This window comes from Salmo salar, chromosome ssa13 (genome assembly GCF_905237065.1).
Source record: "Salmo salar chromosome ssa13, Ssal_v3.1, whole genome shotgun sequence".
Classification (NCBI taxonomy): Eukaryota; Metazoa; Chordata; class Actinopteri; order Salmoniformes; family Salmonidae; genus Salmo; species Salmo salar.
Window position 1 is genome coordinate 58,947,828 of NC_059454.1, and position 132,070 is coordinate 59,079,897.

General features: G+C 42.5%; 5 protein-coding genes across 7 annotated transcripts; 1 reads left to right on the forward strand and 4 right to left on the reverse strand.

Annotated features, from left to right (window-relative positions):
- The first annotated feature begins 23,661 nt into the window (after positions 1–23,661).
- On the forward strand, positions 23,662–42,189 carry LOC106567608 (sodium- and chloride-dependent GABA transporter 2-like). The gene is made up of 14 exons (XM_014137116.2): positions 23,662–24,034; positions 24,378–24,512; positions 25,049–25,189; positions 26,063–26,150; positions 26,254–26,386; positions 29,462–29,596; positions 32,007–32,110; positions 32,577–32,701; positions 35,083–35,195; positions 35,490–35,627; positions 37,446–37,548; positions 37,688–37,788; positions 40,319–40,489; positions 41,759–42,189. The coding sequence occupies exons 1-14, from the start codon at positions 23,839–23,841 to the stop codon at positions 41,909–41,911; spliced, it is 1,836 nt and encodes a 611-aa protein (XP_013992591.2). The 5' UTR covers positions 23,662–23,838; the 3' UTR covers positions 41,912–42,189.
- A 1,460-nt stretch (positions 42,190–43,649) lies between these two features.
- LOC106567609 (prolyl 4-hydroxylase subunit alpha-1) lies at positions 43,650–47,245 on the reverse strand. Its single transcript, XM_014137117.2, has 8 exons — positions 47,074–47,245; positions 46,913–46,983; positions 46,540–46,639; positions 46,366–46,416; positions 46,227–46,286; positions 46,057–46,125; positions 45,595–45,691; positions 43,650–44,659 (listed from the first exon to the last, which is right to left on the reverse strand). The coding sequence occupies exons 2-8, from the start codon at positions 46,966–46,968 to the stop codon at positions 44,589–44,591; spliced, it is 504 nt and encodes a 167-aa protein (XP_013992592.2). The 5' UTR covers positions 46,969–46,983; positions 47,074–47,245; the 3' UTR covers positions 43,650–44,588.
- Positions 47,246–47,421: 176 nt separating this feature from the next.
- Positions 47,422–57,219, reverse strand: LOC123726162 (prolyl 4-hydroxylase subunit alpha-2). The gene is made up of 6 exons (XM_045692767.1): positions 56,826–57,219; positions 56,588–56,684; positions 55,922–56,079; positions 53,637–53,768; positions 47,861–48,100; positions 47,422–47,651 (listed from the first exon to the last, which is right to left on the reverse strand). The coding sequence occupies exons 1-6, from the start codon at positions 56,914–56,916 to the stop codon at positions 47,422–47,424; spliced, it is 948 nt and encodes a 315-aa protein (XP_045548723.1). The 5' UTR covers positions 56,917–57,219.
- A 3,287-nt stretch (positions 57,220–60,506) lies between these two features.
- On the reverse strand, positions 60,507–104,203 carry p4ha2 (procollagen-proline, 2-oxoglutarate 4-dioxygenase (proline 4-hydroxylase), alpha polypeptide 2). 3 transcript variants are annotated; one of them, XM_045692223.1, is made up of 16 exons: positions 103,914–104,203; positions 83,894–83,996; positions 78,559–78,655; positions 78,208–78,359; positions 75,105–75,242; positions 74,117–74,356; positions 72,886–73,085; positions 72,406–72,582; positions 72,146–72,216; positions 71,926–72,025; positions 70,436–70,489; positions 69,346–69,399; positions 69,219–69,284; positions 67,975–68,043; positions 67,599–67,695; positions 60,507–61,005 (listed from the first exon to the last, which is right to left on the reverse strand). In XM_045692223.1, the coding sequence occupies exons 2-16, from the start codon at positions 83,976–83,978 to the stop codon at positions 60,935–60,937; spliced, it is 1,671 nt and encodes a 556-aa protein (XP_045548179.1). In that variant the 5' UTR covers positions 83,979–83,996; positions 103,914–104,203; the 3' UTR covers positions 60,507–60,934. The 3 variants fall into 3 exon arrangements, with proteins under 3 accessions (XP_045548179.1, XP_045548178.1, NP_001167431.1); XM_045692222.1 differs by lacking the exon at positions 69,219–69,284; NM_001173960.1 differs by lacking the exon at positions 69,346–69,399 and having other exon boundaries at positions 103,914–103,970.
- Positions 92,035–92,824, reverse strand: LOC123726163 (piggyBac transposable element-derived protein 4-like). The gene has a single exon (XM_045692768.1). The coding sequence runs from the start codon at positions 92,788–92,790 to the stop codon at positions 92,035–92,037; it is 756 nt and encodes a 251-aa protein (XP_045548724.1). The 5' UTR covers positions 92,791–92,824.
- Positions 104,204–132,070: the final 27,867 nt, after the last annotated feature.

The window sequence follows — 132,070 nt, forward strand, 5'->3', positions numbered from 1 at the left end:
TTCCTCTGACATGCACTGTCAACTGTGGGACCTTATATGCAGTAGACAGGTGTGTGCCTTTCCAATCAATTTGACACATCTGCTCTTACAACTCCCCCTACAGGTGATCCTGTGTCTCCTTGACCTGCCGCCTCCCCCTGTGCTCTTTCCCTCTCTCTGTGTGTGTGTGATTGTGTGGGTGGAGAAATGTGTGCCGGAGTCAGAGCAGATCCCCACCAGCTGCAACCTGTTCCATGATCAAGACCTCTACTACTACTCAGCCCTGCCACTTCCACGCTGACAGATCATAATCTCTGCTCATTCTGCCTGCTCTGACTCTGGACCCTGTCTCCAGTTCCACGTCTCGTCATCCTGCTACTCTGTCCTGGATTCCCCACTCTACTACTCCCTTGGATTCTCCACCAGACCTGCTTACCCTGTCTCAACCCCTCTCGCTCCAGCCTCATCCTCCTCACCTGGTTTCCAGCAACCCGCCCGAGCTCCCCCTGACCTGCACTCCATCTCCCCCTTGTGTTTCAATAAATACCTTGGTTACTTCATCCCAGTCTCCTCGTCTGAGTCTGCTCTTGGCTTCCCCTGTTCCACTCCACATAACACAATTGAATTGACCACAGTTGAACTCCAATCAATCTCAAGGATGATTAATGGAAACAGGATGCACCTGAGCTCAATTTCGAGTCTCATAGCAAAGGATCTGAATACTTATGTAGATAAATAAGGTATTTCATATTTTTTTTTTTTTTTTTGCTTTGTCATTATGGGGTATTGTGTGTAGATTGCATTTTTTTTGATTTCATACATTTTAGAATAAGGCTGCAACGTAACAAAATGTGGAAAAAGTCAAGTGATTGGAATACTTTCAGAATGCACTGTATAGCCCTATATATAGCTGTCCTAGCCAACCTCTTTCAGGTAATACATTCAATGCAGTATTAGCCTTATATTTAGCTAATCAATGACGGGTTATGCATAATAAGCTTCTAATGTATAGCCTCTGTCGCTTGCACAATACGCAAGCACCTGTGCACCTGTGCTCCCCTTAAAAAAATTCCCTTAGCTCTTGGAGTCCCATGCAGGAAAAGCTAGACAAGGTGTTTGCCTTTCCAAATCATGTCCAAGCAATTGAATTTACCACAGGTGGACTCCAATCAAGTTGTAGAAACATCTCAATGACGCTCAATGTTAACAGGATGCACCTGAACTCAATTTCAAGTCTCATAGCAAAGGGTCTGAATACTTATGTTAGTAACGTATTTCTGTTTTGCTGTTTTATACATTTTCTAATATTTCTAATAACTGCTTTTGCTTTATCGGTATGTGGTATTGTGAGTAGATTGAGGAGGAAAACATTGCATTTAATACTTATTAGAATAAGGCTGTTACATAAAAAAAAATTGGACAAAGCCAAGGAGTCTGACTACTTTCCAAAGGCGCTGTACAGTCGTGGCCAAAAGTTTTGAGAATGACACAAATATTAATTTCCACAACGTTTTCTGCTTCAGTGTCTTTAGATATTTTTGTCAGATGTTACTATGGAATACTGAAGTATAATTACAAGCATTTCATAAGTGTCAAAGGCTTTTATTGACAATTACATGAAGTTGATGCAAAGAGTCAATATTTGCAGTGTTGACCCTTCTTTTTCAAGACCTCTGCAATCCGCCCTGGCATGCTGTCAATTAACTTCTGGGCCACATCCTGACTGATGGCAGCCCATTCTTGCATAATCAATGCTTGGAGTTTGTCAGAATTTGTGGGTTTTTGTTTGTCCACCCGCCTCTTGAGGATTGACCACAAGTTCTCAATTGGATTAAGGTCTGGGGAGTTTCCTGGCCATGGACCCAAAATATCGATGTTTTGTTCCCCGAGCCACTTAGTTATCACTTTTGCCTTATGGCAAGGTGCTCCATCATGCTGGAAAAGGCATTGTTCGTCACCAAACTGTTCCTGGATGTTTGGGAGAAGTTGCTCTCGGATGATGTGTTGGTACCATTCTTTATTCATTCTTTATTCATGGCTGTGTTCATGGCTGAAAAGCAACCCCACACATGAATGGTCTCAGGATGCTTTACTGTTGGCATGACACAGGACTGATGGTAGTGCTCACCTTGTCTTCGCGGGACAAGCTTTTTTTTCGGATGCCCCAAACAATTGGAAAGGGGATTCAGAGAAAATGACTTCACCTCAGTCCTCAGCAGTCCAATCCCTGTACCTTTTGCAGGATATCAGTCTGTCCCTTCTTGACACCAGGCCATCCTCCAAAAGTCTTCGACTCACTGTGTGTGCAGATGCACTCACACCTGCCTGCTGACATTCCTGAGCAAGCTCTGTACTGGTGGTGCCCCGATCTCGCAGCTAAATCAACTTTAGGAGACGGTCCTGGCGCTTGCTGAACTTTCTTGGTCGCCCTGAAACCTTCTTCACAACAACTGAACCGCTCTCCTTGAAGTTCTTGATGATCCGAGAAATGGTTGATTTAGGTGCAATCTTACTGTCAGCAATATCCTTGCCTGTGAAGCCCTTTTTGTGCAAAGCAATGATGACGGCACGTGTTTCCTTGCAGGTAACCATGATTGACAGAGGAAGAGCAATGATTCTAAGCACCACCCCCCTTTTGAAGCTTCCAGTCTGTTATTCGAACTCAATCAGCATGACAGAGTGATCTCCAGCCTTGTCCTCGTCAACACTCACACCTGTGTTAACGAGAGAATCACTGACATGATGTCAGCTGGTCCTTTTGTGGCAGGGCTGAAATACAGTGGAAATGTTTTTGGGGGATTCAGTTCATTTGCATGGCAAAGAGGGACTTTGCAATTAATTGCAATTCATCTGATCAATCTTTATAACATTCTGGAGTATATGCAAATTGCCATCATACAAACTGAGGCAGCAGACTTTTTGAAAATTCATATTAGTGTCATTCTCAAAACTTTTGGCCATGACTGTACATCAAGTAGTTGACACATAAGTCAATTGCATTCATGACTGTCGGTTCTAACTCTCTCTCTCTCTTTATATATATATACTGCTCAAAAAAATAAAGGGAACACTTAAACAACACAATGTAACTCCAAGTCAATCACACTTCTGTGAAATCAAACTGTCCACTTAGGAAGCAACACTGATTGACAATAAATTTCACATGCTGTTGTGCAAATGGAATAGACAACAGGTGGAAATTATAGGCAATTAGCAAGACACCCCCAATAAAGGAGTGGTTCAGTAGGTGGTGACCACAGACCACTTCTCAATTCCTATGCTTCCTGGCTGATGTTTTGGTCACATTTTGAATGCTGGCTGTGCTTTCACTCTAGTGGTAGCATGAGACGGAGTCTATAACCCACACAAGTGGCTCAGGTAGTGCAGCTCATCCAGGATGGCACATCAATGCGAGCTGTGGCAAGAAGATTTGCTGTGTCTGTCAGTGTAGTGTCCAGAGCATGGAGGCGCTACCAGGAGACAGGCCAGTACATCAGGAGACGTGGAGGAGGCCGTAGGAGGGCAACAACCCAGCAGCAGGACCGCTACCTCCGCCTTTGTGCAAGGAGGAGCAGGAGGAGCACTGCCAGAGCCCTGCAAAATGACCTCCGGCATGCCACAAATGTGCATGTGTCTGCTCAAACGGTCAGAAACAGACTCCATGAGGGTGGTATGAGGGCCCGACGTCCACAGGTGGGGGTTGTGCTTACAGCCCAACACCGTGCAGGACTTTTGGCATTTGCCAGAGAACACCAAGATTGGCAAATTCGCCACTGACGCCCTGTGCTCTTCACAGATGAAAGCAGGTTCACACTGAGCACGTGACAGATGTGACAGAGTCTGGAGACGCCGTGGAGAACGTTCTGCTGACCGGTTTGGCGGTGGGTCAGTCATGGTGTGGGGTGGCATTTCTTTGGGGGGCCGCACAGCCCTCCATGTGCTCGCCAGAGGTAGCCTGACTGCCATTAGGTACCGAGATGAGATCCTCAGACCCCTTGTGAGACCATATGCTGGTGCGGTTGGCCCTGGGTTCCTCCTAATGCAAGACAATGCTAGACCTCATGTGGCTGGAGTGTGTCAGCAGTTCCTGCAAGAGGAAGGCATTGATGCTATGGACTGGCCCGCCCGTTCCCCAGACCTGAATCCAATTGAACACATCTGGGACATCATGTCTCGCTCCATCCACCAACGCCACGTTGCACCACAGACTGTCCAGGAGTTGGCGGATGCTTTAGTCCAGGTCTGGGAGGAGATCTCTCAGGAGACCATACGCCACCTCATCAGGAGCATGCCCAGGCGTTGTAGGGAGGTCATACAGGCACGTGGAGGCCACACACACTACTGAGCCTCATTTTGACTTGTTTTAAGGACATTACATCAAAGTTGGATCAGCCTGTAGTGTGGTTTTCCACTTTAATTTTGAGTGTGACTCCAAATCCAGACCTCCATGGGTTGATAAATTGTTTTTTCATTGATTATTTTTGTGTGATTTTGTTGTCAGCACATTCAACTATGTAAAGAAAAAAGTATTTAATAAGATGATTTCTTTCATTCAGATCTAGGATGTGTTGTTTAAGTGTTCCCTTTATTTTTTTGAGCAGTATATTTTTGCAAACAACAACTGGTGCATGATATCTAAGGAAGTCTCGAGCTATTGCTCGCCTGAGGCAGAGTATCTCATGATAAGCTGTAGACCACACTACCATCCAAGAGAGTTTTCAGCTATATTCTTTGTAGCTGCTTACATACCACCACTGTCAGAGGCTGGCACTAAAACAGCATTGAATGAGTTGTATTCCGCCATAAGCAAACAAGAAAACGCTCACCAAGAGGTGGTGCTCCTAGTAGCCAGGGACTTTAATTCAGGGGAATTTAAATCCGTTTTAACAAATTTCTATCAGCATTTTAAATGTTCAACCAGAGGAAAAAGAACTCTGGACCACCCATACTCCACACACAGAGACGCATACAAAGCTCTCACTCGCCCTCCATTTGGCAAATCTGACCAAAATGCTATCCTCCTGATTCCTGCTTACAAGCAAAAATTAAAGCAGGAAGCCCCAGTGACTAGATGCAAAAGTGGTCAGAGGAAGCAGATGCTAAGCTACAGGACTGTTTTGCTAGCACAGACTGGAATATGTTGCAGGATTCCTCTGATGGCATTGGGGAGTACACCATATCAGTCATTGGCTTCATCAATAAGTGCATTGATGACGTCGTCCCCACAGTGACCGTACGTACATATCCCAACCACAAGCCATGGATTACACGCAGCATCCACACTTAGCTAAAGGCTAGAGCTGCTGCTTTCAAGGATCGGGACTCTAACCCGGAAGTTTATAAGAAATCCCGCTATGCCCTCCGACAAACCATCAAACAGGCAAAGCGTCAATACAGGACTATGATCGAATCGTACTACACCGACTCTGATGCTCATCAGAAGTGGCAGGGTTTGCAAACCATTACAGACTACAAAGGGAAGCACAGCCGAGAGCTGCCCAGTGACAGGAGCCTACCAGATGAACTAAACTACTTCTACATTTTACATTTACATTTTAGTCATTTAGCAGACGCTCTTATCCAGAGCGACTTACAAATTGGTGCATTCACCTATAATATCCAGTGGAACAACCACTTTACAATAGTGCATCTAAATCTTTTAAGGGGGGGGTTAGAAGGATTACTTTATCCTATCCCAGGTATTCCTTGAAGAGGTGGGGTTTCAGGTGTCTCCGGAAGGTGGTGATTGACTCCGCTGTCCTGGCGTCGTGAGGGAGCTTGTTCCACCATTGGGGTGCCAGAGCAGCGAACAGTTTTGACTGGGCTGAGCGGGAACTGTGCTTCCTCAGAGGTAGGGAGGCGAGCAGGCCAGAGGTGGATGAACGGAGTGCCCTTGTTTGGGTGTAGGGCCTGATCAGAGCCTGAAGGTACGGAGGTGCCGTTCCCCTCACAGCTCCGTAGGCAAGCACCATGGTCTTGTAGCGGATGCGAGCTTCGACTGGAAGCCAGTGGAGAGAGCGGAGGAGCGGGGTGACGTGAGAGAACTTGGGAAGGTTGAACACCAGACGGGCTGCGGCGTTCTGGATGAGTTGTAGGGGTTTAATGGCACAGGCAGGGAGCCCAGCCAACAGCGAGTTGCAGTAATCCAGACGGGAGATGACAAGTGCCTGGATTAGGACCTGCGCCGCTTCCTATGCTCGCTTCGAGGCGAATAACACTGACACATGCATGAGAGCACCAGCTGTTCCCGAAGACTGTGTGATCACACTCTCCGCAGCCAATGTGAGTAAGACCTTTAAACAGGTCAACATTCACAAGGCCGCAGGGCCAGACGGATTACCAGGATGTGTACTGCGAGCATGCACTGACCAACAGGCAAGTGTCTTCACTGACATTTTCAACCTCTCCCTGTCTGAGTTAATAATACCTACATGTTTTAAGCAGACCACCATAGTCCCTGTGCCCAAGAACACTAAGGTAACCTGCCTAAACGACTACCGACCCGTAGCACTCACATCTGTACCCATGAAGTGCTTTGAAATGCTGGTCATTGCTCACATCAACACCATCATCCCAGAAACCCTCCAATTTGAATACCACCCCAACAGATCCACAGATGATGCAATTTCCATTGCACTCCACACTGCCCTTTCCCCCCAAAAAAGGAACATCTATGTGAGAATGTTGACTACAGCTCTGCATTGAACACCATAGTGCCCTAAACGCTCATCAATAAGCTAAGGTCACTGGGACTAAACACCTCCCTCTGCAACTGGATCCTGGACTTCATGACGGGCCACCCCCAGGTGGTAAGGGTAGATAACAACAAATCCGCCACTCTGATCCTCAACATAGGGGCCCCTCAGGGGTGCGTGCTCAGTCCCCTCCTGTACTCCCTTTTCACTCATGACTGCATGGCCAGGCACGACTCCAACACCATCATTAAATTTGCCAATGATACAACAATGGAAGTTCTGATCACCGACAACGACGAGACAGCCTATAGGGAGGAGGTCAGAGACCTGGCCGTGTGGTGCCAGGACAACAACCTCTCCCTCAACATGATCAAGACAAAGGAGATGATTGTGGACTACAGGAAAAAGAGGACCGAGCACGCCCCCATTCTCATTGGTGTCCATATCACCAACAAACAAACATGGTCCAAGCACACCAAGACAGTCGTGAAGAGGGCATGACAAAACCTATTCCCCCTCAGGAGACTGAAAATATTTGGCATGGGTCCTCAGATCCTCAAAAGGTTCTACAGCTGCACCATCGAGAGCATCCTGACTGGTGGCATCACTGCCTGGTATGGCAACTACTTGGCCTACGACTGCAAGGCACTAAAGAGGGTAGTGCAAACGGCCCAAGCTTCCTGCCATCCAAGACCTCTATATCAGCCGGTGTCAGAGTAAGGCCCTAAAAATTGTCAAAGACTCCAGCCACCCTAGTCATAGACTGTTCTCTCTGCTACCGCATGGCAAGCGGTACTGGAGCGCCAAGTCTAGGTCCAAGAGGCTTCTAAACAGCTTCTACCCCCAAGCCATAAGACTCCTGAACATCTAGGCAAATGGCTACCCAGACTATTTGCAGTGCCCCCCCCTCTCAATCCCTCTCACCCCCTCTCACCCCCTCTTTACACCACTGCTACTCTCTGTTGTCATCTATGCATAGTAATTTGAATAACTCTACCTACATGTACATACTACCTCAACTAACCAGTGCCCCCGCACATTTACTTTGTATCGGTACCCCCCTGTATATAGTCTCGCTATTGTTATTTCACTGCTGCTCTTTAATTACTTGTCACTTTTATCTCTTATTCTTGTCTGTATTTTTTTTTTAACTGCGTTGTTGGTTAGGGGCTCGTAAGTAAGCATTTCACTGTAAGGTCTACACCTGTTGTATTCGGCTCATGTGACTAATACAATTTGATTTGATTTGATCTCACTCTCCCTCCCTCTCTCCAGGGGGTAAAGTTAACACCCGCCACCTTCCAAATGCAGGTAGATTTTGGCATTGGCAGGTAAAATGTCTATTTCACCAGCAATATTGGCGGGTGGTCAGGGCTCCACAGCTCGAACATTTCACTCGCATTTGTGAAAAGCAATCCTCAAGTATGATCCCATTTATTGTCAAATACAGTGCCTTGCGAAAGTATTCGGCCCACTTGAACTTTTCGACCTTTTGCCACATTTCAGGCTTCAAACATAAAGATATAAAACTGTATTTTTTTGTGAAGAATCAACAACAAGTGGGACACAATCATGAAGTGGAACGAAATTTATTGGATATTTCAAACTTTTTTAACAAATAAAAAATGGAAAAATTGGCCGTGCAAAATTATTCAGCCCCTTTACTTTCAGTGCAGCAAACTCTCTCCAGAAGTTCAGTGAGGATCTCTGAATGATCCAATGTTGACCTAAATGACTAATGATGATAAGTAGAATCCACCTGTGTGTAATCAAGTCTCCGTATAAATGCACCTGCTCTGTGATAGTCTCAGAGGTCCGTTTAAAGCGCAGAGAGCATCATGAACACCAGGCAGGTCCGAGATACTGTTGTGGAGAAGTTTAAAGCCGGATTTGGATACAAAAAGATTTCCCAAGCTTTAAACATCCCAAGGAGCACTGTGCAAGCGATAATATTGAAATGGAAGGAGTATCAGACCACTGCAAATCTACGAAGACCCGGCCGTCCCTCTAAACTTTCAGCTCATACAAGGAGAAGACTGATCAGAGATGCAGCCAAGAGGCCCATGATCACTCTGGATGAACTGCAGAGATCTACAGCTGAGGTGGGAGACTCTGTCCATAGGACAACAATCAGTCGTATACAGCACAAATCTGGCCTTTATGGAAGAGTGGCAAGAAGAAAGCCATTTCTTAAAGATATCCATAAAAAGTGTCGTTTAAAGTTTGCCACTAGCCACCTGGGAGACACACCAAACATGTGGAAGAAGGTGCTCTGGTCAGATGAAACCAAAATCGAACTATTTGGCAACAATACAAAACGTTATGTTTGGCGTAAAAACAACACAGCTCATCACCCTGAACACACCATCCCCACTGTCAAACATGGTGGTGGCAGCATCATGGTTTGGGCTTGCTTTTCTTCAGCAGGGGCAGGGAAGATGGTTAAAATTGATGGGAAGATGGATGGAGCCAAATACAGGACCATTCTGGAAGAAAACCTGATGGAGTCTGCAAAAGACCTGAGACTGGGACGGAGATTTGTCTTCCAACAAGACAATGATCCAAAACATAAAGCAAAATCTACAATGGAATGGTTCACAAATAAACATATCCAGGTGTTAGAATGGCCAAGTCAAAGTCCAGACCTGAATCCAATCGAGAATCTGTGGAAAGAACTGAAAACTGCTGTTCACAAACGCTCTCCATCCAACCTCACTGAGCTTGAGCTGTTTTGCAAGGAGGAATGGGCAAAAATTTCAGTCTCTCGATGTGCAAAACTGATAGAGACATACCCCAAGCGACTTACAGCTGTAATCGCAGCAAAAGGTGGCGCTACAAAGTATTAACTTAAGGGGGCTGAATAATTTTGCATGCCCAATTTTTCCGTTTTTTATTTGTTAAAAAAGTTTGAAATATCCAACAAATTTCGTTCCACTTCATGATTGTGTCCCACTTGTTGTTGATTCGCAAATTTAATTATGGGGAGTTTCATGCCCCGAAGTGAACATAATTGTACACTCACAAACTCGACTAAAAACAAGGGTTGAGGGGCTTTCATTGCAAACTTCCCTTGCTTGGCTAATCATTTGAACCACCCTCTAAGATGGTGACGGGGATTCCCCTAAGGGCATTTATTTATTTATTTCACCTTTATTTAACCAGGTAGGCAAGTTGAGAACAAGTTCTCATTTCCAATTGCGACCTGGCCAAGATAAACCAAGCAGTTTGACACATACAACAACACAGATTTACACATGGAGTAAAACAAACATACAGTCAATAATATAGTAGAAAAATAAGTCTATATACAAAGTGAGCAAATGAGGTGAGATAGGGGAGGTAAAGGCAAAAAAGGCCATGGTAGCGAAGTAAATACAATATAGCAAGTAAAACACTGGAATGGTAGATTTGCAGTGGAAGAAAGTGCAAAGTAGAAATCGAAATAATGGGGTGCAAAGGAGCAAAATAAATAGATAAATAAATACAGTAGGGGAAGAGGTAGTTGTTTGGGCTAAATTATAGATGGGCTATGTACAGGTGCAGTAATCTGTGAGCTGCTCTGACAGCTGGTGCTTAAAGCTAATGAGAGAGATAAGTGTTTCCAGTTGTAGAGATTTTTGTAGTTCGTTCCAGTCATTGGCAGCAGAGAACTGGAAGGAGAGGCGGCCGAAGGAGGAATTGGCTTTGGGGGTGACCAGAGAGATATACCTGCTGGAGCGCGAGCTACAGGTGGGTGCTGCTATGGTGACCAGCGATCTGAGATAAGGGGGAACTTTACCTAGCAGGGTCTTATAGATGACCTGGAGCCAGTGGGATTGGCGACGAATATGAAGCGAGTGCCAGCCAACGAGAGCATACAGGTCGCAGTGGTGGGTAGTATAGACTCAAGGCTGTAATCGCTGCCAAAGGTGCTTCAACAAAGTATTGAGTAAACAGTCTGAGTACTTATATAAATGTAATGTTATACATTTGCACACATTTCTAAAAACCTGTTTTTGCTATGCCATTATGGGGTATTATGTGTAGATTGATGAGGAAAAAAATAAAGCAATTTAATCAATTTTAGAATACGGCTGTAACGTAACAGAATGTGGAAAAGGTCAAGGGGTCTGATTATTTTCCGAATGCACTGTGTATCAATCTAGAACAGCATGCAATTTGAATGGAGTTGATGAAGAGAGAGAAAGACTGCATGAGAGTGCTCGCCCATGCACTAATATTCAAGTGATAGGCTGTTTTAAAACTCCGCTGCTGCAATTAAAAAATAAATAATCTTTACAATTAAAAAACAAGGTGACCCCGAAAGCCAGATGGAGATGGATAAATTTGATGTGCATTCGGTCTTTATATTACTGTAGTGTGCTTCTACACCTGCATTGCTTGCTGTTTAGGGTTTTAGGCTGGGTTTCTGTACAGCACTTTGAGATATCAGCTGATGTAAGAAGGGCTATTGTCACGGCCCCTCTGCAGTGCAGGGGCGGTTCCTCCTGCAGGCAGAGGAGGGTCGTTAGTGATTGGAGCTGGCGTGATTGGAGCCACCTGGGCTCAGGGTATTTAAAACTGCTTCACTAACCACTCTCCCTCGCTCTCTGCTCCTCCAGGTATGATCCTGTTTTGTTTGTTTCTTTGTAGGTTTACTTAGTTTCCACTCAGTCATGTTCACACACACAGATTCATGCATCCATGCACTTTACATACACCCTACATTATGACATTTCCACACCTCATTCCTTTTTTCTTTCTTTAAAGTTAATCGTTTTTGGTTTACAATAAAGAACCTTTTGATTGGCCTATACCTGTTCATGTCCCCTCATTTTTGCCACACGCTGAGCCGGCCTGTAACACTATATAAATTTGATTTGATTTGCATAGGCTATGCTGCAGCAAATGTAGGCCTACCTGTCATAAGAAAAAAAGTGACCATGGTGAGATGATACCGTAGTAGGTCTACACGCATTCTGGACTGTGCTCCATACTGAGATGAGCTGTCTGTCCCCACCCTGAGCATTGATTCATCATGCAGAGGCTGTAGAGAAGACATATTTATACATCGCATTTAATTTAACAGTTCCATTTCACACCATGCTGTTCATATAAATAATTAATTATAATTTACCAGTTTCTCGCAGTTATTTATCCCGGGGAAAGGGAGTGGTTTTCGGCGGTAGTTGCGATCCTGATACCCTTCATGTAGTCTGTTTTTGGTCAGCTGTGGAGCATAAGAATATTACTTAATATGATTGTGAACAAACAACACATACCATTATAAAATGTTAAATGCTTTCATTGGAGTCAAAGAGATTCACATTGGCCCACAATGCACAACACAAAATTGACTCAAGTCAAGAAAATACTATGATTTCTAAAATAAACACTTGTGAATTTAGTATTAGTAGGTTAAAATCAAGCTATAGTACCTTTGATCTGGATAGGTGTTTTATGGTCCCAAACTGCCTTTCAGATACAAGGTCATGATATCGTATTAGTGGATGGTCCCATTCCTGCTCTTTTATAGGGGCATAGATGAGTCGAGGGTTGCCTCTACCAGTGCTGTACCTGCACTGCAATGTCCTGTCTCCTCGGGGTCTGACCATCACAGAGACAGCATATTTTATTTATACACTCACAAGACAGGTAGACGATGAGTACAGAATTCATGGAAAAGTTCATGTTGGCAGCTCAGAACCAAATCTTGTGTGAACGCTGAACTATGGCCAGCTTTGTTACGGATGTTAAGGACAGACTGTTCATTTACATTCATAGTATGTTGCTATTTGTTATTGAGTACGAGGGACTTGCCATTTTGATGCCATCCCCTCTGCAAAGAGATTCGTATGAGGTTCCGCTTGCTGGTTTGATTAGTGTTAAGATGTCCACTGGTGCATCTGAGGGCAATGAGGGTGTTTGTCTGGCTCCCACACCGGATGCCCTCTCTCAGGGTTCTGTAGTAGGCCAGGTGCACCATGGTCTGCATGCAACTGGGGTCTAAGGGGAGGAAGTATTTTGACACACACTTATGTAGCACATCTTAGCTAACGCTCAAATTTGAGTCCAGATATCAAATTAACATGGTAAAATACTTCACAGGAAAATTGGGCTTACTGTCTGGAGATGAATGATCACTGTATTGTTTTTGAAACCATTGCATAAGAGAAACAAATGCTCCTTTATGTAACAAAGGCCACATACCCAGTTCCTGCAACTGTTGCAGTAGCTCCAATGCTAGAGGCAGATTACCCATCTGAAAGGCTAGGGGACCCAGGTAGGTTGAACCTCTCTCCTGGTCACCAGTGCTGGAATAACCTCCTCCAGCTGCCTGAAGGTCTCCTGGAGCCAGAGCAGGGCATACTGGAACTTGTTGTTCTGCAGGGCCACCATGGCAACATGGAAGGACTCATCTGGATCCAAGGGCGCCACATTTACCTGTCCTGTAATGCAAAGGAAATCATGCAAAATTGTATTTGTAGATAAGAAGAACATAGCTCTGAACATAGCAACATCCCTAAAATGTATTAAAAAAAAGTAATTTTATTTGAAAGGATAGAGGACGGATACTGTACAAGAAACAAACTATTGGAGGCAACAAAAGACTAAATAGTATAACTTTAAAACAGTAACGTTGGACCACAAGGACATTTGGACGAAGACCAGTAGGTAAAAAGGAGTCTTTAGCCCAGACTGAAGGCTGTGATGGTCTGGGTCATGTGGCGGTGGGGCTGGAGGGGAAGCTTGTTCCCCAGCGGCAGAAAGGGTAGAATAATAGGTCACCAATCGTTTTTAGGGATAGACAGTCTTTGAACTACGAATAGGAGTAATGTTTGGGGATGAGGGGCTCGCTGAGTTATTGGGATCCAGAGCCATTGAGGGCAAAGAGATGCCTCACAAGTCCTCAACTGGCAGCTTCATTAAATAGTACCCGCAAAACACCAGTCTCAACGTCAACAGTGATGAGTCAACTCCGGGATGCCAGCCTTCTAGGCAGAGTTCCTCTGTCCAGTGTCTGTGTTCTTTTGCCCATCTTAATCTTTTATTTTTATTGGCCAGTCTGAGATATGACTTTCTCTTTGCAACTCTGCCTAGAAGGCCCGCAGTTGCCTCTTCACTGTTGACGTTGAGACTGGTGTTTTGCAGGTACTATTTAATGAAGCTGCCAGTTGAGGACATGTGAGGCATCCGTTTCTCAAACTAGACACTCTAATGTACTTGTTCTCTTGCTCAGTTGGGGGCCTCCCACTCTTTCTATTCTGGTTAGAACCAGTTTGCGCTTATCTGTGAAGGGAGTAGTACACAGTATTGTACGAGATCTTCAGTTTCTTGGCAATTTCTCACATGGAATAGCATTTCTTTTTTCAGAACAAGAATAGACTGATGAGTTTCAGAAGACATTATTTTGTTTCTGGCCATTTTGTAATCGAACCCACAAATGCTGATGCTCCAGATGCTCAACTAGTCTAAAGGACAGTTTTATTGCTTCTTTTAACAGCACAACCATTTTCAGCTGTGCTAACATAATTGCAAAAGGGTTTTCTAATGACCAATTATCCTTTTAAAATGATAAACTTGGATTAGCTAAAACAATGTGCCATTGGAACACAGGAGTGATGGTTGCTGATAATGGGCCTCTGTATGCGTATGTAGATATTCCATAAAAAATCATTTCCAGCTACAATAGTCATTTACAACATTAACAATGTCTACACTATTTCAATTTGATGATATTTTAATGGACGAAAAATGTGTTTTTCTTACAAAAGCAAGGACATTTCTAAGTGACCCCAAACTTTTGAACTGTAGTATATATTTTTTTCTTGCTTTGCCCAATAATGCACCTTAACGATTCATCTTACAGAAATCATCAAGCAATTGTGACCATTAAATGAACCATTTAGGTATATTGCTATCAAGAGAAAATGCCTAGGAAAAGGACTATTCATAGGAGGCTTAAATTGCAATGGTCTGATTTACCAGAGTGATTATTTACCAAATGTTCAGTTCCCAGTTTACTCACCTGACACATCCACTGTAATGATTTGCAGTTGTCTGTATATTTCCTGTAGACATACAAGACCCAGTGCAACCCCATGTCCTTCTCACTGGGGAGCCGCTGGGAGACCAATGATACATTAGTCAGGAAATCCAGATTTAGGGAAAGGTTTAAACACAGCAGGGAAAAATGGAACAAGAGTTAATGGACACTGGGTCTAGTCACTTTTAACACGTTCATGTCCAAGCATACATAACAGATTTAGTAATGGAGTTGTGTATGGTTCAATAAGCCTGCGTCCAAAATGCCACACTGTTCCCTAGTACACTACCTTTGACCAGAGCCCTGAAGTAGTGCACTATATTAGGAATATGGGGCCATTTGGGACACAACTTGGGTCTTGTAGTCACACTTAATATGTCCAAGCATAACTGGTTTAGTAAGGGTCTTGTGTAAGCTTGAGTAAGTTTGAACAAGGTTATTTAAGACTCACTTATACAACCAATAATTGGTGAACATACAGTTGAAGTCGGAAGTTTACTTATACCTTAGCCAAATACATTTAAATGCAGTTTTTCACAACTCCTGACATTTAATCCTATTAAAAATGTCCTGTCTTAGGTCAGTTAGGATCACCACTTCATTTTAAGAATGTGAAATGTCAGAATAATAGTAGAGAGAATGATTTATTTCAGCTTGTATTTCTTTCATCACATTCCCAGTGGTTCAGAAGTTTACATACACTCAATTAGTATTTGGTAGCATTGCCTTTAAATTGTTTGACTTGGGTAAAACGTTTCGGGTAGCCTTCCACAAGCTTGCCACAATAAGTTGGGGGAATTTTGGCCCATTCCTCCTGACAAGAGCTAGTGTAACTGAGTCAGGTTTGTAGGCCTCCTTGCTCGCACACACTTTTTCAGTTCTGCCCACACATTTTCTATAGGATTGAGGTCAGGGCTTTGTGATGGCTACTCCAATACCTTGACTTTGTTGTCCTTAAGCCATTTTGCCACAACTTTGGAAATATGCTTGGGGTCATTGTACATTTGGAAGACCCATTTGCGACCAAGCTTTAACTTCCTGACTGATGTCTTGAGATGTTGCTTCAATATATTGACATCATTTTCCTTACACATGATGCCATCTATTTTGTGAAGTGCACCAGTTCCTCCTGCAGCAAAGTACCCCCACAACATGATGCTCCCACCCCCGTGCTTCACGGTTGGGATGGTGTTCTTCAGCTTGCAAGCCTCCCCCTTTTTCCTCCAAACATAACGATGGTCATTATGGCCAAACAGTTCTATTTTTGTTTCATCAGACCAGAGGACATTTCTCCAAAAAGTACGATCTTTGTCCCCATGTGCAGTTGAAAACCGTAGTCTGGCTTTTTTATGTCAGTTTTGGAGCAGTGGCTTCTTCCTTGCAGAGCTTCCTTAATGTTGATATAGGACTCGTTTTACTGTGGATATAGATACTTTTGTACCTGTTTTCTCCAGCATCTTCACAAGGTCCTTTGCTGTTGTTCTGGGATTGCTTTGCACTTTTCGCACCAAAGTACGTTCATCTCTAGGAGACAGAACGCGTCTCCTTCCTGAGCAGTATGATGGCTGTGTGGTCCCATGGTGTTTATACTTGTGTACTATTGTTTGTACAGATGAATGTGGTACCTTCAGGCGTTTGGAAATTGATCCCAAGGATGAACCAGACTTGTGGAGGCTTACAATTTTATTTCTGAGGTCTTGGCTGATTTCTTTTGATTTTCCCATGATGTCAAGCAAAGAGGCACTGAGTTTGAAGGTAGGCCTTGAAATACATCCAATTGACTCAAATGATGTCAATTAGCCTATCAGTTTCTGGAATTTTCAAAGCTGTTTAAAGGCACAGTCATCTTAGTGTATGTAAACTTCTGACCCACTGGAATTGTGATACAGTGAATTAATTATAAGTGAAAAAATCTGTCTATAAACAATTGTTGGAAAAATGACTTGTGTCATGCACACGTGATGTCATAACCGACTTGCCAAAACTATAGTTTGTTAACAAGAAATTTGTGAAGTGGTTGAAAAACGAGTTTTAATGACTCCAACCTAAGTGTATGTAAACTTCCGACTTCAACTGTATCTGCATCATCAATCCATAAAAACATGAGGTTGTATTAACACGCGCACACTGAAAACAAAGATCATCCCTCCTAAATTCAAGGCTTAAATCAACAACAGAAGTGTGTATATCAAGCAGATAGATACTATGTGGATACTGTATACATCTAATGATGTTGATTCAAATTCAAGATATTAGATCACTACCTTCAATATATGAAGAACATGTCTTGGTAACTTGTTCCACCATGTTCCACTCCAGCCTCAGTCTTCGCACCAGCTTGTATGCAGTGAAAGGGTTGCTGATGTGTTTTTCCAGATCCTCTGGGAAGTCTCCAGAGGCATTATCACAGGCTTCAACAACACTGTGTTGGATTATTAGAAAATATGATTAACTGAAAGCCCATTTCTAAGACAAGCATCAGAGTAGGTCTGTGGCACCGGAGGCCACAATAAAGAAAAGAAAAAAGAGACACAAATATTTACACTCAAAACAACCAAGTAACTCCTAGATTACGGTTGGAAAATATTAATTTTCTTTCAACAGCCACATACTGTATCTACATGTCCACCTACCCTGGTGAAGGCCAGAATGGGGCTAAAACACAGAGGAAGTCATTTTTAAAAGTAATCCTAGGACTAATCATCTAGTTTTTCAAAAGGAACAGGATCCGGCACTGTCCTTATTGGACTGTTTAGATATGGGACCTATTTGGCGGATCCGGTACCTCTCATGGCATTAAAAATAATTTTCACTTTTTGCAATGTAAAAATTTGAGTAAAAGTGATCAAAGTTCATTTGAGTTGCCTATTCGTGAGTTATCCTAACCCCCCCAACCCAATAAATGTAAATCTCTTTCAAAAAATGTAAATCACCAATCCACAAAGGTAAATCACTTTCCACAAATGTAAATCACTATCCACAAATGCAATTAACCATTTACAAACAACCACCTTTTGATTTGTATTTGTAAATCAAGGGAGGCCTGTGGGATTTCCAGTGTAAAGTACAGTGCCAGGTCTCAGGCAGTGTGAAGAGGTGCCATTCATATTTTGGGGGAACAAGGACCCATATTGTGGGCGTGAGAATCAGCCGGATTCACCCCTCTCTGTCTGTCTGTCTGAACTAAAGGTCAGAAGCACATGCTCAAACTGAATGCAGACCAAGTCAATAAGTAATGGCAGCACTCTTGTTCTTCATGTCCAAAGGGGAAGCCGTGTCATTAATCCATAAAAACATGAAGTTGTACACGCTGAAAATAAAGACTATCCCTCCTAAATTCAAGGCTTAAATAAACAGTGGAAGTGTGTATATCTAGCAGATAGATACCTTCAATATATAAAGAACATGTCTTGGCAACTTGTTCCACCATGTTCCACTCCAGCCTCAGTCTTCACACCAGCTTGTATGCAGTGAAAGGGTTGCTGATGTGTTTTTCCAGATCCTCTGGGAAGTCTCCAGAGGCATTTTCACAGGCTTCAACAACACCGTGTTGGATTATTAGAAAATATGATTAACTGAAAGCCCATTTCTAAGACCAGCATCAGAGTAGGTCTGTGGCACCGGAGGCCACAATAAAGAAAAGAAAAAAGAGAGACAAAAATATTTACACTCAAAACAACCAAGTAACTCCTAGATTACGGTTGGAAAATATTCATTTTCTTTCAACAGCCACATACTGTATCTACATGTCCAACTACCCTGGTGAAGGCCAGAATGGGGCTAAAACACACAGGAAGTAATTTTTAAAAGTAATCCTAGGACTAATCATCTAGTTTTTCAAAAGGAACAGGATCCGGCACTGTCCTTGTTGGACTGTTTAGATATGGGACCTATTTGGCCGGATCCGGTACCTCTCATGGCATAACAGAAAACCAACATATTATTCCAATGTAAAAATTTGAGTAAAAGTGATCAAAGTTAATTTGAGTTGCCTCTTCGTGAGTTATCCTAACCCCCCCGCCCTATGGGATCAATATCATGCCAAATGTATTTGCAAATGTAAATCACCAATCCACAAATATAAATCACTTTCCACAAATATAAATCACTTTCCACAAATATAAATCACCAATCCACAAATGTAAATCACCAATCCACAAATGTAAATCACCAATCCACAAATGTAAATCACTTTCCACAAATATAAATCACCAATCCACAAATGTAAATCACCAATCCACAAATAAATCATTTTCCACAAATATAAATCACCAATCCACAAATGTAAATCACCAATCCACAAATGTAAATCTGGTTGGGGTATGTACATACGGTCACTGTGGGGACTACATCATCGATGCACTTATCGATGAAGCCAATGACAGATGTGGTGTACTCCTCAATGCCATTGGAGGAATCCCGGAACATATTCCAGTCTATGCTAGCAAAACAGTCATGTAGCTTAGCATCTGCTTCATCTGACCACTTTTTTATTGATCTCGTCACTGGTGCTTCCTGCTTTAATTTTTGCTTGTAAGCAGGAATCAGGAGGATGGAATTATGGTCAGATTTGCCCAAATGGAGGGCGAGGGAGAGAGGATGAATGGGCAAGACAAAATAATGAAGTGCCTTTGAACATGGGTATGGTAGTAGGTGCCAGGCACACTGGTTTGAGTGTCAAGAATTGCAACGCTGCTCGATTTCTTTTTTTTAATACTCAACAGTTTCCAGTGTGTATCAAGAATGGTCCACCTATCATGACTCAGGATATGACCCAGATGCAGACACAGGAGGCAGATGGTTCAGTTCTCAGATCATTTATTATATCACAGGGAGCAGGCATAGGGCAGGTTGAGGACATGCAGAGGTTCGTAACCAGAACAGAGTCCAACAGGTACTGGACGGCAGACACGAAGAAGTTCATCAACCAGGTCAGAATCAGGCAGGTACAGAACGGCAGGCAGGCTCAGGGCGGTCAGAACCGGAAGAGCTAGAAACAAAAAAACTAGACAGCAGGGCGGACCGGGGGTGGAGACAAGCACATGACAGGTGAAACAGATCAGGGTGTGACACCACGACCCAAAGCACATTCAGCCAACTTGACACCACTGTGGGAAGCATTGGAGTCAACTTCGCCAGCATTCCTGTGGAACGCTTTCGACACCTTGTAGTCCATGTAGGATGGTGTTCCTGATGTTTTGTTCACTCTGTGTATTTTTGGGACAGTATACAGATACATGACACTTTGACACTTGTTTAGTGTTTCTGCTTTCACCTGCCCATTGGAGGGTGCAGGCAATACTTAGGGTACAGGCAGGGTGTGACAGAGAACAGCGAAGATAAAGAGTAAGGAGCAATGATTTCTGGCTACAAGGATGAACCCTGGAACATCACTTCCAACTGAGGATGAAGGACATCCTGGCAAAGTCCAAGTATTAGACTGTTAGAATTTGGTACCCCCTACAGTCCCGCTGTAGCTCAGTTGGTAGAGCATGGCGCTTGCAACGCCAGAGTTGTGGGTTCGATTCCCACGGGGGGCCAGTATGTAAAAAAAATGAATATAATAAAAATGTATGCGCTCTACTGTAAGTTGCTCTGGATAAGAGTGTCTGCTAAAATGTAAATGTAAAATGTCTTTAAAATGACATCCTTTAGATGTAGTGTAATTGACTGTTGGTTGATTTGGATTATTTTTCATGTAATTGCCTCTAGTTTGACATTTATACTTTATGCTTTTGGTCATTTGAAAGCTGGCTGTTTGTTAGATTGCTCAGTTGGTTGAAGGCATAGTGCTGCATGACAGCATCAATTAAATTCCTGCATGGGCTTCATAAACTAAATATGTTTGTAAACCATCAATCACTTTGGAAACATCAATTAAACTAGTCAGTGACCATTATTTTGCTAATTGTAATGTAGTCTATGTCATTCTACACAGGACATTCTCAGTTTTATTCTTAGCTTTTTTTAGCTCAAGAACATTAGAAATTGAATAGCCTCTTGCACAGTTGAGAGTGTCTGAACATGCCCCAACAATTATTTTGTATTTGTATCTGAGGCAACAAAATGTTCAAAGGTAGTTATGAGTCTGGCTGAAGTTTGGAAGGGGAACACTTTGTTCTGTTCATTTAAAGCTTTTCAAGACCTAAGTTGACCACCTGCAGTCCATGCATTTCATTTTTTTTTTTTTTTTTACCTTTATTTAAAACAGGGAGTCACAATTAAGACCAGGGTCTCTTCATAAGGGAGCCCTGCATATCGAGATGCGCAGCGGTCTAAGGCACTGCATCTCAGTGCAAGAGGCAGTCCCTGGTTTGAATCCTGGCTGTATCACATCCGGCCATGATTGGGAGTCCCATAGGGCAGGGCACAATTGGCCCAGCGTCGTCCGGGTTTGGCTGGTGTTTGGCCGTCATTGTAAATAAAAATGTGTTCTTAACTGAATTGACTAGTTAAATAAAGGTTAAATATATATATATATATATATATATATATATATATATATATATATATATATATATATTAATGTATTAATAAGGCAATTAATAAGATCAAATCAAATCTAAATCAGTTGGTAGAGCATGGCGCTTGCAACTCCAGAGTTGTGTGTTCGACTCCCAAGAGGGAACAGTACGAAAAAGTACTAAAATGTATCCAATCACTACTGTAAGTCGCTCTGGATAAGAGCATCTGCTAAATGACTAAAATGTAAATGAAAATACAATGTAAAGCAAACTAGCAAACATTACAACCTGAGAATCTGTGGTATGACTTAAAGATTGGGGACCCATCCAACTTGAAGGAGCTGGAGCAGTTAGATGTGCCAAGCTTATAGAGACATACCCCAAGAGGGGGGGGGTGAATAGTTATGCACGCTCAAGTTTTCAGGTTCTTTTTTGTCTTATTTCTTGTTTGTTTCACAATTTAAAAAAAATTGCATCTTCAAAGTGGTAGGCATGTTGTGTAAATCAAATGATACAACCCCACCAAAAATAATTTTAATTCCAACTGGTAAGGCAACAAAATAGGAAAAATGCCAAGGGGGTGAATACTTTCACAAGACACTGTAAAAGCGGATTTAGCTAATTCGGTGGAGATCTGACGAACCTCAAGAGTTAACCAATCCTGTGAACGTATTTGGTATCTCATGTTTGTATAGTTGGACGCCTATGTAGTACTCTGTTGCAAACAAAAAGGAGTAATGAAGCATCTACGGGAGTTTAATGAGGACCAGCCAACCTTTTCATCATATAGGCAGTGGCGGTTCTAGACCATTTCAACTGGGGGTGCCAAGCTGGGGCCAGTTGTACTGTCAGAGGGGCCAGTTACATTAGACGTTATTGTTGTCATATCGTTTTCTTCACTGCATTGCAGGCATTAGCAGGCAAAATACCATGTTCATAATCATTAGCTTTCCGCGTTGCCACTGTCTAATAACGGATGTAAAAAAAGAACGATAGCAAAAATGAGTTATAAGTAAAAATGATTTCATACTCCACATTTAGGGGGGACACAAGCGGGTCCAACGTTGTCACATAAATATGTAGTCCATCTGATTTTTTTGTTGTTGCGAGAATGAGAGAACAACATGTATTTGGTCGTCTTGTCAGAATTAAGTAGAAGTTTTAAACCAACCAGTGCTTTTTGTAAGGCAACAAGGTCATATTGCAGCTCTAACATAGCCTGGTCAGCCGTTGGAGTACATCGTCTGGATACAGATTAATATTACACGTTTTAACAGATAGAAGTCTTAATGTAGTCTTTCAGAGTGTACCAGACGAGACTGTAAAGGACAATGTCATTTATATGAAATTTAAATATGGCAAGATATGTTTGACAAATAAAGGGGTTTCATCACTTTTCGTTAGGTTTAATTAGCATTTATTGAAAGCTCATCTGCACGTTTTCCTTGTCTTCCCGTGACAGCTGATCAAATCCGAACGATTACTTGGATAGGCTTTTACAAAATGTTTTAATGATAATAATAATAATAACAATAATAATAATAATAAATATATGTATTTATATAAAACAATAAATAGTTATTTATTTACAAAAAAAACTTGCTTATCAAAATGAATCACATATTATCTCATTTTTATGGCAAATTGCATAATAAGACAATGGACAGATTCGCCAATGTTGTCTACTAATGCGTTTGTAGCCGTGCACAAGCCAACAACACAGATATGCATACCCCTGAAGACATACACCTTATGGGACGGCGGGGACTGTGAAGAGACACACACAAAGTCCCAGACATACGCACTCTACACACACGTACATTGTAATATTGTTGTATGGTGGTATTATACATTTTGTATTGTAGATATGTAGTGGTGTAACAATGTTAAATGATGTACTGTTTAATATTTTGTTATATGTAAGTGCTTTAATGTGGTTGGACCCCAGGAAGAGTAGCTGCTGCCTTGGCATCAGCTAATGCGGATCCCTAATACATATAAATACAAATACGGTGATTCTCTCAGAACACACATAAAATGCACATACAAATGTGTATTTGGAGTGTATAGCCAATATTGGGGACTGTGACATCGTTTCCCAGAAACAGAAACTGACATTCAATCTCGGTTCCCACTCTTTACCACAGCCACAAAGTCAAAATTGTCCATATCGTATAAATGCATGAAAACAAAAAGTGTGGTTAAAATCACATTTTACGAAGATAAATTGTAGAAATAGGTGGGCTTTATGACTCGCCCTATCTCTTCTACCTCTCTTTTCACCCGCACACACGCACGTGCACACGTTTACGAAACCACACAGCTCTCTCTTTCTCTCTCTTTAAAAAAAATACCCCCCCCCCTCTCTCTCTCTCTCTCTCTCACACACACACACACACACACACACACTTACTAAACCACACTCCCTCAGCCCCCTCTCTCGCCACTGCTCTTTCAATCTGCCAGTTTCATTCATACCTGAGATGATGAGGATTGGTCCTGCACAGTTTTCCTCTAATCCCACCCTTGACCCCATTTAGGACAGGATTGGTGGGTTTTGTTTACACACATATATCCTGTCTATATAGACCTCCGACCGTGCCAACGTCAGCTACAACTTCTCAAATCCAAGGAAAACTTTACTTACGCAACCTAAAAAGTATCGGGCACCACCATGAACTACAACGAGAAGAAAGACCCCAAACTGCAAATGATGCCCAGCACAGCCAATGGCCAAGCAAAACTAAAGGAGCTGGAAGCGAGGGGAAACTGGGAGAGTAAAGCCGAGTATATTTTAACGGTGATGGGAGCTATAATTGGACCTGGAAACGTGTGGAGATTCCCTTACTTGTGTTACAAAAACGGAGGGGGTGAGTGAAAACGGTCGTCACCAGTTACCACAGCCACAAATTCATAACCCCGCTTATTTCTACAATTTATCTTCTTCAAATCTGATTTTAAACCTAACCCTAAACTTAAATTAAGACCAAAAAGCACATTTTAGTTTCATGAGTTTTTATGGGAGCCCTAGCCAATTAAGACTTTGTGGCTGTGGTAACTAGTGGAAACCAGTAACTAGTGGAAACTCTGATGTTGTCCAATAGTCGGTCATTAGATCGTTCTAGAGCAATGCATTTGATACACTGTGCGTAATTTCGTTAACAGTGACATTTGCGCATGTCTTGATTTACCAGATTTTTTCGTGTCTGGCAGGTGTGTTCTTCATTCCATATGTTTTGTTCTTGGTGACGTGCGGGATCCCGCTATTCTTCCTGGAGACTTCTCTGGGACAATACACCAGCCAGGGAGGAATAACATGTTGGAGAAAGATTTGTCCGCTATTTGAGGGTAAACCTTTTTATGTTGGCGCATGGGGAAACATCGAATACTTCTTTTCATACATCGTTATGGCAGAACGCACAGACCTGATCAGATTAGCTGCACCCCAGTACTAGCAGTGTTTATTAGAATTACATCATCTTCTTACTGTTCTACATTTCTTAAAATTAAAATGTCAGGAGATTTTCATGTCATTGTTTGGTCCATCTCTCCAGTAATTTTGGCCTTGTATCTTTTTATCCTAACTATTCTGTAATTTATCAACAAAGGCCCATCGGTGCTCAAGAAAATGCCCAACGTATGCACGGGTTTTCCAAGTCGGGACCCCAATGAATGACATACAACTTATTATATGCGTCGTACGAACAGTAGAAAGTATAGCACACGAATTACAGTGTTGGTTTTGGTCAAGTTAAACCCTACATTTAATCTACTTGTATGTTTTTATTTAATATATGTACAGCTACAACCATTTTGGGACAATTAAGATTTTCACAATCTGTATTAAAATGGTGCTGAATGCTAAAACATGGTATTTTCCACAGGTATGGGCTACGCCTGTAACCTTGTCATCTCATTCGGTGCCATCTCCTACATTGTGATCTTGGCATGGGCCTTTTTCTATCTCTTCTCCTCCTTCAGTGCAGAGCTACCCTGGGCAAGCTGCGGAAACTGGTGGAACACTGGTAAGAGACTCAAAGACTCAATCATGGACACTCTTACTGACAGTTGTGGCTGTTTCGCGTGATGTATTGTTGTCTCTACCTTCTTGCCCTTTGTGCTGTTGTCTGTGCCCAATAACGTTTGTGCTTCTACAATGTTGTGCTGCTACCATGTGGTGTTGCTAACATGTTGTTGTCATGTTGTGCTGCTACTATGCTGTGTTTTCATGTGTTGCTGCCATGCTATGTTGTTGTCTTAGGTCTCTCTTTATGTAATGTTGTGTTGTCTCTCTTGTCGTGGTGTGTGTTTTGTCCTATATTTTTCTTTTTATTTCATTTATTTTTCTTCCCAGCCCCCAACCCCGCAGGAGGCATTTTGCCTTTTGGTAGGCCGACATTGTAAATACGAATTTGTTCTTAACTGCCCTGGCTAGTTAAATAAAGGTGAAATAAAAATAAATAAAATAGAATGAGGCATGGGGAGAGGTCATAAGAGGCATGGGGAGGGGTCAAAGAGTTTGAGTTACCAGTGTACAACATTAATTAACAACAGAGAGGGACCATAACTGGAAGTTAACCAAAGTGAATTTGGTGGAACATTCCTTTGTAATTATTACATTTGTTTATTAAAGTTTAAGCTGTTGTACCCTGTTATTTTATTCCACAAACATTTTTTTTAAACTTGTTATCTCATTACCATTAACTATTGCCAAAACAAGGACGATTTAATACCAGGCCTTAAAGTTTGTGATCTAAAATTGTACTTTTTACCAACCTATATCTTACAATATTATACCATGATATGGAGAGGTACAATGTAAGGAGGATCAATCAAAAAAGTTGAATTGTCAGTTTACAATGTGTGTTACATGTACCAAATCAACTTGTCTGCCCTAGACTCATGCATGGACAACAGCAAGCAGAATCACAGCACTAACCTGACATCAAGACAGAATGCCACACTGCCAGTCATGGAGTTTTGGGAGTAAGCAGCCCCCTTACTTTACGCATGTGACGTGTTCAGCAGGATTCCCAAACCTTCTCACCATCTCTCTCTCTCTCTCTCTCTCTCTCTCTCTCTCTCTCAGGCGCAGGGTGCTGAACATTTCTGGGGGGATCGAGGAGATGGGCAGCATTAGATGGGAGCTGGCGCTGTGTCTCCTTCTCACCTGGGTCATCTGTTACTTCTGTGTCTGGAAGGGAATTAAGTCCACAGGCAAGGTGAGACTCAATGAATACTAACTGACCTCTATGAACGTCCCCACTCTATTTCCACAGTGGCATTGTGTGTGACATGCGGTATCACACTATTGTAACTACCACATCTACTGGTTAGAATGTGGTATGGGTATTTTCTTATCTACGTATTTTGTATGTGCAGTACAAAAACAGACAGACATAACAACTGCAACTGATGTCCTTGAGTCTCATGCTTATACCTTCCCAGCAAACATGACCCAATTAGCCCCATGTGGGTATTATGTGGGCACGGGCTAGCCCACACCAACCCAACATGGGCTAGCCCACACCAAGCCCACACCAACCCAACATGGGCTAGCCCACACCAACCCAACATGGGCTAGCCCATGTTGGGTTGGTGTAAGCTTGGTGTGGGCTAGCCCATGTTGGGTTGGTGTGGGCTTGGTGTGGGCTAGCCCATGTTGGGTTGGTGTGGGCTAGCCCGTGCCCACATAATACCCACATGGGGCTAACCAACCGATAGTGATTAGCCCACACCAAGCCCACACCAACCCAACATGGGCTAGCCCACACCAACCGATAGTGATTAGCCCACACCAATCCCATATCAGCCCAACACGGACCCTGTTCTTTTTATGAATGGCTCTGCCCTGGTGTGAGTGGTCAGCTCCACTAAGACTCTGTTCAGCTCCACTAAGTTACATATCACCATAAGAGAACACACTGTGTCTGACGGTGGCTGTAAAACATAATGAAAAGGGAAGGCTGTCACGATTGCCGAGGCGACGTATGTATGGTACTCCATTCACTGTGTGGAAAGCTCCAATCCGGTGTGAATGTCTGTTCCTTTTTTAATAAACAACTCCCAACAGCATGAGAGACCCACTATGAGAGACCCACTATGACCCACTGGGTGGTATCCAAAACATATTACGATTATCAAAAAAGTATGTATGTGTAATGTAACGTTATTAAGCATGGAATGTTAGACTTAAGTGCATGAAAGTGTGAATTCCGATTTGAAATTCAGGTAGCTTTGTGCTGAGCTGTTATTATCTCCAGAGGTTTTGTGTAAGTGTATGAAAGTAAGTATTCTTATTTGAAATCTATGTAGTTTTGTCCTTAAGTTGTTATTGTCTTTTAATGTTCTGTATTATGTCATGTTTTATGTTTTGTGTGGAACCCAGGTAGAGTAGCGGCTGCGTTCATATGTCCAGAGAGGACATATAAAAAATGCTAATAAAAGTTCCCTCATTATGTCGAGCTCACAACTCAATTATCTCATGATCACTACATAACAAAAGTTATTCTGTCGAAATCACAATATGTTTTTCTTGTGATCACGACATAAAAAGTACCACGATTCATCCTTTCATTTGATCAGGTGCACGATAGCTACATCATCAAGCAAGGAGCCCTGCGGCTGCATTAATCGCAATAAGGGGCATTTAAGCCCTGAACGATGCATGACAGGCATCTCCTTCTCCCAGGCTGCGTACCGCCCCCAAGACCATAGTCAATCACATGCAAGGAACAATGCAGCTAACTTGTCTAGTCTTGTGAGCTAGCTTGTTATCTATGCTGGTTGTTAGATTGCATAACTGATATGTATATAATTATAAGGGACACTTATTGTTTTGTGGATTATATTTACATTGTCCACAAAACATAAATGCCCCATGACGGCTTAGATGCCACAAGAGCTCTTAGCTCGAGGTAAGGGCCATTTTAGCGTGCTAACATTCCAATTTATAAATGGATAATGACTGCCAAACACAAATGAAGGCATGGTGTTAGCATTAAATGCACCAACCCTTAGTGTAGCAATTAATAAAAACATACGCCCTGATACACCGTTGTCTCTGCCGCCTTAGCCATATTGTCAATCTATCATCAATGCGTTTACTCCTATTGATAGAGGTAATCTCACGATCTCGACCAAACAACTTTTGTTAAGCCACGATCATGAGAAAATTATCTTGTGATCTCAATAAAACAGCTTTTTATGTCGTGATCATGAAATAAATAATCTCGACATGACAAGGGATTTTGCGTTTTGTAAATAAGGTATTTCTGTTTTTTCTTTTTAAACCATTTGAAAATATGTCTAATATCCTGTTTTTGCTTTGTTATTATGGGGTATTGTGTGTAGATGAATACATTTGATCCATTTTTAGAACAAGGCTGTAATGTAACAAAATATGGAAAAAGTCAAGGGGTCTGAATACTTTCTGAATGCACTGTATGTCCTCTCTGGACTTCCGTATGGGAATCCTAATAAAATACTTAATACTAAGCCATGCTAGAAGAGGGGCTCATTAGAAGATTTGGGGGAATGGTTTGCAAGTAATTATTTTTGTGAAACCATAACTGAGTGTGTTATTCCAGTTTGTGTTCTGTTATGTGATGCCCAATTTTCTGTGCATGTGACATATGAGAAACTAAACAGTTTCTTTTGTAAAAATATATGTAGGATATTAACAACTTGGTTGTCTTTCTGAGTTCAATGTATCTCGCTCCCTAAAAAATACCTTTTAAGGGTCGAAAATGATGCCATATGTGCATTGAACTAAATTGTAATAAATAAATACATTCCTTTTAAATAGCAAAGGCGCATTGGCCCAATGTGGGCAGCCTAAAAGGCCAATATGTTAGCCCGCATTGGGCCCACATGGGCCGATGTGGGCATGTTTGCTGGGTTTTAACTCACCCTTTAAGTCACTGAGAAAACCATATCACCTCAACGTTAAAGATCCTGAGATTTGTTGTTGAGCCTTTTTTCTTCGAGAAAATGTATTCTGTGAGTTATACAGAATACATTTTATTATCTGCTTTTCTATCAACAGGTAAGTCTTTCATAGAAGTCTGTGTTGTCTGCGGTTGTGTTAATTTTGTACTGATTTCTTGGCACAGCATTGTACATATCCGTAAGTTTATCTATAATAGTGCACATTATGACTTATTGTCTAACTCAATGACTTCACTCTGACTCCATATAGTCTCCACCAATTCAATATGACCATAACTCCCTCTACAAACTGACAGGGTTGTTTAGATTACAATGTACTAAGTTATTTCTGTTCTCTCTCCTGTCAGGCTGCTTACTTTACGGCCACATTCCCATATGCCATGCTCCTGATCCTGCTGATTCGCGGTGTCACTCTGCCTGGGGCCATAGACGGCATCCTGTTTTACATTTACCCTGACATCTCTCGCCTCACAGACCCACAGGTAAGCCTACAGTACATGGCTTGACACACACGCACACAGAAACACAGACAACATCATTATAATCATCATCATCACCGGCGATCACTCGGGGTCGAGTTTGATTGTTGTCCTGGTGGATCCTGCTTGTGGGTCTTCAGATGGCTGAAAATGCCAATCCGGGAGCCGCACATTTTGGTGCTGTGTGGGCAAGGTTGAGTAGTAGTGGTGGTGGATGGTGGTTGGGCCTCCTTGATGGAAAGTTTCTTCTTTCGAAGTTGCCGCTTGTCATATGCTGCACGGCGAAGATCTTCATAAGTGCTTCTCCCTCATGGAGAGTTTTCCTCCATGTCGACCTGTCTTTTTACAGTGTCCTCCCAGCTTGAATATGTCTATGTGGCACTTTTTGAGGTTTGTTTTGATGTTATCCTCGTACCGCTTATTTTGTCCGCCAGGGGCACTCTTTCCTTAGTTTAGTTGTGAGTACAGCACCTGTTTTCTGGAGGCAGGAGTTGGGCATCCTGACAAAATGGTCAGTCCATCTGAGTTGGTTTTGAGGGGTGGTGATGCTCTTCATGTTCGGGCCACATCCAGGAAACTGGTGTTTGTGCGCTTGTCTTGAGAATGCTCCACTGGCACAGCTTAGATGGTGGTGTATTAAGTGTTGTATCAGTGTTATTTCCTGGTAGTTGCTGGTTGAAAATACAATACATACTACACAGGACCTTCTGATGCCTGTTTGAATGGGCGTCAGTTTCGGTTTGCATGGTGATGGTTAATAGACCAATAACAAAGAGGGTTCCATATGTCTATGCAAATAACAGATCATATTAAGTTCCCCCCTTCCTCACTCAGACCACTCCCAGACAGTCCTAGCAAAATTCTTGCTTGAGAAATATCTTTTTGCTAAGAAATCTATTTTTGTCAATTTTAATTGAAAACTATTACAGTAAGGTACTTAATTGTTACCCAGAAATGATTTGATATTGATATACAGTAAAAAAAAAAGGCCTGTAAGGTTGAAGAGTATGCCGTCTATTCTGTACAGGATTTGGACTCACTGAGGCAGGTTTTGGCCTGTGAGGTGGAGGATGACAGCGATGAAGTTAGAGAAAAGGGTGGGTGCAATGATGCTGCCCTGTTTTTCTCAAGTTGAACCTTGAAGGGTTCCGTTTCAGTGCCACTGTTACTGAGCACTGTTGCTGACATGTCATACAGCAGTTGCAGTATTCTGGTAAATTTGTCAGGGCAGCCCATTTTTTTTTTTTTAACATAATCAGCATGATGGTTCACAGTGTCAACGGCTTTTGTAAGGTCTATACAGTGGTTGCTTCTTGCAGTTGCCACGCAGTGAAAAATCATGTCCATGGTTTCTCTGTTGGGCGAAAGCCACACTGACATTCTGGGAAAATGTCTTCTGACAGGGAAAGGAGTCAGTTGCCCAGTATGCGGGAATGTGTTTTTCTGGTGATGCCTCCCTCATGTCCACCAAACAATTGTGATGATTAGGGTGTCCCTGAGTTCTGCAGGGATTTCCTCCTTGTCCCAGATCTTGAAGAGCAAGGCATGTACTGTATGTGATCTAGGAGATCTGGCCCACCTTCCTTTAGGATTTTCGCCAGAATCCTATCAGGACCAGCGGCCTTGTTGTTCCTCATCTTCCTGATGGCATCTTGCACCTCCTGCAGGCTGGGTGGTTATCCTATGTCCTCCTTTGTGCTTCACTCTCAACTGCCCTCTCAACCATTGTTTTTCTGTTGAGGAGTTCTTTGAAGTAATCTTTCCAACGGGATTGGATGGATTCATCATCCTTTAACAGCTTTAGACCACCTTTGGAGCGGATTGGGTTTAGGCCGTGGTAACTGGGTCCACATACCACCTTCATGGAGTCGAAAAAGCCTCCGGAATCTCCAGAGTCTGCCAGTTGCTGGATCTCCAGGGCCTTTTCTGTCCATTTGTTCTTTAGTTCCCTTACCCGGCGTTCTTTAGTTCCTTCTTCCCCTGGCGTGAGCTTCTCTTCTAGCTCTGCAGTTGATGTCGCTCTGCCAGGCGCAGGAGGTTCTCCGCTTGGTGTTAATGAGCTGTTCAATTTCTGAGTCCTTCTCATCATTAGGGTGTTCTTGCAGGTGTTGAGGATGGTGGACTTGATCATGCTCCACTGTGTTTCAGTATCCTCATATTCTTTGGGCAGTTTTGCACTGAGAACAGACTGGAGGTGTTGCCGTTTGGTGGCGTCACCCAGACTTTCGACGTCACACACACAAACACACACACACACACACACACACACACACACACACACACACACACACACACACACACACACACACACACACACACACACACACACACACACACACACACACACAAACAAGAATCATAATATCTCCATGAATTTAATGCTATGTGTAATGTGCTATTCATCTCATCTAAGGTGTGGATGGATGCAGGCACACAGATTTTCTTCTCCTATGCTATCAGCTTGGGCTTTCTCACATCCCTGGGCAGCTACAACGGTTACAACAACGACTGCTACAAGTGAGTCATTGGCATAGGGGTGTATAGAGGACACACATGCCACAAACCTGACTTTTTTAGCATGGGCAGCACCATTGAAGTATTTCAGCATTTTAAAGTAGTCAACCGGTTGGGACTTCCTATGAGGGATCACAGGTCAGTAGGAGGGATCAGCCAATGACTTATACTCCTGAGCAAACATTCCTGCACTACAGGTGGTAGTAAACCACCAACCTTAGAGCTGCCCATGCTCTCACAGAAGCAATACATACAAAGATAAGGGGTGTGCCCTCTTTCCAACTCTATGGTCTCCGGAGTGTCAGTGAAACCCACCCCCAGTCTGACTGCTTGACACTGATTAAAAAGAAAGACTGCAGATGTATAGGATTAAGAGACTTTGGGAATCACTCGCAAGTTATAAAGTATCTCCAGGCCAAAGATAGATCACTATTTCCCCTAACATGTAATTTTGTATTTTTTTCCCCAGGGACTGTTTTTACCTGTGTCTTCTAAACAGTGGCACCAGCATTGTGTCAGGCTTTGCAATCTTCTCTGTTTTGGGCTTCATGACCTATGAACAGGGGGTGTCCATTGAAGAGGTGGCTGAGTCAGGTAAACGTTGATACTGTAACAGACAAGAGAGATGGATTTTACCATTAGAATGTTTGACATTATTCCATAGAAGATCATAATGCCGTAAAAGTTAATCCACAATGACTGAAAACTTCTTATAGTAAGTAATCTTCTTAAATAATTTTTTTAATTTGGTTTCTATATGTGACCGACCACCTCGATTCGGTCTTATGTAGCAACATTTGAAATGGTTAGAAACTCAGAGCTACAAAATGGCATATCATACACTACAGTTGAGGAACAATGGGAAAGTAATTCTGCTTTGAAAGTAGATTAATTTGTAACCCCACTTTTGAGAAAATGCTCCTTGAATATTTTCTTCACCTACTGGAGAGCTCTTCTTTGTCTACACCTATTCAGCATCGTTCACACCCTCTTAAGCCTTAGCCCCACCCATCTCTTTAAAGATTCAAATGTGAGGCCATGTGCTAAACAGAGTGAGTAAGGTAGTGTAGTAAACAACCAAAGATTTCAAGACTAAAAGTGGTGAAAGTAAGAGCCTACAATAAGGAAAAATTCCAAGTAAAAATGCACTTTCTCTCTTCTTTGGCCTAAATCCTAATCTGACTTTGGTGCAGGTCATGTTGTTCTTCACATTATCGTTTCTAGTAAACACACACTATATCAAATAAAATCAAAGTTTATTTGTCACATGCACAGGATACAGAAGGTATAAACGGTACAGTGAAATTGTTACTTGCATATATGCATTGTAGCAATATCAAAAATAGAAAGTGTACAGATAAAAATAATGTTTAAATATTTTATCATTATTAGAAGATGCTTGATGTGTCATAAATAATTGCTATAGACACCCCCCAGCCACATCTAGCTAACTGGATGGGACACTATTAGCTAACCAACTCGGTCCAATGTTAGCTAGCTAGCTTTTTCCATGGCTAAACCAACTAGGCACGTAATTTAAACATTTTATTTGTATTTCCAGTTGGCATTCAGGTTTGTTATTAAGGCACATGAAAGTTCACATGTTCCAAAAGGTAGTTCTGCCAAAAAATGCATTTTGATAAATAACAAAAAATAATTACGTTCAAATGCCTCTCCTGTGAAGTAGTGACGTGCGACATATGCCTAGCTTCCTGAAACGGGTCACATATGTGTTTGTTTACTGAGCCATTTGTGTAACAAATTGAACATACAGTATATAATATCTGAGGATATTACATCCGCAATACAGTTAACAAAAAATGTGTCCATTTGTGTGTGTACATTAGAGTTAAATATTTCCCGTTATTTTCCAAATGTTACATCCCGAGAATAACCTCTCTGGGCTAGGTGGGACGCTTGCGTCCCACCTACTCAACAGCCAGTGTAATCCCGTGGCGCGATATTCAAATACCTCAAATGCAAAAACTTCAATTTTTCAAACATATGACGATTTTACACAATTTTAAAGACAAGACTCTCGTTAATCTAACCACACTGTCCGATTTCAAAAAGGCTTTACAACGAAAGCAAAACATTAGATTATGTCAGCAGAGTACCCAGCCAGAAATAATCAGACACCCATTTTTCAAGCTAGCATATAATGTCACATAAACCCAAACCACAGCTAAATGCAGCACTAACCTTTGATGATCTTCATCAGATGACAACCCTAGGACATTATGTTATACAATACATGCATGTTTTGTTCAATCAAGTTCATATTTATATCAAAAAACAGCTTTTTACATTAGCATGTGACTAGCATTCCCACCGAACACTGCCGGTGAATTTACTAAATTACTCACGATAAACGTTCACAAAAAACATAACAATTATTTTAAGAATTATAGATACAGAACTCCTCTATGCACTCGATATGTCCGATTTTAAAATAGCTTTTCGGTGAAAGCACATTTTGCAATATTCTCAGTAGATAGCTCGGCATCACAGGGCTAGCTATTTAGACACCCAGCAAGTTTAGCACTCACCAAAGTCAGATTTACTATAAGAAAAATGTTATTACCTTTGCTGTTCTTCGTCAGAATGCACTCCCAGGACTTCTACTTCAATAACAAATGTTGGTTTAGTCCCAAATAATCCATTGTTATATCCAAATAGCGGCGTTTTGTTTGTGCATTCAAGACACTATCCGAAAGGGTAAATAAGGGTGACGAGCACGGCGCATTTCGTGACAAAAGAATTCTAAATATTCCATTACCGTACTTCGAAGCACGTCAACCGCTGTTTAAAATCAATTTTTATGCCATTTTTATGTTTAGGTTTAGTCCATGTGTTCAGTCAGTGTGTGCACTTATGTGTAGTCAGCGTGCACTGTAGTGACACAAATTGCACAGTGTGCAGTGATTGAGTGTACTCAGTCAGTGTACTCAGTCAGTATGCCTATCTTTGTACAGGTCCTGGGCTGGCATTTATTGTGTATCCTCGAGCAGTAGCCATGATGCCCATGCCTCAGATCTGGTCTGCCTGTTTCTTCATCATGATCATCCTTCTGGGTCTGGATAGCCAGGTAAGTGTCCCTCTTTGTCTCATGCACACTGAAGACTTTTCTAACAACATAAACTTAGTCATTGTCAACTGTTTGTCAAACATGGCTTAACAGGTCTGGGCATAAATTCCGTTTCAATTCAGGAATGAAGTCAACTCCAATTGTATTTTATTTCAATGTGTTTACATTTTTCAATGAGAACATTGAAGTTTATGTCCTGAATTGAAATGGAATTGACCATAACCCTAATGGACATAAACTCAAACTATACATCTAATCTCGCTCTCCCTCTCTTTCTCCCCTCTCCCTCTCTAGTTTGTTGGGCTGGAGTGTTTGATGACATCTGTTGTGGATCTGTTCCCTACCTTTCTGCGCCGTGAGTTCAGGAGAGAGCTGCTGTTGCTGGCTATCTGCACAATATGCTTCATACTGGGACTTGCCCTGGTCACAGAGGTAAGAGACCAATGCATTACCCATACTGTTAGTCTATGACTAGTGCCCAGTGTTTTACCAGGGGTCGTATTCATAAAGCGTCTCAGAGAAGGAGTGCTGATCTAGGGATCATAAACTGATCCAAGATACAGGCCCTTGTCAGGTCATGTTCCTGAACTTGCCCAAGCTGTATGCATACACCCACACATGTTGTTTGTTGGTATGTAAGGTTTGGGAGTAGTGACTATAAGTGTGTATAGGTACAATGCATTCGCAAAGTATTCAAGTCCCTTGACTTGTTCCACATTTTGTTATGTTACAGCCTTATTCTAAAATTGATTAAATAGTTGTTTTCCCCTCATCAATCGACACACAATACCCCATAGTGACAAATCAAAAACAGGTTTTTAGAAATTTTACAAATTAATTCTAAATAAAAAAAACTGAAATATCACATTTACGTACAGTAAGTATTCAGACACTTTACTCAGTACTTTGTTGAAGCACCTTTGGCAGCGATTACAGCCTTGAGTCTTCTTGGGTATGACACTACAGGCTTGGACACCTGTATTTGGGGAGTTTCTCACATTCTTCTCTGCAGATCCTCACAAGCTCTGTCAGGTTGGATGTGGACCATTGCTGCACAGCTATTTTCAGGTCTCCAGAGATATTCGATCATGTTCAAGTCCGGGCTCTGGCTGGGTCACTCAAGGACATTCGGACACCTTTCCGGAAGCCACTCCTGCATTGTCTTGGCTGTGTGCTTAGGGTCGTTGACCAGTTGGAAGGTGAACCTTTGCCCTAGTCTGAGGTCCTGAGCGCTCTGGAGCAGGTTTACATCAAAGGATCTCTCTGTACTTTGCTCTGTTCATCTTTCCCTCGATCCTGACTAGGCTCCCACTCCTTGCCGCTGAAAAACATCTCCACAGCATGATGCTGCCACCACCATGCTTGGCCGTAGGGATGGTGCCAGGATTCCTCCAGACGTGACGCTTGGCATTCAGGCCAAAGAGTTCAATCTTGGTTTCATCAGACCAGAGAATCTTGTTTCTCATGGTCTGAGAGTCCTTTATGTGCCTTTTGGCAAACTCCAAGCAGGCTGTCATGTGCCTTTTTACTGAGGAGTGGCTTCCGTCTGGCCACTCTACCATAAAGGCCTGATTGGTGGAGTGCTGCAGAGAAGGTTGTCCTTCTGGAAGGTTCTCCCACCTCCACAGAGGAACTCTTGAGCTCTGGAGCTCTCCCCCAATTGCTCAGTTTGGCCAGGCGGCCAGCTCTAGAAAGTGTCTTGGTGGTTCCAAATTTGTTCCATTTAAGAACAATGGATGCCACTGTGTTCTTCGGAACTTTCAAAACTCCAGAAGTGTGATGGTACCCTTCCCAGATTTGTGCTTTTGAAACAATCCTGTCTCGGAGCTCTACGGACAACCTTTGACCTCATGGCTTGGTTTTTGCACTGTCAACTGTGAGACCTTATATAGACAGGTGTGTGCCTTTCCAAATCATGTCCAATCAATTGAATTTACAACTGGTGGACTCCAATCAAGTTGTAGAAACATCTCAAGGATGATCAATGGAAACATTGAGGGTCTGAATCCTTATGTAAATAAGATATTTCTGTTTTTATTTTAATAAATTAGCAAAAATGTCTAAAAACCTGTTTTCACTTTGTCATTATGTGGTATTATGTGTAGTTTAATGAGGATTTGTTTTATTTTAATACATTTTAGATTAAAGCTGCAACGTAACAAAATGTGTAGAGAAAAATAAACTTTGGGTATGTTGAAGTGTTGTGTTAGGTGTGGGTGAAGTCATGATAAGGTTTTGTTTTTACTCCAGGGAGGGATGTACCTGCTCCAGCTGCTAGACCACCATGTGTGCAGTGGGACCACCCTGCTACTGCTGGCCATTTGCCAGTCTGTCTGCATTGCCTGGGTCTATGGTGAGTCGTACACTGCCTATAGGTCATAGCAATGTACTCACTTTAGAATAACGCCATCTGTCTGAAGGCAATAGGGAATTCAACCAATGGTGACATGGTGATTTGTGACTTTTTGTGACGTGCCCCCCTTGAACTATAGGTGCTGAACGTTTCTATGGTAACATCAGTGATATGATTGGCTACAGACCTCTGCCTTTGATGAAGTACTGCTGGCTCTACATCACTCCGACAGTGTGCACAGTAAGGATTCAGTAATCAGAGGGCTATTATTAATACTATGCATGCCAGTATCACTTCTTGTTTTTATAAACATTAATGTGTTGGTAATTCCAAATTGTATGCCTAGTCAACTGTCGTGGAAATTCAACACCAGGGACACCTGAAGTCAATATTAAATGAATCATTCTTTATTATCAGCAAGCTGGAGAGGTTCCAACAAACGTAGTGCACCATAGTACAGGTCGGTCGGGAGCCCTGCTGGGGCAGTCCCATTGGTTCTCTTATATACTGCTTACACAGACAAGTTACATTAGCATGATTTACATTGTTCATTATTCATCATTAATTCATCAAACATTTACTTGGATCTACTTCAATTTTGGACACTGTTCCATGTAATGGAAACAGATTATTGTTTTAGATGACATTACCTTCTTACTTAAAACCTGTTGGGGCTAGGGGGCAGTATTTGCACGGCCGGATAAAAAACGTACCCGATTTAAACTGGTTACTACTCTTGCCCATAAACGGGAATATGCATATAATTAGTAGATTTGGATAGACAACACTCTAAAGTTTCTAAAACTGTTTGAATGGTGTCTGTGAGTATAACAGAACTCATATGGCAGGCCAAAACCTGAGAAGATTCCATACAGGAAGTGCCATGTCTGACAATTTGTTCTCCTTCTGCGGCATCTCTATTGAAAATACAGCATCTCTGCTGTAACGTGACATTTTCTAAGGCTTCCATTGGCTCTCAGAAGGCGCCAGAAAGTGGAATGACGTCTCTCCAGTCTCTGGACGAAAAACAGCAGGAGATTTTGTGAGTGGTCAGGCTGAGAACAGTGACACTGGAGATGCGCATTCATGTGAATTCTCCATGTTTTTCTTTCTCTCTGTGCATGAATACAACGTCGCCCGGTTGGAATATTATCACTATTTTACGAGAAAAATTGCATAAAAATTGATTTTAAACAGCGTTTGACATGCTTCGAAGTACGGTAATGGAATATTTTGAATTATTTTGTCACGAAATGCGCTCGAACGTCACCCTTCGGATACTGACCTGAACGCACGAACAAAACGGAGGTATGTGGATATAACTATGGATTATTTCGAACCAAAACAACATTTGTTGTTGAAGTAGAAGTCCTGGGAGTGCATTCTGACGAAGAACAGCAAAGGTAATCCAATTTTTCTTATAGTAAATCTGAGTTTGGTGAGGGCCAAACTTGGTGGGTGTCAAATTAGCTAGCCGTGATGGCCGGGCTATCTACTCAGAATATTGCAAAATGTGCTTTCGCCGAAAAGCTATTTTAAAATCTGACACCGCGATTGCATAAAGGAGTTCTGTATCTATAATTCTTAAAATAATTTATGTATTTTGTGAACGTTAATCGTGAGTAATTAAGTAAATTCACCGGAAGTTTGCGGTGGGTATGCTAGTTCTGAACATCACATGCTAATGTAAAAAGCTGTTTTTGATATAAATATGAACTTGATTGAACAAAACATGCATGTATTGTATAACATAATGTCCTAGGAGTGTCATCTGATGAAGATCATCAAAGGTTAGTGCTGCATTTAGCTGTGGTTTTGGTTTTTGTGACATATGCTTGCTTTGAAAATTGCTGTGCGATTATTTTTGGCAGGGTACTCTCCTGACATAATCTAATGTTTTGCTTTCGCTGTAAAGCCTTTTTGAAATTGGACAGTGTGGTTAGATTAACGAGAGTCTTGTCTTTAAAATGGTGTAAAATAGTCATATGTTTGAGAAATTGAAGTTATAGCATTTGAGGTATTTGTATTTCGCGCCACACGATTCCACTGGCTGTTGACTAGGGTGGGACGCAACCACCTAGCCCATATTAAAGTGGATTTAAAAAGTGATAAGCGTCCCACCTTGCCAAGGGAGGATAAATCACTGGTGTTACCCAAACTATATAATTGATTTAATAATAATTTGAAATGGTTAAAAACATCTCTTATTCAATTATTCATACAGCACCCAGCGCTGACACACACACTTACCCCACCAGACATGCCGCCAGGGGTCTTTTCACAGTCTCCAGGTCCAGAACAAATTCAAGGAAACGTACAGTATTATACAGAGCCATGAGTGCATGGAACTCCCTTCAATCTTATATAGCGCAAGGGAACAGAAAACCTGGTTTCAAAAAACAAAGTAGCACCTCACGGCACAATGCCTCTCCCCCACGTGACCTACTTGTTGTGTGTATGTACTGACATGTATGTGTAGCTGATAGATTCACACACACACACACACCACACACACTACATGTTAATGTTTTTAAATGTATGTAAATTGTAAAGTCTTTTGTCTGTAATGTCTTTTTCGTTACGTGTCAGACCCCAGTAAGACTAGCTGTCTCCATTGGCGTCTGCTTTCCGTACACCTCACTCTCTGTATCTCTCTTACTGCTTCTCTCTCTAGCACGCACACGGTCTTGCCTCATGTCAGATCTCTATGTTGAGAGCGTGAATGTTAATTTCATTTTGTAATGAGTTTCTTTTCTCTCCCAAACCATAGGCTACCTTCATCTTCTCCATAGTCAAGTACTCACCATTGAAGTTCAGCAACACATATGTTTATCCTGTCTGGGCTAACATCATTGGCTGGTTCGTTGCCACTATCTCCCTCTCCTTCATCCCGCTATGGATGGTCTACAAAATGGCCAACGGCAATGGAACCCTGCACCAGGTGAGCTCAAGTCAATACATTTCAACATCTTTAGACAGTCTTGTCTTGTCTAGTTTAGGTTAGACTAGTTTATAGTCACTATGTTTCACATGCGCTCCTAATATGATCCTGCAAGATTATTTTCCTGCTGTGAGAAGCAGGGTCAAATTAAGATCCAAAACTGTAACAGATGTGATCGGACCAAGTAAATTGGCGTCACTCTAAAGCGGAAAGGTGGAAGAAACGAGTCAGGAGTAGGTTTTCTTGATTGAACACAGTTCTCTATTGAGGGATTTTGGTCAATACAAACACTCCAACATAATCAATGAAAATCTCCCAAGGAAAACCATACATCTTCTTCTCCAGATCAAAGAGGAACACAATACAATTATCTTTAAACTATACCAGATGTCACAGGTTTGTCACCATCTTAATGGTTCTTCGTGGTTAGCTTCTCTCTCTTGGTAGTCATCTTCCAGAGATAGGTTTTTTCCCCTTCTTGCTGGTTCCCTCCTCTCTCGTAGGGAAAAGATAATAGGTCATTAGTACCATCAGCTGTGCTTAATTGCCTCTGGTTACCTTGTCGCACATGCCTTGTTGGGCTACTATCCGTGAGCCCAGCCTGCCCTCTGGTGGTCCTTCCACACAGAACAGAACTTAAACCAGTTGGATATGTCAGTAATTGTCATGCCCTGACCATAGAGAGCCCTTGGGGTTCTCTATGGTGCAGTAGGTCAGAGCGTGACTAGGGGGTGTTCTAGTATTATATTTCTATGTTGGTGTTTTTGTATGGTTCCCAATTGGAGGCAGCTGATTATCGTTGCCTCTAATTGGGGATCATATTTAATGTGGTCCTTTTCTCACCTGCGTTTGTGAGATATTGTTTTGTGTGAGTGCAGTCAGCACCACATAGTTCACGTTCATTGTATGTTTATTGTTTTTTGTTTAAGTTTTCACTGCAAATAAAGATGTGGAACTCAACACATGCGGCGCCTTGGTCTGTCCATTATCACGACCATGACAGTAATAGTGATTCGTCAAGCTACACAAATATGACACAAACATGTTGGGGCTGTCAATTCAATTCTTAACACATACAATATTTCTTTTCATGTAGTGTAAATAATTGTAATCAACAACTTAACTTATGTAAACACAGAATACGTTTTCAGTTGTGTCTGCTATTTCAGATCCTTAATTTAAGTTGTTTTCTTTCTCCCATATATACGAGCTGTTATTTGTCACCCATCTCATGTTCGATAATAACAGTTTACTCTTTATACTTCTCAGCGGTTTTCTGTGCTCTGTCGGCCTGTAGACGACCTCCCCGTGAACCACACATGCAGAACAGTCCCTCTTTATCTGGCGACCTCTGACGTCATGAGCTCCAACATGGAGCTGAAGCCTCTCTCCTTCACAGTGGGGGATGAGAACGCACTGTGAACTCTCACAGACTATCAGAGAGAAATGTAAATCTTTAGTCCATCTGCGGTGCCAATGTATAATGTATTGCACATGCAAAAAAATACATGTTTGTTTGTGCTTAGTTTTTACATTGGCAGTGGCGCCATCAAGAAACAGCCACCCTCTTCACCCACACATGCCTTGTTGGATTTTAGTTTGACGTTTGTCTATACAGAGTGATGTGGAGAACACAGACTCAGAGTCATGTACAGTGGGGGAAAAAAGTATTTGATCCCCTGCTGATTTTGTACGTTTGCCCACTTACAAAGAAATTATCAGTCTATAATTTTAATGGTAGGTTTATTTGAACAGTGAGAGACAGAATAACAACAAAAAAATCCAGAAAAATGCATGTCAAAAATGTTATAAAATGATTTGTATTTTAATGAGGGAAATAAGTATTTGACCCCTCTGCAAAACATGACTTAGTACTTGGTGGCAAAACCCTTGTTGGCAATCACAGAGGTCAGACGTTTCTTGTAGTTGGCCACCAGGTTTGCACACATCTCAGGAGGGATTTTGTCCCACTCCTCTTTGCAGATCTTCTCCAAGTCATTAAGGTTTCGAGGCTGACGTTTGGCAACTCGAACCTTCAGCTCCCTCCACAGATTTTCTATGGGATTAAGGTCTGGAGACTGGCTAGGCCACTCCAGGACCTTAATGTGCTTCTTCTTGAGCCACTCCTTTGTTGCCTTGCCCGTCTGTTTTGGGTCATTGTCATGCTGGAATACCCATCCACGACCCATTTTCAATGCCCTGGCTGAGGGAAGGATGTTCTCACCTAAGATTTGACGGTACATGGCCCCGTCCATCGTCCCTTTGATGCGGTGAAGTTGTCCTGTCCCCTTAGCAGAAAAACACCCCCAAAGCATAATGTTTCCACCTCCATGTTTGACGGTGGAGATGGTGTTCTTGGGGTCATAGGCAGCATTCCTCCTCCTCCAAACACGGCGAGTTGATTTGATGCCAAAGAGCTCCATTTTGGTCTCATCTTACCACAACACTTTCCCCCAGTTGTCCTCTGAATCATTCAGATGTTTATTGGCAAACTTCAGACGGGCATGTATATGTATTCTTGAGCGCCTTGCGGGCGCTGCAGGATTTCAGTCCTTCACGGCGTAGTGTGTTACCAATTGTTTTCTTGGTGACTATGGTCCCAGCTGCCTTGAGATCATTGACAAGATCCTCCCGTGTAGTTCTGGGCTGATTCCTCAACGTTCTCATGATCATTGCAACCCCACGAGGTGAGATCTTGCATGGAGCCCCAGGCCGAGGGATATTGACAGTTCTTTTGTGTTTCTTCGAATAATCGCACCAAATGTTGTCACCTTCTCACCAAGCTGCTTGGCGATGGTATTGTAGCCCATTCCAGCCTTGTGTAGGTCTACAATCTTGTCCCTGACATCCTTGGAGAGCTCTTTGGTCTTGGCCATGGTGGAGAGTTTGGAATCTGATTGATTGCTTCTGTGGACAGGTGTCTTTTTTACAGGTAACAAGCTGCGGTTAGGAGCACTCCCTTTAAGAGTGTGCTCCTAATCTCAGCTTGTTACCTGTATAAAAGACACCTGGGAGCCAGAAATCTTTCTGATTGAGAAGGTGTCAAATACTTATTTCCCTCATTAAAATGCAAATCTATTTCTAACATTTTTGACATGCGTTTTTCGGTATATTTTTGTTGTTATTCTAAATAAACCTACCATTAAAATTATAGACTGATCCTTACTTTATCAGTGGGCAAAAGTACAAAATCAGCAGGGGATCAAATACTTTCCCCCCCACTGTATAGCATCTCTGAATGCAGCCTTTACCTGCACAGAAATGCATCACTGGGACATTGTGCTCCTTTTGTAACCTGGTCCAAAATCTGTTAGTGCTCTTGTTAACTCCATTGCTGTCATTGTCATGCCAAAAATTCAATTCGGCATGAGAGCAGAAACAGACTGCCACAAAGGCAACCCATTTTGTGGAACAAATTAAGCAAGGCAACTATAGATATGTGTGGGAAATGATGGATTGAAAAATTGAAAATCAGAATTGACCTCATATCTTAGTGGATTAGATATGAAAAAAACATTATCTGGGTTTACACAGCACATATGACATCAGAAAACTGAACTTTTCAGGCTTTATAGTAGCACTTCCTCTTCATTTAGTTTTGATCTCTTCTATCCTCCCTTTGTTTATCTGTGTGCACACAAGTGTACGTCAATGTGTGGGTGATTGCCTGTGCGTGTGTATATGTTTGTGTGTATGTGCTGCAGATTATATGGATGCTAAAATTAAAATATTCTGTAGTATGTATAGAGGAACAGTGATTTGTGGTCCAAATATTTTATATTTTACATTTATAATGCAGATCTTGCAGAGATGTTGAGACACGTTTCAATGTTTGTCAAATCAATCACGTAAACTACTCTCCGCTAACAATATAATGCTCGACAATTACTGTAAAAAAAAAATGCCACACAGGTCAAATGCCAGCTTGGTATTGTTGGCATCTTGTCCTGCTTCACTGCACAAACACTTGAAAGGTGGTTTTGTGTGATTCAGTGGGTCCCTCCTTTAGGTGGCCAGCTGAGGCCAAGGAGAGTAACAATGGTCAAATGTGCAGGAATGTGTAGGTAAACTGAGGGGAGAATCCATCCTGGCTCCAGTCTCAGTCCATCTGGGACAAAGAGCATCTTCTCCTGAACTCCTGTCCATGAGCCCGCACCCATTTATTGGCAACTAAAACCAGGGAAGAAATAAGAGTCAAGTTCTGTGCATTTCATTTTTTTAATCTCTAATTTACCCATTACATTATTTAATTATCTTATCACTACATACCATTTCCCTTTATTATGTACTGATCAGCTGATAGGTTGTTTTCCCATCTGACTGTAATGCTGATGTTATGGCTCAAGTTGTCTCGGTACCCTACTGCTTTAAAGTGCCAACAATGCACTCTACTTGTGTCTTGGCAAATTATTATACCGGTTTCTTACATTACAAATTTTATTTGAATACATTTGTTTTGATTAAAACATCTCAATATGTTTTTTAATGATTATTTTTATATTATATGGATTATTATGTCTTAATTTCAATAAAATTGTAATAATAAATGATGAGATTTTGTCTTTTGTCATTACAAAAAACAGTTTTCGTACTTTTTTTGATGCAATTGTCCATACTATGAGGCATAGTGTCACGACTTCCGCCGATGTCGACTCCTCTCCTTGTTCGGGCGGCATTCGACGGTCGACGTCACCAGCTTTCTAGCCATCGCTGCTCCATTTTTCATTTATCCATTTGTTTTGTCTTGTTCCCTGCACAACTGGTTTTCATTCCCCAATCACACTACATGTATTTATTCCTCTGTTCCCCCTCATGTCTTTGTGTGAGATTGTTTCGTGTTATGTTTGACTCGCTATTTCTGGTGTGCATTTATTCCCGTGTTTTATTTCACGAGGTATGTTTATTTGCTTGTACATATTATTGTGACTGTTTGTGCGTTTTGCACTTTGGCATATTGACTGGAGGTTTTCGACGCAGTGGTGTTCGTCTGTTGGTTTCTCCTGCCTAAATAAAGTGTGCGCCTGTTCACAATGCTCTGCTCTCCTGCCCCTGACTCCACTCCCAGTATGCACACCATTGACACATAGGTTTTGATGGGAACTTACCCCATTTATTGCCCACAAATACAGGGCATGCAGCGTGTAAGGTCCTAGCGTCCTCCTCTCCATTCTGCAAAAGGTTGTACCACAGCACCGCTGAACCCTGTAGCAGATTACACAGGTAACAATGAGTTCACGGATATACCTCAATCCAGATCTACAAGCACTACTCACGTGTTTTACTGGCTTGGGGCAGAGATGCACAGCTCCAGTGCTCATTAAGGACCACCTATAGTATATGAGACTGATTTCTACCTGAGAAACAAGGTCCATGCACTGTCCTGCCAATCAGTAGCATTAATCAACCAGTTCAGGGCCAGGGAAAACCATAAAGCAGCAGAACTGCGGGCCCGAGTTGTGCATCGCTGGCTTTTGGACAATGCACATGGACACCTATAGTGTTTAACGTTGTTGTCACTACCCATATAACCATGAATGATGATGATGATTAGTCAGCTTTGACTGTACCTTGTACGGTCGTAGAGCAGCTCCTATATCAGGGAACACAGTCGATCCACCCACTTCCACATCACTCATCTGACATGGATCAGAAGAGGGAGACATTATGTACAACACAGTCACATGTTTCATTACTGTGTCACATTTTAACCAGAGATATCGATATACAGCAGTCTTACATAGATTAAGATCGTTGCGATCCTGCCACCCCTCGTCGTGTAGTCTGTGTCATTGTTCAGCTGTGGAGCATAAGAATATTACTTAATATGATTGTTGAACAAATAACACATACCATTATAAAATTATTTTAATGCCTACCTTGTAGTCAAAGTGTGGTTCATATTGGCCCCCAATCCCATAATTTGCAACCTGAAAAAAATCTGGCATTTGAGACATTTAAAAAAATTCAACACCCTAATCCCTTAAACCTAGCCGTATCCTCCAGCCAACACCCAGGCTTAACCCTGAGCTCTGCCTCTAGTTGCCGCCTACCTGGAGCATCTCTGCTGCCTCCATGTCCAGCCCAGTCAGGTCAGCCATTCTCTGGGTAAGACGGGAGATGACAGGGTTGTCCTCGTCAGCCAGCCATGCACTGGCCACACCACACAAAAGGTTTAGATAAAGTCACATAAGGTCAGAGGATATCACAGAATCTTTGGTCTATGATCGATCCTGATTGTCAAGCTTTACAAGTGGAACTTGCAAAAATAGAGAATGTATAGAAAAAAAACAGAGGAAGGCTTTATTGTGTATAAGTAGCTATTCAAATAGAAGTTACACATTACATCCTGTCTGCTTAATGCATAGTGGAAGTCAATACACTAATAAAAATGCACTATTTTATAACAACATAAAAACAACCAACCTTTTAGCCACACGGGTTTCAGCTGAAAATCTTTCTCCTGTCACATGGTCTGACATCTTTGCTCTGTCAAGCTTGGTCACAACGCACAACACAAAATGGAGTCCAAAAAATAAAGACACTTGTGAATATATTCTTAGTAGTTTAAAATCAAGCTACAGTACCTTTGATCTGGATAGATGTTTTATGGTCTCAATCTCCCTTTCAGATACAAGGTCATGATATCGTATTATTAGTGGATGGTCCCATTCCTGCTCTTCTTTTATAGGGGCATAGATGAGTCGAGGGTTGCCTCTACCAGTGCTGTACCTGCACTGCAATGTCCTCTGTCTCCTCGGGGTCTGACCATCACAGAGACAGCATATTTTATTTATACACTCACAAGACAGGTAGACAATGAGTACAGAATTCATGGAAAAGTTCATGTTGGCAGCTCAGAACCAAATCTTGTGTGAACGCTGAACTATGGCCAGCTTTGTTACGGATGTTAAGGACAGACTGTTCATTTACATTCATAGTATGTTGCTTTTTGTTATTGAGTACGAGGGACTTGCCATTTTGATGCCATCCCCTCTGCAAAGAGATTCGTATGAGGTTTCGCTTGCTGGTTTGATTAGTGTTAAGATGTCCACTGGTGCATCTGAGGGCAATGAGGGTGTTTGTGTCTGGCTCCCACACCGGATGCTCTCTCTCAGGGTTCTGTAGTAGGCCAGGTGCACCATGGTCTGCATGCAACTGGGGTCTAAGGGGAGGAAGTATTTTGACAGACACACACTGTTATGAAGCACATCTTAGCTAACTCTCATAGTTGAGTCCAGATATCAAATTAACATGGTAAAATACTTCACAGGAATTTGGGCTTACTCTCTGGAGATGAATGATCACTGTATTGTTTTTGAAACCATTGCATAAGAGAAACAAATGCTCCTTTATGTAACAAAGGCCACATACCCAGTTCCTGCAACTGTTGCGTTAGCTCCAATGCTAGAGGCAGATTACCCATCTGAAAGGCTAGGGGACCCAGGTAGGTCAGAACCTCTCTCCTGGTCACCAGGGCTGGGATGCCATCCTCCAGCTGCCTGAAGGTCTCCTGGAGCCAGAGCAGGGCATACTGGAACTTGTTGTTCTGCAGGGCCACCATGGCAACGCGGAAGGACTCATCTGGATCCAAGGGCGTCACATTTACCTGGCCTGTAATGCAAAGCAAATAATGCTACATTTTATTTGTACAGCACTTTTCATTTAAGACAGAAATCAAAAAGCTCTGAACACAGCAACAAACTTAAAAATGTATAAAAAATGTCATGTATTTTATTTTAAAGGATATTGGTCAGATACTGTACAAGAAACACAGACTATTGGAGGCAGCATAAGACTAAATGGCAGGACTTTAAAAACGTAACCCCTGTAGTTCTACGCTCTCAGATCGTAAAATGTATTATTTAGCTATTTGATTTTGAATTTTAGGACCCTATAGGTATAAAAAAGATTACACAAAATAGATTTGATAAAATATTGAATTTGGTCCCACCTGTTTTGAGCCCCACATTTGGGGGGGCTTGCATGTTTTGCATGTTATTTTGGGAGTAATACATGTCACATATCAGTTTGCAAACAATGTAAAAAATAATCTATATATCATTGAGTTAACCTCTCTGGGAAATGTGGGATGCTAGCGTCAACAGCCAGTGAAATAGCAGGGCGCCAAATTCAAAACAACAAAAATCTCATAATTAAAATTCCTCAAACATACAAGTATTTTACACCATTTTAAAGATGAACTTCTCATTAATCCAACCACAGTGTCCGATTTCAAAAAGGCTTTACGGAGAAAGCATGCCTTGCAATTATGTTAGGTCAGCACCTAATCACAAGAAAACATACAGCCATTTTCCAGCCAAAGAGAGGAGTCACAAAAAGCAGAAATAGAGATAAAATTAATCACTGACCTTTGATGATCTTCATCAGATGGCACTCATAGGACTTCATGTTACACAATACATGTATGTTTTGTTCGATAAAGGTCATATGTATATCCAAAAATCTCAGTTTACATTGGCATGTTCAGTAATGTTTTGCCTCCAAAACATCCAGTGATTTTGCAGGGAGCCACATCAATTTACAGAAATACTCATCATAAACGTTGATATAAGATACAAGTGTTTTACATAGAATTAAAGATAGACTTCTCCTTAATGCAACCGCTGTGTCAGATTTCAAAAAAGCTTTACGGCAAAAGCACACCATGCCATAATCTGAGTACAGCGCTCAGACACCAAAACAAGCCATACAGATATCTGCCATGTTGTGGAGTCAACAGAAGTCAGAAATAGCATTATAAATATTCACTTACCTTTGATGATCTTCATTGGAATGCACTCCCAGGAATCCCAGTTCCACAATAAATGTTTGTTTTGTTCGATAAAGTTAATCTTTATGTCCAAATACCTCAATTTTGTTCGCGCGTTTAGTCCAGCATTCCAAATTCAAAGCGTGCGCGTTTAGTCCAGACAAAAAGTCAAAATAGTTCCATTACAGTTCGTAGAAACATGTCAAACGATGTATAGAATCAATCTTTAGGATGTTTTTATCATAAATCTTCAATAATATTCCAACCGGACAATTCCTTTGTCTTCAGAAAGGAAAGGGAAGGGAATGTGGCTTGCGCTCATGGCTGCGCGCGAGACTGAGCTCATGGCCTACTGCCAGACACCTGATACAATCAGCTCTCATTCTCTTCCCATTCACAGTAGAAGCCTGAAACAATGTTCTAAAGACTGTTGACATCTAGTGGAAGCCTTAGGAAGTGCAATATGACCCCACAGACACTGTATATTGTATAGGCAATCACTTGAAAAACTACAAACCTCAGATTTCCCACTTCCTGGTTGGATTTCTTCTCAGGTTTTCGCCTGCCAAATGAGTTCTGTTATACTCACAGACATCATTCAAACAGTTTTAGAAACTTCAGACTGTTTTCTATCCAAATCTACTATTTATATGCATATTCTAGCTTTTGGGCCTGAGTAGCAGGCAGTTTACTCTGGGCACCTCATTCATCCAAGCTACTCAATACTGCCCCCATTTCCCAAAGAAGTTAATAAAGCCTCATACAAACATGGTCTCTTTTTGTTTTCTTGAGAAAGGCAGCTCCAAAATGCAGATGTTTCAGCCTAGCTCAGTGCTTTCTGTGGTGGTGGGGCAAGCCAGCAGAAAATACGGAGAGTTGCGCCGTGATTGGCTCAGAGTTCTGTCACTCATGGGGAGTTTACGTCACTGCCAAGCGTAAGAAGAGACCTTGAACATTCTAGCCCTTCGGGTTCTGCAATAGAGTTACATTAGAAGTGCCCATCCAAGAAGGCTCAAGGTCATTGGCCACAGATAAAATGACGTCAAATCACGTTATATGTACAGTAGCTTTGATTGGACTGATCATGTCAACATCTTACTTTCACAATCTTAGCTAGCAGTCATCATAATGAATCAAGTCGACAATCTACTGGCAAATCCTTTTTAATCCTTGTCATATGAAGAGAAATAATGAAGAGAAATTATAGATAAAATGTATCGGTGGTCATCGGCCATTGGACAAAAACATTACACAACAAGTTGGAAATCGCAAATTCAACAGTGACAGTAACTGTGTGGTCCCAAATCTGGGATTAATGGGCTCTTTTCCAAATTAAAAATGATAAACATTCAACATTGGCCCCGCTGTCAATGAAGCATGATTTGTGCCACGCTCAAAACAACTGTTCACCTCGGAACTGCAAAGTGTTGAACTCACTGAAGTCAAGTTAACTGGGAAGTCGGGAATAAACGAGCTCCGACTGGGAAAATACGTTTTGAATGGTCATCCAACTTGGATTTGTAAATCCGTCCTCCAGTTGTTTTGGAAGCAACATAAATCCAGAGAATGCCAGACTTTGATGACAAAATTTGCTCCACGAAGGACAGGCACACCAACTTCCTGTTCAAGACCAAAAATGTATTGTAGATATGTATACTGTAGCTAAGAAAGTAGTACTAAGTGTATGTTGAGTAGTAAGATGTTAGTAGATAATAATTTGGTATATTTACCCCTCTTAATTTCGCCGACTGTTCTACTGTAGCCTATAACCTGTTTTAGAGAAATACAATCATCAAATATAGTAAGCTTTATTAATTTTTTTGCAAAATATGTGGGGCTCAAAACAGGTGGGGCTCTGCCCTGAATGATGGGTCGCCACTGGTGACATATTAGTTTGTAGCTCACATGGTTCGGATTTTACAGACGATTTCATGACGATTTTCTTGTCCGGGTTCTCTCATGTAGGAAAAAGTCGCTTTCACAAGCCCCCATGTAATTGAATAGGAACAAACTTTATTTCAGAGTAAGGAAGGGATTGAGGTGCAGCCACTAGAAGAAACGGCAAGTCTCCAACATACCGTAATTTCCGGACTATAAGCCGCTGCTACTTTTTTCCCAGGCTTTGAACCTCGCGGCTTAAACAATGACGCGGCTAATATATGGATTTTTCCCGCTTTCAAATATATATATATTTTTTAAACACATTCTGTGACGCGCTCAGTTTTTTGGCGGCATGAAGCTTTCATTAGACCAATGAAATTGCCGAACGGGTTAAGGTCAAACAACTTTTTTGTTTACTGTTTAGATTAAATCGAGCGCGCTCAAACTTCCCATCATTCTGATTACGGTAGTCATTTTGTCACCCTCATCATGGCAAAGACACAGAGAAATGCATATGATGCAGCTTTCAAGTTGAAGGCGATTGATCTGGCTGTTGGAAAAGGAAATAGAGCTGCTGCACGGGAGCTTGGTCTGGAGCAATGACTTTCTTGGTAGGCTACTGTTAACTGCTAATTTTTTATTTTTTGTTACAAGCTGTGTTTCGTTAAAGCCTATTTATTTTTGCTACAAGCCGTGTTTCGTTAAAGCCTGTGTAAAGTTAATTTGTTTCAATGTACCGGTAGGCACCTGCAGCTTATAGACATGTGCGGCTTATTTATGTTCAAAATAATACTTTTTAAAAAATTCAGTGGGTGCGGCTTATATTCAGGTGCGCTTAATAGTCCGGAAATTACGGTAAACACACTGCGAGCTATTCAATATTCTAAATTATGTCACCGTGTGATAAACGGGTGCATCAATCGACTCTAGGGGGTTTTAACATAGAACCACATTAGACGAAGACCAGTAGGTAAAAAGGAGTCTTTAGCCCAGACTGAAGGCTGTGATTGTCTGGGCGGAGGGGAAGCTCGTTCCACAGCTGGGGGCAGAAAGGGCAGAATGCTAGGTCACCCTTCATTTTTAAGTGGGTTTTATGGACAGACAGTCTATGATCTATGAGCTGCAGTAATGTTTGGGGACGAGGGCAGTGTTGCCACGTTTAGGGTTTTCCTGCACATTTGGCTTCTTTGAAAATGATTTTGCGGGTGAAAATGTATTTGTCTATTTCTAAGTTGAAATATATATTTCACTGTGACCTGCTGCTACTGACTGTCAGGCAGTGAGGCAGGCTGTTGCTGAGTGAGTGGTGGGGAGGGCCGTAGGGGTGTGTGTGTTTTGAGAGAGCACTACAGCTATTGGCTGAGTCAAATGAGCAAGACGAGAGAGCAGCACTCGTGCATGTTGTGACAACTTTTTACCAGTTGTAGGTAGACTATTTCTAGTTTGTCATCGAGACAAATATTTGAAACATATTTTCCATAAAACATATTAATACGCGAGAACTGATGCACATCAAGAAATAATGGAGACAAAGCACTGGAAAATGACTTTGGGCGCACTAGAGCGCATGACATAAATTCACTAGGAGGTGGTTTAAACTGCATTCTAATGTTGACTGCTTAAAGAAAACGGTGGTTCTTTTTGATACAATTAATATGTTGAAATTACAATATCACTGGAGTCATTGCAAATCAATTTGTGCCACTTGTGTGGCCTACCTGGAGCTTGCAAACCCATTTAATAATAAATAGCTTCTTAAATTCTAAGAGTCCTGTACTATTTTAGTATTTTGATACTTTGGGCAATTGATAAGCATTACAAACTTTGTGGATGGGGCCTCCCGAGTGGCGCAGTGGTCTAAGACACTGCATTGTAGTGCAAACTGCGTTGCTACAGATGCTGGTTCGACACCCATGCCGGCCTTGACCGGGAAACCCATGAGGCAACGCACAATTGGCCCAGCGTCGTCCGGGTTGGGGAGGGTTTGGCCGGCAGGGATGTCCTTATCCCATCGCGCTGTAGGGACTCTGTGTGCGAGTTTGTTTTGTTCCTCAAACCTACCAGTGTGTTTCCCCTTGCTCCTGCCGTGTCTATTTTCCTGTTTTGTCCTTTCTGCCAGCCCTGACACTGAGCCTGCCTGCCGTCCGATACCTTTGCCTGCCCTTGTTCGAATTAATACACTTTCCTTACTTCGACATTGTCTGCACCTGGATCTTACCTCAAACGTGATAAGCCCAATGTTACATTCAAGGAAATATACTACTAAAAATGACTTTTTTTTTTTTTTTTTTGCCCAATAAAGCTAAATAATGATTCATCTTACAGAAAACTTCAAGCAATTGTGACCATTAAATGATCCATTTAGGTATATTGCTATCAGGAGAAAATGACTCGGAAAAGGACTATTCATATTAGGCTTAAATTGCAATGGTCTGATTTACCAGAGTGATTATTTACCAAATGTTCCTAGACGTACAGTTCCCAGTTTAGTCTCACCTGACACATCCACTGTAATGATTTGCAGTTGTCTGTATATTTCCTGTAGACGTACAAGACCCAGTGCAACCCCATCCATGTCCTTCTCACTGGGGAGCCGCTGGGAGACCAATGATACATTAGTCAGGAAATCTAGATTTATGGAAAGGTTTAAACACGGCAGGGAAAAATGGAACAAGAGTTAATGGACACTGGGTCTAGTCACTTTTAACACATTCATATCCAAGCATACATAACAGATTTAGTAATGGAGTTGTGTATGGTTCAATAAGCCTGCGTCCAAAATGCCACACTGTTCCCTAGTACACTACCTTTGACCAGAGCCCTGAAGTAGTGCACTATATTAGGAATATGGGGCCATTTGGGACACAAATTGGGTCTTGTAGTCACACTTAATATGTCCAAGCATAACTGGTTTAGTAAGGGTCTTGTGTAAGCTTGAGTAAGTTTGAACAAGGTTATTTAAGACTCACTTATACAACCAATAATTGGTGAACATACAGTTGAAGTCGGAAGTTTACTTATACCTTAGCCAAATACATTTAAACGCAGTTTTTCACAACTCCTGACATTTAATCCTATTAAAAATGTACTGTCTTAGGTCAGTTAGGATCACCACTTCATTTTAAGAATGTGAAATGTCAGAATAATAGTAGAGAGAATGATTTATTTCAGCTTGTATTTCTTTCATCACATTCCCAGTGGTTCAGAAGTTTACATACACTCAATTAGTATTTGGTAGCATTGCCTTTAAATTGTTTGACTTGGGTAAAACGTTTCGGGTAGCCTTCCACAAGCTTGCCACAATAAGTTGGGGGAATTTTGGCCCATTCCTCCTGACAAGAGCTAGTGTAACTGAGTCAGGTTTGTAGGCCTCCTTGCTCGCACACACTTTTTCAGTTCTGCCCACACATTTTCTATAGGATTGAGGTCAGGGCTTTGTGATGGCTACTCCAATACCTTGACTTTGTTGTCCTTAAGCCATTTTGCCACAACTTTGGAAATATGCTTGGGGTCATTGTACATTTGGAAGACCCATTTGCGACCAAGCTTTAACTTCCTGACTGATGTCTTGAGATGTTGCTTCAATATATTGACATAATTTTCCTTACACATGATGCCATCTATTTTGTGAAGTGCACCAGTTCCTCCTGCAGCAAAGTACCCCCACAACATGATGCTCCCACCCCGTGCTTCACGGTTGGGATGGTGTTCTTCAGCTTGCAAGCCTCCCCCTTTTTCCTCCAAACATAACGATGGTCATTATGGCCAAACAGTTCTATTTTTGTTTCATCAGACCAGAGGACATTTCTCCAAAAAGTACGATCTTTGTCCCCATGTGCAGTTGAAAACCGTAGTCTGGCTTTTTTATGTCAGTTTTGGAGCAGTGGCTTCTTCCTTGCAGAGCTTCCTTAATGTTGATATAGGACTCGTTTTACTGTGGATATAGATACTTTTGTACCTGTTTTCTCCAGCATCTTCACAAGGTCCTTTGCTGTTGTTCTGGGATTGCTTTGCACTTTTCGCACCAAAGTACGTTCATCTCTAGGAGACAGAACGCGTCTCCTTCCTGAGCAGTATGATGGCTGTGTGGTCCCATGGTGTTTATACTTGTGTACTATTGTTTGTACAGATGAATGTGGTACCTTCAGGCGTTTGGAAATTGATCCCAAGGATGAACCAGACTTGTGGAGGCTTACAATTTTATTTCTGAGGTCTTGGCTGATTTCTTTTGATTTTCCCATGATGTCAAGCAAAGAGGCACTGAGTTTGAAGGTAGGCCTTGAAATACATCCAATTGACTCAAATGATGTCAATTAGCCTATCAGTTTCTGGAATTTTCAAAGCTGTTTAAAGGCACAGTCATCTTAGTGTATGTAAACTTCTGACCCACTGGAATTGTGATACAGTGAATTAATTATAAGTGAAAAAATCTGTCTATAAACAATTGTTGGAAAAATGACTTGTGTCATGCACACGTGATGTCATAACCGACTTGCCAAAACTATAGTTTGTTAACAAGAAATTTGTGAAGTGGTTGAAAAACGAGTTTTAATGACTCCAACCTAAGTGTATGTAAACTTCCGACTTCATCTGTATCTGCATCATCAATCCATAAAAACATGAGGTTGTATTAACACCCGCACACTGAAAACAAAGATCATCCCTCCTAAATTCAAGGCTTAAATCAACAACAGAAGTGTGTATATCAAGCAGATAGATACTATGTGGATACTGTATACATCTAATGATGTTGATTCAAATTCAAGATATTAGATCACTACCTTCAATATATGAAGAACATGTCTTGGTAACTTGTTCCACCATGTTCCACTCCAGCCTCAGTCTTCGCACCAGCTTGTATGCAGTGAAAGGGTTGCTGATGTGTTTTTCCAGATCCTCTGGGAAATCTCCAGAGGCATTTTCACAGGCTTCAACAACACTGTGTTGGATTATTAGAAAATATGATTAACTGAAAGCCCATATCTAAGACCAGCAGCAGAGTATGTAGGAGTTATGGCACCAGAGGCCACAAAAAAAAGAGAAAATACATTCTGTTTTGAAAAACCAAGTAACTCCTAGATTACGGTTGGAAAATATTCATTTTCTTTCAACAGCCACATACTGTATCTACATGTCCACCTACCCTGGTGAAGGCCAGAATGGGGCCGAAACCACACATTCAACATTTACATTTTCTTTATCATAATATGAAGATTTCCGACAGAAATCTAGGACTCTTCCGGTTTTTTTTCTTTATTTCCAAGAAGATCAATAAAACAATAAAAACTAATTCCAACTCTCTTTTTACAGGACTTAGACTTCATGACTGTGCCAAAAGATATCACTTTTAAGTTCAATCAGAAGTACCCAGTTTCCCTCAATGGATAGATGAGGTTAATTGCTGAATGTTATGTGACAAAGTGGACATTTCCCCTTAACCCACTCACCTGTTAAATCTGTCAATGCATTGTTTTTGCGCTGCGATGAAATCTCTGAGGCTCTGTATGAGGCTCCGCTCAATGACAAGCAGTTCCATCATGTGATCTGTCAGGAAGGGAAAAAGCCATTCCCAATGAATATCATCTGACGCTCATCATCTTTAATCACAAATCTGTGAATGACCTCATTCCTGACTATAAAATATTGATTCAGTTAATGTGCATCTAAAAAGTAATATAACTTTACCTGTAGAGGAGTAGAACTCAGTCTCTTCAGCACAGAAAGTCCAGCCTATCAGCAATAATAAAATCACACGTCGAAGACAATTTGCTTCCATTTCCTGGCCAGTCACACAGCTCTTGCCCTATTTCAGTAAAACTCCACATATACCCAATGTATATGTTATATATACATTAAGGTATACCCAATGTTGATGTTGAACCAGCAAATACAATCGTATTCTTCTCAGATTCCAAGATGAGAGTCCAAAGAAGAAATGATGTGGTAAAATACAACTACTACGCTCTGAAAGACACTACTCCAAAGTCAGAGTAGAAGCCAAACATGTCCACGTCAATGAGTCTGGTCAAACCCTTACATCTTGAGTCACCTGCACCTCCAGTTTTCATAAAGCACAGTCATGGCAAATAGAGGATCTTTTCATTCGCACTAATCTCAATTGAGTAACCTACTGTACAGTTTAAGGCCACGGATTACAACACTAGTAAGAGCGTGCTAGCCACATTGTCTTACAAATGCTGTAAACAAGAGATAGACAGAGGTAGTAAAGTGCCAGGAAGTTGTGCAAAACCATGTAGGCGCTAAACCCCTACTACTGTAACTCCCTATTGGCGCATGTGTCATAACACCTAAGTAGAAATGCATTTAGTTTAATCCTTTAAACATGGCTTCATTTATGGTGAAACACCAGAAGACATAAAGCCTTGCTTAGCAACATGAATCATAGGCTGAGTCCCTCTTACACAAACTCTTCAACTCTCTTACCCAACACATTTCTTCTGTTAGGGTGTCATCTGTTTGTCTCAAATTAACCACAAAGTGCACCCTCATCAACATACAAACCTGTAATGAGAGGATCTCTAGGGAATTTTGACAGCAATTTGACATAATATCCAAACAAGGCTAAGGGAGCGGTAGAGAGAAAAGTATTTATGAGTGTGGACGGACAGTAAATTAGACTTGTGCGGTAACATGAACTTTCCTGTGTTCAGTCAATACTAAAATAAAAGCACATGGTAAGATGCCCCACAGTCATAGTAGGGTAAGGGCAAGTTATGGAACAAGACAGCTTGGAGATATCATGGCAGAGAGGAGGGAATGAGACCTTTACCTGTAGACCCACAGCTGATCTCATCTACGGTACATGGGTTCCGTATACACTGAGTGTACAAAACATTAGGAACACCTGCTCTTTCCATGACATAGACTGACCAGGTGAATCCAGGTGAAAGCTATGATCCCTTATTGATGTCATTTCTAATTCAAATGAAAATCAGTGTAGATGAAGGGGAGGAGACAGGTTAAAGAAGGATTTTTAAGCCTTGAGACTATTGAGAAAATAATTGTGTATGTGTGCCATTCAGAGGGTGAATGGGCAAGACAAAGATTTAAGTGGCTTTGGATGGGGTATGGCAGCAGGTGCCAGGCGCACTGGTTTGAGTGTGTCAATAACTGCAACACTGCTGGGTTTTTAATGCTCAAAAGTTTCCCGTGTGTATCAAGAATGGTCCACCACCCAAAGGATATCCAGCCAACTTGACACAACTGTGGGAAGCATTGGAGTCAACACGGGCCAACATCCCTGTGGAAGGCTTTTGCCACCTTGCAGAGTCCATTCCCTGACGAATTGAGGCTGTTCTGAGGGCAAAGGGGGGTGCAACTCAATATTAGGAAGGTGGAAATGGAAAATGTTGACACCAACATTACTGTAATGAGTTACAGGGTAAAGGCTGAGATGTTACCAAATCGCAGTCTGCTCGGAAATGAGTCCCTGTCCATGAGCTCTTGTCCGACCATTCTCGAACAGTGTTTTAAATAATCAATATGACATGCGGCAAAACACTCAATGTTTTCAGTGTGGTGCGTAAAAGGCTTCACATTTTAAAAGTGAATGTCTGACTGACTTTCGCAAAGTGAGAGGCCGTGTTTGAGAGCATCAAAACTGTGATGTAGCATGGGTATATTGTGACTGACTGATCTACAAATAATATTGAATAGTTATTTTGTAGGTGATTTGACTAGTCAGTCTTGACTTGCCTTTAAAGTCGACTGCAATGTTGAACGTGCCCATAGAGTTTGGTCCCGTTCCCCTGCTCAGACATTGCATCCATCCACCAACGGTTGCGTACCAAGTCATCAACTCTGCTGTCAGACACCACATTGCTATAACATATAACATACTTAAAATACCTATCCAGGCGTTGTAAGATCTGGCATGCATCATCAATGCCTGGGCAGAGGTACACGCCCCATGTGTGTAGGAAAAATGGCACCCTCATCACCGCTTTGCTACAATTCTCTGTCGGGAACAGTTGGGATGTGTTAATCTGGAAAACATGTCATCCTTACTAGGTGGTGATGATGGCATGGCTTTACATTTAATTTTGTATTTATTTATTTATTTATCTAGGCAAGTGAGAGAAGAACAAATTCTTATTTACAATGACGGCCTACACCGGCCAAACCCAGACGACGCTGAGCCAATTGTGTGCCGCCCTATGGGACACCTAATCACGCCCGGTTACATACATGAATGGCTTTTCTCAATGGTGGTGGTGATGACATTATGAAACAGTAATGTTACACAACTTTGTTCACAAGGTTACAATATAGGCCGTCCAATCTAGCCTGGTCTCATATCTGTTTGACAATGACTGACAAGGAGTTGTCATGATAGCACAAACAGACTGACCCTCAGTCAGCTGCCCATCAGCTAGGGGCTAACTCCTGAAGTGGTTCATATCTGATGATGACTACCGTAATTTCCGTACTATTGAGCGCACCTGAATATAAGCCGCACCCACTGAATTTAAAAATATATATTATTTTTAACATAAATAAGCCGCACATGTCTATAAGCCGCAGGTGCCTACCGGTACATTGAAACAAATTAACTTTACACAGGCTTTAACGAAACACGGCTTGTAACAAAAATAAATAGGCTTTAACGAAACACGGCTTGTAACAAAAATAAATAGGCTTTAACGAAACACGGCTTGTAACAAAAAATTAGCAGTAAGCTTTAGTTGTCTTTTTGCACTGAGTCAATTCCTCACGCTGCTGTTTCCAACGTCTTATCATCGACTCATTAAGACCAAGCTCCCATGCAGCAGCTCTATTTCCTTTTCCAACAGCCAGATCAATCGCCTTCAACTTGAAAGCTGCATCATATGCATTTCTCCGTGTCTTTGCCATGATGAGGGTGACAAAATGACTACTGTAATCAGAATGATGGGAAGTTTGAGAGCGCTTGATTTAATCTAAACAGTAAACAAAAACGTTGTTTGACCTTAACCTGTTCGGCAATTTCATTGGTCTAATGAAAGCTTCATGCCGCCAAAAAACTGAGCACGTCACAGAATGTGTTTTTTTTGTAGAAAAAAAAGTTGAAAGCGGGAAAAATCCATATATTAGCCACGTCATTGTTTAAGCCATGAGGTTCAAAGCGTGGGAAAAAAGTTGCGGCTTATAGTCCGGAAATTACGGTAGTCCTTTTTTCGTGCACTTAGATCATGCAGGCAGCATTGATGGGATTTATCAGGCAGTCAGATATAAATCATGAGCCGTAGCCAATTTTAGGTTAATTTAGAAAAATGTAATCATAAAATAGGTTAGGTCTAGGCAAAACCACATAACAACTTACATTTGACAGAGCCGGGTAAGAGAGAACAGCCATCACAACAGTAATCAAATACACTGTTTATTCTGCTCCACATTTTCCATCTTTTAAAAATGTTCCAATCATACAGTGTAATAATTTAAGCAGTCTATAAATACAAACGTAAATGGACAGGAATAGATGAAGCAGTATGTTCTGATAGGGTTGTGCAGTCAGTATGTGGTTATGCATAAGTCATTTTTTATGAAACATCTGAATGCTAAAACAAACATGTAAACAAAACAAGAAATCAGATACTTTAATGCTACATATCCATTTCTCTTTATCTGCATAGTTACTGCAGACTCCCAAGCTTCAGATCATTGTTAAAAGCCATAATGGATACCACAGTAGGTAGGTAGGTAGGTAGGTAGGTGTGTGTCTGTTCAATCAAAAGTTCAGGCACTGCAGGTGGAGTGTACTCCTCCAGCCAGGGGTCAGGGGTGAGAGGTCAAGTTCAATCCACTTCTGTCAGGCCACATGGCCTCCTGAACTCCTGACCTCGCTCGTGGATCCATTTGTTGGACACTGGGAACAGATAAAAAAATTAAAAAGTACAGTATGTCAGTGTCAGTCTCAATTATCTCCAATGTGTGAGATTAGGGCTCGGTTAAAACCTACAACTACCAGGAAGACTCCACTCACAGGTAGATGCTTCCTATTCCCAAATTACAGTGCCTTCAGAAAGTATTCATACCACTTGACTTATTCTACATTTTCTTGTGTTATAGCCTAAAATCCAAATGGATAAAAAAAAATGTCAAATCTCACCCATCTACACACAATACTCCATAATGACAACCTGAAAACATGTTTTTAGAAATGATGGCGAAGTTATTGAATTTTGAAATATCTTATTTACATAAGTATTCACACCCCTGAGTCAATATTTTGTGGAAGCATCTTTGGCAGCAATTACAGCTGAGAGTCTTTCTGGGTAATTCTGTAAGAGCTTTCCACACCTGGATTGTGCAACATTTGCCCATTTATTATTTTCAAAATTCTTTAGGTTCTGTCAAATTGATTGTTGATCAATCCTAGACAATAGTTTTCAGCATACTGAACAAAAATATAAAAACGCAACATGCAACAATTTCAAAGGTTTTAATGAGTTACAGTTCATATAATTAAATTAAATCAATTGAAATACATTTATTAGGCCCTAATCTATGGATTTCACATGACTGGGAATAGACACATGCATCTGATGGTCACAGATACCTTAAAAAAAAAGGTAGGGATCAGAAAACCAGTCAGTATCTGGCATGACCATAATTTGCTTCATGCAGCGTAGAGTTGATCAGGCTGTTGATTGTGGCATTGGAATGTTGTCCCACTCCTCTTCAACGGCTGTGCGAAGTTGCTGGATATTGACGGGAACTGGAACATGCTATTGTACACGTCGATCCAGAGCATCACAAACATGTTCAAAGGGTGACATGTCTGGTGAGTATGCAGGCCACGGAAGAACTGGGACATTTTCAGCTTCCAGTTATTTTGTACAGATCCTTGCAACATGGGGCCGTGTATTATCATGCTGAAACGAGGTGATGGTGTCGGATGAACGGCACGACAATGGGCCTCAGGATCTCGTTATGGTATCTCTGTGCATTCAAATTGCCATCGATAAAATGCAATTGTGTTTGTTGTACGTAGCTTATGCCTGTCCATACCATAACCCCACCTCCACCATGGGGCACTCTGTTCACAACGTTGACATCAGCAAACTGCTCTCCCACATTACGCCATACACTGCTATCTGTACAGTTGAAACTGGGATTAATCCGTGAAGGGCACACTTCTCCAGTGCGCCAGTGGCCATTGAAGAAGAGCATTTACCCACTGAAGTCGGTTACGACGCCAAACTGCAGTCAGGTCAAGACCCTGGCGAGGACGACGAGCATGCAGATGAGCTTCCCTGAGACGTTTTCTGACATTTGGTGCAGAAATCCTTCAGATGTGCAAACCCACAGTTTCATCAGCTGTCCGGATGGCTGGTCTCAGATGATCCGTCAAGTGAAGAAGCCGGATGTGGAGGTCCTGGCCTGGTTACATATGGTCTGCGATTGTGAGGCCGCTTGGACGTACTGCCAAATTCTCTAAAACAAAGTTGGTGGCAGTTTATGGTAGAGAAATTAGCATTCAATTCTTTGGCAACAGCTCTGGTGGACATTCCTGCAGTCAGCATCCCAATTGAACACTACCTCAAAACTTTGTCATCTGTGGCATTGTGTTGTGTGACAAAGCTGCACATTTTAGAGTGGCCTTTTATTGTCCACACCACAAGGTGCACTTGTGTAATGACCATGCTGTTTAATCAGCTTCTTGACATGGCACACCTGTCACGTGAATTAATTATCTTGGCAAAGGAGAAATGCTCACTAACAGGTATGTAAAGAAATTTGTGCACAACATTTGAGAGAAATAAGCTTTTTGTGCATATGGAACATTTCTGCTATCTTTGATTTCAGCTCATGAAACATGGGACCAAAACTTTACATGTTGCTTTAACATTTTTGTTCAGTGTAAATTTAAAAGTCAAAACTGTAACTCAGCCACTCAGGAACATTCACTGTCTACTTGGTGAGCAACTCCAGTGTAGATTTGTCCTTGTGTTTTAGGTTCCTCAGAGCACGCGTTTACAGACATATTCAATCTCTCCCTATCCTAGTCTGCTGTCCCCACTTGCTTCAAGATGTCTACCATTATTCCTGTACCCAAGAAAGCAAAGGTAACCGAACTAATTAACTAAATCACCCCGTAGTACTCACTTCTGTAATCATGAAGTGCTTTGAAAGGCTACTTAAGGATCATATCACCTCTACCTTACCTGACACCCTAGACCCACTTCAATTTGCATACCGCCCCAATAGATTCACAGACGATGCAATCACCATCATGCAGTGCGATGGAACACTGGTCACACTGCCCTATCCCATCCTGACAAGAGGAATACCTATGTAAGAACGCTGTTCATTGAATACAGCTCAGCCTTCAACACCATAGTACCCGCCAAGCTCATCCTTAAGCTTGGGGCCCTGGGTCTGAACCCCGCCATGTGCAACTGGGTCCTGGACTTCCTGACGGGCCACCCCAAGGTGGTGATGGTAGGAAACAACACCTCCACTATGCTGATCCTAAACACAGGGGCCTCACAACGGTGCGTGCTCAGCCCCGCCCTGTACTCCCTGTTCACCCATGACTGCGTGGCAATGCACGCCTCCAACTCAATCATCAAGTTTGCAGATGACACAACAGTTGTAGGCCTGATTACCAATGACGAGAGCCCACGGGTAGGAGGTGTGGCCTCTGCCGGAGTTGTGCCATGAAAACAACCATTCCCTCAATGTCAACAAAACGAAGGAGCTGATCGTGGACTTCAGGAGACAGCAGAGGGAGCACGCCACCATCGACATTGATAGGGCCGTAGTGGAGAAGGTAAAAAGCTTCAAGTTCCTCGGCGTACACATTACTGACAATCTAAAATGGTCAACCCACACAGACAGTGTGCTGAAGAAGGTGCAACAGCACCTCTTCAACCTCAGGAGGGTGAAGAAATTGGAGGGTGAAGAAATTTGACTTGGCCCCTCACAAACCTTTACAGATGCACCATTGAGACCATCCTGTCAAGTTGTATCACCGCCTGGTATGGCAACTGCACCGCCCGCAACCGCAGGGCTCTCCAGAGGGTGGTGCAGTCTGCCCAACGAATTACCGGGGGCACACTGCCTGCCCTCCAGGACACCTACAGCACCTGATGTCACAGGAAGGCCAAAAAGATCAAGGATATCAACCTCCCGAGCCACGGCCTGTTCACCCAGCTATCATCCAGAAGACGAGGTCAGTACAGGTGCATCAACAGCTTCTATCTCAAGGCCATCAGACTGTTGAATAGCCATCACTTGCCGGCCTCCATCCAGTACCCTGCCTTGAACTCAGTCACTGTCATTAGCCGGCTACCACCCGGTTACTCAAACCTGCACCTTAGAGGCTGCTACCCCATGTACATAGGCATGGAATCACTGGTCACTTTGATAACGGAACACTGGTCACTTAAATAATATTTACATAAAAGTAAAGTATTTACAGCGGAAAGTATTCAGGCCCCTTGACTTTTTCCACATTTTGTTACGTTAGCCTTATTCTAAAATGTATTAAATCATTTTCCCCCTCATCAATCTACACACAATTCCGCATAATGACAAAGCGAAAACAGGCTTTTAAAATGTATTCAGACCCTTTGCTATGAGACTCGAAATTGAGCTCAGGTGCATCATGTTTCCATTAATCATTCTTGAGATGTTTCTACAACTTGATTGGAGAACACCTGTGGTATATTCAGTTGATTGGACATGATTTGGAAAGGCACACATCTGTCTATATAAGGTCCAACAGTTGACAGTGCATGTCAGAGCAAAAACCAAGCCATGAGATCGAAGGAATTGTCCGTAGAGCTCAGACAGGATTGTGTCGAGGCACAGATCTGGGGGAGGGTACCAAAAAATGTCTGCAGCATTGAAGGTCCACAAGAACACAGTGGCCTCCATCATTCTTAAATGGAAGAAGTTTGGACTCACCAAGACTCTTCCTAGAGATGGCCGCCCAGCTAAACTGAGCAATCGGGGGAGAAGGGCCTTGGTCAGGGAGGTGACCAAGAAACCGATGGTGGAGATGGTAGAACATTCCAGAAGGACAACCATCTCTGCAGCACTCCACCAATAAAGGCCTGATTGTTTGAGTGCTGCAGAGATAGTTGTCCTTCTGGAAGGTTCTCCCATCTTCACAGAGGAACTCAGGAGCTCTGTTAGAGTGACCATCGGGGTCTTGGTCCCATCCCTGACCAAGGCCCTTCTCCCCTAATTGGCCAGGCGGGTCTGAATTCTTATGTAAATGTAATATAACTTTTAAATTTTTTATACATTTGAAAACATTTCTAAAAACCTGTTTTTGCTTTGTCATTCAGCGGTAATGTGTGTAGATTGATGAGAAAAAACAACAACAATTGAATACATTTTAGAATAAGGCTGTAACGTAACAAAATGTGGAACAAGTCAAGGGGTCTGAATACTTTCCGAAGGCACTGTAGATGAAGTCTCTCTAGATGAAAAGTCCCCCCCCGATCTTAATGGAGGCTGCTGTTCTGTCTTACCCAGCTAATTGTATATCATCCATGTCCTTGTTCAGCCACGACTTGGTGCCAAGAGCGTGCAAAGCTGTCATCAACGCAAAGGGTGGCTACTTTTAAGAATTTCAAATATAACATATATTTTGATTTGTTTAACACTTTTTTGGTTACTACACAATTCCATATGTGTTATTTCATAGTGTTGATGTCTTCACTATTATTCTACAATGTAGAAAATAGTAAAAATAAAGAAAAACCCTTGAATGAGTAGGTGTGTCCAAACTTTTGACTAGTACTGTAAATGTGTATGCGACCAATAACATTTGAAAGGTGAGTTCATCTCCCAGTGTCTGGTGGAAAGCAGACAGACCCAGGTTTTCCTCTAGGATTTTGCCTGTGCTTAGTTCTATTCCGTTTCTTTTTTATCCTGAAAAACTCCCCAGTCCTTATCGATTACAAGCATACCAATAACATGATGCAGCCATCCCTATGCTTGAAAATACGGTACTCAGTAATGTGTTTTATTGGATTTGCCCTAAACATAACACTTTGTATTCAGGACAAAAGGTTAATTGCTTTGCCACATTTTTTTCGCAGACTCCATGCAACTTATTATGTGACTTGTTAAGCAAATGTATTTAGGCTTGCCATAACAAAGGAGTTGAATACTTATTGACTCAAGACATTTCAGCGTTTCATTTTTAATTAACTTAAAAAAAAAAACATAATTCCACTGACATTATGGGGCATTGTGTATAGGACAGTGACAACAAATCTGAATTTAATCAGGCAATAACACAAAAAAGTCAAGGGTTGTGATTAATTTCTGAAGGCACTGTAAGTGTATGTGCAGGCAGACTTTCAATAAACAAACACTGCGGGTCGTTCCATGTCATTTCCACAAGCCATGACACCCACCATCTCAGATTGTTAGAAACAGATAAGATAAGCATTCCTTCAACATTATTTTGTTGAAATATAATTTGATCTGGCCATTTTATTTGATAGGATTTATATATTATTCAATAAATATAGTACCCAACCTCCGATTTGGACCAAACTTCTTCATACCAATGAGTAAGACATGAGGAATCCAAAAATGGTTGCTAAGAGAAGGTCAACATCTATTTCATGGAAAACTGTCTTGACTTGTAGGACCACACAATTTACAGTATTGTTATCATGAGCAATTTGTTTTCTACCCAAAGGTGCAAAGAAAATGTTGTGATCCATTTAATAAATCAACTGACCAGCAAAATTGGTAAAAAGGTGTGATCGTATAGCAGGAACAGCACCATCTAGTGGTCAAAACCTGGTACTTTCACAAAGTTTAACTGGAAATAACGCAAGTGACTTCAATGACTAATTTATCTGAACGGGGGAAATAACCGTCACCAGATTCACAGGGAATACATTACATAGTATGAATAAACAATACTCCAAGATGCAGCTCCATACTACTTGTCAAACACAGAGAACTGATACTGAACACTGGTTGTTGGGGTAGGATTGGTGTGAGGTGTGGGTGTGGCTTTCGTACATTTTTTGGGATTCCTCATGGCTTTCTCATTGCTTGGAAGAATGTAGGTCCAAATCAGATGTAAGGTACTATATCTATTGAATAGTATATGAATCATAGACATTTAAAATGGCCAATTTGGGTGCAATCAATTGTCTTCATTTCTCAAAGACTGAATTATATTATGACATAATGTTTCAGGAATGCAAATCCTATCGGTTTCTAACTACAGAAACGATTTCAGAACAATCTGAGATGGTGGGTGACAATCTTCTTTCTTGTGCTTTTTGATGTGAAATGACCCTGCGGTAACATTCCTATGAAGGTTTGATTGCAGCCTATGTGACAGATACATACAAGAAGCACTGACTAGGAAGTAGTCAAAGAAACACATCAAATGACTGACACCAATTCATTGATCGATATTGAGATTAGAGGCTGCTTGCGAGTTTGGATTAAACTCTCCATCCAACTCACCCCATTTACATCCTACTAACACAGGACAGGCAGCGTGTCTAGTCCTGTAGTCTCCCTCTCCACTCCTAAAGAGGTTGTACCAGAAGACTGCAGTTCCCTGTGGACACACATAGAGGAGACATACCCTGTTCAGTACATGTAAGTCACCACTCCATCGACATGATGGCCCACTATAAGATAGTGTGTGCCCTCTCAACCCAGGGTTGCATATATTTGATGAAAAGGGCCAGGAGTTTTCCCTGACCATGTGACCTGACCAGGAAAATCCAGAGCCAAGAGTTTTTCATGACCAGGTCACATGGTCAGGAAAAGCTCCTGGCCCTATAGTGATGAGGGCTGTACGTGTCTAAGAGTAGGTAAATGGTTTCTCTCTCACCTTTTTGGGATAGATAGCTGCTCCAAAGTCTGGGAACACAGTTGCTCCTCCCGCTTCAACATCACTCATCTGTCAGGGAAAACACAACCCTGTCAGCTGGCTTTACGTATATACAGTAACTGCACTTCTGAATTTACTATACTGTAAGAAATGTGTACTGCCTTTAAAAAGGATACACTGTTTTAACAGGCGCGTAATGATACAAGTTACAGGTAGGCTAGTGGTAAGAGAGGCGAGCCAGCAACCGGAATGTTGCCAGTTATAATCCCAGGTCTGACGGTATCAAATCCTAGATGACATTGCTTGTTGTTGTGCCCTTGAGCAAGGCACTTAACCAGCCACAACAACTGCTCCCCTGGTGCCCAGTGTGGCAGCCCCCTGCTCCAACCTGTACATGTATACTGGTGTCTTTCAGAGGGGTTGGGATAAAGCAAAGTGACATTTCTATTGGACCATGTGACCAATGGACGAATAAAGTGATCTTAATAAAAAAAAATAACATGTAGCAATGTAAAGACTACAGACGATCTAAATAAAATAATAACATGTAGCAATGTAAAGACTACAGACGATCTAAATAAAATAATAACATGTAGCAATGTAAAGACTACTGACGATCTAAATCAAATAATAACATGTAGCAATGTAAAGACTACTGACGATCTAAATAAGTGTCTTGAAAGTCTTGAAACTATGACAAATTGTTTAATGACACTAAACATAATGTTTATGACACACCAGTATAGTATTATACAGCAACACCAAGTCCATAACAGCCAGTCATTCAACCAGACAGAACTTCAGCAGAACACTGAGTGGTCCAAAAGCGCTGTAGTTTTGCAAAGCGTGGCATTCTTCTTCTATTTACACACTCACATCATGCATACAGTATTAGCATGGACCAAGAAACAAGATAGCATGTTGTGGGGTGGGGGGGTGGGGGGGTACAACATGCCGCAATATGCACTGAAATTGACTGACAGAGAAATATCCTGTTTTTGATCACCTTTCTTCCGACAACCATCTACTAGGTTAGTGATGGTATGAGTATGCGGTAACACTGATGGTCAAATGGTTGAGAAACATGGAAATGTCAATCAATTGAAGTCCAGTATTCAAATAGAGTTCATGGATCTGCCAAAAACAACAATTATGCAAAATGGAGACCCAAAAAAGAAGAGTCAAAATCTAAATCAGTAACTGCTACTGTAAATTGACGGCAGCAACCAGATACGCATACTTACGTAATTTAAAAAAGTAGCCACACGATTTCCAGTGCCTAATGTTTTGAAAGCATCAGGTTCATCTTTCTATGAAGATAAAATTTGAGAGTAAAACACAAGTTGAATATACACAGAGACATGTACTTACGTAGTTCAGGAAGGTAGCAAGTCTATTTCCATCGACCATGATGTCCTGAGGACGCTGCAACAAATGTTTATAACTTTTAACCCAGACTGAAATGAATAACTAGGACCCCGCCACTAGGGCACTAAATAAATCATCTATAACTAAATTGATTATTAACAACTGTTTGACTTAACATAGTTATTGAAAAATCCGTGACGCCTAACCAATTTCACAAAATATGAGCTACTACTGAATATTTAGTATATTGAATATAATATAGAATAATGTAGATGATTAGATTAACTATTTGATTATATGGATATATTTTCATGAAGTTAATTGATACTTTGTGCACCTCCCATAGGCACTGCCTACAAATGGGTGGTGGCCCCGGGAATCTTGCATTGCACAGTACTCACTATAAAACCTTAAACTGTGCCCAAATTTAAAAATGCAATCTTCATCCTGCTGTGATTTTTGCCAGAAACGTAAAATAAAACAACTTCTGACCATGCATTGAACGTGTTTTTAAAGAATTTCATAACTCAAATCACCACATATCAAAAGGCAGCATGCGTGGACAAAAATAAATATGTCTGAAAATGTGTTGATTTTATTACTAGAGACTCCCCTCCTTATAGGAATATGCACTTGGGAGTTATGGACATGGTTGAACAGTGACTCAACCCATCATCTAGGACCGCGTCCATGAGCCCTGGTCAAAAGTAGTGCACTATATATGGAATATGGTGCCATTGGAGATAATACCTAGGTCTCGTTTGGCAATCTGCCATATAGGAATTCAGGGCCTCTCTTAGATTACACACTATTCTAGCAGTGGATGATCAACGAGATGGAGAACCCCAACAAAACTTTATAGGTCTACATTTGTCTTAGACAATGTCTTGCATGTTGACTGCTAACACCGTCAACAGCGCAGCGGTAAATGTGTGTGCTACGGATGTCATTTTTTTTTAAATCGCAGGTCAACATACACATGTGAAAACATACTTCTCCATAGAACCCAGCAGGATAAACCATTGCATGCCTGTGGCATCGCTTTTCAGATGCAACAGAGAGCAATTTTAGGCCGTCTAGAGGTTACCCTTACCCTGGAGAAATCAAAATGTGGCTCGTACTGTCCTCCGACCCCATAGTTAGCAATCTGTTCAGAGAAAAGAGAAGACGCTGAATTATTTAAAAACATCTGAAGCTTAAGACTAGTCACACAAAACCAGGTGTCTGTTAAAACCTCTTGAGGATACCGTAGGATAGGGGGCGCCACAGCGCATTTTGAAAAAAAATCGTTCCCATTTTCAACGGCCTACTAATCAAACTCAGAAGATAGGGCATGCATATACTTATTATATATGGATAGAAAACACTCTAAAGTTTCTAAAACTGTTTGAATGGTGTCTGTGAGTATAACAGAACTCAAATGGCAGTCAAAACCCCGAGACCGATTGAAACAGGAAGTGGAATTCTGAATTGTGGACTCGACTTCTCATCTTTCCTTATTAATCACACCGTTAACAATGGTTCATTGAGCACTTCCTATTGCTTCCACTAGATGTCGCCAGTCCTTTCACAGTGGTTTGAGCCTTATAGAGTCAAAACTCAGTGAATGACACGAGTTTGAAATTGGTCACAGGGGATGGGCCATCACCATTATGACGCCGGCGGCCATGTCTGCTATGGACTTTTTGACCGAAAATACATCTGTTGTGGACCTGGGATGCTTTCTGATGAAGACAACTAAAGGTAGGCGATTATTGACAATATTATACAAGATGAGATGTGACATGCGATTGCTTCCAAGATGGCGCCGAGCTCTGTATATTAGCTCATTTTCTGAGTATCGCATCTCCTTTTATTGCAAAGTGTGATTACCCAGTAAAGTTAATTTAAAATCTGGTATGACAGGTGTTCTCAAGAGATATTCATCTATAAATGTTAGATTGACATTATACATTTAAAAATCGTTATAGGATAGTAATTTAGGGAAATGTAGCATTGTTTACCGGGGCGCTTTTGAGGGGAAATTATGTAGTCAGCCTCAGACAGAGATGTAAAATGCTGTTTTTATATATAAATATGACCTTTATTGAACAAAAGAATGCATGCATTGTATAACATGATGTCCTAGGGGTGCCATCTGATGAAGTTTGTAAAAGGTTAGTGCTGCATTTAGCTGTTTTTTGATTATATGTGATGCAAGTGGTTGGTCGGAAAATGGCTATGAAGCTGCTTTTTACGATGGACTCATCTAATATAATCTAATGATTTGCTTTTCCTGTAAAACCTTTTTGAAATCGGACGACGTGGGTCGATTCAGGAGAGGTGTATCAAAAAAAAAAAATCTTTATTTTTTAAATTATGATTTTTTTTTAATGCTAATTGGCGATATGATTTTTCGCTGGATTTTGATCCCGCTAACGGGATCAGACGCTGAAGAGGTTTTAAGATTGTCAGTAATGTTTCAAAGAGTGAACATGGGTATTCTAGCAGTGAGCCAGCAGAAAATAGTATCCAGTGTTAAGTAATACGCATGTCTTAACAGGTAGAATGCATGTACAGTCCTATATAGTATGTGGTGTGTACCTGGAGTAACTCGGCAGTCTGCGTTGTCAGGCCTGTGATGTCCTCTATCCTCTGGTTGACACGCTCAATAACAGGGTCCTCCTCCCCCTCCAGCCAGGCACTGAAGGACAACAGATCCACTGACTCGACACAACAGCAACACTCACTCACCCAGACATGAAGCATAGCTAAACATGAACCACAGAGGGCGCCAAAACTCCACTTACCCATAATGACTCACCTTTTTGATACCCTGTAATTTGCCGTGGTCAGAACGCCTGTTTTGGGGTCTCGAACAGTAGCTCTCGCAAGCTATACAAAGTAGGAATACATATTGACATACAGTACTTGTAACATCTCATTTTCCTTGGACGTTCACCACCTTATGATACAATGTTTTAATACTACCACGGAGACATACAGTATAGTGTTATATCTAAAAACATAGATCATCTGTGAGGTAATAGTGGCCCCTCTGGTCCTGTTTGCTGCTCCTCTCACCCTGGGCTTGGCCAGCTCCTTAATCTTCTCAATTTCTGAGTCTGAAAGGGCGTTGAGGTAGCGGACAATGTGTGGGCTGTCCCACTCGTCCTCCTCCTTCATGGGCTGGAGCAGCAGGCGAGGGTTCCTGTTCCCGTCATGGTAGCGGCAGTACAGCCGGCTGCGCCTCTCACTGGTCTGGATGGGGTGGGATGGGTCGAGGGTGTGGGAGTTAGACCGGAATTCACAGCTCCTCTCCGAAACCCTGTCAAATTACCTCACCTCTCTAAAAGTTCCCTCACAATAACTGTGTCTCTTTTAGACATCACCCTTTTGACACCATCTCATTTAGCTCCCCGTCTGCTTCTGCTCTCTTGTCAACTCCATGTCACTCCTCGTCACACCATGACAACGAGTGACAAGGAGTTGACATGATATCACATACATGCTCCTTACTTTTAAAAACCCTATCTGTACGTTATAAGAGTCAGTCAGTCTCACCATTTTGACTCCCTCTCCTCTACACAGGCCCTCGTAGATCTCTCTCTCAGGTAGGTAGTCCTTGGGTCTCTTGTATGTCCCCAGCTGGATGGGCTCCTCTGTGGCCGGCTCCTGGACCTCTTGGTTCAGCTCCTTCAGCTGCTTGGACAGCAGCTTCTCAAAGTAACGCAGGTTCCCTCCTGCCCTCTGGTGGCTGGAGTCTGTAAGGACACCATGGGTAATGCAGTTCGGCAGATTAACAGGACACGAGGAATATGAGGGGATTGTGTGACGGCATGGCACAATTCAACAACGTTTAACTCTCGTCAATGGTTTGAGTGAAAAGGAACTGTCTCTCTGTGTGATGCTACTTCAACCATACAAAATGAATCCGTTTTGAGTATCAAGGGAAATAGGCCTAAACACTAACATTGAATGTCTGAAATAAGATGCCCACTTGTGGTGTTTGGAGTCAGTTATTTCAAAATTGCCAGTACATGTTATGAGATGAGAGACATGATAAAGGATTTAATTCAGTATAGCAAAAAGGAATTCAGTTACTTTAGTTAGATCAAGTTGTCTTTTCAGTTTGAATTACAGGAACCTCTACAACAAAAATGTTATACCAACTCCCTAGTACGGTATTTCCCTTTGTTTACTTCAAAGGCTTTGAAGAGTTAAAAGTAGCACTTTTCCTGCCACAATCACACTGGGGATTGGGGGTCACAGACAGCTGTAAAAAAGATACCCAAACTAGAGACAGCTACCCAACAATATGTTCCTCTAGCTAACTACAGCAGCTCATTTTATTATTTTAAATCTGATTCTTTACTTGGTAAATATGCTAGTAGATCTTACTAGTTGTTGACCTTGGGAACGGTTCATTAAACTTCACATTTAAGCAAAGTAACCAGAACTCCATAATTGCAGCCTTTAACAGACAACAACATTCCTGATGCAGTTCAAATTAGTAAACCATGAGCACTCAGAGTTACACCCTGTAACTCTGGACATATACGAGAGGTTTTGAGAGGGTGATTATGTGAGGAATGTGCGAAAATATGACAGTATGTGAGGGAGAGTGAGTGCGTGAATGAGAATGTGTGAGGGAGAGTGAGAGTAGAAGAGATTGAGAAAGTGAGAATGTGTGTGAGAGATGGTATGAGAGAGTAAGACGTCTCTCCTGTTGTCAAACACCCCTAAAAATAAGCTCCTGGATATGAAACAGCGGTATGTCGCGTGTGTGTCCTACCGATGGCCACTAGGCGGCGTGTCAGCTCGATGGCGCGGGGCAGGTCTCCCATCTGGTAGACGGAGTAGCTGAGATAGTCCAGGACATCGGACTTGGACACCACGTGCTCCTCCCCTGCATCCATCTGCCTGAGGGCCTGCTGCATCCACAGCACCGCGTGGTAGTAGTCTGCCTCGTTGTATGCCGTCTTCCCCATGTCGTAACAGTCATCCACTGTCAGGATAGCGTTGTGGTGCATACCTGCAGGTATAGTATAGTATAGTATAGTATAGTATAGTATAGTATAGTATAGTATAGTATAGTATAGTGCACCCTTTTGGCAATACAGCCCCATTCTGCTCTGTTTGAGGTTTCCCAGTAGCATGATAATAACATCCATTAATAAGACAGATGTTTATGAGTAGTTTAGCAACTGCTTATGAGTTTACTCCATAAGAGTGCTCCATAAATCCACAATGGTGTTATGATACTGTAGTGTACGTTGCTATAGCAGCGGTAAGAGGGTCATATCAAAACATTTTGCTTTTGCAACCTTTTTCTGACAGACCTCCCAGACTTGATAGGGTGTGCAATACTAGGATAGGATGCACATTTGTCATAAAAGATATACATAGTGAATGTGTGGCCACAGCATTTGCTCCCGGTATCAAGACTGTTCTGTTTGAGCTTGCATTTCTGGAGAGGGTAAACATCTGGCTGGATGAAAGAGCAACCGTTCTCTGCAGTCTGGTAGGCTAAGGGCAGGCTGAGAAATGCTCAGCTCACACACAGTCTACATCCCAAATGGCACCCTATTCCCTGCATAGTGCACTACTTTTGATCAGAGCTCTGATCAAAAGTAGTGCACTGTGTAGGGAATAGGGAGCTATTTGGGATGCGACCACTGTGATAACACATCTGGCGGCTTCTGGAATCTTCCATGGCAGGGTTTCAGTGACTGTTCACACACAAAGAGTAGGGATGAGTCAAGGAGATGATAGAGCCTCACCAGGCAGTTTGCCCTTGGAGAAACTCTCTGAATCCAGTTTGTACGTGTCCTGGAGACGCATCAGTGCCTTGGCAGCACCTTTCTCATCCTCCTCGTCAGGGAAGTACTGCCTGTGTACAGTCATGTTGGAGATGAACCCTGAGGAGGGAACACAGTGATAAGGACACAGAGTGAAGCAGTGAAAAGGTTGCGTCCCAAATACCACACTACTTTTGACAGGGCTTTGATAGGGACTTTGGTCAAAAATAGTGTACTATATAGGGAATAGGGTACCATGTGCGATGCAAACAATGAGTCGAAGGACTCACAGCACAGAACATCTGCATTGGAGTTGCCTGGTGTGCACTGCTATGATGTGTGATAATGTAGTGTGTGAGGTCAAGACAACTAGAGAATGTTTATTATCATTTTTTTATTATTTCACCTTTATTTAACCAGGTAGGCCAGTTGAGAACAAGTTCTCATTTACAACTGCGACCTGGCCAAGATAAAACAAAGCAGTGCGACAAAAACAACAACAGAGTTAGACATAAACAAACGTACAGTCAATAACACAATAGAAAAATCTATGTACAGTGTGTGCAGATGTAGTAAGGTTAGGGAGTTAAGGTTATAAATAGGCCATAGTGGCAAAATAATTACAAGTTAGCATTAACACTGGAGTGATAGATGTGCAGATGATGATGTGCAAGTAGAGATACTGGGGTGCAAAATAGCAAAAAAATAAATAACAGTATGGGGATGAGGTAGTTGGGTGTGCTATTTACAGATGGGCTGTGTACAGATACAGTGATCGGTAAGATGCTCTGACAGCTGATGCTTAAAGTTAGTGAGGGAGATAAGACTCCAGCTTCAGTGATTTTTACAATTCATTCCAGTCAATGGCAGCAGAGAACTGGAAGGAAAGGCTGCCAAAGTAGGTGTTGGCTTTGGGGATGACCAGTGAGATATACCTGCTGGAGCGCGTGCTACGGATGGGTGTTGCTATGGTGACCAGTGAGCTGAGATAAGGCGGGGCTTTACCTAGCAAAGACTTATAGATGACCTGGAGCCAGTGGGTTTGGCGACAAATATGTAGTGAGGGCCAGCCAACGAGAGCATACAGGTCGCAGTGGTGGGTAGTATATGTGGCTTTGGTGACAAAACGGATGGCACTGTGATAGACTACATCCAATTTGCTGAGTAGAGTGTTGAGGCTATTTTGAAAATGACATCGCTGAAGTCAAGGATCGGTAGGATAGTCAGTTTTACGAGGGTATGTTTGGCAGCATGAGTGAAGGAGGTTTTGTTGCGGAATATGAAGCCGATTCTAGATATAAATTTTGGATTGGAGATGCTTAATGTGAGTCTGGAAGGAGAGTTTACAGTCTAACCAGACACCTAGGTATTTGTAGTTGTCCACATATTCTAAGTCAGAACCGTCCAGAGTAGTGATGCTAGGCGGGCGGGCAGGTGCGAGCAGCAATCGGTTGAAGAGCATGCATTTAGTTTAACTTGTATTAAAGAGCAGTTGGAGGCCACGGAAGGAGAGTTGTATGGCATCGTTTGGAGGTAAGCTCGTTTGGAGGTTTGTTAACACAGTGTCCAAGGAAGGGCCAGATGTATACATAATGGTGTCGTCTGCGTAGAAGTGGATCAGAGAATCACCAGCAGCAAGAGCGACATCATTGATATATACAGAGAAAAGAGTTGAGAATTGAACCCTGTGGCACCCCCATAGAGACTTGCCAGAGGTCCGGACAACAGGCCCTCCGATTTGACACACTGAACTCTATCTGTGAAGCAGTTGGTGAACCAGGCGAGGCAGTCATTTGAGAAACCAAGGCTGTTGAGTCTGCCGATAAGAATGCGGTGATTGACAGAGACGAAAGCCTTGGCCAGGTCGGTGAAAACGGCTGCACAGTACTGTCTTTTATCTATGGCGGTTATGATATCGTTTAGGACCTTGAGCGTGGCTGAGATGCACCCATGACCAGCTCGGAAACCAGATTGCAAAGTAGAGAATGTACGGTGGGATTCGAAATGATCGGTGATCGGTTTGTTCACTTGGCTTTCGAAGACTTTAGAAAGGCAGGGCAGGATGGATCTAGGCCTGTAACAGTTTGGGTCGAGAGTGTCTCCCCCTTTGAAGAGGGGGATGACCGCGGAAGCTTTCCAATCTTTAGGGATCTCAGACGATTCGAAAGACAGGTTGAACAGGCTAGTAATAGGGGTTGCAACAATTTCGGCTGATAATATTTGAAAAAGAGGGTCCAGATTGTCTAGCCCAGCTGATTTGTAGGGGTCCAGATTTTGCAGCTCTTTCAGAACATCAGCTATCTGGATTTGGGTGAAGGAGAAGCAGGGGGGGCTTGGGCAAGTTGCTGCAGGGTGTGCAGAGCTGCTGGCCGGGGTAGGGGAGCCATGTGGAAAGCATGGCCAGACGTAGAAAATGCTTATTGAAATTCTCAATTATCGTAGATTTATCGGTGGTGACAGTGTTTCCTAGCCTCAGTGCAGTGGGCAGCTGGGAGAAGGTGCTCTTTTCTCCATGAACTTTACGGTGTCCCAAAACTTTTGGGAATTAGTAAACTGTGATGCTCTCCAGGGACACACAAGGGAGACTAACTGATAGAATTAAGCAATAAGGAATGATGGGGTGTGGTATATGGCCAATATACCACGGCTAAGGGCTGTTCTTATGCACAACACAACATGGAGGGCCTGGATACAGCCCTTAGCCGTGGTATATTGGCCATATACAATTATAAATACATTTGATATACCACAAACTCTGAGGTGCATATTGCTATTATAAACTGGTTACTAACTTAATTAGGACAGTAAAAATAAATGTTTTGTCATACCAATGGTATGCGGTCTCATACACTGCAGACGTGGCCAATGTAAATAGAGGAAAGATGCAGCTGCACATGAAAGACGGCAGCCTGTGTTCTCTCTCAGCTCCACTCTACTCACCCCAACTCTACTCTGCAGATGTTGGGGTGGAGCATGATGGATCAGAATTGGCCTCACACCTTCTTTTCCACAAGCCTCCTCACACCCACACACAGAGGAGCTCTATAGAAGCTGTAACCTCTCCCTCCCTCCGACCGTATCTTACCATCTGAGGGGTCCTGCAGCACCAGGCTCTCCAGCTCGGACCACTCGGTGTTGAGTCTCTTCATCAGCTTGTAGGCGTTGACGGGGTGGGCCAGGTAGACCTCTGGGTCTGAGGTGGAGGCACGTGTCAGCACGTCCAGCTTGTTAGCCCAGCTACAACACAGCACAGGGAAGAAAACAGTCAGGTTCAGTACAGTACACAACGATCTCCAATCGTGCTACAATCTGATTATTGATCATTAATCAAATGGGCTTATTCGGTCTAGTCTTATTTTGTCAAATTAACATAATTGAAAACATGGCTATCAAAGTCACCTTTATTAGCACTATGGTTATAGAGTGTAGTGTTCACCTTTTCACAGCAGCAAGTTTGGACTCCTCTGCTTGAATATATTCTTTCAAGGACTGAACCAACTCCTTCTCTGTGTATATCAGGTCTGTCATTTGACCTAATGGAAAGTGGAAAGAAAAAAAGGGCCATGTTGAATATGAAACTGAAGATGACTCATTAAATATACTGAAGCTTTTGTGTTCTGTGTTATAGACTACTGCACCTATGTAATAAATGTGTTCGGCAACCAGATCAAGTATTTTCCCATGATCATCATTTCCTGAGGGAAAGTGGGGGACGTAGAATATGCTTTGGTTTAATTGTCCGGAAAATAAAGTTTCCTCACACAGGTAAGTGAAAAGTTTCCACCTGTAGCATTCTCTGCTGTGATTGTATAGAATGTGTCCAACCAAACACCACTCTAAATACCCATGGTTCTTGGGATAAGTGGGTTGGAATGCTGCTGTTTGCAGAAAACAATTCCATAGCAACACTAGACAGTTAAAAGTGAACTCAATGCTGTTGCCAGAAGGAAAGCGAAACAGCTTCACGCAATATTTATATCTTAGGGTAATGGCAGCCAAAGTAAGTATATAAATTACACAGATTACTTGAACTGACATTATGCAGGCTGATGGTGCCACTTTCAGTGAAATTATGCTCACCATGTTATTTTAGAAATTGGACTCAAAAAGAACTGCTGCTACTTGCTTATCCTGTAAACTATCCTAAGCCTTGTCTATAGCAGGTGTTTCCTTCATTTGATAGCTATGCTGGACAGATGTGAGGAGAGTTCAGAGACTTAGCTAATTGTTTTCCAGATACTTTTTAGAAGCCTGTTGAACACTGGAGGTTTGGCGAGAAAAAGAACGTCAGTCAACCCTAAGACAAAGAGGCGCCGTAAGCTGGTGGTGTAAAGCTCTCTCTTCTCAATACTGTACACAGCAAATACAGCATCATCAACATGCTTGGAAAAGCAGGAATCCTGAATTCTAAAAGAGATGATTTATGACAGGAATTAGGGCATGCAGAAACTAAAGGTTGACTGGTGTCATGTCAGACATACAAGGGTAATGGTATAGGCCTACTTATAGATGTGTAATGGTAAAGGGTACCTACAGAGGCGTAATGGTATAGCCATACAGCATGTGAGGATAAAATACCATTCAAAAGTTTGGGGTCACTTAGAATGTCCTTGTTTTTGAAAGAAAAGCACATTTTTGTCCATTAAAGTAACATCACATTGATCAGAAATACAGTGTAGACATTGTTAACTTCTCTAGGGTAGGGGACAGTATTTTGACGTCCGGATGAAAGGCGTCCCCGTAGTAAACTGCCTGCTACTCAGGCTCAGAAGGTAGGATATGTATATTATTAGTAGATTTGAATAGAAATCACTCTGAAGTTTCTAAAACTGTTTGAATGATGTCTGTGAGTATAACAGAACTCATATGGCAGGCAAAAACCTGAGAAAAATCCAACCAGGAAGTGTGGAAATCTGAGGTTTGTAGTTTTTCAAGTGATTGCCTATACAGTATTCAGTGACTTAGGGTTCATTTAGCACTTCCTAAGGCTTCCACTAGATGTCAACAGTCTTTAGAACATTGTTTAATGCTTCTACTGTGAATAGGGGGAGAATAAGAGCTCCTGGAAGTAGATGAGTGAGAAAATGACATGAGCTCAGAGGCGCACACTCACGTGAGAGTTAGCTGTGTTCCTTTTCTTTTTTGAAGACATTGGAATTGTCCGGTAGGAATATTACTGAAGATTTATGATAAAAACATCCTAAAGATTGATGCTATACATCGTTTGACATGTTTCTACGAACATAAATATAACTTTTTTTTTACTTTTCATCGTGACATTTTGCATGCGCTTCCTGCATTTGGAGTAGTGGACTAAACGCGCGAACAAAAAGGAGGTATTTGGACATAAATGATGGACTTTATCGAACAAAACAAACATTTGTTGTGGAACTGGGATTCCTGGAAGTGCATTCTGATGAAGATCATCAAAGGTAAGTGAATATTTATAACGTAATTTTTGTCATTTTTGTTGACTCCAAAATGGCGGATATCTGTATGGCTTGTTTTGAAATCTGAGCGCTGTACTCAGATTATTGCAAAATTTGCTTTCAATGTAAAGCTTTTTTTTTTTTAAATCTGACACAGTGGTTGCATTAAGGAGAAGTGTATCTATAATTCTTTGAATAACTGTTGAATATTTTATCAACGTTTATGATGAGTATTTCTGTAAATTGATGTGCTCATTCACCGGAAGTTTTGGGAGGCAAAACATTTCTGAACATTACACGCAAATGTAAAATGGGGTTTTTGGATATAAATATGAACTTTATCGAGCAAAACATACATGTATTGGGTAACATGAAGTCCTATGAGTGCCATCTGATGAAGATCATCAAAGGTTAGTGATTAAGTTTAGCTGTATTTCTGGTTTTTGTGACGCCTCTCCTTGCTTGGAAAATGGCTGTGTGGTTTTTCTTGTCTCGGCGCTGTCCTAACATAATCTAAAGTTATGCTTTCGCAGTAAAGCCTTTTTGAAATCAGACAATGTGGTTGGATTAACGAGAAGTGCATCTTTAAAATGGGATATAATAGTTGTATGTTGGAGAAATTTGAATTATGAGATTTTTGTTGTTTTGAATTTGCCGCCCTGCTATTTCACTGGCTGTTGAATAGTGTACGCTAGCGTCCCACATACTCCAGAGAGGTTAATGTTGTAAATGACTATTGTAGCTGGAAACGGCTGATTATTAACGGAATATCTACATAGACGTACAGAGGCCCATTATCAGCAACCATCACTCCTGTGTTCCAATCGCACGTTGTGTTAGCTAATCCAAGTTTATCATTTTAAAAGGCTAATTGATCATTAGAAAACCCTTTTGCAATTATGTTAGCACAGCTGAAAACTGTTGTACTGATTAAAGAAGCAATAAAACTGGCCTTCTTTAGACTAGTTGAGTATCTGGAGCATCAGCACTGTGGGTTCTATTACAGGCTCAAAATGGCCAGAAACAAAAGCACTTTCTTCTGAAACTCATCAGTCTATTCTTGTTCTGAGAAATGAAGGCTCTTCCATGCGAGAAATTGCCAAGAAACTGAAGATCTCGTACAACGCTGTGTACTACTCCCTTCACAGAACAGCACAAACTGACTCTAACCAGAATAGAAAGAGGAGTGGGAGGCCCCGGAGCACAACAGAGCAAAATGACAAGTACATTATAGTGTGTAGTTTGAGAAAGACGCCTCACAAGTCCTCAACTGGCAGCTTCATTAAATAGTACCCGCAAAACACCAGTCTCAACGTCAACAGTGAAAAGGAGACTCCGGGATGCTGGCCTTCTAGGCAGAGTTGCAAAGAAAAAGCCGTATCTCAGACTGGCCAATAAAAAGAAAAGATTAAGATGGACAAAAAAACACAGACACTGGACAGAGGAAGATTGGAAAAAAGTGTTAAGGACAGACATATAAGTTTGAGGTGTTTGGATCACAAAAAAACAGAACAATTAAAAGATGCTGGAGGAGTGCTTGACACCATCTGTCAAGCATGGTGGAGGCAATGTGATGGTCTGGGGGTGCTTTAGTGGTGGTGTTAAAGTGGGAGATTTGTACAGGGTAAAAGGGATCTTGAAGAAGGAAGGCTGTCACTCCATTTTGCAACGCCATGCCATACCCTGTGGATGGCGCATAATTGGAGCCAATTTCCTCCTACAACAGGACAATGACCCACAGCACAGCTCCAAACTATGCAATAACTATTTAGGGAAGAAGCAGTCAGCTGGTATTTTGTCTATAATGGAGTGGCCAGCACAGTCACCGGATCTAAACCCTATTGAGCTGTTGTGGGAGCAGTTTGCCAATCAAGCCAATCCGACGCAGACTCGGTCTCAACCTTTAAGTCTTTATTGAAGACTCATCTCTTCAGTAGGTCCTATGATTGAGTGTAGTCTGGCCCAGGCGTGTGAAGGTGAACGGAAAGGCACTGGAGCGACGAACCGCCCTTGCCATCTCTGCCTGGCCGGTTCCCCTCTCTCCACTGGGATTCTCTGCCTCTAACCCTATTACAGGGGCTGAGTCACTGGCCTACTGGTGCTCTTCCATGCCGTCCCTAGGAGGGGTGCGTCACTTGAGTGGGTTGAGTCACTGACGTGGTCTTCCTGTCTGGGTTGGCGCCCCCCCTTGGGTTGTGCCGTGGCGGAGATCTTTGTGGGCTATACTCGGCCTTGTCTCAGGATGGTAAGTTGGTGGTTGAAGGTATCCCTCAAGTGGTGTGGGGGCTGTGCTTTGGCAAAGTGGGTGGGGTTATATCCTGCCTGTGGGTGGGGTTATACCCCTCCTGTCTCAGCCTCCAGTATTTATGCTGCAGTAGTTTATTTGTCGGGGGGCTAGGGTTAGTCTGTTATATCTGGAGTATTTCTCCTGTCTTATCCGGTGTCCTGTGTGAATTTAAGTATGCTCTCTCTAATTCCCTCTTTCAGAGGACCTGAGCCCTAAGACCATGCCTCAGGACTACCTGGCATGATGACTCCTTGCTGTCCCCAGTCCACCTGGCCGTGCTGCTGCTCCAGTTTCAACTGTTCTGCCTGCGGCTATGGAACACTGAGCTGTTCACCGGACATGCTACCTGTCCCAGACCTGCTGTTTTCAACTCTCTAGAGACAGCAGGAGCGGTAGAGATACTCTCAATGATCGGCTATGAAAAGCCAACTGACATTTACTCCTGAGGTGCTGACCTGTTGCACCCTCGACAACTACTGTGATTATTATTATTTGACCATGCTGGTCATTTATGAACATATTGGCCATGTTCTGTTATAATCTCCACCCGGCACAGCCAGAAGAGGACTGGCCACCCCTCATAGCCTGGTTCCTCTCTAGGTTTCTTCCTAGGTTTTGGCCTTTCTAGGTAGTTTTTCCTAGCCACCGTGCTTCTACACCTGCATTGCTTGCTGTTTGGGGGTTTAGGCTGGGTTTCTGTACAGCACTTTGAGATATCAGCTGATGTAAGAAGGGCTATATAAATACATTTGATTTGAATTGTGGGAGGGGCTTCAGGGAGCACGGGGTGAAATCTCTTCAGATTACCTCAACAAATCGACAACTAGAATGCCAAAGGTCTGCAAGGCTGTAATTGCTGCAAATGGAGGATTCTTTGACGAAAGCAAAGTTTGAAGGACACAATTATTATTTCAATTAAAAATCATTATTTATAACCATGTCAACATCTTGACTATATTTCCTATTTATTTTGCAACTCATTTCATGTATGGTTTCATGGAAAACAAGGACATTTCTAAGTGACCCCAAACTTTTGAACGTTAGTGTAGGTTTACCTATAGAGGTGTAGACTTCAGCCTGAACACTCCAGAAGCAGCAGCAAACCAGAGCCAGGGCTAGGAGAGACAGGTGTTTCCTCATTGTACCGGTAGATAAGACCTGCAATGACATCATACAATCACATCAATTAGTCATTATATTTAATTCAATACAACTTTATGTATCCTCTCATGGGCAATTAAGACAGGCAAGTCAGTCAGTCGGTCATATGCATTTTAATGATCCACACAACAAATTACAATAGGCTACTGTGCTATCAGAGATGTGATATTGAAACAGGCAATGATTAAAAAACAGGCAATGTCTTCATTATGAAAAAGCTTGCGGTGCTGTGTGTACATAGTTTCCAACAGGCTTTTTACTATTCTGTTAGCCATTACCCGCCAGCTGGGAGGCCCTGTGCGGTCTGGTGGTTTGTCATCCGAGTCTAAAAATGGCTGCAAAAGCAAAACCGAGGGCTGGCCCGCCACATGACTAATGAGAAATTATGACTCATAGGGTGAATCTATAAATCAGTCTTTTCATTGATCATAGGATCTTAATTCGATCACCCTGTTGCAGGAGAACTTTTTTGCAGGCAAGGACATTTTTAACTTGTAGTGTATTTGAGGTTTAAAAAGAGTTGGAAATGTCCACTTTGAAATCTCAGACTTGATTTTCCCCTTATGAAAAATTGGTCAATCCCTATAACAATGTCCATTCATTATAATCCATATGATTCCCATTTCCTGTTGCTGCAGGATGATTTTCCTGCTGTAGCAAACTGACTCAAATGAAAATCTTACATCTGTAGCAGAGCACTGGAGGAGAAGACTCACAAATTCCCTGCTAAAAGGCGGCAGGTAGCCTAGCGGTTAAGAGCATTGGGCCAGTAACCGAAAAGTCGGTGGTTCAAACCCCGAGCCGACTAGGTTAAAAATCTGTCGATGTGCCCTTGAGCAAGGCACTTAACATTAATTGCACCTGAAGTCGCTCTGGATAAGAATGTCTGCTAAATGACTTAAAATGTTCAATGTAAAAGGTCTGGTTACCAACTACTGTATGTCTGGGTTAGGGGACAGGGCAGAGTGTATTATTAAAAAGTGGTCACATCTGCTTCCCTAATGGTTAACTAGTCTGTAAACCTGTCTGGCTCATAACATACGGAGAAATTACAGCACTTGATTGATAAAAGTAGTCTTTCGACCAAAGACAAAACAACATTTTCCACTTTCTCTTTCCTGTATAAAATCCCAAATACTGTTGACATAGACACACGTGACATCGTTCAGAGAGAGAGAGAGATTACAGGGAGGTTATACAGGGTGTAAAGCAGCATTGCACAGAGGGTCTAAACTCTCCCCAGCTGCTTCACCACAGCACTCCTCAGTGAGGGCTGTTTAACGCAGGTCTGTCTAATTAAGCACAGCTCACTTCACACTCCGTCTGAACCACTACACCCCTAGCTTCTCCTTAATCCAACTCTAATTTTTGGATTATCGCCAACGACCTGCTGAAACACAGTGTGATACCTAACTGTCAAAAAATACCTCGCTTGAAGCATACTAAGCATCTAGAGAAGAATAAGACTAGCCTAATTTCTAAGTGATTGTGTCAGGTTTTGACAAAGTTGAGACAATAGATTTAAACATTCTTAAATATTTGTCACTAGTCTTACATTATGCTTGAAATTGTTTATTACTATGCTATACTTTTGAAAGTGAAACACTGATAGAGGGCAGAATGTATGGATAGATTTATATGTGCAGAATATGCTATGTTTTGGCAAACAGTCGTTTTTATCTAAATAAAACCAATCCCTTGAGCCTTTCCAGATGAGTCCAACAACATATTTGTGATCAATGGAGAGTAACAGTCACTTCCCAGAAGAAGAGATCCATCCGGGACAATGACATATGCTATGAGAAGGAGGAACTAGAAGTTCTAGCTAAAGCACTATGTAGCTGACTGTGGCAGTCTTTTTTTAATTTAACAGATGAAAAACCAAATGACTTTTTGTAAAGCAATTGTGGAATTTGACACATTCATGACAAAGGCAGATATTTAGTTAGAGAGCAGCTTACCATAACTAAATGGTATTTACCAAATGTCCGAACTAGTGTGTAGATGTATAATTTCTGAGTAAGTGAATACTGTGTACTGTGAATTCAGCACCATCATGCCACGCATCACGCCCGCCTCTAGTTCTTCTGACCTCCCACTCCCAGTTTTGCCAGTCATGGGTTAGTCCTGCAGTTCTGACCATTGGCAAGGTTTCCCCCTATATTAAATTAGCAGCGGCTGCTAAACTGTTGCCTTGCCACCGCTACAAAGAATATGATGTAATTATTGCCACCGCTACCCTTGGTATTGAAAGGACAGAGGACAACATGTGCAGGTAGGAGCTTACTTTGGAGAGCATAGTAAAAGGTTTCTGACTGAGAAATCAGGAAATGTTTACTCAGCAGATGTCTCCATCTGGGGCATGTTCTAATGCTGTTGGAGCTCAGCTGAAAGAAAGTTCCATGGAAGAGCATCTGGCTTGTACACGCAATGGTTGTGAAAAATACTACAGTACATTTTGCATTAATACAAACAGGCTTATACTGTATCATATTTCATTCAACTTAACATTGGCCCTCGGGCTGGGATGAACTCACATTGAAACTGTTGTGTAGAAATTTATCATCATGTCAAGTGAATCAGTGAAGCTGGATAAAGGACATGATCATGCACACACACACCCTCCCCAGGCTGAGATAATGCAGAGACAACCCACTCAAGCCTCAGACTTCACCTTTCCAGATTTCTGTCATAGCCTAATGTTAACTTATTCCTCACAACACACTGCTAGAACATACATCCCACAACCCCTTTCACCTATGGAGGTCCCAACAGGGAGGCCCGACCGATTGCTCCCTTCCATCTCTGCAGCACGCCGGTCCTATTTTTAGTCAGATTTTTTTTCACATTCTCTAGGTGTTACTTGAGTTGACAAAAACACAGCTCTGAACCATTCCAGAGCAGGATAGGGTAGTATGTGACCTTTCCAGTATTTATTATGAGCTGAGATCCAGTAAGCCCCAGGGGTTAAATTGGTCCGGGACGTGGTACCTGTGATCCAAATGAGAGCAAGGAAGAGCTGAAACCTTTCAATTGTTGTCCACACAACATTTTCCACAGCCAACAACACGAGGAAGCAACAGCTGAATCAGAAAACTCCATAGTAGAATAGTTGACCTATTCAACTGTTCAGCCTGTCACATTCTGTGCGAGAAAATAATATTCCTCTCAAGGTGTATTCAAATTGCGAGTGGGAGATGGAGAGAAATATGCATGCCCAGTTATTGTAGCCTATAACATTATGAATGCATTCGAGGGAAAAAAAATGGCCACTGTTAAAAGAGGAGGATTCACTGAACTTTCTTATGGAAGCCCTGAAGCCCAAGGCAAAAAAAAAGTCACTTAGACTCTTGGAATTATTTCGTTAGTATCTCGTTTGAGCAACTTAGTTAAGAAAAATATATATAAAATAAAAAACTTTTTTTTTTTAAATAAATTGTTCAAATTAGATAATAAGTTGTTCAAACAAGATACTAAGTCGTTTGAACGACTTATCTTGTTTGAATGACTTAATTGTTATTTTGTCTATGTAGGCATCTTTTGTTATGCAGCTTGTCAGACCTTGTAACGGTTGCTGGAGCAGTTCATACACTGATTCTATCCATTGACATGAGTGGGCTGCTTTTGAATACCAGAGCATGTAGGTGGGCGAGTGTGGAGCGAGGAGCAGAGCATAATTTCAGCAGATAAAAAAAAATGGTTTGCCTTCTCTTCTGCTCCAATTTCACTCTGGGCATGTTCTGCCTAGCATTTTTCATTTCCTTTATCACTATTCTTTGAATTACTGTGACCCCACCCACAGTAGCCAATATCTAGTGTATATTCTACCATCAAGATATGTAGTTTATATTTTGAAGGACTTAAAATGTATTAAATTATGGTTTTAGGTAGGCAATATATTGGCTACTGAAAATATTTACTTTTTCTTTGAATTGAAACACCATATGTAAATCAATTTAATTAAGCTAAAAAAATCATGAACACCACATTCATGTCAATAGGAAGAACAGTCATTTTGTCTTCCATTTTGTATTCACTCACTATCGAAAAAGGATTAACACTCAACAACAAAAAACCCTAGTGTATTGAAATGAGTCAATTTGACTAAATTACTCACTCAGAATGTACCAAGTATAATATATATATATATATATATATATATATATATATATATATACTGCTCAAAAAATTAAAGGGAACACTTAAACAACACAATGTAACTCCAAGTCAATCACACTTCTGTGAAATCAAACTGTCCACTTAGGAAGCAACACTGATTGACAATACATTTCACATGCTGTTGTGCAAATGGATTAGACAACAGGTGGAAAATATAGGCAATTAGCAAGACACCCCCAATAAAGGAGTGGTTCTGCAGGTGGGGACCACAGACCACTTCTCAGTTCCTATGCTTCCTGGCTGATGTTTTGGTCACTTTTGAATGCTGGCGGTGCTTTCACTCTAGTGGTAGCATGAGACGGAGTCTACAACCCACACAAGTGGCTCAGGTAGTGCAGCTCATCCAGGATGGCACATCAATGCGAGCTGTGGCAAGAAGGTTTGCTGTGTCTGTCAGCGTAGTGTCCAGAGCATGGAGGCACTACCAGGAGACAGGCCAGTACATCAGGAGACGTGGAGGAGGCCGTAGGAGGGCAACAACCCAGCAGCAGGACCGCTACCTCCGCCTTTGTGCAAGGAGGAGCAGGAGGAGCACTGCCAGAGCCCTGCAAAATGACCTCCAGCAGGCCACAAATGTGCATGTGTCTGCTCAAACGGTCAGAAACAGACTCCATGAGGGTGGTATGAGGGCCCGACGTCCACAGGTGGGGGTTGTGCTTACAGCCCAACACCGTGCAGGACGTTTGGCATTTGCCAGAGAACACCAAGATTGGCAAATTCGCCACCGGCGCCCTGTGCTCTTCACAGATGAAAGCAGGTTCACACTGAGCACGTGACAGACGTGACAGAGTCTGTAGACACCGTGGAGAACGTTCTGCTGCCTGCAACATCCTCCAGCATGACCGGTTTGGCGGTGGGTCAGTCATGGTGTGGGGTGGCATTTCTTTGGGGGGCTGCACTGCCCTCCATGTGCTCGCCAGTGGTAACCTGACTGCCATTAGGTACCGAGATGAGATCCTCAGACCCCTTGTGAGACCATATGCTGGTGCGGTTGGCCCTGGGTTCCTCCTAATGCAAGACAATGCTAGACCTCATGTGGCTGGAGTGTGTCAGCAGTTCCTGCAAGAGGAAGGCATTGATGCTATGGACTGGCCCGCCCGTTCCCCAGACCTGAATTCAATTGAGCACATCTGGGACATCATGTCTCGCTCCATCCACCAACGCCACGTTGCACCACAGACTGTCCAGGAGTTGGCGGATGCTTTAGTCCAGGTCTGGGAGGAGATCCCTCAGGAGACCATCCGCCACCTCATCAGGAGCATGCCCAGGCGTTGTAGGGAGGTCATACAGGCACGTGGAGGCCACACACACTACTGAGCCTCATTTTGACTTGTTTTAAGGACATTACATTAAGTTGGATAAGCCTGTAGTGTGGTTTTCCACTTTAATTTTGAGTGTGACTCCAAATCCAGACCTCCATGGGTTGATAAATTGGATTTTCATTGATTATTTTTGTGTGATTTTGTTGTCAGCACATTCAACTATGTAAAGAAAAAAGTATTTAATAAGATTATTTCTTTCATTCAGATCTAGGATGTGTTGTTTAAGTGTTCCCTTTATTTTTTTGAGCAGTATATATATATATATATATATATATATATATATATATATATATATACACACACATATACACACACACACACACACACACACACACACACACACACACACACATATATATATGTGTGTGTGTGTGTGTGTGTGTATATATATATGTGTGGGTGTGTGTGTATACATATATATACACACACACACACACACACACACACACACACATATATATATACACACACACATACATATATATATACACACACACACACACACACACACACACACACACACACACACACACACACACACACACACACACACACACACGTTTAAAAGGACAATATTCAGAAAGTATTTCAAAACCCACACAACGCAGGCTATTTGATTGACAACGATTATTCTGTAAAAATGCTAAATACTATTTTGAGACTATTTCAAAATGTAGGTAACCTCTCTCAATAAGATTTAGTACAGACTAGGCCTGACACAAAATGTTATAATAGTAGCCTGCTTTGACAACAATTAAGTGAATGCAACGAGTACTAGATAGAGACTGAATAAAGAGAGAAGATACAAAACACAAAAACTGGTCAGAGACAAAATATTTGTAGGACAAATTCATATTTCACACGGTCATTTTAGTGTTTGCATTTAGCCTACAACATGTCATGGAACTTCTGGAAGCATGGCCCCACCCTGTAAAGTGGCACAGAACACCTAGAGCGCCCAAAGGAGTTTTCTACACATCTCCCAGTCTTTGCCCTGCGTCCACTCCGAATGCACACCACACACACCCTCTATGGCACCCTTCAAACTTCAGCTGCTTTCAAATGAGCTACAACTCCGTCCACACACCCTGGTACACACTTTTGCTTCCCCTCTTTCTGCCACTGTAGCCATATCACAAAGTGAATGCACAAGCTGCATTTGAATGCCTTCAGGGACCAGCGCCTGCAGGTTTCTGGGAGGGGGCCTTTGCAGGGTCTCCCACACAATGTACACATTTACGATGGCAATGTTGTGCATCTCCCAAAACACATACTTCCACCATTTTCCACCTGTGCATCCTTGTAAATAGCTCCTCAGTTGGTCAACCCCACCAATGTTCTTGTTGTAATCCATTACAAGCACAGGAACAGAAATAAATTACTACCACTTTTAAAAACAACTCCAAAACTCCTGCCTCTGTCACTTTAGGCCTAGGTGGTGTGGCACAAGGGTGAATGGTGGTACTTGGGGCAGAGACAATCCATGGAAATGTAGGCTCCCCTCGAGTGTGCTCTACCTCTCCCTCCGCTTCCTCCATGTCCCTCTCGTCTCCCTCTTTGCTCTCCTCTTCCTTTATCCCTCCATTCAATTCAAACAGCTTTATTGGCATGGGAAACATATGTTTACATTGCCAAAGCAAGTGAAATAAATATTAACCTTTCATGCGTGAGTTCCAAATATCTCTAACGGTCGCCCCAGCGTGAGTTTTTTTTTTATGCACGTGACGTTAGAACGTTCTCTCCATTCCAGAATGTGATCGTTACGCAACAGTACATTTAACCCGCTTTGCCCTCAAACCAAAGGCACGCAAGCCTGTTTTTATTTATAGGCTGTTTTCAACTTGTCAATTTCAAATGATTTTCGAACAAGTTTTTATTTTCTAAAAACAGTTTGAATTGAGGTGTGTTCCGCCTCATTCATTCACACAAAAGTAGCCATTTTTACTTTTGCGGATAATAGTTTTTGTTGTTGTTGACATTTCTGACCCAGAAAAAAATTCCCCAACCACTTCGCAAATTATTTGCGCAGTTCAAGTCTGCAGACATTTGCGCCTGTCCCGTCAGAACAGGATCTGCACACGTCTTCACATTTTCCGTCTTTTGCCCGCATCGCAGTCATTGTTTTCGTTACCATTAACAACTTTGTTAATGTGTGCGTTTCTATCAAAGTAAGTGCCTTATTACGTTATAATAGTTTCTGTATGTCGTTTCTACTGTAGCTCACTGTATGTATGGAGCATAATATATTTGTGTATATTCCTTATAACCGCGGACACGCGAGGTAACGTTACTCATTTCATAACCTTTACGGTGTTATATTCAATCGTGCTTATGTAGCTAGCTACATTCTTCTATTAGCACTGTAAAACAATGCTAATAGCATCAGAGAAGTATTAGCTTGTGTTGTATTTTAAAGCTACCCTGGCCTTATGACTCCCAAGTGGCGCTGCGGTCTAAGGCACAGCATCTGTGCTAGAGGCATTGAACACCCTGGTTCAAATCCAGGCTGCGTTTCTATCAAAGTAAGTGCCTTATTAGGTTAATAGTATCTGTATGTGATTTGCATGTGAAATGTATGTCCAACTACAAAAAATACCTTGTTCAGTAATCATCTCACCTGTTAGTTGGTGGTGATCTATGTGGCCATTGAGGGCAGCAGTGTCGATCAGATGGAAAAATATCTTGTTATACCACTTGGTCGTTTTCCGAGTGCATTCCACAAAGCTGTTTATCATGTCCGCCTTATCCACTACCCCCATGTTGAGGTTATAGTCAAGTACACAGTCTGGTTTGATTTCTCTCTCTCCCATCAGGTGGTCCACCTTCCCTGTGGCCGACATGGTTGCTGTATGGACAGTGGAGAGGACATGGACGTCTCGTTTGTCATGCCACTTTACTGCCAGCTGTTGACCGTTCTCCTTGAACTCCACCTCCCCTCTCTGCATCTTCCTGCATCCGAATGCCGGCATCCCCTTCCTGTTCGACCTGACTGTCCCACAGGCCCCTGTGCTGTTGGAGAGCAGATGCTGGAAGAGTGTGGGACTGCAGTAACAATTGTCCACATACAATGTGTGTCCCTTGCTGAGATGAGGAGCCAGCATGGTCATCACCACGGACTCGGACACCCCAAGCCCCTCATAATGTTGGATGTCAGTGGTGGACCCTGTGTAAACTATAATGTCCTGGACAAATCCTGTCTTCACGTCGCACATGACAAAGAACTTGACCCCAAACCTGTGCCTTTTGGAGGGAATATATTTACGCATCGCCAGTCTACCTTTCCCTAACATCAGGTACTCATCAATGCATAGATTCTTGCATGGCACAAAGACCTAACCAAATGCTGATGTCAGGCTGGTAAGAACATTTCTTATTTTGTATAACGGGTCACTTAGGATGACAGTTGCATTGTTGACGAAATGCAGGCATCGCATCAGTACTAGGAAGCGGTCTTGGGAAAAGAGGGTGGCAAACATAGGATCTGTGCTCCAGTATTCTCTTAGGAAGTTCTTCTTTACTATCACCATGAGAAGGACTGTCACCAGGAAGGTATACATCTCACTAATTGTGGTTGTCACCCATTTAGCAAGTTTCCCCTCACTCCTGGCTCGCTGGCTTTTGTGGCGCGATGGGTAACGGTGCTTCGAGGGTGGCTGTTGTCGATGTGTGCAGAGGGTCCCTGGTTCGAGACCAGGTAGGGGCGAGGAGAGGGAAGCTATAGCGATTGGTCTCCTCTACTATGTCTCCCACCAGCTCCTCCGTCAGAAACAACTTGAAGCCCTCTGTCTTAGATGGAAATGGCACTCTAGACTAGGACTCATCAAAGCAAACAGCAGGGCCAGGAGGGGTGAAATGGCTGGCAACCTTCCAGCGACCACAGAACTCCTGTACTTCATCCACTGTCGGTCTGCCTCCATCACCACCAGCATCTTCAAAAGGGACCTGGGACTTCATCAGTGGACAAGGAGTCCTCAGATTCAGGGTTCTCAATGGCTACAAGGTTGGGGGGAAGCTCCTCACTCTCAGAATCTGATTCCTGACTTTCATAGAATTGAAAAAAATATCCAGAATATCTGCATTTGTGAGTTGTCTCCTTTTGAAAGACATTGCTAATGCTACAGCTTAGCTCACTAGCTACATACATAAACAACAACACTGTGAGACGTTACATGACTGACTGCCCGGCACGCGCCACTTGTATCAATAAATCACTATCAGAAAATGTTTTGTGTGGTAATTACTTATATATTTACTATTTTATTCACGTGTTTTCAATTACCGGTGACAAATCACGCATTCCGATTCTTGCATAGATTGTAATGGGTACATATTATGTGTGTAAAATACATTTTGAAGGTTGTACTGATTATGATGAGCTAAGCAAATAACAGCTGTGTGTGGAACCATGTTTGTTGACATACAATGCATTCTGGGTTTCACGTAATTGTCTGTCGGACCAAAGATGTTATAAATGAGGTGAGTAAGGGTTCACTCATTTTTTGAGAACTTCCATAAATGAATGGTGGGATGTGAATGATGGTAGACAACACACCGCCTTCAACATGCATACTATAAACAGACCAAACTCATCTTGTCTTCTCTTATTATCTTTGGTTTCTGTGAGAGAAAAAAAGCATGGCAGCGAGCAGAAACTACCCATCGTCGGATTACTTTCGATTTCTAGAGTGTTTTACTCAATTATTTTGATCAATGGTGAGCTCACCCGTGATGTGATTAATTATAAATAGTAATTTCTATTAGCTAATTCATTTTGTAGTTTGTCAGCTGAGAGTAATACAAATATGACCGGCTTGTGTTTAGTCAATCTTTCCTCAGTTAGCGCTAGGACAAATGTAGCCTACATTTTTTCCAGTTTGGATGATTGTGTTATGCTGTAGATACTTCTGTGAATGTCTGAACATTGCATCCAAAACTAAACTGCTCACATTCTGGACACAACTTTGTAAGGACTGTGTTTGTGCAAAATGTTTCTGAAAAAAACAATGTGGCCAGCTCAAATGCTGATTGTTGTGTCATTCGAAACTGGCCCTTCTAAATAAGCATTCTAATCACACCGGTGTGATCATACCCTACAGGGACCACTATAGAATGATCACACCCATGTGATGGTACATGTGAAAGGGTTAAACAAAAGTGAAATAAACAAAAAATGTACAGTAAACATCACACTCACAAAAGTTCCAAAGGAATAGAGACATTTCAAATGTCATATTATGGCTATGTACAGTGTTATAACAATGTGCAAATAAAAACAAGTACAAAAGGGAAAATAAATAAACATAAATGTGGGTTGTATTTACAATGGTGTTTGTTCTTCACTGTTTGCCCTTTTCTTGTGGCAACAAGTCACACATCTTGCTGTTGTGATGGCACACTGGTATTTCACCCAATAGATATGGGAGTTGATCACAATTGGATTTCTTTTTTTAATTATTTGTGGGTCTGTGTAATCTGAGGAAAATATGTCTCTCTAATATGGTCATACATTTGGCAGGATGTTAGGAAGTGAGGCTCAGTTTCCACCTTATGGGCAGTGCGCACATAGCCTGTCTTCGCTTGAGAGCCAGGTCTGCCTATGGTGGCCTCTCTCAATAGCAGGGGTATGTTCACTGAGTCTGTACATAGTCAAAGCTTTCCTTAACCTCTCTAGGGAAGTTGGGACGAAATCGTCCCACCTACGTAACAGCCAGTGGAATCCTGTGGCGCGTTATTCAAATACCTTAGAAATGCTATTACTTCAATTTCTCAAACATATGACTATTTTACAGCATTTTAAAGACAAGACTCTCGTTAATCTAACCACACTGTCCAATTTCAAAAAGGCTTTACAACGAAAGCAAAACATTAGATTATGTCAGCAGAGTACCCAGCCAGAAATAATCAGACACCCATTTTTCAAGCTAGCATATAATGTCACATAAACCCAAACCACAGCTAAATGCAGCACTAACCTTTGATGATCTTCATCAGATGACAACCCTAGGACATTATGTTATACAATACATGCATGTTTTGTTCAATCAAGTTCATATTTATATCAAAAAACAGCTTTTTACATTAGCATGTGACGTTCAGAACTAGCATACCCCCCGCAAACTTCCGGTGAATTTACTAAATTACTCACGATAAACGTTCACAAAAAACATAACAATTATTTAAAGAATTATAAATACAGAACTCCTCTATGCACTCGCTATGTCCGATTTTAAAATAGCTTTTCGGTGAAAGCACATTTTGCAATATTCTAAGTAGATAGCCCGGCATCACAGGGCTAGCTATTTAGACACCCACCAAGTTTAGCCCTCACCAAAGTCAGATTTACTATAAGAAAAATTTTATTACCTTTGCTGTTCTTCGTCAGAATGCACTCCCAGGACTTCTACTTCAATAACAAATGTTGGTTTGGTTCAAAATTATCCATAGTTATGTTCAAATATCCTCTGTTTTGTTCGTGCGTTCAAGACACTATCCGAAGTGTAAAGAAGGGTGACGCGCCCGACGCGTTTCGTGACAAAACATTTCTAAATATTCCATTACCGTACTTCGAAGCATGTCAACCGCTGTTTAAAATCAATTTTTATGCCATTTTTCTCGTAAAAAAGCGATAATATTCCGACCGGGAAACCCTGTTTTAGTTCAAAGACAGAGAAAATAAAAACATGGGGTCGCCTCGTGCACGCGCCTCAGTCTCATTGTACTCTGATCGACCACCATCCAAATGCGCTAATGTTTTTCAGCCAGGGGCTGCAAAGACATCATTCAGCTTTTTCCCGCCTTATGAGAGCCTATGGGAGCCGTAGGAAGTGTCACGTTACAGCAAAGATCCCCAGTTTTCAATAAAGAGAGTCAAGAAGCCCAAGAAATTGTCAGACAGGCCACTTCCTGTAAGGAATCTTCTCAGGTTTTTGCCTGCCATATGAGTTCTGTTATACTCACAGACACCATTCAAACAGTTTTAGAAACTTTAGGGTGTTTTCTATCCAGAGCCAATAATTATATGCATATTCTAGTTTCTGGGCAGTAGTAATAACCAGATTAAATTGGGTACGTTTTTTTATCCGGCCGTGTAAATACTGCCCCCTATCCCTAACAGGTTTTAACCAGATCCGAACTGGTATGTTGAATGTTATATGCCATTTGATGGCATAGAAATCCAAGATGGCGTAGCAGTCAGACGTCTTTGTCCTGTCGTGTCCCTTGTATATATCTTTTTACATCTTTTTCTTCGCATATCTTTTTAGAATATTTTCCTAAACCTCAAAACTTCGTAATACTCTCCTGCAACCCGCCTCATCCAATGTGGCGTGGCTCTGGGGTTTTTTCTAAAGTATTTCTATTTACATCGGATCTGGAATCCCTCAACTGAAGCTAGCAAGCTAACTACCTACCAGCTATCAGTCAGCAAACCATTGCTAGCGGTCATCAGCCAACCTTTAGCTTGGAAAGCTCTCGCCAGTTCGAACAACGTGACTCAAACCAGAGCATAAGGGACATATTATAATATTTTTCCCCCATATCCCCGGATTCCTACCGCAAACTCTGAACATTTTCATCTGGATCTTCGCAACTAGCTAACTGCAATCCTAGGTGACTACTCCTGGCTAGCATTTCCATCCCGGAGCAAGCACCAATTAGCCTGAAGCTAGCCCGGCCAGGGCTCCTGTGCTACCACCGAAGCCCACTCCTGGGCTACAATATCCGGACCCCTTCTACTGCTGGTACGGGGCACGGAACCCCGCCGATCCTCTACGACTGGAATACCGACATAATCTGCCCGAGGATTCCAACAGGCCCCTCAGGCGCGACGTCCGCTGAAGGCCCATTCTGCTAACCGCGGCCTACTAGCTACCTAGAGGTACTTGGAACCCTAATAATTTCACGACTGGTCTATCGACATCACCTCACGAAGAGGCAAAAACAGACTTACCCCCATCGCGATGTCCCCCAAAGGCTAACTTGCTAGCCCCGGTCTGTTAACTGCTAGCTTGCTTGCCCCGGTCTGCTAACTGCTAGCTTGCCTGCCCCGGTCTGCTAACTGCTAGCTTGCCTGCCCCGGTCTGCTAACTGCTAGCTTGCCTGCCCCGGTCTGCTAACTGCTAGCTTGCCTGCCCCGGTCTGCTAACTGCTAGCCCCGGTCTGCCAACTGCTTGCTTGCTAACCCGGTCTGCTAACTGCTAGCCCTGGTCTGCTAACTGCTAGCTTGTTTAGCCCCGGCCTACTAACTGTTAGCATCGGCCTGCTAACTGTCTGAATCGCCGTGTCCACAGTCAGCCCAACCACTCACTGGACCCATATGTTCACTTGGCTACGCATGCCTCTCTCTAATATCAATATGCCTCGTCCATTACTGTCCTGGTTAGTGATTACTGTCTTATTTCACTGTAGAGCCTCTAGCCCTGCTCAATATGCCTTAACCAACCATGTTGTTCCACCTCCTACATATGCGATGACATCACCTGGTTTAAACGTCTCTAGAGACTATATCTCTCTCATCATTACTCAATGCCTAGGTTTACCTCCAATGTACTCACATCCTACCTTACCTTTGTCTGTACACTTTGCCTTGAATCTATGCTATCGTGCCCAGAAACCTGCTCCTTTTACTCTCTGTTCCGAACGTGCTAGATGGCCAGTTTGTATAGCCTTTAGCCGTACCCTTATCCTACTTCTCCTGTTTCTCTGGTGATGTGGAGGTTAATCCAGGTCCTGCAGGGGCCCCAGGGGCTCTCATTTGTTGACTTCTGTAACCGTAAAAGCCTTGGTTTCATGCATGTTAACATTAGAAGCCTACTCCCTAAGTTTGTTTTACTCACTGCTTTAGCACACTCTGCCAACCCGGATGTCTTAGCCATGTCTGAATCCTGGCTTAGGAAAACCACCAAAAACCCTGAAATCTAACTGGAGATTTCTATCTATCTATCTCATATATATATATATATATATATATATATATATATATATATATATATATATATATATATATATATTGAAGAGGGTGGGGCTCAAGCTGCATCCCTGTCTCACCATATGGCCTTGTGGAAATTTTAACCGCACACTTGTTTGTGTACATGGATTTAATAATGTTGTATGTTTTTCCTCCAACACCACTTTCCATCAATTTGTCTAGCAGACCCTCATGCCAAATTGAGTCAAAAGCTTTTTTTAAAGCAACAAAGCATGAAGACTGCAGGGTGAATACGTGGTCAGTCGTACGGACATTTGCTCAGTACATTGTTTTCACTGAGGAAATTTACAAGTCTGCTGTTAATGCTCCTGCAGAGGATGTTCCCAAGGTTGCTGTTAACGCATATCCCACAGTAGTTATTGGTGTCATATTTGTATACACTTTTGTTGATTGGGGTGATCAGTCCTTGGTTCCAAATATTGGGGAAGATTCCAGAGCTGAGGATTATGTTAAAGAGTTTAAGTATAACGAATTGGAATTTGTGGTCTGTATATTTTATAATTTCATTGAGAATGCCATCAACACCACAGGCCTTTTTGGGTAAGCGGGTTTGTATTTTGTCCTGTAGTTCATTCAATGTAATTGGAGAATCCAATGGGTTCTGGTAGTCTTTAATAGTTGATTCTAAGATGTGTATTTGATCTTGTACATGCTTTTGCTGTTTGTTCTTTGTTATAGAGCCAAAAAGATTGGATAAGTGGTTTATCCATACATCTCTGTTTTGGATATATAACTTTCTGTGTTGTTGTTTGTTTAGTGTGTTCCAAATTTCACAGAGGTTGTTAGATTCTATGGATTCTTCAATTACATTGAGCTGATTTTTGAAGTGCTGTTTCTTCTTTTTCCGTAGTCTATTTCTGTATTATTTTAGTTATTCACCATAGTGAAGGCATAGGCTCAACAAATCTCCTTCAAATTCAACACTCTAGGAGCTCCTCATTTCGGAGGAACATGGGAGCAAGAGGTCAAATCGGTGAAGACAGCGCTACGAGTTGTTCTAGGTGACCAAAACAGTCTTGTGGACCGTCCTGATAGAGGTGGAAGGGATACTGAACTCCAAACCCTTGGGATATCTCTCTGCAGACATTGCTGACCTAGATCCGGTCACACCGAATCTGCTCGATGGGACGCCGAGATGCATTACTTCCTCAAGCCATGTATACTGATACCAACCTCATCGGCAGATGCTGGTGGAGGCACAGCCAGATCTTGGCTGACCATTTCTGGGCCCAATTCATTCGGGATTACCTACCAAGCCTACAGCACAGAGGGAATTGCGGAGAAATACAGCCAGCCTGGACACTGGCCAAGTAGTAATGATAGTGGACCCTCAACTGCCTCTGGACTCCTGGCCAGTGGGCCATATCACCATTTTTCTTGGTCAATCTCCACAGAGGAACTCTGGAGCTCTGTCAGAGTTACCATCATGTTCTTGGTAAACTCCCTGACCAAGGCCCTTCTCCCCCGATTGCTCAGTATGGTGGTTCCAACATTCTATTGGCATGTTCTTGGGGACCTTCAATGCTGCAGAAATGTTTTGGTACCCTTCCCACGATCTCTGCCTCGGAGCTCTATGGACAATTCATTCAACCTCATGGCTTGGTTTTTGCTCTGGAATGCACTGTCAACTGTTGGACCTTATATAGACAGGTGTGTGCCTTTCCAAATCATGTCCAATCAATTGAATTTACCACAGGTGGACTCCAATCAAGTTGAAGAATCATCTCAAGGATGATCAATAGAAACAGGATGCACCTGAGCTAAATTGAGACTCATAGCAAAGGGTCTGAATACTTATCTAAACAAGTTTTTTTTTTTTTTTTTTTCTAGTACATTTGCAAAAATTCCCAAAAAACGGTTTCGCTTTGTCATTATGGAGTACTGTGTGTAGATTGATGCACACATTTTTTCTCTCATCCATTTTAGAATAAGGCTGTACTGTAGTTAAATGTGGAAAAAGTTGACCAATGGGAACACTTTCATTGGCATAGACAACACCATTCAGTCAAGAGCGTCTAACCCAGGGCTCTCCAACCCTGTTTCCGGAGAGCTACCCTCCTGTAGGTTTTCAATCCAACCCCAGTTGTAACTAACCGGATTCAGCTTATGACAAGAAAATTATTAATATCAGGTGCGCTAAATTAGGGTTGGAATGAAACTTTGACACACCCATTCCTTTCGACACAGCCATTACTCCGAGACCAGTCCAGGACACAGCTACCTATACTTGAGCTTTGCTCCTAACGTGAAGCACTGAGGCTAGCTAGGTTAGTTAGCTAGTTACCTATAAAGTTAGACTACAGTACATTTTAGGTATAGCAAACACAGCTAGCTAACTAGCTTAACTTGAATAGCTTGGTTTGTAGTGGTACTAGCATGTCCCGTTGTGGCCGAAACGATCACCAAATTGTACAACACTGCTTAGGTTAAAAGATACCTTATATTGCTAACTAGTTACAGACAGCAAAACAACTCCTGGTCCAGCTGGTCTAGGCTGGTGCCACTGCTTGCTGGTCTCGCAATTATTTTTCCTCACTGTCTCACCTCCTTTTAAGTTTATTCCAGCTCAAATAAATAGGGCTGTATGTTCTTATGTGAAAGACAATCTAAAAATGTTTCGTCGTCCAGCTTATCTTGGAAAGAGGAATCATCAGAAGCAGCCATTATAGCTAATTATTTAGAAATCTCGGATAGACAGTACACAGTAACATAGCCTGCCTTCGAGGGTGAGAACAAGGAAGTAGGTCTCCCATCAGGCGGTACAATGTTACAAAACATACATTTTTAGATAAGACAGCAGTCTCAATCAACCAAAGCAAGGTCCATACATAAATGGTTTGTTAAGATCGGTGAGGAAGAACTTGACTGGTCTGCACAGAGCCCCGACCTCAACCCCATCTAACACCTTTGGGGATGAATTGGAACGCCGACTGTGAGCCAGGTCGGATCACCCGACCTCACAAATGCTCTTGAAGCTGAATGGAAGCAAGTCCGCACAGCAATGTTCCAACATCTAGTGGAAAGCCTTCCCAGAAGAGTGGAAGCTGTTAGAGTAGCAAAGTGAGAGGCCAACTCCAAAATAATGCCCATGATTTTGGAATGTATATGATTTGGGGATTAATCCAAATATCACAGATGGCACTTTCCTATGGCCGGATATGGACTCATTCGATATCCAGAGATGTGTGACATCCAATTTTCACTCTTCATGTTGACAAATATCAACTGTATACTCAAGATAAGAAGCTATATTGAGTCAAGATATGCATCTCTTGGCTGAGGTCCATATCCGGATCTTGTGATTCTTTTTGATATGCTGAAAATAAGTACGATTTCTGAATATTTTCTGAGTTATCATCACATGCTCAATAATGACAAATATGAAATCCATATTTTTCTTTCATGAACATATTTTTGAATTCCCTCCGGATATCATACATGGTATGGCCGGATATGGACTCATTTGATATCCTGAGATAGACCTATGTGGACATTTTATTTTCTCTATATGTTGACAAGTACTAACAGTAGGCCTACATAGCATATTTTCTCAGGATTTTGATATACTAAATAAGGACAATGTGATGTTTGTTTGAGTTTTGAGGACATGCTCAATAATTTGACAAATATTAAATCCATATAAATCTTTCAGACACTATAATGTTTTATTCCCTCTGGATAAAAGTTGTCACTATTTACCCCAGCCACAAAATTCTAAACCCGCCTACTTCAAGAATTTCCCTTCTTACAATCTGATTTTAAACCTAACCTTAACCACACTGTCAAGCTTATGCCTAACCTTAAATTAAGTGGTAACTAGCAGGGGTTGGTACTGGTTCAGGGAACAGAACTGAAAACCGGAAAATATATATTATTTTCAAGGAACAGAAACTGAAGCTGAAAAGAAAGGGATCCATACTGTTCCGGGAACAGAACCGTTATTTTAGAAGCATGGGAACCGGTTAATAACGATATTTTACGTTCCAGGCATTTTTTTCTAGTGTTGGGATTAGAACTCTGAATTTGCTATACTGCATTTATTTAAATAGAAAAAGCAGATGTGCTTTGGAAGTAGCAACTTGGATGAAATAGGTTGCCTTTTTGTGCCTTGTGTAGCCTACTACTGAATATGATGCAAATGTATGCTCAGATATGTCACCTTCATGTGAAGAAGTGCGTTGATTTCCGACGCCTGAACAAGGCAAAATAATTTGGGTGATGGACATTTCATAAATCAGATTTAGCCTATTTTCGATCAGACATACAATGATGAAACATTAAAATATCCATGATCCACATATCATGTAAGGATATCTATTGAAATAAATCAGGTCAGGTAATGATTACAGAGATATGAATCATTTCTGAAAATATGTGGATTCGATCATGCCTGAGTATAAAGGCTTAGACATGTCAGCATGTTGACACACCCTTTCCGGAGTTCAGGCGCGTGTCTTGAACCTATCTCACCCCAAATATCTCCCTGGATTCATACCGTAGCAAGGAGATTTCAGAAGTCCGGATTGGATGCATGTAGAAACTGTCCCATTACAGAGAATATCCTAGCTCCGTATTATGAAATTAAAGACATGCTTATCTGGAGTAGGTCTACTCCTTTCGTGTAATAAAATGTCAGACATATATTGATAAAGATATCCCAAAGGTATTGACCCTTCTCACTCAGTGTACCCACTGGGCAAAAACTGTCTTTCAACCAAAATGATCTATGTGATGTCATTGAACCAACATGGAAAACTGACTGGATTTGCAAAAAGTAATCAATGTAAGAGCATTTCATCGTTTTTTCACATTAAATTCACCTTAGCTGACAACAAATCTAGACGTTGAACTGACGTCTGTGCCCAAGGGTTCTTGCTACAGTACTTCACTCCGTTACAATGCCTGAGACGTCAGCGAAGACGGCGATGTTTCTATAAATCACCGTGTGAACACATCACAGGGTCTTGTGAAAAAGTTGTTTGAAAAAATCATAATAAAAACAGTTGAGAGAAAGGTGAATGTCAATGTTACGTTCTAAATACATATTGCCTACCTAACCCTCAAAACCCTGAAGTTATAATGGAATTCTGTAATGTTGGTAAAACCTTCCAAAACTTTCTGTCAGTGTTGATACGTTGTTGCTGCAGCTACAGTTGCGAACAAGGCATGTAAGCAAGCGAATGCGCAAAAACGAGCATGCCAGTATTAAGCCTACCCAATTCACAATTTCATTCAATTATTATTTCTGAAATCTCAGGTTTAGTAACAAGAATGTCCGAAAAAGGGGTCAGTTGTTATTGACAACAATAGGCCTAGACATCATGTTACAGGAATTACATGCTGCGCTCCTCTGTGCAACACACAGATTTAAAAAAAGATATCATGACAGTATGCATCTTGAACATTAAAATGTACATGTAAGCTTACCGTTTCGTTCCTTTGTGATTGTAAAATAATCCTACACCTTTAACAGTATGTACAAATATATTGTAGACGCCCCGAGTTAGTGATCTGCAGAGATTTTTTCTCTGCCACGTACAGACCCCGGTCAAAAACCTTCTACAAAATGCGCATATCATTCTGGGACCCCTCAGCTCAAACCGTGGTCTTTGCATTACAACAGTAGGCTAAATCAGAGCCATATATCTATTGGCTACTGATGACAACCATAAAATAAGGGCTATCATGTTGCACCTGGAAGGTAGATCCTTATTACCAAAGTTATGTATTATAAAACAGAAGGCCTACCTAGTGCATGAAATTACATTTTGAAACCGTCTGTGGAATGGTCAAAATTCCTTTTGGAACTTGTCTGTACTTGACATTTCTCCGAAGCCAGTTAAACTGGAATATTCTGTACAGAATGAGTTCGACACGTCTTGGAGGAAGAAATACATTTGGGTATATTATGTTACATGATGCAACCTTCACAAATGCATAATGCTCTCTGGACCGAACGTAATTACGGTAATATAATAATCAAATCAAATTGTATTAGTCACATGCGCCGAATACCTTACAGTGAAACGCTTACTTACGAGCCCCTAACAACAAAGCAGTAAAAAAAAAAATAATAATACGGATATGAATGAGAATTAAAAGTAACAAATAATTAAAGAGCAGCAGTAAAATAACAATAGCGAGACTATATACAGAGGGGTACTGAAAGAACAAGAGGAGAGTCTATGCCCTTCTGCAAATTTACAATTTTATATACAGTTGAAATTACACGGAACTTTACATCCACTTAGGTTGGAGTCATTAAAACTAATTTTTCAACCACTCCACAAATTTCGTGTTAACAAACTATTGTTTTGGCATGTCGGTTAGGACATCTACTTTGTGCATGACACAAGTAATTTTTCCAACAATTGTTTACAGACAGATTATTTCACTTATAATTCACTGTATCACAATTCCAGTGGGTCCCACGTCTGGGACCTGTTGGATCGGAGGGTGAGGCCTAGGGCCCTTCCCCACAGAATTGTCTGGGAGCTTGCAGGTGCTTTGGTGGAAGAGTAGGGTAACATCTCACAGCAAGAACTGGCAAATCTGGTGCAGTTGATTTTGACCCCCCCCTTTGTTCAGGGACACATTATTCCATTTCTGTTAGTCACATGTCTGTGGAACTTGTTCAGTTTATGTCTCAGTTGTTGAATCTTGTTATGCTCATACAAATATTTACACATGTTAAGTTTGATGATAATAAACGCAGTTGACAGTGAGAGAACGTTTCCTTTTTTGCTGAGTTTACTATCCTTATCTATGGATATGTCAAACTGAGATATTCACTATTATTTACTTTATTCCTCTCTTCAATAGTTCACCATTGACTTAAGGGGTCATGTTCCGTTTTTGAGAGAAATACATTATCTTTGCAATGTTCTGTGTCCAGTAGACGTCACTTTGGTTCCTCTGAGTGCATCCTCCTTAGCTGTAACCTCATTTAGTAGGCGTAAAAAGACAGCAGTGTTGTACTCCAGCAGAGGGCATATTGTTCTCACCACTAGCTCAGGACGATATCAGACAGTCGATGTTTTATGACAGTAGATGTTTTAAAACCTTTCCTTAGTGTTTCCATGATTTGATAGATGTAATTCAGTGTTTACCCCAGATTATTTTCCAGGCAGGGCAAAGATCTCCAAAGCAACACCCAAAACTGCTGGCACCAAAACTGTCAATTGAAACCAGTTGACCACATTGGATGCTTTGCTAGATAGTACTGTAAGACTTACCTTACCTTTCATCAAAGTTAATCAAAGTACCACAATCTCTTCCTGTCCAACAGTAATAACTGAGGGGCAGAATAAAGTTTAGCTATATAGCAGTATCTCCCCACACAGTATCAGGCTATTATTAATTTATGTCCATTAGGTGTCAGCAATGTTCTTTGTATGAGAGAAGACTTATGCCTGAAATGGTCAGTCATCTCTCAAGTAAAAGACCATGTTCTTTCCCAACTGTACCAGGAGTAAAGCTTTCCATCATGGTATTGGTTATTTACTTTTAGTTGTTTTTTATGTGTAACGTAGGCTATATAGTATGAGTTGTAATCTGTGTCAGTGTGATTGTATTGAGCTGTGAACAAGTAACATATTTGTAATAATTTATTTACATAAAGCCTCGCCTTTCGGGCTTTCTCAATGTGCCGATGTACCATGAATCACAGCTTGTTGAAACAGTTGTCTAATTTATTCTCAGCTAAACATAAAGGTGTTCAGTCACCTCTGTTGGATTTAAACATGCCATTGGGCATTTATTTTTACACCTGAGCAGAGGCTCTGAAAGCTCTGAGACGTGGTGAATGCATGGTATGTCACGCATAGTGACATACAGAAACCAATTACCATAGGGACGTGAATGTAGAGAATAGAGATTGTGGAATGTGTCAAAGCTGATTGATATAGTATGTTCCATCATCTGATGATGATGCCTTTGTCTACTTTGGCATCTGGTAGCAAAGTACTGTGCATATGGTGACAGAATTTGCTCGAAAAGTGGCATCCCTTCCACCCATTAATTTATACTTAAGTTACGTTTTTCCAGATGTGCAAATGGTTCCAGACGCTGGTTTGTCTTGAGTTTGCCTGGTAAGTCATGCACAAGCAAGGCCAAAAGGTCAAAGACGCACTCTGCTACAGAGTCAGGAATGATGATTGAGGAGGGACACACAGCCAGCATCAGGTTTCAGCCACTGTAATCAACTTTCATCAGTTGAACTGAAGGTACTTGAAGGTATGTATACCTCTACTACTCCAGCACCATTTCTCCAGAGCTGATTGTTCTGCCTGGCCTCCAGAACACAGAACAAAACAGAAAAACAAAAGGCAGGGAACAGGGAGATTTAGGCTGGGGAATTAGTGTGTCCAGGTGCCCAGCCATAGAATGACTCAAGGGCGATCCCTCAAAGAGGAGGATCGGATTACAAGCTGCGCCAGTCATCACAGCCAAATTTAGCTTCCTGGGGAAAGAAGTGAGAGTGGTGTTCACACTCTCTCCAGCAGTAGGGCTAATAGTTCTGTTGTTGACATTGAGCTGGTCGATTCCTTCAATCAATTGGTGAAATCACTCATTGGCAGATAAATAAAGTAAGATTTCTGTGAATGTGTTCATATGGTGAGCAGACCTTTCTGGTCCTGATGCTAGTACTTTTATCTGAAGTGTCTGTCTGTCTGTCTGTCTGTCTGTCTGTCTGTCTGTCTGTCTGTCTGTCTGTCTGTCTGTCTGTCTGTCTGTCTGTCTGTCTGTCTGTCTGTCTGTCTGTCTGTCTGTCTGTCTGTCTGTCTGTCTGTCTGTCTGTCTGTCTGTCTGTCTGTCTGTCTGTCTGTATCTCTGTATCTCTGTATCTCTGTATCTCTGTGTGTGTGTCACTTGAGTAACGGCCCTGTCACACAAGCATCCCTTACTGTTCAACATATCACTGAGTTACGGCTTCACTAATATTGACTCAGTTCTCAGTTCTTTCCTGAAAGAACATGTAGCTAAACCAGATGTAGAAGCAGGTTGCCACCCATTACTTTGGTGAAATACGGGTGAAAACAAGAGGAAAGGCTTGTCCTTATACCAAAATAACCACTGTGCACTGACCCAGGTCAGAGGAGGAGCTCCCAGTAGGGAGTAGCTCTCAGAACCAAGCCTCTAATTCAACAGCCTCTAATGAAAATGTTCCTAAGTGGTTTATAGTGGTTAGAACACCTAAGGCAGAGGACCCAAGAATAAGAAGAACATGCGCTTGAAATATGACAACCTAAAGAGACTCTGGAGGGCCACTCAAGTCCAGCCAGGGTGCGTGCACTATACGCTAGTATCACACAAGGATTGGAAACCACCCTTCTGGCATCCCCAGAAGTCCACACAGCAATATAAACAATGAATGAGAAAGACAGATTGACAAGCACTGCTGAACAACTGCTTTCCTTTCTGGCTAGCGTATGGATAATGGCAAAAATCTTGACCTTAGGTTTGGGGCAGGCACTTTTACCTTCAAATTACATCTACGGTATATGGCTATTCTCTTTTGGAACGAGTGCTTGACTAGCAACACTCAGGGAGTAATAGAAAAATATACTTCCTGAGACATGTGCTGTAGTAATCAGCAGCCAAGAGGAGGCATGGGCAGCCTTTCAAAGAGGAGCTTAGAGAGGGAATCCAGACCCCCAGGTCTTCTGTGCATTTCACTCTAAATCGTATTTGACCACTTAAGGCCAGAAACCATGTGTAACCACAACCTGATAGAAGAAGCCAATGTAGTTCTTTCCTGAGTGAAAGCTTCTGCCACTCGGCACAAAACCCTTAAGGCCTGCCACTCAAAACAAACATGCAATTGTAATACGTTAAATGAGTAGCCAATTCTACGATACCCAAGCCAGCACACCGCAAATTGAAGGGAAATAAACATTTCAGAGATATTGTTTTGGGCATTTGTTTCACTGGCTACCTAATATGAAGCATACCAAGACATGTTATGTCATACCTACATGAATAAAATATGTAAAGTACTGTACCTGAGAGAATAAGCAGAATGTAATGGCAAACATTTGTGCACCTATAATTACATTTCCTTTGTATGCAGTTGTGGAGATTAGATTTCCACAGATATTGAATATAGCATTTCACCAAAGGGTTAGACAAGGACAGTACAGTGGACAGATTTTTGAAGCTCATCTGTTCGAATCTCTGAAGTTGGCCATAAAAGGTTATTGAGGACGTCTCTCACTGAAGATCAACTCACTGATGTTCCTTGACAGAGGAATGCAGCTTAATGAGATGGAAACAGCCGATAGTCTGGAAGTAATTATGCAAAGAAGGTAAAGGCATTCTCCTGCAAACTTCCCCTAATGCAACAAAAGTCCTTCCATAGCTGGAGCCTGAGGCCACAAATAAGGTACACAGCTACATACACTTCCATCAGTCAAAGATACCTTTAGTCTGTGTCCTAAATGGCACCCTCTTCCCTATAATTATAGTGCAATACCTTTGTGCAGAGCTCTACTTTTGTACTGCACAACATAGGGAATAGGATGCCATTTGGGTTGCAGCCTTTGAGTAGTTCTACCACCCATACCCAAACACATAGCAGAAGGAACCAACAAACTGGAGACAAGCTGAGCACCAGCAAACAAACAAACCCATTGAGTCTGGAGAGCATCAGTGAAAGCCTAGCGGCTCACAATGGACAACGTGTGGGGGAAAGATGTCTCAATGAGGGAGATTGATTGCCCAAACCACATTAAACAACAAACAGTGTATCCTTTCTTTCTCTGTCCTCCACTTCTCTCTATTTAGAAATGCACGTACTTGTGGTAGCCTACAGAACACAATTAGGCCACTAGCTAGGTACAGTTAATTCCTCTGAAGCACAGTTGGTCGGTGTAACCTGGACTCAGGGGTACTCGTAACATAGTAAATGTAAATCCGGGAACCATTTAGTATGGTATGTTACATTTCGTAGCTAGATGGCTAACGTTAGCTAGGCTAGGGTTTAGGGGTTAAGGTTAGGGTTACATTTCGAGTTAGAAGTTAAGGTTAGGGGAAGGGCTAGCTAACATGCTAAGTAGTTAAATATACTGTGTCTGTAAAATGTATATAGTATGTATAAGCCGGAAGTAGAAGCCTAAGTGTTGTTGTCCATTAGTTTACTCTAATTAGGGGAGGGGTGATACGGTTAGGGGAAAATAATAAAGCAATATATATATATACACTGAACAAAAATATAAACGCAACATGCAACAATTTCAAATATTTTACTGAGTTACAGTTCATATAAAGAAATCCGTCAATGGAAATAAATTCATTAGGGATATTTTCAGCTTCCAGGAATTGTGTACAGATCCTTGCAAAATGGGGCCGTGCATTATCATGCTGAAACATGAGGTGATGGCGGCGGATGAATGGCACGACAATTGGACTCAGGATCTCTTTACTGCATTCAAATTGCCATCGATAAAATGCAATTGTGTTAGTTGTCCGTAGCTTATGCCTGCCCATACCATAACCCCACTAACACCATGGGGCACTCTGTTCACAACATCAGCAAACCTCTCGCCCACACAACGCAAACTGCCCAGTACAGTTGAAACTGTGATTCATCTGTGAAGACCACACTTCTTCAACGAGCCAGCAGCCATCAAAGGTAAGCATTTGCTCACTGAAGTCGGTTACGACGCCAAACTGCAGTCAGGTCAAGACCCTGGTGAGGACGATGAGCATGCAGATGACATTCTCTGAGACGGTTTTTGACAGTTTGTGGAGAAATTCTTCGGTTGTACAAACCCACAGTTTCATCAGCTGTCCGGTTGGCTGGTCTCAGACGATCCCGCAGGTGAAGAAGCTGGACGTGGAGGTCCTGGGCTGGCGTGGTTACACGTGGTCTGAAGTTGTGAGGCCGGGTGGACATACTGGTATAGAAATATACATTCCATTTCTACACATTTTAGAGTGGCCTTTTATTGAATGTGGCACATGGTGCACCTGTGTAATGATAATGGAGTTTAATCAGCTTCTTGATATGCCACACCTGTCAGGTGGAAAGATTATCTTGGCAAAGGAGAAATGCTCACCGACAGGGATGTAAACAGATTTGTGCACAAAATTTGAGAGAAAGAAGCTTTTTGTAAGTCTGGAAGATTTCTGGAATCTTTTATTTCAGCTCATGAAACATGGGACCAACACTTTACATGTTACGATTATATTTTTGTTTTTAGAATTCAAGGCACACTTAACCAGCATGGCTACCACATCAGTGATACGCCATGACATCTGGATTGCGCTTAGTGGGACTATCATTGTTTTTCAACAGGACAATGACCCACCAAACCTCCAGGTTGTGCAAGGGTTATTTGACCAAGAAGGTTAGTGATGGAGTGCTGCATCAGATGACCTGGCCTCCACAATCACCCTACCTCAACCCAATTGAGATGATTGGGATGAGCTGGACTGCAGAGTGAAGGAAAAGCAGCCAACAAGTGCTCAGCATATGTGGGAACTCCTTAAAAGACTGTTGAAAAAGCATTGCATGGGGGAGCTGGTTGAGAGAATGCCAAAAGTGTATAAAGCTGTCATTAATACAAAAGGTGGCTACTTTGAAGAATCTCAAATATAACATATATTTTGATTTGTTTAACAATTTTGGGTGCTACATGATTCCATATGTGTAATTTCATAGTTTTGATGTCTTCACTATTCACTGTGTCCCAACTTTTGACTGGTACTGTATATATATATATATATATATATATATATATATATATATATATATATATATACACAGTGCCTTCGGGAAGTATTCAGACCCCTTGACTTTTTCCACATTTTGTTACGTTACAGCCTTATTCTAAAATGGATTAAATAAAAAAATATCCTCAGCAATCTACACACAATACCCCATCATGACAAAGTGAAAACATTAAAAAAACGAAATACCTGACTTACATAAGTATGCAGACCCTTTGCTATTAGACTCTAAATTTAATTCAGGTGCATCCTATTTCCACTGATCATCCTTGATATGTTTCTACAACTTGATTGGAGTCCACCTGTGGTCAATTCAATTTATTGGACATGATTTGGAACGGCACACAGTTGTCTATATAAGGTCCCACAGTTGAGAGAGCATATCAGAGCAAAAACCAAGCCATGAGGTCAAAGGAATTGTCTGTAGAGTCCAGAGACAGGATTGTGTCAAGGCACAGATCTGGGGCAGGGTACCAAAAAATGTCTGCAGTGTTGAAGGTCCCAAAGAACACATTGACCTCCATCATTCTTAAATGGAAGAAGTTTGGAATCGCCAAGAGCTGGCTGCCCGGGCAAACTGAGCAATCTGGGGAGAAGGGCCTTGGTCAGGTGACCAAGAACCCGATGGTCACTCTGGCAGAGCTTTAGAGTTCATCTGTGGAGATGGGAGAAACTTCCAGAAGGACAACCTTCTCTGCAGTATGCCACCAATCAGGCCTTTATGGTAGAGTGGCCAGACGGAAGCCACTCCTCAGTAAAAGTAACAAGATTCTCTGGTCTGATTAAACCAAGATCGAACTCTTTGGCTTGAATGTCAAGCATCACGTCTCGAGGCTGTAAACGCTGCCAAAGGTGCTTCAACAAAGTAATGAGTAAAGGGTTCTGAATACTTATGTAAATGTGATATTTAAGTTGTTTATTTTTTATACATTTTCAAAAAAATCTTAAACCTGTTTTTGATTTGTCTTTATGGGGAATTGTATGTAGATTGATGAGGGGGAAAAAACAATGTAATCAATTTTAGAATAATGCTGTAATGTAACAAAATGTTGAAAAGTCAAGGGGTCTGAATACTTTTAGAGGGCAATTATTTACAAAAAACATGTATGAGGAATGATGCAGACAAATGCATTTGTAAAGCCACAATCTATCTGCAATATTAAATCTGTTCTACCCCTAAATATTTGTTTTTAAATCAAATAAAAACGTGCTAAGTAGTTGCAGAAGGTATCCGTGATGAGATTTGAGTCAGGAACCTTTGGATTAACTAGACATTCGCATTATATGCCTACCCATCCACCTCGACCAACCACCCTACTTTTATTTTTGTGGAGAAGTAAACTTCTGTCTTATGTAACCATATCAAACATAACATATCATACTCATTTCAGTGTCCCAGATTTACATGTACTATGTTATGTGTAGTTTATGAGACCAGGCTCGTCGGTGAGGCAGGTACGGCATCCCAAAAAATGGATTGTGGAAATAAAAACCAGACACAAGCCATTTCCTGTAGGTATGTACCTTTGGCAGACCCTTTGTTCCTTTCTCACAAGTGCTGTTTGGCATTTCTGAGGAAGGCTAGACCAAAGGCTTGGGCATGGGGAGGATGAATGTCACCTCCTTGGGATATTGTTGACCGTGGCTCCTCGGCTGGAACCTGCCCTCTGTTATCGGAGGATAGAGAGGGACACTAGGATAAACAGACAGACAGTGCTTTTTTTCAGCCTCACTGTTGTTGTTTTTTCTTCTTGTTTCAAACCCTCTCAATTGCTTTGTCTTTGAAAGTAGGCCGGTGATTTCACAGATGGTTTTTAAAATATATCTGGGAGAAAAACAAACCTTGTTAACCGTGATTGGCTAATACCAAACTCCTTGTCTAAACAGGGACCCCTCGCTGGTTTAACTAGTCCTTTCCCTGTTGTTCTGTTCTCTCTCCTTCATCGGCTCTTTTAAACGTGGCAGCTGTTGAAGTCCGGCAGTATTTCATCCAGTGTTGTAGACCAGGTTTCTGCTGACTGCCCCTCAAAGGTATGCTCTCACATTATGGACAAAGCTACAGCTACTGTACCAGCCATTTGTACACACACACCTCCGTTGGGAAAGACATGACCTGAGGGGAAGTCACTACTAGCTAACTACCTCTGTTATGGCTGGGCCTTGGAGGTAACACGACTCCTGTGTGCGGACATTGTCCTGCTCTTCTCTCACAGGTGAAGAGCTCTTACTCTCAGTGAAAGACCGTGACCCTGCCTGGCCTTCCTGCTAATTCTACTGTATAATTGCCTATCTCAAATGCAGGACCAGACTTGTGTCAAACACCCTGCTGTCCTGTCCTGTGTCCTGTGTGGGCACTTCACTTTAGACTGGTTAAGATGTAGCTGAGTCTGGCTGACTCTACTGTGACAACTGTTATCCCACTTCCATTCTGACTCTGCTTTGTCAGTTGCTTTGTCAGTTGTGGATTGTTGGAGTGACTTAAAGGGGAGGGGACTAATGATGCATGGGTTGGGCGGGTTTAGGGTCATGAAATATTGTGTGGATGAAGGGCAGGTGGGTGGCGGGCATTAAAAATCCATAAATGTATAATGTTATGCAATTCATATCTATAGGCTGCATTGAGGTTTTTCTTTCATAATTTCTACAGTATCTGCCATTAGTGCCTAGCCTAAGCCTAAACTTTAGGGCAGGGTTCGCCAACTGTCGCATATTTTATTTGGCCCCACAAGTTTTCTGAGCAAAAATAATAATTATAATTATTATAAAATTCTTGCGGTGAATTTGCAGTCTACAAAGTATTTGTAATTATGTTCCGGCCCCCTGACCAAAAATCGTCCCCTGCTTTAGGGTCTAATTGTAGCACGACAAATACGCTCCTTGCCAAATGCTTTTGTGACCTCGGGCAGAAAAAGTTAAAGTTGATCCACTGAGACAAAAAGGACAATGTTGGAGTTTAATTCAATAAGAGTAAAGCTGTGAAATGGAGAGTTGAAAATAAATATAAAGGAAGGCCAGTACAGTAGCCAGTAAAGTAGTCTAATGTTTGGGAAATATTTGGTGAAGTGGTAAAAGAGGTAGCAGTGCCGGATATGTTATGTGTGATGATTATGAGGGGTATAAAAATAGACAGTCGCAAGATGGGGACTTCAAAATGGCACTTCGAGGGAACTGTACTGTTCAAATGGGTTAAACGCCCACACCAGAAGAAATTCACCTTTTCGAGCTGAAAGACGATGGCCAGAGCTTACCCATTAACTGAAAAGGTACTCACATAACTTTCATTAGCTGGCTAAGGTTAGCATGCTAGCTAGTTACACTACAACTGTCAGTCTGTTCCCTATTTGTTGTTATTTCTCTGCTACATGTGGAAATCACCCCAACATTCCCACCCCCAATTCCTGAATATGTATTTGCAGCCTGCGTCAGTCTTTGAGGTAGAACCTAAACGAGAATTTCCGCTCTAGGACAGGATTTGACTTGAAATAGGAATTACTTGAACGCCCTCCGAGGTGGGCCTTTAAATGAAATAGTTGCCTAACTAAAATCTGGACAATGACTGGACACTGACTCTCACTGATATAATATCAACTACTGCAGAATTAAGCATTTCATGCAGTAAAATGATACCCCAAACTTACATTTTGACTCAGGAACAGGAGTGGAGAAATATTATTTATTTATTTCAGCATATTGAGAGAATGAATGAGCAGTTAGGTGGCAGCCTGTAAAGGTATCAGTGATATCTTTATCAGCGTCATAAAAGCTGATAGTATTTCAACCATATAAAATATGCATCCAAGCAGAGCTCAAATCTTATCATAAACATGTTGGGTCATTTTAACAGCTTTTAATTTCCTTAAAACCCGTCAAACTGATGCCATTTGGAAATGTTGCACTGAAAATATTTATTAAAAAAAAATGATTATTGCATTTTCTCCCTGGTCCCTAAATGTGTTTGCTGTGGGAGAGAACCGGCGATGAAAAAGGAAAGAACTTTGCTGATCTCAACTGGATTGAAGCATTCATTCTATCGATTTCTGACATTATTCTGGTGATTATGGGTTTGTTTAGTCTTCTAGGACAATGACAGAAGTGAAGCTGCATGTAACTAATTATAGACAAGTTGACTAACAAATAGCCTACCAAAATATCGGACATTTTCAGCAGAAACATAGGACTGTCTAAAAGGCCTGACTGTAGCCTACAGCGTGTTTTCTTTTTGCGAGTTACATGCTGACCAGACCGGACACGTCTAGTGCACGAGTGTTGCAAAATAAATTTAGAAATCCATGTTATTCAATTATTGCACCCACACTGCTCGCGCACGCGCCAACGAGCATCTGCGTTGCCAAGGGCTAAAATAGAAGTCATTCCTATTTCTGACGTAGATCGCACTGCAAGTCCTGCCTCTCCCATCTCCTCATTGGCTTATAGAAGCAGGTACCCACGTGCCATTTCCTCATTGGTTATACCCATGTGGGTGATTAAAAGACAAACTGTTTTGCCGGCTGTCATGGTAATACTATGAAAGTGTAGATGCCAATCACCATATAAGTTCAAAGATGAAAAAGCCTGGAAGGAGGAGGGATGACTAGAAACAATTAGGTTGACCGTTTTATGTGTGGATTAATTGTCGGAGTATAGGACCTTGTGCATTTCAGGTAAAATAACAACTCAATGTTTATATCCCAGGACAAATTAGCTAGCAACAGCAAGCTAGCTAAATAGGACAAATTAGCTAGCAAGTGCAAGCTAACTAGCTAAATTGCCATACATGTTTAATGCTTTTCGACCTGTCCCCAAATTAATGTAATTGGTTCAGAGTTTGTTTTGATATTTTAACCTGCGCGTCGTGATCGCGTTTGGTGTAGGGGGACAAAATAAATGTATGCACGATAGCGCACGCGCGCAGCCGGTTTGGGTTCCGTGTTAGGGTCTGGTGCGGTCCTCAGGTTTGCACTTTATCACATTCGTGTCTGAGGACATCTGGAGATTACATGGAAACCGGTTACTAGGGGCAACAGTGAGCGCTGTAACTTTCAAGTAGGTTTCGGTTTTGCAAGGACATTGTGGATCGGGGTGGCAGATGTACATAAGCGTCTGATTCTTCGGGTTGCAGGTTCAAATCCAGCAATAGAAAGTTGTTTTTCAGATTTTAGTTTTAAGCCTATCCCAACCCTTAACCTTTACCAGTCGGAGTTAATGACTAACCGTAAGATTTCGGACTTAAAAGGGAATTTCACCCTGGCTCTGCCATGGCATATAGTCATTACTATATTGTCAACCTTAACGTTTTTATCAGAAACATCACAATTCTCCAAAGCACAATCTAGAACTAGCATGTTTTCAATTCGCTGGTAGAATCATAAAGTTTCGACTCCATGTCTATTAGAGCGCCAAGTCTAGGACCAAAAGGCTCCTCAACAGCTTCTACCCCCAAGCCATTAGACTGCTGAACAATTCATAAAAATCCCCACCGGACAATTTACATTGAGATCCGGGCTCTTCGCTGGCCATGGCAAATTTAGGAGATTGATAGAAAATATCCATATTTATTTTATGGAGGTTCTACATCAGGGCTCTCCAACGCTGTACCTGGAGAGCTACAGTCCTGTAGGTTTTCACTCCAAACCTAGTTGTTACCTGTTCACCTTATCGACCAGCTAATTATTAGAATCAGGTGTGCTAGATTAGGGTTGGAGTGAGAACCTACAGGACGGTAGCTCGCCCGGAACAGGGTTGGAGAGCCCTGATGTAGAACCACCATAAAATATATATGGATATTTTCTATCAATCTCCTAAATTTGTCTGCCCTTATTGATTCACAGAATATATTTATATAAGCTGTACAGGGCTCTGTAGCATGAAACGGACGCTAGGCATTCAGCTATCCAAAGAATGTTTGTTTATTTGTCAAAATCTAAAATACAGGGGAGTGTACAATATTTAATGCTAACTCAAGAGAACTGGATATTCAACAAGAATGTTATATGGTAAAAGTAACATGCAAAATGTTTTGATGTATAGTACAGTTCAGTGTGTCTGAATGTGTCTCCGGTGTAAAGACACACAAGTACGGAGAACTGTAGCTACAGATTGTTACACCAGATAATGAGATTTACACAAAGATATTTGCTGACACCTTGTCTATTTCAAGTCTTCTCTCATTGATCAAGACAGATGGGTGTCCACCCCCAAAGTACTGCATGTCATGATGACAGAGACCTGTCTCAATCATTGAGCCAGAAGACTTGAAATAGACACGATGGCGGTGCACATATTGTTGGATTACCTTATGGAGCAAAAAAAGTATTTATTTTAATAAACGGAGCCTTTTCTAAATTCAAATTGACCCCCTGCAACTGGACACTGACATTTAATGGGACTCCTGTTTCCCCGAATCGAGGACGAAGACGGCATCGCTAAGGTAGGTCGAAAATTATCCGTGTTCACCAAACAGTACCTGTCCCGTAACTCCCAGGAATTGTATACCAAAAATCTTTGATTAACTCATATTATCTGGTGTAACAATCTGTAGCTAATAGAACTGGTGGTCAGCAGATGATGGAAGAGGTGGTCATGATGAAATTGCCATTCCAAAGAAACATACAGTCAGTTCAGGGAAAACTTGTAAAGCTGTGGGAAGAGTGTTGTCATGATCAAACTGCCATTCAGCTACTCATGAGTCTTCTGCTTGAAATCCAGCATAATGTCTAATACCTCGAGATGGATACAGTTCACGGGATACAGTTCCGCCACAATGACACATGCAGGAATAGAATCCACTCCAGGAAGAATCCCAGGCACCACACGGTATTGTCAAACAAAATGATACTATATTGTACAGTTTGCTCAACAGTTGAACCTTGCCAGCCTAACATTAACATTAGGGTAGACTAGTTGAACATGCATACATGTGCACAGGCACAGAGATTACATTTACAACAATATCTAGCCTAATATATATAAATGTGGCATAACCCTCAACTTTTGCACAGTGACCAGACCGTACAAATGAGCCTAGGTAGGTAGGCACAGTACATGTTTTCTAACAAGTTACAAATGCGAATTGTGGCCCATAACAAGTTAGCAGGCATCAGGCTAACTAGTTAGCCAACTCCAGTCAGGTGCTAACGTTTGCTGGTAAACCTAACTTTAGGTGGCTGGTTGTAATGTTGTAGCTTGCTGTTTAATAGCTAGCCATATCTACGACAAAAAAATTATAGGCTTTATTTTTTGGCATAGATATGGCTATCGGTAGTTGATTAGATAGCTAACTTAGTTAGCTACCTAGCTAGCTAAGATAGCAAATAGAACAATCATTAGATTTTCCCCCATTGTAACACAGTAGCATTTTAGCCACCAATACACAATATGGGTTTCAGTAGATAAACTAAAGCTAGCTAGGTGGTTTGCAGGAAAAATTACTTACTTAGCTAGGCACCATATTTGTCATCTGCCCTTTTGGTGTTGGCATCGGCTGTAGCTGAGCTTCTAATGTTGGATAAATCCAAGTCTTTGTTTAGAATCCTCTTCTCTATATTCCAGTTGAAACATTTATGGTTGAATGTGTCCATGTAAACTCACCAAAAAAAGAAATGTCCTCTCACTGTTAACTGCGTTTATTTTCAGAAAACTTTACATGTGTATGGACATAACAACATTCAACAACTGAGACATAAACTGAACAAGTTCCACAGACACGTGACTAACATAAATATAATAATGTGTCCCTGAACAAAGGGGGGGGGTCAAAATCATCTCCTCCTCATGGACTGCACCAGATTTTCCCGTTCTTGCTGTGAGATGTTACCCCACTCTTCCACCAAGGCACCTGTAAGTTCCTGGACATTTCTGGGGGGGAATGGCCCGAGCCCTCACCCTCCGATCCAACAGGTCCCAGACGTGCTCAATGGGATTGAGATCCGGGCTCTTCGCTGGCCATGGCAGAACACTGACATTCCGGTCTTGCAGGAAATCACGCAAAGAACAAGTAGTATGGCTGGTGGCATTGTCATGCTGGAGGGTCATGTCAGGATGAGCCTGCAAGAAGGGTACCACATGAGGGAGGAGGATATCTCAACGCACATCATTGAGATTGCCTGCAACGACAACAAGCTCAGTCGTATGATGCTGTGACACATGACGGACCCTCCAGACCATGACGGACCCTCCATCTCCAAATCTATCCCGCTCCAGAGAACAGGCCTCGGTGTAACGCTCATTCCCTTGACGATAAACACGAATCCGACCATCACCCCTGGTGAGACAAAACCACGACTCGTCAGTGAAGAGCACTTTTTGCCAGTCCTGTCTAGCGGTCTAGCGACGGTGGGTTTGTGCCCATAGGCTACGTTGTTGCCAGTGATATCTGGTGAGGACCTCCCTTACAACAGTCCTAAAGCCCTCAGTCTAGCCTCTCTCAGCCTATTGCGGACAGTCTGACCACTGATGGAGGGATTGTGCATTGCTGGTGTAACTCGGGCAGTTGTTGTTGCCATCCTGTACCTGTCCCACAGGTGTGATGTTCGGATGTACCGATCCTGTGCAGGTGTTGTTACATGTGGTCTGCCACTGCGAGGACGATCAGTACGGACATTTTATTGCCCTGGCCACATCTGCAGTCCTCATGCCTCCTTGAAGCATGCCTAAGGCACGTTCACGCAGATGAGCAGGGACCCTGGGTATTTTTCTTTTCGTGTTTTTCAGCGTCAGTAGAAAGGCCTCTTTAGTGTCCTAAGTTTTCATAACTGTGACTTTAATTGCCTACCGTCTGCAACAAGCACAGAACGTACACAGACCTGCCCGATGACAAACAAACAATCCCGCACAAAGACGAACCCAAAGAAACAAACTAAATACCTCCCCACCAATGACAGACAAGAGACAGGTGCGGGCTAGAGCAGACAAAAACCAAAGAACACAGAAACATAGATCGGTGGCAGCTAGTAGACCGGCGACGACGACCGCCAAGCGCCGCCCGACCGAGGAGGGGCGCCATCCTCGGTGGATACTGTGACATCGTGCCAAAACCCTTCTCTCCCCAACACAGGAACACCCCTCTCCCTCCCCTCTACCGGTATTAGCTTCACTGATTAACAAAAACAAAATAAACAGAATGACCTTCACATTCCATGCTAGACAATAAATGATTCAACACAAAAACAAATAATAATAATACGTTAATGAGGAAAGTAGTAATGAGGCAGCTAATGTGACGTCTCTAGAAACTGCTGAAAGTCCTCCCCAGACATCGGTAAATTCAAAGGGTTTATTACGTAAATTGTATGTTATTTTTTAGCCACATCTGCTTGGTTGGCAGAGTGTCACTCTTCCATATAATAGCTGTGCATTTATTGGCTGCAATGACTGCCAATTTAATGAATATGGTTTTGCTACAAATATTAATTGGTAGAACACAATCATCTCCAAGAAGAATAAGGTAAGGATCTAGTGGTACCGTCATATTAGTGACCTGTGATAAGATCTGAATAATGTCTTTCCAATAATTGCTTAGTTCAGGGCAGGACAAAAACATATGCATAAGTGTGCCCACTCCCGTTTTACACCTTGGGCAAAATGTTGAATATTTAGAATTAATCTTATACAGTCTCTCTCGTGTAAAGTAGACCCTATGTAAAATATTGAATTGCATCAACTTGTGCCTTGTGTTAAATGAAAGACTCTGAACATCTAAAAAGAGCTTTCCCCATTTCTCATCCTCAACAATGAGACCAAGGTCATCATGCCACTTCATGCAGGCTTTCAGAGATTCATCGTTCCCCAACAGAGCTTGAAGCCTAGAGTACAAGAAATGAAACCTTTTACCCCTTTCCTTTTCAGCCACAGTTTACCAGTAATAGGTTTACTCATGGGCTGAATCCTACCTCCCTGCTGAGAGGCAATATAATGCCTAACCTGTAGGTACTTGAAGAAATGAGTTTGAGGTAACTGAAAATGAGATGCCAGTTGTTGAAAGGATAGTAGTTCACCATCTCTATAGAGATTACCAAATATTTTAATTCCTTTGTTGAACCAAGAAAATGTAATACCATCTCTCAGGGTTTTGGGTAAGATGGGGTTATTATAGAAAGGTGTTTGTTCATATATAGATCTAAGCCCTTCTGTTTGTTTACAGACTTCAATCCATATATTTAAAGTGTTTTTAATGAAAGGGTTGTTTATGAGACCTAGCAAAGCTTTAGGTAGCCTAGTGGTTAGAGTGTTGGACTAGTAAGCGAAAGGTTGCAAAATTGAATCCCCGAGCTAACAAGTTAAAAATCTGTTGTTCTGCCCCTGAACAAGGAAGTTAACCCACTGTTCCTAGGCCGTCATTGAAAATAAGAATTTGACTTGCCTAGTTAAATAAAGGTAAAATAAAAAAAAATATATAAAATAAAATAAAATAAAATAATAAATGTAGCAGGGGTCAGACACTCCTCCTCTATCTGTCTCCAGGAGGGTGAACTTGTTGTTGTATCTTGCCATACCCACACAAGCTTTAACTGAGATGCCCAGTAATACAACTGTAAGTCAGATAGAGTAAGTCCTCCTTCTGAGTATGGTTTGCATAAAGTTTTGAGTTTCACTCTGGGGGGTTTCCCTTTACACTGAAATGAAGAAACCTTCCCATTAAGTTGTTTGAAAAAAACTTTGGGAATAGGAAAGGGCAAGGTTTGGAGAAGGTACAAGAATTTTGGTAATATATTCATCTTTACACAATTGACCCGCCCAATAAGAGAAATTGGTAAATCCTGCCATCTATCCAATTCTTCCCCAACCTTTTTGAGAAGTGGAGTATAGTTCAGTTGATATGTCTTAATAATTTCAGAAGGAATTTGCAATCCAATATATGTCATTTTCTGTGGTTTCCAAGAAAACACCTGTTCTAAGATTAGGTTCTGCATAGCTGCACTGTTAAAAGGCATAATTGTACTCTTCGATAAGTTTATTTTATATCCTGAAAAGGTCCCATATACTTTCAGGATGTCAACTATTGTTCAGAGTGACATTTCTGGTTTAGTGAGGTAAAAGCTAAATGTCATCGGCATATAGCGAGACCAGATGTTCATGCCCACCTATACGAACACCATGGATGGATGGATGAGATCTAAAAGCTTCTGTCAGTGGCTCTATAGCCAAAGAAAAAAGGAGCGAACTAGCGGGACAACCCTGTCTTGTGCCACGTGATAGGGAGAACTGTGAGGAAATGTTTCCATTAGTCAGGATCTGAGCTACCTGACATTTGTACTGTAATCGAATCAGACCTACATACTTAGGTCCAATATTCATCCTCTGTAAAACTTCAAACAGGTAGTTCCATTCTATGCGGTCAAATGCTTTTTCCGCATCTAATGAAGCCGCCACTACAGGTTCTTGGTCATTCTCTACATAATGCATAATATTAAATCATCTTCTGATATTATCAGGAGATGAGCAGTTTCTTACAAAGCCTGTTTGGTCCATATCAACCAAGTCCGGAAAAACCTTATCCAGTCTAAGAGCTATGAGTTTCGCAAGAGTCTTATATGAAGTGTTCAATAGAGATATTGGTTTATACGACCCACAAAGCAGAGGATCTTTCCCAGGTTTAAAAAAAACTGTGATCAGTGCCTGTTCAAGTGTGTCTGGGAGCTTTTCTGTCTCTATGGCATAATTAAACATACTGCAAAGAGGCTCAATTAGTTTGGGTAAAAAGCATCAATAGAATTCAATAGGGAATCTGTCTAACCCTGGTGATTTTCCCCCAGAAGTGTTGAAAATGGATTCCCTAATTTCCTCTGATGTAATCTCTTTCTCCGAGTGCTCTCTATCCTCATCAGTTAAAGTTTGTAAATTGAGTTTGTTCAAAAACTCATGCATTGTGGCAGGGGCATCCCCTTCAGACTTGTACAATGTTTCATAAAACTCCCTGAAGACTAGATTAATTTCCTCAGGACTGTGAACACCTGTGTTATTGGGTAGCTTAATAGAGCTAATAACTCTACTAGCATCCTCTCGTCTTATCTGCCAAGCAAGCAACTTTCCTGCTTTATCTCTATGTTCGTAATAGTTTTGTTTTCCTAAGAGCATTTTCCGCTTTATGGGTCATCAGGGTGTTATAGTCCAATCGCTTTGAGTCAAATTTTTGATGAGTTGAGTCGTCAAATGTTACACTATGTGTCACGATCGTACGTAGCATTCCACATCTTTATTATGAAGTGAAACTTCAGCAAATACAAAACAATAAACGAACAAACGAAACGTAAAGCAAGTGAAGTGCTCACAGGCAACTACACATAAACAAAACAAGATCCCACAAAACACAGTGGGGAAATGGCTGCCTACATATGATCCCAATCAGAGACAACGATAAACAGCTGCCTCTGATTGGGAACCATACCAGGCCTACATAGAAATAGAACAACCTAGATTATTCACCCTAGTCACACCCCGACCTAACCAACATAGAGAATAAAAGGCTCTCTATGGTCAGGGCGTGACAGTACCCCCCCTCAAAGGTGCGGACTCCGGCCACAAAACCTGACTCAATAGGGGAGGGTCCGGGTGGGCATCTAGCGTTGGTGGCGGCTCCGGTGCAGGTCGTAACCCCCGCCCAGACCCTGGGTCCGGCCCTGGAGCTGGGTTGGACGCCGTGCCAAGACTGGGCATCGGCGCAGAGGAAGGCTCCGGCCATGGAGCTGGGTTGAACCCCGCACCCGGACTGGGCACCGGCGCAGAGGAAGGCTCCGGCCTTGGAGCTGGGCTGGTCGCCGTGCCTGGACTGGGCACCGGCGCTGAGGAAGGCTCCGGCCTAGGAGTTGGACTTGACACCTTGCCTGGAAGCTCTGGACCATTGACCCTCGCTGGAGGTTCCGGACCGTGGACCGTCGCTGGAGGTTCCGGACCGTGGACCGTCGCTGGAGGTTCCGGACTGTGGACCGTCGCTGGAGGTTCCGGACCGGGAACCGTCGCTGGAGGTTCCGGACCGGGAACCGTCGCTGGAGGTTCCGGACCGTGGACCGTCGCTGGAGGCTCCGGACCGTGGACCGTCGCAGGAGGCTCCGGACCGTGGACCGTCAGAGGAGGTTCCGGACCGGGGACCGTCGCTGGAGGTTCCGGACCGTGGACCGTCGCAGGAGGCTCCGGACCGTGGACCGTCAGAGGAGGTTCCGGACCGGGGACCGTCGCTGGAGGTTCCGGACCGGGAACCGTCGCTGGAGGTTCCGGAACGTGGACCGTCGCTGGAGGCTCCGGACCGTGGACCGTCAGAGGAGGTTCCGGACCTTGAACCGTCGCCGGAATCTCTGGACTGTGAATGCGCACTGGAGGCCTAGTGCGTGGAGCCGGTGCAGGTGGCACCGGACAGGTGACACGCCCTTCAGGGCGAGTGCGGGGAGCAGGCACAGGACGTACCGGACTGGGGAGGCGCACCGGAGGCCTGATACGTGGGACCGGCACAGGTTGCACCGGACTGGTGACACGCTCTTCAGGGCGAGTGCGAGGAGCAGGCACAGGACGTACCGGACTGGGGAGGCGCACTGGAGGCTTGATGCGTGGGGCCGGCACAGGTTGCACCGGACTGGTGACACGCTCTTCAGGGCGAGTGCGGGGAGCAGGCACAGGACGTACTGGGCTGTGGAGGCGCACTGGAGACCGGGTGCGTAGGGCCGGCACAAACCATACCGAAACGATGACACACTTCGCACGGCGAGTGCGGGGAGCTTGCACAGGACGTACTGGGCTGTGGAGGCGCACTGGAGACTTGGTGCGTAGAGCCGGCACACATGGTACCGGACAAATGATACGCTCCTCAAGGCGAGTGCGGAGAGCTGGCACAGGACGTACAGGGCTGTGGAGGCGTACTGGAGACCTGGTGCGTGGAGCTGGCACAGTTTTTACCAGACTGCTAGCACGCTCCTCAGGACGAGTACGGAGAGCTGGCTCAGGTGGCATCAAACAGATTACACGCTCCTTAGGGCGAATGTCGTGCATCATACACCAACACAACAACTCTCTCATTTCTCTCTCCTCCAATTTCTCCATCAACTCACTGACGGTCTCTGACTCTCTCCGTTCACTCTCCTCCAATTTCTCCCTCTTCTCCCAGATTGGCTCTGGTTTGCTCCTCGGCTCCACTGACCACCCCGTGTGCCCCCCCCCCTTGTGGCTGCGAACCCCGGCGTCGTCGCTGTCCTCCCTTCTCTCCTTGCATCTGCCGCCAAGGAAGGCGATCCTGTCCTGCCAGGATTTCCTCCCAAGTCCAGGATCTCTTCCCATCCAAAATCTCCTCCCAAGTCCAGGATACTCTCTCCTCCTGGGCACGCTGCTTGGTCCTGTTGTGGTGGGATCTTCTGTCACGATTGTTGTAAGATCTGGACCAAGGCGCAGTGTACGTAGCGTTCCACATCTTTATTATAAAGTGAAACTTCAGCAAATACAAAACAATAAACGAACAAACGAAACATGACGCAAGAGAAGTGCTCACAGGCAACTACACATCATCGTTTCGGTATGGTTTGTGCCGGCCCTACGCACCCGGTCTCCAGTGCGCCTCCACAGCCCAGTACGTCCTGTGCCTGCTCCCCGCACTCGCCCTGAAGAGCGTGTCACCAGTCCGGTGCAACCTGTGCCGGCCCCACGCATCAAGCCTCCAGTGCGCCTCCCCAGTCCGGTACGTCCTGTGCCTGCTCCTCGCACTCGCCCTGAAGAGCGTGTCACCAGTCCGGTGCAACCTGTGCCGGTCCCACGTATCAGGCCTCCGGTGCGCCTCCCCAGTCCGGTACGTCCTGTGCCTGCTCCCCGCACTCGCCCTGAAGGGCGTGTCACCTGTCCGGTGCCACCTACACCGGCTCCACGCACTAGGCCTCCAGTGCGCATTCACAGTCCAGAGATTCCGGCGACGGTTCAAGGTCCGGAACCTCCTCTGACGGTCCATGGTCCGGAGCCTCCAGCGACGGTCCACGGTCCGGAACCTCCAGCGACGATAAACGATAAACAGCTGCCTCTGATTGGGAACCATACCAGGCCAACATAGAAATAGAACAACCTAGATTACCCACCCTAGTCACACCCCGACCTAACCAACATAGAGAATAAAAGGCTCTCTATGGTCAGGGCGTGACACTATGTTAATTTTCTAGATCTCTAATTTCATTCTCCAACGAATCTACTTGAGCCTTATAATTCTTATGAGCACCTGAACTAAAGGATATGATTTGCCCCCTCAGATATGCAAGGAGAGCTTCCCATAAAATTAGAGGGGAGGCAGAGTTGTTATTGGTGCTAAAAAAAATGTTTATATGAGTGTTCAGAAATGTTACAAATGTGGGATTATTTTGTAAGTATGTGCCAAACCTCCATCTTCTTGAGGGTGGTTGTGTTTTACTGTCTGGTACTGAAGCCAGCAGGGCAGAATGATCTGATATACAGTACATCTTGGTAAGTACTTACACCCAGTAGTTAAACTTCCCTTGGCTGCAGGAATAAGATATAAATCAATTCTAGAGTAACTGTTATGGACAGGGGTGTAAAATTAGTATTCTTTAACCTTTTGGTTGTGAAATCTCCATAGGTCCACAAGTCCAAAATGTTTAATTTCTACTTTTAACATTTTAGCTGCCTGTGTGAGGCTGATACTATTAGAGGAAGATCTATCACTGGATGGGTCCAGTACCAAGTTAAAATCCCCTGCCATTATTATCTCTGATGATGGGCATGTTATCTTCAAAAAGATGTCTTGGTAAAATTTAGGATCATCATGGTTAGGCCCATACATATTCACAATGGTAATGGGCTCAGTGTTAATGAAACCTTGAATGATCACAAACCTGCCCCCTTTGTCTTTAATCTGAGATTGTATCTGAAAGGGGCAATGCTTATTAATGAGTATGGCCACCCCACTTGCCCGAGAGGTGAAAGATGAATAGTACAGTTGACACACCCACTCTCTCTTCAGTTTATCATGCTCAGAGTCAGTCAGGTGTGTCTCCTGAAGAAGAGCTATATCAACCTTATGCTGCTTTAGATAATTCAGAATGCGTTTGCGCTTGACTGGGCATTTAGTACCCCTCATGTTAAGTGTCATAAATGTATAGTTATTAGGTGCCGACATCTTTGAAGAAAATAAGAAATAGGGAAAAGGAAAGAAACAAAATTGCGTTGAGTGTATACAACTTGTACAAAATGAAATGATAAAAGTATAAAGTAGTAAACATCTCGTGAGCTAATACCCTGACCCTACCACAAACCCACCCAACCCCCACCCCAACTGAGTGTAACGGCCGTCGTTGAAGAGAGTAGACCAAGGCGCAACGTGGTTAGTGCTCATCATGAATTTATTAAAGATAAAACACTTTAAACAAAAAACAAGAAACCGACAGCCAAACAGTTCTGTCAGGTGCAAAACACTAAACAGAAATTAACTACCCACAAACCCCAAAGGAAAACAGGCTGCCTAAGTATGACTCCCAATCAGCGACAACGATGTACAGCTGTCCCTGATTGAGAGCCATACCAGGCCAAAACAAAGAAATACAAAGCATAGAAAAACAGACATAGAATGCCCACCCAAATCACACCCTGACCAAACCTAAATAGAGACATAAAAAAGGCTCTCTCAGGTCAGGGCGTGACAGTACCCCCCCCCCCAAAGGTGCAGACTCCGGCCGCAAAACCTGAATCTATAGGGGAGGGTCTGGGTGGGCATTAATCCGCTGTGGCGGCTCTGGAGCGAGACGCAGACTCCGCTCCACCACTGGCTCACCACACTTAGGTGGCGCCTCTAGAGTGGGGTCCCTCGCCGCAGGCCCCGGACTGGAGGGCGACTCTGGCTGCGCCGGAGGACAGGCGGGCGACTCTGGCTGCGCCGGAGGACAGGCGGGCGACTCTGGCTGCGCCGGAGGACAGGCGGGCGACTCTGGGAGCTCCGGACTGTAGGGCGACTCTGGGAGCTCCGGACTGTAGGGCGACTCTGGGAGCTCCGGACTGTAGGGCGACTCTGGGAGCTCCGGACTGTAGGGCCGTCTCCCTACGGGGCACTGTCGTCAGAAGCTCTGGATGGGGCACTGTCGCCGGACACTCTGGACGAGGCACTGTCGCCGGACACTCTGGACGAGGCACTGTCGCCGGACACTCTGGACGAGGCACTGTCGCCGGACACTCTGGACGAGGCACTGTTGCCGGACACTCTGGACGAGGCACTGTTGCCGGACACTCTGGACAAGGCACTGTTGCCGGAAGCTCTGGACGGGGACTGTGCACTGAAGGCCTGATGCGTGGGGCTGGCTTAGGAAGCGCCAGCCTAGGGACACGCACCACTGGGCTAGTGCGAGGAGCAGGAGCAGGACAAGCTGGACTGGGCTGACGCACTGGAGGCCTGGTGTGTGGGGCTGGTAGTGGAGGTACCAGACTGGAGACACGCACCCCAAGGCTAGTGCGAGGAGCGGGAACAGGACGTACTAGACTGGGCTGACGCACTGGAGGCCTGGTGTGTGGGGCTGGTACTGGAGGTACCAGACTGGAGACACACACCTCAAGGCTAGTGCGAGGAGTGGGAACAGAACGTACTGGACTGGGCTGACACACTGGAAGCCTAGTGCGTGGTGCTGGCTTTGGAGGCGGCAGACTGAAGACACGCACCTCAGGGCTAGTGCGGGGAGCAGGATACACTGGACCGTAGAGGCGCACTGGCGGTCTCAAGCGCAGGACTGGCACCGCCCGTACTGGCTGGGTGCCCACTTCCCCCCGGCAAATGCAGGACGCTGGCACCGAGCACACCGGCCTGTGGATACTCGGCCTCGACACCGTGCGCATCACCCCATAGCACTGGGCCTGACCAGTACCACGCTGCCTCTGGTAAGCACGAGGAGTTGGCTTAGGGCTCAACCCTGGCCCTGCCAAACTAACCGTGTGCCCCCCCAAAAAATGTTTTGGGGCTGCCTCTCAGGTTCCCATAGCTCCCTTCGCTTGTACTCCCAGAGTTGATGTTCCAACTCCCATGTACATCCTTCCCCCCGATGCTCCAAACCACGCTGCTTGGTCTTCTGTTGGTGGGTAGTTCTGTAACGGCTGTCTTTGGAAGAAGAGGACCAAGGTGCAGCGTGGAATTTGTTCATCTTTTATTTTGGATGAAAAAGGCACTTCACAAAGAAAAACAAACGACAGCCAAACAGTCCTGTCAGGTATCCTAACACACTAAACAGAAATTAACTACCCACAAACCCCAAAGGAAAACAGGCTGCCTAAGTATGACTCCCAATCAGCGACAACGATGTACAGCTGTCCCTGATTGAGAGCCATACCAGGCCAAAACAAAGAAATACAAAGCATAGAAAAACAGACATAGAATGCCCACCCAAATCACACCCTGACCAAACCTAAATAGAGACATAAAAAAGGCTCTCTCAGGTCAGGGCGTGACACTGAGGGAGTTAAAGAACCCATACCCTTAGACACCAGTCTATAAGCTAGATGTACCTGCTATGCATAGCATCGCTTGAATTAGGTTAATTCTAAATTATATGTATATGGAATTAGAAGTACATTGACTGTTCCTTGTAGCATGAAAATATTGTTAGTCAAGTAACAATATACAATTTGATTACAACAATAATGACTGGATTATTTAGCCCCACATGAGCATGTCTCAACAACAACAACAACAACATGCGTTCATAGTCACGAACAGAGCCTACCCGCACACCCAAATGTCAACCAATCGGCATTCATTCCCCAATGCGCCCTGAAACCTGTGCACCGCGGCGACAAAAGCGATGACCACAAACGCACCCCAGCAGGTCAGGAGAAAAGCCATCAAGCTATGATGTATAAATGAAAACCTTTACCAGACGATAACTATCATCTCTCAAATATGAAATAGGGGCAAGTAGTTAAACAATCATCATCCTCCTGAGTTCACCCTCCCCCCCAAAATATTATATATACACACATGTACGCACATACACAGGGATAAAGCTATCAGCTAGCTGGCAATTAGGCGGCCAGCCAGTGAGTAACTTATCCCTGCCTCGGTATCACTAACGCTAGCATACATCTAAACAATAAACAAGCCAGCAAATTTAATAGTAGCTAAAATTCCCTGAAGTAATTTAAACAACATAGTTAGGCTTGAAACCCAGTCAAAAGCCACATAACTATTTAACCAAACCAGACTGGACTGCTCTGCGTAAAATAAAAGTATACAGCAAAAATGTAACTGCCTGGCATAGTGTGGATGTATAGTAGCTATAGCTACACCCTTGTAAACTTAGTGAGCTGGCTAAATAGCACAGCCAACATTAGCTATGATCCAACTTTACCTCGCCAGTCATTTTCACGCTAGCCATCTAGCCAGCCATCCAGCCAGCAAGCCAGTCAACCAGTCAATCATATGAGTGATTTTGTTGTTTCCTCATGTGCTAACAGTTCTCTACCCACTGTATCCAAGTTCAAAATACAGTTCCTCAGGGTGTAGTAGACATGAACAAGTCAGGAAGTTCTTTCCTCATGTATGTTTCAGCCATCTTCACAGAGTCAAATGTACGCTCACCATTCTTGGTTTTGATCCAAAAAGTCGCTGGGTAGCGCAGATCGTATGCCAAGCCAGCCTGACGCAGAAGTCTCTTCAGTGGGGAGAAAGCCATCCTCCTCTTGTGTAGTAACGTTATGGGAGAAAGATCCGGAAAGATCATGATTCTGGCATCTCCGTACTTGAGCTCTCCCTTTGCTCGGGCAGCAGAAAGGATGCGAACAGTGTCCTGGTACCGTAGAAATGTTATGACAAATGCCCTGGGTGCAACATGGCCAGGCAGCCGCCTCTGTAGGGTGCGATGGGCCCTCTCGATCTCCAGTGGGTGCGCGGGAGGGGGTAGATCCAGAATTTTGAGAATCCATTCCTGTAGAAAGGAGATCGTGTCGCTTCCCTCCATGGCCTCCGGGAAACCTTGAAGTCTCAAATTCGAGCGCCATTGTAAATATTCGTAATAATCAAATTTCTCCTCGAGTTTAGAGATGGCATCTTCCAAGTTCTTGTATTTTTGGTCCACTTCCTCGCGGACATCCAGGATGGCAGCCTGGTGGTCAGCATGGTCTTTTTCTAACTTTGTCACTCGTCCCTTTGTGACTCTCTGGTCTTCGTGGAGTTTATCGACCAGTTATACATTTTGCTGAGGCGTTCAGAAAGTGTCTCTTGGATTTTTGTTATACCCTTGTCCATCTCCATTCTGAACCATGTTGATGCTTCTTCCGAGCTAGCATCCGCCGAGGCCGAAGAAGGGCTTTCAGAGAGGGGCATTTTTCCATGCCTCGTCTGAGGCTTTGACATATTGGGCATCTTTTGCTTTGGCGATACAATAGATGTTTAAACTAACAACTCACTATTAATGAACAGGTAAACCGTGACACGTCTTGTTAGAGCTTCGCCACTGCCGGAAGTCTAACCTTAAACATTTTGAGTTCATGCCTAAACTTAACCTTACACACTTTGAAATTTGATGTTCAACTTCTAATTCTGATATGAGACTGTAAGAGCTAGTTGGAACAAACAGCTGACCTGTGCATCACTAGAGTACTGAAGAACAACAAATGTCCACCCACTTCTACACTGCTCATGCTTATCTCCTTAGTCATACGTCTGTGTAATCATAGGGCTTACAATGTCACTTTTAACTTCAGCACTACGTTTTCCTGAAATCAGCTACTTTCCTTAAATGTATCAGAGAATAACGTCTATTGTACTTTAACCACGAATTCCCTGTAAAACATTCACATCAAGCGCTTCCTTTTGGTTTGTAGCCTGTGTAATGTATAATCTGTAATGCTCCTGAACACCTGTTTCTGTACTGCGGCTTGTCAAAGATAATGTTGTTTGGTCT

Coding starts and splice junctions, on each gene's coding strand:
- LOC106567609 (XM_014137117.2), bottom strand. CDS start 46,968: ATGTCAGACCATGTGACAGGAGAAAGATTTTCAGCTGAAACCCGTGTG. Junction 46,640..46,912: donor GAAACCCGTGTGGCTAAAAG/GTTGGTTGTTTT, acceptor TGGTGTGGCCAG/TGCATGGCTGGCTGACGAGG. Junction 44,660..45,594: donor ATTTGTGGGCAATAAATGGG/GTAAGTTCCCAT, acceptor CCCTGGTTTTAG/TTGCCAATAAATGGGTGCGG.
- LOC123726163 (XM_045692768.1), bottom strand. CDS start 92,790: ATGTTAGGGAAAGGTAGACTGGCGATGCGTAAATATATTCCCTCCAAA.
- p4ha2 (XM_045692223.1), bottom strand. CDS start 83,978: ATGAGGAAACACCTGTCTCTCCTAGCCCTGGCTCTGGTTTGCTGCTGC. Junction 78,360..78,558: donor AAACTTGCTGCTGTGAAAAG/GTGAACACTACA, acceptor GCTGTGTTGTAG/CTGGGCTAACAAGCTGGACG. Junction 75,243..78,207: donor GCTGCAGGACCCCTCAGATG/GTAAGATACGGT, acceptor TTCCCTCCTCAG/GGTTCATCTCCAACATGACT.
- LOC106567608 (XM_014137116.2), top strand. CDS start 23,839: ATGAACTACAACGAGAAGAAAGACCCCAAACTGCAAATGATGCCCAGC. Junction 24,513..25,048: donor GATTTGTCCGCTATTTGAGG/GTAAACCTTTTT, acceptor TATTTTCCACAG/GTATGGGCTACGCCTGTAAC. Junction 26,151..26,253: donor CCAGTCATGGAGTTTTGGGA/GTAAGCAGCCCC, acceptor TCTCTCTCTCAG/GCGCAGGGTGCTGAACATTT.
- LOC123726162 (XM_045692767.1), bottom strand. CDS start 56,916: ATGGAAGCAAATTGTCTTCGACGTGTGATTTTATTATTGCTGATAGGC. Junction 56,685..56,825: donor TGAGTTCTACTCCTCTACAG/GTAAAGTTATAT, acceptor CCTTCCTGACAG/ATCACATGATGGAACTGCTT. Junction 48,101..53,636: donor CATTACAGTGGATGTGTCAG/GTGAGACTAAAC, acceptor TTTGCATTACAG/GCCAGGTAAATGTGACGCCC.